Source organism: Limanda limanda, chromosome 15 (genome assembly GCF_963576545.1).
Source record: "Limanda limanda chromosome 15, fLimLim1.1, whole genome shotgun sequence".
Classification (NCBI taxonomy): Eukaryota; Metazoa; Chordata; class Actinopteri; order Pleuronectiformes; family Pleuronectidae; genus Limanda; species Limanda limanda.
In genome coordinates this window covers 19748532-19892710 of record NC_083650.1, presented here as the reverse complement: position 1 = coordinate 19892710, position 144179 = coordinate 19748532, and the positions used below count along the sequence as shown (strand labels likewise).

Sequence of the window (144179 nt, the reverse complement as noted above, 5' to 3'; positions counted from 1 at the left end):
CAGCAGTACTCAAAATGCTCTTGAATTTAAGCACACTCAAAATAACTAAGTTATTAGTTCAATAATTTACTTTTGAGTTATGTTAAATTATTGATAATTAGTGGCCTCAACTTTTTTTGAGAATTAAGTTATTGTAACTTACTTCATTTAGTAAGATGTACTGTTAGGTTTTACAGTGTATTAATGGAAGACCTGCTGAAACTGCTCAAATTGCATTCTGCTAGTGCAGTTCCAACAAGCAAGTATTTTCTGGAGAAACCATTAGCTGGTATTACACATCAGTTTGAATGACACCATTACTGTAGAGTTTGTACTAAGTACATTGGTTCTTCACAATCTCTGGAAGAAACACTCAAATGTGTGTCATGTTCCTCATTCATGACAGTGAAAGCCAGTTTACATGAAGGACATTTCTTTATTCACATACCATTGAAGGATCAGCTGAAAGACATTCTTGAGAACCAGGGTATGCATGATCTATGTTTTTGTGCTGATGCCGGTACAAAGCATGTAATAAATAACATATGTGATGGCACCTTATATCAGACTTTGAAAAATAACAGTAAAGAGGATTTTTTTTGTGTCCCTTACATTCAACTGTGATGGTGTACCAGTTTTTCAGTCCTCCAAATTTAGTATTTGGCCAATATTATGCTGTGTTAATGAGATACCACCTGAGAGTAGGGATAAACATATACTTTTATATGGTTTGTGGTTTGGATCCAAGAAGCCAGACATGTCCTGCTTCTTTAAACCATTTGTTGAGGAGTGTGCCAATCTTTCTCAAGCTGGTTTTGAGTGGCAGCATCCTAGTGACCAGTCATTGAGACGCATAAAAGTGCACACATTGTGCCGTGTGTGTGTGATGCAGTTGCAAGGCCATTACTACATAATTTTAAGCAGTTTAATGGTGAGTATGGCTGTGGAGTCTGCCTTCACCCTGGGATGCAAACAAGGAAAAGGAAGCACAAGGGTTTATGCATGTCCAGATGAAAAGCCAAGTGACAGAAATCATAAAACCACAGTAAAAATAGGACAAATAGCTGAAAGAGAAGGGAAGACCATATTGGGCATAAAGGGCTCATCTGTTCTTGCAGATTTACCATTGTTTGATCTAATCAATGGGATGGTCCCTGACTACATGCACTGTGTGTTGCTTTGTTGTGTGCAGATACATGGCGACTTTATGGATGGATTCTGAAAGCAGTTCTGAGCCATGGTATATTGGTGCACAAACAGCCATCATCGAGCGACACCTCTTGTCTATTAAACCTCCAAGTATTGTTGCTATAGTTCCAAGATCACTAATAGACCGCAAATTCTGGAAAGCCCATGAGTGGCAGCACTGGCTTTTGTACTACACTTTGCCAGTTCTGAAAGGCATACTTCCACAGAGGTATTACTCTCATTGGGCATTACTGATAGAGGGCATAAGCATTCTGTTGGGGTCTGAATTAAATGCTGAGCTGATAAATCACGCACATGACGCATTAGTGTACTTTTTTGGAGGTGTGCAGTCACTGTATGGGAAAGAGCACATGACATTCAATGTTCATTCACTACTGCATTTAAGCAAAAGTGTTGTACCCTGGGGTCCTCTGTGGGCTCAGCCTTCATGTTTGAAGATTTCAACGGGTACCTCCTGAAACAAGTAAAAAGTAGTCAAGCTGTTCCACAACAAATATGCAAACAAGTGGCATTATCCCGTGCTTTCCCCTGTTTAGCAAAGCAATTCTTGACAAATGCATCGGCAGAAGTTAAAGATTTCTGCAATGAAATGAGACAGGGAAACCAGCATGTCAAGAAGTATAAAAAGTTGACTGAGGTGACTGCCCTTGGTCCACCAAATGTGAGAATAATATCTCTTGGTGACCAAGCTGCTCTCCACACAGTGAGAGAGGTTCCCACAAACTCTGTGGTGAGTTACGACAAGATAATTGCTGTAAATGGTGGTGTTGTTCATGTTCATACCTACAGCAAAATAAAACAAAGAAACAACTCTGTTTTGCTTTTGAAGGATGGAAGTATTTATACAGTCTCACACTTTATTGACATGGGTGATCAATGTGTATATGCCATAGAAAAATATGGCAATTGTACAGAGCAGAAGTTGGCCAGAGGTTCTATAATCAGAACTCAACTGAGCTACTGTTCACTTTCCCACAGGCTTTCACAAAGCCATAAATGCCACTCTGATAGTTAGACCATGTATGTACATACAGTGTCCACAGTCCCACTCGATCGTATGTCGGCTGCTGAATATGTATTACTGTAAATGATTGAGTGTTAACTGTGAAGGTTGAGTTATTGCTGTTGTGTTTCTGAGCAGAAAAGGAAATATTTGTCCAAATTAAATTCTTATTCTAATGTAATCTGCTGATCTTGTGCAAAATTAAAAATATATCTACAACAAGAATGGAATGAATATGATTGTATATAATTGCTCCTAAAATGTTAAACAATATTTTGCATGAAAACCTGCTTTTAGTCAACTCGTGATTTCCCTGTAATTTCATTGTCAAATCATGTTGTTCATTTGAATGTCTCACATTTGTGCCACCACAAGTAAATTTTGTAAGTATTTTCTATAATGTTTGCAACAGTTTAGTTTCACTGATGATTGTCCAACTTATATAAGTTTGATATTACATTTTCCTACTAAGGACATTGTATGCAACATTACTGTCATATATTGTTCTTATAAATACCCAAATCATACAAGTTTCATTTTGTTCAAATTTACTAAGGATCTTATATCTGGTTTCACTGTTGTATGCTTTACATACAAGTTTCAGACCGAAGACATACAAATTTTATAAGATTTATCTACATCTTTTCCATATGGGAGGGCTTGCACTCCGGGGTGATGTGGGGTGGAAGCAGTCCTCTGCTCAACCTCTGTGAGGTACGGAGAGGAGGGTCGGGACATGAGTGTCTGAGTGGCAGGCCTTGAAGGTAGTGTGGATGGGCCTGCCTCCTCCTCATCTTCCTCACAGCCGAAGTCCAGGGGGCTGTCTTGCTGAGTCTGGAGACTACTTCTTGAGCTAAAAATAAATATAAAATGATCGCAGTTATATAAACATATAAACGCATACCTAAACAGTTTGAATAACAGCATGTAAAGATGTTTTTAATATTGAATTTTGTTTAAAAAAAAGCTGTTTCATTTAGATTTTCAGCTACATATATAACAATGAACATGCTAGACAAAGGTGTTCCTTGACAATAATAACCACCAACCTTCTTGACTGCAAGTGTTGATTTAAAAATGACATAATAGACATGTACTTCCATTCCCGAGCTGTCCCACCGGCGGAACCACTTGGGACATGTTAATTTTTACTTCTAACATAGGTGTCCCGCAACTGCTTCCACCTCCTCTTGCAATCTTTCACTGTAACAGAGTCATTAACACAGAGTAAAATTCACAATTTGTTTCCTTATTTCCGCAGATTCCTTGCCACAGGAGAAACCTTTGCCAGCCTGGCATTCCAGTATCGACTGGGAAGGAACACTGTATCCCAGTCGGTACACATGACTTGCAGGGCTATAGAGAGGCGGATGATGGCAACACAGTTCCCCACGCCAACAGAGCAGATGTGGAGAGACACAGCTTCAGCTTTCTGGAGCAAGTGGAACTTCCCTAACTGCCTGGGGGCCATTGATGGGAAACATGTCACGATAACAGCTCCACCCAAGTCTGGCAGTTTGTTTTTCAATCTCCATTGCCTTGTTAGCGCTTGCAGATGCTGACTTCAGATTTATAACCGTCCAGGTGGGGGACTATGGCAGATCCAGTGATGGAGGAGTATACTCAGACTCTGATCTAGGAAAGGGCATGGAAGCAAAAACCCTGGAGGTTCCTGCCGACTGTCCTCTGCCAGGCTCTGAACAACAACACTGTGTTCCGTTCACCATGGTGGGAGATGCTGCTTTCCCTCTGAAAAAATATTTGATGAGGCCATTTTCAGGGAAGCACCTTCCAAGATGGAGGAGCATCTTCAACTACCGACTCTCCAGGGCCAGAATGGTTGTTGAGTGCGCCTTCGGGATTTTGGCAGCGAGATGGAGGGTGCTGTACACAAGAATTAACATGAAGCCAGATAATGTGGACTCTGTTATCATGGCTGTGTGTATTCTACACAACTACCTCCTCAACCCATCAGAGAATCAAAGATGGTTTGATGAGGCTGAAGAGCAAGGCGAGCACCTGCAGGATGCTAGGAACATGGTGGGAAATAGAGGAAGCAGAGAAGCTTATGACGCCAGATAATGTGGACTCTGTTATCATGGCTGTGAGTATTCTACACAACTACCTCCTCAACCCATCAGAGAATCAAAGATGGTTTGATGAGGCTGAAGAGCAAGGCGAGCACCTGCAGGATGCTAGGAACATGGTGGGAAATAGAGGAAGCAGAGAAGCTTATGACGCCAGAGAGAAGCTCTGTGCTTTCTTCAACTCCCCTGAAGGAAGAGTGCCCTGGCAGGACCGCATGGTGTAGAAAATTTTACTTTTATTTGGCACTGTTTCCTCTTTGTTGTCTACTTTCAATAAAAGTTTTTGAAAAACTCATTGTTATTGTTTATTTTGCAATACTAAAGTACAGGTACAAACTTGGTTGAAAAGTATATTTTACTCAACATAACTTTCATTACGGAGGACAAAAATATTTGCCTCTAGAACTGTACTGCCCAGGATATTAGATTGTTTATGGTATTGAATAAATGCCAACGTTTTACTTGCACTAGCACATTTACTACAATCAAACATAAATCTTATACTAGTATGATGCCATTCCATAACATGCTTTATGTGAGTACTAATGTTGGTTTTGATGCCTAATATAAAACTATAACTACCAACATAACATCACACATCTGGAACAGTGTTATTTGATTCCCAAAATCATCAAAATACATGTATATATTTATTGTCTTGTACTGACACATTAAAACATTTAAATAACCTGATAGAGAGAGTATGTGGTTAATATGAAGACTATGAATAAACATTGCACAGTAGTTGTTAAGGTTTAGTACAGGTTGGACCCCAAAGCAGACACGGAGAGTGGATGGTATGGAGATAATTGTCACGGTTTGGATGGAGAGATGGACCCAGATGCAGAGATAGTCAAAATAAAAGGTTAATTAAATAAGTAATTAACAAAACAAACAAAACATTAACACTAAACAGTAACAAACAAAACACGAGGCTTACGCGGGGATACAGGAGATCAGGAGATCATGAAAGCACCATGGAAGGCAGGAGGGATGACGAACAAACACCGCAGGAAAAACAGGACAGACAACACCGCAGGAAAAACAGACAATCCGACCGAGGACAAAGGGAAGACAGAGGCTTAAATACACAGCGAAGGCAGGGGCAATTGAACACAGGTGAAACACATGAGGGCAGAGCTGACAATCACAGACAGGAAGTGAAGACGGAAACAACACACAAGGAACACAGACTACAAAATAAAACAGGAAACAGAAACAGGGTGTGCAAACATGAAAACAACTAGAACACACACACAACAGAGACTTACTAAACAGAAAACACCTTTACAATTAAACATGCACTAAAGTGCCAGATCCTGACAGTACCCCCCCCTCAAGGGCCGGATACCAGACGGCCCAAAAAAAAACAAAAAAAGAACCGAGACGGGTGGGAGGAGGGGGGAACCGGAGGAGGGAATCCGGGACACGAACAGAGTCCTGGGCAGAGTTCAGGGGCTCAGGAGGGCGGTGCCGTGGCCACTCAAGGGCAAAGTTCTGTGGCTCGGGGGGGCGGCGCCGTGGCCGCTCAAAGACAGAGTTCTGTGGCTCGGGGGGGCGGCGCCGTGGCCGCTCAAGGGCAAAGTTCTGTGGCTCGGGGGGGCGGCGCCGTGGCCGCACAGGAACCGAGTTCTGAGGCCCCTCATGGACTGAGCACCGGGGGGCAGCCCTCAGCCCCGGACTTGGTGATAGAACCGGAGTTGCAGCAGCTCGGACCTCTGACGCCGGAACCGCTGTGACGTCTCTGGGGAACCTCCGGCGCTGAAGAGGGGCTAGCACAGGCGCTGTGAGGACCTCAGACGCCGGAACCAGAGTGGCGTCTGCCGGGACCCTCCCGCGTGAGACGGGGACTGGAGCAGGCACGGCGAGGACCTCAGACGCCGGAACCAGAGTGGCGTCCGCCGGGACCCTCCGGCGTGGGACAGGGACTGGAGCAGGAACTGGAGCAGGCACGGCGAGGACCTCAGACGCCGGAACCAGAGTGGCGTCTGCCGGGACCCTCCGGCGTGGGACGGGGGCTGGAGCAAGGACAGGAGCAGGCACCGCGAGGACCTCCGACGCGGAACTGGGACAGGAGCGAGGACAGGAGCAGGCACCGCGAGGACCTCCGACGCCAGAACCAGAGTGGCGTCTGCCGGGTCCCTCCGGCGTGGGACGGGGACCGGAGCAGGGACTGGAGCAGGCACGGCGAGGACCTCAGATGCCGGAACCAGAGTGGCGTCTGCCGGGACCCTCCGGCGTTGGACTGGGACAGGAGCGAGGACAGAAGAAGGCACCGCGAGGACCTCCGACGCCAGAACCAGAGGGGCGTCTGCCGGGATCCTCCGGCGTTGGACTGGGACAGGAGCGAGGACAGGAGCAGGCACCGCGAGGACCTCAGACGCTGGAACCAGAGTGGCGTCTGCCGGGACCCTCCGGCGTGGGACGGGGACTGGAGCGAGGACAGGAGCAGGCACCGCGAGGACCTCCGACGCCGGAAACAGAGTGGCGTCTGCCGGGACCCTCCGGCGTGGGACTGGGACAGGAGCGAGGACAGGAGCAGGCACCGCGAGGACCTCCGACGCCAGAAACAGAGTGGCGTCTGCCGGGATCCTCCGGCGCGGGACAGGAGCAGGGACTGGAGGTGGCTGGCGCCCAGTTGAGGCTGAAGGTGGCTGAGATCCAGTTGAGGCTGGAGACGGCTGGCGCCTGTGAGCCTGCTGCTGGAGAGTGAGGCTTCTGCTATGGATGCCCCCTTCCAACGTCCACCAACAACAGCAGAACCCTTCTTGAAACTGCGGGGACCACCAACCGCAGAGCTCCTCCACAGGCTGCGGGGTCCACCACGGGCCAGACGGGTTCCCTCGAAGGGGTTAGTGGATGGGGCTCGAGGGCTGCGCAGTGTCCTCAACCGCTCCTGCACCTCCAGGAGGTAGGGGACGTAATGGCTAACCCAGGGACGATCTTTCAGCCAGGCCTCCAACACCAAGATCGCCTCCAGGGTCTCAGCAGTGTCTGAACCTCCCCCCTCCAGCTCAGACACCAAACAATCAAAATAATAAACTCTTTCATACCAAAAACTAATCTCTCCTGGGACCATATTATGGTCGGATTGTACTGTCACGGTATGGATGGAGAGATGGACCCAAATGCAGAAATAGTCAAAATAAAAGGTTATTTAATTAAATAAGTAATTAACAAAACAAACAAAACATTAACACTAAACAGTAACAAACAAAACACGAGGCTTACGCGGGGATACAGGAGATCAGGAGATCATGAAAGCACCATGGAAGGCAGGAGGGATGACGAACAAACACCGCAGGAAAAACAGACAATCCGACCGAGGACAAAGGGAAGACAGAGGCTAAAATACACAGGGAAGGCAGGGGCAATTGAACACAGGTGAAACACATGAGGGCAGAGCTGACAATCACAGACAGGAAGTGAAGACGGAAACAACACACAAGGAACAGACTACAAAATAAAACAGGAAACAGAAACAGGGTGTGCAAACATGAAAACAACTAGAACACACACACAACAGAGACTTACTAAACAGAAAACACCTTTACAATTAAACATGCACTAAAGTGCCAGATCCTGACAATAATGGTGTTTATTGGTTGGCAAGGTGGCAGTTGGCTGGAGCGGCAGGCAGCTGGCAGGTAGCAGGCAGGTAGCCAGCAGGTAGCAAATAGCAAGCAGGTAGCAGGCAGAAAACACGGCAGGTAGCAGATCCACGCGGTGAAGCACACCAGGGTTCTGGGTTGAGGAGGACACAAAGGTTAGAGGATATCCAGGAGGCAAGAACATGGCCAGATAAACTATACACTGAATACCATTGAAGACGGAATAATCTGGCGCCGAAGTGTTGAGACGACCAGATACTTATGGAGGCGGTGATTAGATTGGATTGGGTGCAGGTGTGCCTTGTCAGCATCAGCAGGAGCCGGCCACGCCCCCTACCACAACACCACACACAGGGCGCATACAGAAAGAAGGGAGGAGACACAACGACACAACACAATCCTCACAGTAGTATTACTTTAAGTGAATTACTTCATATTTCTAAAGAAAGTAGTTTCACTTATGGCTTCATATGTTATAATATCACATACTTTTGCTGTTATCAGCCTACAGTAAAACGGCATTTAATCATCATAGTTGGAGAGTGAGTTTTTAGGTTAGCACATTTTGCTTACAAAGTGGTAATGGCACTGGGGTAGGGAGAAAAGAGGGGCCTCCATGGGCCCTGTAGCCTATTGTTAAAATTTGGAGAGTACCTAGACCCTCCCCCTTTCTCTTTTTATCTTTATGACTGCTTGTGTGTCTGTATGGATGGGCAGAGGGGGACATTTAATAATGTGATTGGTAAAATTGGTAAAATTAAAACTCCAGGACAACAGAAGGGGAATACAAACTATGGGATGCATATTTTATCATTTATATCATATAAAATATGTCACCAATATCGTTTAAAATCATTTTTCACTGTGGTTCCCAGAGCGATACGCTCGCGTCAAGCGCAAAAAAATAAACTCAACGCCGAAACGATCGCTGGCACAAAGGATTAACATGGGAGTGCATGGGAGCCAGCTGTTATTTAAGGCTTGACGCTGCGCTTACGCGATGCTTACGCATCCGGTGTAAACCCGGCATAAGGCATATGGAGAGGGAAAGTGGAGATTTCATGAAGTTAGTGGGTAAAGAATATTTGTCAACTGATTATATTAGCAAATCACAGATGAAGTATGTGTTAGTGCCACAAATGTGGAAATTCAGGCTACGGCAAATGCTTTTGAAGTGGATACATATAGCTATAGTGGTGTAAGTTGGAAGATATTTAGATGTAAAAGCAAAGTGTCAGACGAAGGCATATATTTCAAGCAGTGTGATGGTTATTATTGTGAGCAAGTGGTTTGTGTTCAAAATAAACAGCTGGTATGCTTTGGTGTGTGTAAAGCGGATATTTCTGAGACACAATACATGTGTAAAATATAGTTTTTCAAAATACTTGAAGAGGAACTTTAAAGACACAAGTTCATATCATGTGCCACGCCCCCCAGAGGACGCCTGTATTCCCTGTCCGTTCCTGAGAGGGGGGCGATGGAGACATATATCAATGACGGTCTAGCGGCAGGCATCATCCGCCCTTCCTCGTCTCCGGCTGGAGCAGGTTTCTTCTTCGTGGAGAAGAAAGACAAGACACTCCGCTCCTGCATTGATTATCGTGGATTGAATGACATTACCATCAAGAACCGGTACCCCCTGCCTCTCATCTCCTCAGCTTTCGAGCTCCTAGAGGGGGCCACCATATTCACCAAGCTTGACCTGCGCAACGCCTACCACCTGGTCCGGATCCGCGAGGGGGACGAGTGGAAGACGGCGTTCAATACCCCCACTGGTCACTACGAGTACCTGGTGATGCCCTTCGGCCTCACCAACGCTCCTGCTGTCTTCCAGGCTCTGGTCGACGACGTGCTCAGGGACATGCTCAACAGGGTCGTCTTCGTGTACCTTGATGACATTCTGATCTTCTCCCGCTCCAGAGAGGAACATGTACATCACGTCCAGAAGGTCCTCCAACGTCTGCTGGAAAACTCCCTGTTCATCAAGGCCGAGAAGTGTGAGTTTCACGTCTCGTCTGTCTCCTTCCTGGGGTACGTCGTAGGGAGAGGGACCGTGGAGATGGACTCAGCCAAGGTTTCTGCCGTCACCACTTGGCCCGCCCCTGATTCCCGCAAGCACCTGCAACGTTTCCTGGGCTTCGCCAACTTCTACCGGAAGTTCATCAGGGGCTACAGTTCGGTGGCGGCCCCCCTCACAGCTCTTACCTCCTCCAAGGTTCCGTTTCTCTGGTCCACGGCCGCCAATGACTCTTTTCTGGCCCTGAAGACACGATTCACCTCGGCCCCCATCCTCCAAATACCGGACCCTTGAACGGCAGTTCGTGGTCGAGGTGGACGCTTCCGACTCGGGAGTGGGGGCTGTCTTGTCCCAGAGAGCAGCCTCCGACCAGAGGTTGCACCCCTGCGCATTCTATTCCCGACGTTTGACCCCAGCAGAGAGGAATTATGACATTGGAAACCGAGAGCTCCTCGCCGTCAAGTTGGCTTTAGAAGAGTGGCGACACTGGCTCGAGGGGACTAAACTGCCGTTTCTGGTATGGACTGACCATAAAACCTTGAGTACCTCCAGTCCGCCAAAAGACTGAACTCCCGCCAGGCTCGATGGGCACTCTTCCTGACCCGCTTCAACTTTTCCCTCTCCTATCGACCGGGGTCCCGCAACGTCAAGCCCGATGCCCTGTCCCGCCAGTTCTCGGAAAAGGAGGGGGACAGGACCGACCCAGACACTATCCTGCCTTCTTCCCGTCTGGTGGCCACACTCACCTGGGAGATAGAGGAGAAGGTCAGGGTCGCCGCCCAAGACCAGCCCGGACCTAGTGCTTGCCCTCCCAACTGTCTGTTCGTCCCGCCTGACCTCCGGTCTGAGGTTCTACAATGGGCCCACAGCACTCAACTTACCTGTCATCCAGGGATCCAACGGACCAAGGACGTGGTGCGGCGCCGGTTCTGGTGGACGTCACTGGATGAGGACATTCGGGGGTTCGTCAATGCCTGTCCCACCTGCAACCAGCACAAGCCGGCTCATCATGCCCCTGCCGGTCTTCTACATCCTCTGCCTGTGCCTCATCGTCCCTGGTCGCACATTTCTTTGGACTTTGTCACCGGTCTACCACCATCCAGCGGCAACACTACTATCCTGACGGTGGTAGATAGGTTCAGCAAGATGGCACATTTCGTGCCCCTGCCCAAACTCCCATCTGCCAAAGAGACGGCTAAACTACTCCTCCTCCACGTCGTCCGTCTCCATGGCATCCCAGTGGACGTGGTCTCTGATCGGGGTCCCCAGTTCGCCTCAGTATTCTGGAGGGAGTTCTGCTCGCTCCTGGGAGCCACCGTCAGCCTGTCCTCGGGGTACCACCCCCAGTCCAACGGCCAGACCGAACGCAAGAATCAGGAGATGGAAACGGCACTACGTTGCATGACGTCTCAAGACCCTACTTCTTGGTCCGAACAGCTCCTATGGGTAGAATACGCCCACAACACCTTGACCAGCTCCGCCACCGGTCTCTCCCCCTTTGAGTGCACCTATGGGTTCCAACCACCGCTTTTTCCGGCACTTGAGAAAGAAACATCCTGCCCCTCTGTCCAGGACTTCATCCGCCGTTGTCGCAGGACTTGGACCCGAGCCAGGGCGGCTCTACTCCGGGCCGCTGACCGCTACACCGCGGCCGCCAATCGCCACCGCTCCAAGGCCCCAGACTACCAGCCGGGTCAGAAAGTTTGGCTTTCCACCCGTGATCTTCCCCTCCGGGTGGAATCCAAGAAACTGGCTCCTCGCTTCATCGGCCCGTTCGAGATCCAGGAGATCGTCAACCCAGTGGCAGTGAGGTTCAAACTCCCTAGATCCATGCGGGTTCATCCAACGTTTCATGTCTCCAAGGTTAAACCGGTCCAAGAGAGCGCCCTGGTTCCTGCCACACCACCTCCACCGCCTCCTCGCCTCATCGATGGAGGTCCCGCCTACACTGTCCGTCGTATCCTGCAGACTCGCCGGCGTGGGAGGGGATTCCAGTACTTGGTGGACTGGGAGGGTTACGGCCCTGAAGAAAGGTTCTGGGTTCCTGGGAGGAACATCTTGGACCGCACCATCATCAGGGATTTCCATCGACGCAACCCCACCCAGACGTCCAGAACCAGGCCACCACCCAGACCACATCCTCCGTTGGAGTCCCCAAACAACAGCGACGACAGTCTCCCCGGGACCAGGGTCTTGGAGATGGACGCTGGGCTCTCGGACGAGTATTAGCCCTCCTCCAGGCCCCCGCCTCCCACCCGGTTTGGTCCATTCGTCTTGGGACGTCGAGAGCCGTCCCTTGAGGGGGGGGTTCTGTCACAGTCTGCTCATCTCCTGTCTGCTGGTATTTTTCCGCTCCTCTGTCTCTGCTCCACTCTACCTGTTAGCCACGCCCCCTCATCAGGCCAACTCTCCACACCTGTGACAGCCCTGGCTGCATATAAGCCTGCTCCTGTCTCTGCTTCAGTGCCAGATTGTCTTGCGTAAATGCCTGACCTCCAGCATTTCTCTCTCCGGCCTGCTACCTGTTATCTGCCTGCTACCTGCCTGCTACCTGCTCCGGCCTGCTACCTGTTATCTGCCTGCTACCTGCTCCGGCCTGCTAACTGTTATCTGCCTGCTACCTGCTCCGGCCTGCTATCTGCCTGCTATCTGCCTGCTACCTGCTTGCTACCTGCTTGCTACCTGCTCCGGCCTGCTACACAGCTCACCACTGAACCTGTCTGCATCTAGGTAATCCTCCTGCTGTGGACCTTGCCTCCACTCAGCAACACCAGACTCACTCCTTGCCAGATCTCGCTGAAGATCACTGGGAACAAAGACTTTTCACCCTGCCACTGTTAAGAACTGTTTAAGACTGCAGTGAAAAATAAAGTTCATTACCAATTAAGATCTCGTCTGCCTGTGCTGCATTTGGGTCCTCACCATACCCGTGACAGTTTGTGTATTGCCATGTCGGTTGATGGATACACCAAGAAGTCAGTTGTGGATCTGTTTCACTTGCCATGGTAAGAATAACAAAGTTGTATTGCCTCCTGAATGTGCAATGAATAATATGGTTGTTGATCCTATTCCGTCAGAGTTGGCGTGTTTGAATAGTTTAGAGCAGCATTTAATTGCTTTTCATATTCCGTTCATGAAGATGTTGGCGTTACCTAAAAGTGGCCAAAATGGAGTCCATGGTCCTGTAACATGTGTTCCAGCAAATATTGTGCAAACTAGCAATTTGTTGCCACGGTCTAGTATGGAAGGATCATTGTTGCCGGTGAAATTGAAGCGAAAGCTTACTTATAAAGGTCATTACGAGTATCAATTTGTTGACGACATGCAGATCCGAAAAGCATTGAAGTTGTTATGTACATTATAAAGATGTGATGTTCAATGAGGATTGGTCAAATGAGTTTTGTAAAGAAACACATTGTGATGTATCAGAAAAGGACACTGGTTGCACAGGAGATGGTGCTAAAGCATCTGCTGATAATGGTGAGGACGAGCTCCTGCATGACAGACAGCAGCATTGTATGTATCAGGACACATGTTTGATGCCAGTGGACATTGGTCAGAAAGCACTGGATCAGTCTTTTGACAATGTCTTGAACTTGGCTCCAGCTGAAGGGAACAAACATGTCCGACTGTTATACGATGTGACAAATGAGGCCAAGTGTTTCCCTGTTTTATTTCCAAAAGGAAGCCCTACATACCGAGATTTTCGTCAACATCGTTTGACATTGTCACGCTATTTCAACAACTGCTCTTTACAAGCTGATGGTCGTTTTGCGCAGAATGTGGAGTAAATCGTTTTTGCTCTTTATGTCAGAGGTAGAACAAGTCGTGTCGTATGTGTATATATAGCCTTGCGAAAAGGACAGGGTGGCAAATTAAAAAAATTAAGTGGAGATGTACTGAATAATGAGGAGGGTTTGAAGAGATTGTTGGAATATGATGATGGATTTCGATTTCTTAAACCTATTAGAGGTACCCCATCTTTTTGGCAGGGGGCACAACGTGAGCTATTGGCATGTGTTCTTCAACCTGGTATTCCTACGTGGTTCGCCTCATATTTCCTTTGCTTATATGCGGTGGAAGAACCTTCTGACTAGTATTTTGAGACAGAAAGGTAGAACAAAAACGGTCGAGGAACTAGAATAGGCAGACAGGTGTGAACTTTTACATCGTAATCCTGTTACTTTGGCAAGACTGTTTGATTTTCTATGGCATTGTTTTTTGAGGGAGGTTTTGATGTCTCCATGTAAACCTATTGGTAAGATAACTGATTGTTACTATCGTGTGGAATTCCAGCAACGTGGCTCACCACACATTCATGGTTTGCTTTGGGTAGAGGATGCACCGTAATTGATTAAAACACAGATGAGGAGGTAGTTGCATTTATTGATAAGTACGTGACGTGTGAATTACCTACAGAGGATGAGACATTGTTAGATTGTTACATCTATGCAAACACTCAAAGTGTCACTCCAAGACATGTAGGAAGAAAGGTACACTTTGTAGTTTCACTTTTCCTAGGTTGCCATCTGAAGAAACGTTTATATCTCGAGGCGTTGGTGCAGATGATGGTGAAAAACCTTGTACTTGTAAGGTAGATGTAGAAAATAGTTTGGTATCTTGTGCATGCAAAACGGCCAAGTCAGATATGAGAAAGGAGGATGCAGTGAAAATCCTAAATGATCTTGAGGCTGCTATTTCGGATTGGTAAAGCAGATGGTGAATCTTTACAACAGTTGTTTGCGCGAGTAGGTATAACTCAAGCTGATTTTCAAGCTGCTTGTCAGTGATATGGTAGGAAAACAGGTGGTTTTAAAGAGGCGGGTTAATGCGATCTGGATTAATCACTACAGCAAAGTATTTCTCAAAATCTGGAATGCAAATATTGACCTCCAATTTGTTGCTGATTGTCTGGTTGTCTGCTTAATGTCTTTGCAGAATGGATTTCCGTCCAATTTTCAGGTGCATTCCTTCCACCATCACTCTGATCGTCAAGGCCTCAGCTTCGGCAGTTGCGGTGGCCCAACGCAACCGTAGGGCTAGTGCTGCATACGCCGTGAAGGGACCAGAGGCGGTGAGGGAGGAGGCCAAGGCCCGCATCCTCCAGGCCGGAGGAGACCCTGAGTGCAGGCAGCTGGTGCTCAGTGAGAGCCAGCTCCAGTTTGGCGAGTACCGGGGTCAAACCTTTAAGTGGCTCCTAGGGAATGATGTGGGCTACGCCTGTGGGATCATGTCCCACATGCAGGAGAGGGAAGCCGGGGACACCTCCCGGTCGCCTCTCGCCGTCCACAAGGATGCACCCGCCTCCTATGCCCGGCTGTTCCCACAGATGGTGCAGCTGATACAGTGGCGTCAGATGCGCGAGGGCTTTGTGTCGGTAAGGGGCATGGACCGGACGCCGGTGTGGTTCGGAGCGCATGCCCACATGGTGCTCCGAGCCCTGTATGAGTCCACCAGCAAAGAGTGTCAAACGTAAGTATTACGGCTGTAGGTGCAGTTGAGGATGCAAGCTGACACGTGTTGAAACGATACTTTGTTCCTTTTCCCGTCTGCAGCTGCATGCAGTGGCTTAGGATCCAGCAGGTCAACGTGGGGTCGCTGATGCACACCGTACAGGTGTACATACTGGGCGGGGACAAAGAGGGCCCAACAGCAGGGCCGTCGGCCGCTACCCCTCCTCCAGCTAATCCCCTGGCTCAGCATAGAGCTTCGCGGCCTGCATCCAGTAAGATCTGCCTGCCTGTCTGTCTATAGCTAATGAGTAGTGCCTTCAAATGTTAATAGGCACATGCATTTTCCCTCCTCTGCACAAACGCAGGTGCGGTATCTGCGGCCCCTGTGATTGAGCTGTCGGACGACGACGACCTCTTTGCCGCTGCCGTGGAGGTTGACACTCTGCGTGATAGTATTTTCTTCATGTTTCTGGCAATGACTCTTGTCTGTTTCTTTCCTTGTTATTCAGGAGAAAAGGACAATCAAGGCGCCTAGTGTGGGTGTGTGTTTTTATTAATAAAAGTACTTATTTCTTTACACTGTTGTCAGACTGCTCATTTCACATCTTGCCCATTTGTTTTCACATCCGGCCCGTCGGTCCGCGAGGCCCATTTGCGTGCCAGGCTCCGACCACAGTGACGTGGGACTGCCTGATTTGATGAGGCATTCCGCTCACCGCACCGGCTAGCAGGGAAAAATAGCAAGATGGCGCAGAGAGAAAAGGTTTCTGCAAACCATTTTTGACACATAATTTGCGGCCGGCGAGCAGGCAGAAAACCCTCTCTCGCTGCAGGGGCCAACCTCTGAGATTTCGCACCATCTTTCATTCGAAAGGGACCCCAATGTTAGCTGGTGACATTGACATTTGGAAACATTGTGAAACTGTTGAGGTTAGCTCCGCTTTACACATATTTTCTACTAACAAACAGGTAAATGAGCATTATGTTGTCCAACTCCGCAAAGACTTGTCCTGATTTTGTTGAGATAAAGGCTCAAGATTTTGTCAATTGCTAGGCAACAGGCAAGTTGAAGTTGATGAGTGGGCATCATTCATGAGTACAGAATACGTCTTTGGATGAATCACTGGCTTTGGGTTTAGATGCCCGTGTTATGCTAATTAAGAATGTAGACGTAGCAGACAAACTGGTAAATGGAGTATGTGGCACTGTAACCAATATTGTTTACCCGAGTGATAATTGAAACGTCCCTGACACAATGTATGTTAAGTTTGATGACAATGAGGTCGGTGTAGAGATTAGGAAACACTTTGCGTATTCTATAGCAGTTGAGATGGGCTATACTGATATTAGACAAGAGGAGGAAAGGGTGACCAATAAGGGCGGTTTGCGCCGGCAATTTCCACTGAAACTTGCTTGAACTTGTACTGTACTTAAAGAACAGGGTCTAACTGTTGATGCGGCTGTAGTGGGTCTCAAAAGAATCCTTGCACCTGGACAGGCATTGGCATTAAGCCGTGTTATAAGTTTTTCAGGGTTTGTTATACAGGATTTTGAAGACAAGGTCATATATTGCAAAGATGACATTAAAGATGCAATTAAAAATATGCCTCCCTTCTCGGTCGAAAGTATTTCAAGGCAGAGCTTTACAAATGCAAATACGCAGTTTCACATTGTTTTTGATGAATGTGCAAAATTTAAGGCGACATATTACGGATTTGGTGTCATGTAAAAAGCATTTGCAGCTTAACTGTATTGCTGTTACAGAAACATGGCTGTCTGAAGCTTTCTCAAGCGACTCTGTAAAGATTCAAGGTTACAGCTTTCAAAAGGAGCCGGCAAGCAAATCAGTGCGCAACGGTGTTCAGCTGGTCCCAGAGCACCGTGAGTCCGTGCGTAAAAGTCAGAGTGTTGCCTGTGAGATCCGCGCGCACAATTCAGTCTTGCTTTGGAGAGTTTTGAATCTACAGAATGGCAAAACGTTTAGAGAAACGTAACTTCACGACCGATGAAGCCAGGGATCTGTGTCTTCGGCGTGAAAGTGACAAGTCTGACGACGACGTCTCAGTGGAAGACAGCGAAATATCGTTTGACTCTGAGGCAGAGACCATGTTTGAGGATGGACGAGACATTACGCTTGACAAGTACGTATTTTATCTAATATATAATTTATAAATTACTGTGTGTGTTCGTGTTGTGATGACCCTCCACTCCACTAGGGGTCTTCTCTCTTTCCGGTGTCCTGGCGGAGTGATGGGTCATCAGGCTGATGAGCCACAGCTGTGTCCGGGGCTGGTTATATCAGGACGGCTCTTCCGGTTCGGAAAACCCCTTCCCGGCTGCCGACGGCTGTACTTCACTCGGCTGTTAACTTTGGCTTGTTAAACTTAGTGTCATAATAAATACTTGTTTTTGTTCATCCCTCGTCCGTCTCCCTCTTTGTTGACACAGCTCCGAGTCAGGCTGCGTCACATGGGGGCTCGTCCAATTGTGGTTAACCTTTTGAGTGTTACGTCAGAGGTTAGTAGTGGTAGCAGCAGTGGCTGTGAGTGGTGGTTGTTTGGGAGAGCGACGAGTGCGGTGAGTAGTTTTGGTATTTGAATAAGCATTGTGTATTGTGTAGACGGGCAGTTGTGCTGGGGGAAGGGCTATCTTGTTATCGGTTGTGTGCCGCTGTTGTCTTGTAGTCACGTCAGGGGTAAGTTGCCGTGTTCTGTCCCTGGTAGGAGAAGAGCGTCTTCCCTTTGGAATTCGTTTGGGGGGTGGTTAATGTGGCGTGGAGTGGTTAGTAGCATTTGCTCGGGGGACACTCCGTAGTTGCGGCGTGAGGTCGCCAGTTTCTGGTTGCCTTACCGGACTACCGGGCTTGGTGTTTTAAGGAGCCCGCCACAGAAGCGCCTGAAGACTAGGGGGGAGCTTATTTAGATTTTGGGTAGGCAGTTAGAGGGACAGGCCTCGGTAGCGCCGGTTGACTGGCAAGGCTGTGAGCTCAGTGGCGTTGTGGTTTTCTGATTGTGTTGACAGATTGTTCTGATGGCCAGTGTGGAGGATTTTCTCAGAGCTCCTTCGGAGGAGTTGTTGAACAGCTGTTCTAGAGACCAGCTGTTGAAAATCGCGGAGCATTATCATGCGCAGGTCGGGGATAAGAGGTCGAAAGAGGGCATTAGGTTTAGCATAAAAACGCATTTGGTAGAAGCAGGGATTTTGCACAGACTACCGTAAGGTTAATGGAGTCACCAAACCAGACGCTTTTCCACTGCCACGTATGGAGGATTGTGTGGATCAGGTCGGTTCAGCCCAGTATGTTAGTACTTTTGATTTATTAAAGGGTTATTGGCAGGTACCTCTGTCCAAGAGAGCAAGGGAAATTTCAGCCTTTATAACGCCTTCTGGTCTTTTTTCTTATTCAGTGATGAGCTTTGGGTTGCGGAATGCACCAGCCACCTTCCAGCGCCTGATGAACAGGGTTGTGTCTGGGCTTGAAGGATGTGCTGTGTACCTGGATGATGATGTGATTTACAGTAATACTTGGGAGGAGCATGTGGTTCGTATTGAGCAGCTGTTTGACCACCTGCGTAATGCCCGTTTGACTGTAAATTTGGCAAAGTGTGAGTTTGCTAAGGCCACAGTTAGATACCTGGGCAAGGTAGTGGGGCAGGGGATTGTGCGGCCCCTTCAGGCTAAAGTGACTGCCATTGAGCACTACCCAGTGCCCACCACTAAAAAGGAGCTCCAGCAGTTCCTTGGGCTTGTGGGTTACTACCGCAGTTTTTGTAGGAACTTTTCTACGGTTGTCGCTCCTCTGACTGACCTACTCAAGGGTAAAGTAAAATACATCTGGTCATTGTCCTGTCAGCAAGCATTTGATAATGCGAAGTCTGTTCTTTGCTCACCCCCTGTTCTTGCAGCTCCATGCATGGATCAACCTTTCCAACTTCATGTGGATGCAAGTGACGTAGGTACAGGTGCGGCTTTGTTTCAAAGTGACACCCAGGGTGTTGACCGTCCCGTGAGTTTTTACTCAAAGAAATTTAATTCTTTTCAGCTAAATTATTCGGTTATTGAAAAAGAGACAGTCACTCATCTGGGCATTGCAGCATTTTGAAGTCTACGTAGACTCCAGTGTTCCTCTAGTGGTCTACACAGACCACAACCCGATCACCTTTTTGCACTCGGTGCTTTGTCCAAACCGCAGGTTGATGCGTTGGATTTTGTTTTTGCAAGCCTACTGTTGGACATCCGTTACATCAAAGGCTCTGAAAATATTGTGGCAGATGCCTTGTCGAGAGCACCTTGCTCTTAAGTTCTGTATTCAATTTGTCTTTGTTTTACCTGCTCTGTCTGTGTCTCTTTGCTTTTCTCTCTGGGGACCGGAGTTACTAGGTGGCGGGGCTGACGAAGGCTGGCGGTTCCAGGTGGGAACGTTTTTTTTTATGGGTGGGGGTGTGATGACCCTCCACTCCACTAGGGGTTTTCTCTCTTTCCGGTGTCCTGGCGGAGTGATGGGTCATCAGGCTGATGAGCCACAGCTGTGTCCGGGGCTGGTTATATCAGGACGGCTCTTCCGGTTCGGAAAACCCCTTCCCGGCTGCCGACGGCTGTACTTCACTCGGCTGTTAACTTTGGCTTGTTAAACTTAGTGTCATAATAAATACTTGTTTTTGTTCATCCCTCGTCCGTCTCCCTCTTTGTTGACACAGCTCCGAGTCAGGCTGCGTCAGTGTATTTGTGGGTTTTTTAGGTTTTACTGTTGATTTGTAGAACTGTGAATTGATGTGGTCTGGGATGGGGGGAGATTTGTTTTTGACCTTGGACTTTAGGAGTGTGAATAGGTGTAGGGGGATGTGTTTTTGACTTTGTTTGACTATAGGAATGTGAATATGTGGGGTTTCAGATGTGGGGGAAATGTTTGTGTAGTGCATACACGCTTTATCTAGATTTGTAAATTACAGTTATTTTGTTATTTTCCAAAATAGGCAATTATCTGATTCTGATACGGCTTGGGAGCCGGTTACATCGTGTCCAGCCAGCAAGCAGCCACGTAGAGTGGAGCAGCAGGACAGTTCCTCAGGAGAGGAGCCCAATCCCCCAACTCCTCAGAGAGGTTCTGCCAGCAGGAGAAGACCACGAGGCAGAGGACGGGGACGGAGAGGTAGAGGGAGAAGCGGCGGCAGCAGCAGCAGTCAAGCTGGTGTGTCAGTCAGCCCATCTGGAGAGAGATGGAATGATGTTGATGTTGCAGATGTGACACCACCACAGCCCACCTTCAGACCCACCTGTCCACCAGGACCCCAGCTCATCTCTTCAGCAACGTACACAGTCCTGCAGCTTTTTCAACTGTATTTCACCAACTCTGTTTTACTGAATATTCTTCAGAACACAAATGACTTTGGCTCAAAGAACTACTCCACACCCACCAAACCATGGATTATTGTGACATTACAGGACATGTTTTCATTCATGTCCGTGGTTATTTACATGGGTGTTGTAAAATGCTGTGGATTGAAAGACTATTGGCGACATAGCAAATTGTACAGTTTGCCATTCCCGAGCCGGGTAATGAGTGGTAGGAAGTTTCAAAGGATCTCTCAGGCACTTCACCTCAGTAGCTTGGTGGCGGATGCTGCTAACGAGCAGAGGAGAGGCACAGCAGCCTTCGATCGACTCTGCAAAATTAAACCGCTGTACGAGGAGATAAGAGAAGCCTGCAAAAGGAATTATCACCCGGACCAAGATATTGCCATCGATGAGCGCATGGTTGCCTCCAAAGCCCGCATTGGACTGAAACAGTACATGAAGAACAAACCTGTTCGCTGGGGTTACAAACTCTTCGTTCTGGCGAACTCAGGGAACGGTTACACATGGGACTTTTTTGTGTATGAGGGGAAGTTAACAGGAATTACTGGCAAGGGGCTGAGTTACGATTCTGTTATGGCACTTGTTGACACACAAATGATGGGAACGGGCTACAAGCTCGTTGTGGACAATTTTTGTACAAGTCCCATCCTTTTCCGTGACCTCCTGCAGAAGAGGATTTGGGCGTGTGGAACCATCCGCACCAACATGATTGGTTTCCCTAAAAGAATTGTCAACGCTCTGGTCCCCAAGTCTCCCCGTGGCAGTTTCCGTTGGATAAGGAAGGACTCCCTCCTCTTTCTCCAGTGGCGAGACACGAGGGAGGTGTCCATGTGCTCAACAATCCACACGGCCCGTGCAGAGGAGAGTCAAAGGTGCAGATGGGCAGTGGTCAATGAAGCGCATCCCGGTTCCACCAGCAGTGAACGAGTACAACAGGTACATACTATATATTCACCGATGTTTTATGCCCTTTGAAATGTAATCATTTGTGTGCTATATATAGTTATGTTTTAGTATATTTTTATCAATCTTTTGTTTTTCTGTCCATCCAGGTGTATGGGTGGAGTGGACCTTTCTGACGCCCTGATAGGATATTACAAAGTCCTCCACAAGACGATGAGGTGGTACAAGACGTTCTTTTATCACTTTATGGACATCGCAATGGTGAATGCCTTTCTCCTCCAAAAAGAGCTTGCACGAGGTAGAGGACAGGTACCTATGGCACAGAAGGCCTTCAGAGAGACCCTCGCCGAGGAGCTGGCAGAGGCGGGATCTCCCACCACAGCCACAACCGTACCACCTCCTGCTCCAGTCACAGCACATCACATTCCGGTGTTTATCTCTGGGCACAGCACCACTGGTCGGCTGCATTGCAGGCAGTGCCATAGAAGAACTCCACTGAAGTGCTCCTCCTGCAATGTGCCTCTGTGTTTAGTACCCAGTCGTAACTGCTATCAGGACTGGCATGTTGCCAATAACATGTGCTAAAGCTTAGACCTGGTCTTAGTTATAGAGGTCTAAATTGAGGGGAATTGGTGACTGCTACAATGGCTGGCATGTATCAAAAAATTTGAAAGTTGTTTATTTGAATAAATCTTAAACCATATGACCAGTTTTGTCTCCTTTATATAAAAGTATGATTTTTAGTGTAAAAGTAGCCTTTTTAGCCTATTTGGTAACCATGGTTCCAAAGGGTCCTTTGGAGCCTCCAAATGACCTATTTGGAAAATGCCTAGACATGCCCTTAGTAAAACATCTGTAAAATATTCATTTTCTATGGTATTGTGTTCAAATTTGAACTTGGGCTAGTCAAGGCTTCATGCTAGGGTCCCATTCTGTTTTCCATTTCATAAGTCCCAGCTAGAGTCATCAGCAGGCATCTGTTTACCAAAAATATTCAGGTGCCAACTGCTATTAGTCAATGCCAGTAGCACTTACAGTGATTCTGACTGTTGGGGGGGAATGTTCAGAATGTTACCTTTCAAAGAGACCAAGATCATGCATGTTCTCCAAATGGTTCAAGAACAGCTTTCAATATAATTTGATTCAAGATGACGGATTGTGGACTATGATGATTGTGGTGGTGGATCCTCATCGTAATGGCAGCTGATCGTGGACTATCATTTCAATTGTAAATCTTGAGGCACTGATTTATGTTGTCAGACGTACATTGCTTTTAGAATGATTTTCCACCACATTTGTGTTGTGAGTGAATTATGTGAATATGTTTGTCCTATAAAAAAAACACTGAGGCAAATTTACATTTGTGTTGTTACACAAATGTAGTTTGAGTGAGATAGAACCACAAACACTGAAGTAACAGCAATTTTGTGTTTCACGGCGAGTTGATGAACTTTAATGCCACGCCATTAATATGGCGTTTGACGAAAGGTCACAGTAATCTTATACCTACATTATCAATGTCTTAAGACCCATTTCATACAGTTCGAAATGGTTGAGGTCAGTGAATGAGGAAGAATACATCCAAGTGTAAGACATGCAAAAAACAAGACATTTTCTGTTTCCACCAGGGGGCGCTGTGATTTCAAGTCATAATTTCTGTATAGATGTCATCAGGCCGGGATTCTGGTCTTACATGGCCAGTTTGGACTCGATTGAACCAAATATGTCTGAGATACAGAACCTCGTGTTTGGATTGTGTGACGACCCTGGAGTATACCATGTATTAAAACTTTGAGGCCAAGCCACGGTCACACTGTGTGAAGAAAAACTCAATCTTTGAATTAGTTTGTATCTCAGTCTTGTTTAGATGACACTCACCTCAATTTGAAGTTGATCTGATGAAAGCCCTGGGACAAGTACTTCAAAGTAAAAATGTGGAATATGGCCAAAATGGCCACTAAAACCAAAGTGCCCTCTTCTACAGTCATGAAAGTAGAAGACAACCAAGGTTCATGGTTCCACGTTATTGTAGCCTGGTGATTTCTGTTTCATGCCACTTTATATTCCCACACAGTTCCAAGGTAAATGCTGTTCCTTTTTACTTCGCTAGTTATTGTAGCTTGGACTCAACAAGTTGATACATTAAACGTGTACTTTATGAAATATGATCCATTATTATCACAGAAAAATTGATAGTTATACATTAATGCATCAGTAATAACAATCTAAATAACGTAACATGTAGCTAAACGCTATAGATCTCCAAGAAATTCTTACCAGAGGTATCCAGACATAGAAGAAGTTAAAGGAGACAAAAAAAAGTGATCTTCTCCACATAACATATTTATTAACATGAAAAGATGAAATCAGGCCTGAAGCATTTGTCAAAATCTACATTTGCTATTTTATTCTCTCTTTTGTAGAAGTCCATTATAATTTTCATCTGTGAATTGACAGCTGGGATCTCCTGTTTTGACCATTGTTTTGTCAAGACACTTTGCTAATATAATATTTTGCTAGTAATTGATTATTCGTTCATGGTTTTCTTATTTTCCCTAGTTAGGGATGTAAATACTTGCTCCACCACTTTTAAAGACAAAGATAAAAACCTAAATATTTTTTCTCTGAGGCCTCAACAAATCCAATGAGCCCACTCTCAAAGACGTGTCTTCTTTCAGACAAGTTTCCATCAATCCCGGTCAGCACCATGGCCAGTAGACTCCATGATGAAGGCCACCCAGTCTACTGCTTCATAGAGGAGGAGAGCGTGGTGTCCTACAGTCTTTTTAAAAACTGGACTGGAGGTCGTCACCAATGCATTTTTATGCTCTTCAGTTGAGCTTCAACCCAGAGATATCTGGGACCTCGGGTTCAGGGTTTCCGATGTTGACTACTGGGTCTGGGACCTCGGCTTCAAGTTCAGGGTCTGGGACCTTGGGTTCAGGGTCATAGATGGCCACTTCAGGGTCTGGGACCTTGGGTTCAGGGTCACCGACGACCACTTCAGGGTCTGGGAATTCGGGTTCAAGGTCTGGGACCTCGGGTTCAGGATCAGAGACCCCCACTTCAGGCTCTGGGAATTCGGGTTCAGGATCAGAGACGTCCACTTCAGGGACTAGGACCTCGGTATCATCTTCTGAGACCTCGGGTTCAGTGTCTGAGACCTCATGTTCATGGTCTGAGACCTTGGGTTCAGAGTCTGAACATATATACTCATCAGTCTCAGAGTCCAGGACTAGGTACCCCTTCTGCCTCTTGAGATGGTGGTTGCAGTCGTACATCTCTGTAAATGCAGTGATGAGGTGCTGAATTATTTTTAACTGTTTTTGGATAATGTAATTCTTATGAGCCACTTCATCCTGTAAAGTCTCCACCATATTCCTCAAGTATATAGACCCCATTAACCGTGAAAAGTAGACCTTCCTCCTCCTCTTCCTCTGCGGCAGCTCCTTAAGGGAGGCCACTTCGGGATCAGGGTTACCGATTTCTACTTCTGGGTCTGGGACTTCAAGGTCTGGGACCTCGGGTTCAGAGTCTGGGACCTTGGGTTGAGGGTCAGAGATGTCCACATCAGGGTCTGCGACCTTGGGTTCAGTGTCACCGACGTCCACTTCTGGGTCAGGGACCTCGGATTCATGTTCAGAGACGTCCAGTTCAGGGTCTGCGACCTCCAGTTCAGGGTCACTGACGACCACTTCAGGGTCTGGGACCTCAGGTTCAGGAACCTTGGGTTCAGGAACAGAGATATCCACTTCAGGGTCTGCGATCTCAGGTTCAGGGTCAGAGACGTCCACTTCAGGGACTGGGACCTCGGGTTCAGGGACAGAGACGTCCACTTCAGGGACTGGGACCTCGGGTTCATCGTCTGAGACCTCAGGTTCAGTGTCTGAGACCTCATGTTCATTGTCTGAGACCTCATGTTCATGGTCTGAGACCTCGGGTTCAGAGTCTGAACATATATACTCATCAGTCTCAGTGTCCAGGACTTGGTAACCCTTCTGCCTCTTGAGATGGTGGTTGCAGTCGTACATCTCTGTAAATGCAGTGTTGAGGTGCTGAATTATTTTGGCCTGTTCTTGGATAATGATATTCTTATTAGCCACTTCATCCTGCAAAGTCTCCACCGCATTCCATGAGTATATAGTCTTAATTGACTGTGGATAGAAGACCTTCATCCTCCTCTTCTTCTGCGGCAGCTCCTTAAAGGAGGCCATATCATGTTGCAGATGTTCCTGTTCTGCTGTGATTTTTTCATCCATAGAGTCAAAGCAGTGTCGCAGCTGGTTCAAGTTATCAGGCACCAATGCATTAATGGAATGATCCTGCTGTATGGTCGTCAGCAGGTCGCAGGTGTCTTCTTGCATTATGTATCTTTCTGCCATCCAGTCTAAGAAAAGCTCCTCAAAAACGTGTGCTCGTCTCTCGGTGTGCGCTTCACTATCTAACGGGCGTCTGGCTAAATGTGATTCTGAGAGAATCCACATGGCTATGATGTTGCAGGTCAAAGGACTGACTGTGATGTAGATAAAAGGACTCTGATGTTGCAGATTAAAAGACTGATTTTGCAGATCAAAGGACTGACTGTGATGTTGCAGATAAAAGGACTGATTGTGATGTTGATCGTCTCCTATGATCATTTGAATCCTGTCCTGTACATTCCAAGGGACAGGACATTGGATAGATTATATATTATACCATTATATATAGACTTTATTATACATCACATTTTGAAATATATATACAATGTGTATATATATAATTCTTCAGAATCTCTCTGCTCTTTGCAATGTTCCTACGTTGTCATACTTTATACTTTCATACTTTTTTTTTCATTTAAACTTTAAACTGGTCTAAAGACTTTCAGCTATTTACCTTCTATATATATATATTGTAACGGCCCCCCGCTTCTCCACACAAACGCTGAGTCTCTTGAACTGATGTTACACGGCTCTTTATTCTCACATCTGGTTTGCCGTAGTGACACCGTAAAACTGTAATGACAGTTACAAGTTACAAAGATTTTAATCATTAAAACCAAACACGAACGTTAAAATACAATGAACAAACAAATCGCCACGTGAGACATCTGACTCGTTAACGTGACAGCGACTCCCTTCCGCACTACCCGCAGCAAAGTAAATGGGACCAGCTTCCTTACCTCGTTCCGCTTGGCGAGGGGTGTTAAGCTAAAGTTGTTTGGATGGTTCTGTCCGAGAAATGCTGCAAAGCTGGCGTCCGGTTTGGTTTCCTATCTGTGCCGGGCTGACGGCAGGTATTTTATTGCACTGGGGCGGAAACGAGGGATCAGGTGTGTCGAATAAAACCGTCTGCTCCTTTGCTGCAGGTAACTATGCGAGGGGAGTCGCTACGTGTAAAAGACAACGAAAATAACCCAAACCGTAGTTGAACATAAGAACAATATATAGCCCAACCCTAAAATAAAAGAATAAAACAGTCTGCATAGACTGGCCGGTTTTGCTGACAGTTACACTCCCACCAAATCCTGATATAAACATTTTAACCGACTGTGCTATACAGGATTTCTAGAGCATTTAATGGCCCTTTCAGCTAAATATCTAGGAGTGTTATGTCCTTTTAACTACTCCTCATGCAGGCAAGTGGGATGCCTACGACCACAGGTATTACATGTATGTCGCCCTCTACAGTCTTTATTGATGTGTCCCTTCCTTAGGCAACCAAAACAGAGGCGGTTTTCGTGGATGAATGCCCTTTTATCTTCCAAAGAAGGGCACCTGACGATGCCATGCGTTTCATCTTGGCAGAGCACACATGGGGGTCTTCCCCTATAATTGGCCGTTTCAGGTGCATCTCGGGTGGCGTACTTTAATTGGGCAGTTGTATTGAGGGATCTGGCTTCCTTCTCGACTGTGGGATTAAAGTTCATCCAATGTGGGGAGGTGATAGGGTTGCAAGATATCCGGGCCTCTTTGTTCAGGAACGCTGTGAAACTTTTGAAATCAGGGTAATCCCCCGCTTTATACAGGTTATCGTCGACGATTCGGCCCCACTTTTGTACAATCCAATCAGGTAGTTTTTGAAGTAGCTTGTGGTTTTCTTCGCAATCATTGAAGATGGTCAAACCTTTAACGTGTGGGATTGCCTCTGCGCAACCTTGGAGAAAGTCTGTAAAATCTCTCAGTGCTAACGGATCAGTCGCACTGATTTTGGGCCATCTGGCGAGCTTGTCTCTGAAGGCCTTTTGAACAAGGAATGGGTTTCCGTATCTCTCATGTAGGACTTTCCAGGCACCTGTATATGCGTCCTCAGAGTTCCTATAGAAGAACCCTTCCACTGCTCTGCGGGCTTCTCCGACGAGGTAGAACTTTAGATAATACATCTTCTCGCTTGGTGAGAGAGGTTTCTGATCGATAAGGGTTGTAAAAGACATCTTCCAATCAGTGAACTTCAAAGGATCGCCATTAAACGTTTCTGGCTCCGGTACAGGCAAGCGATTTATGCTTAGTGCGCTTGCTATTGCTTGGGCCAGAGAGACTGTATCTTCAGATGTTGTTGCTCGCAAAGGTGCTAGTCGAGGTTGAGATGGTGAACCATTTGAATTTAGCCGAGCTTCATATCTGGTCTCCTGGTGAGCAGCGACTGATTCATGGTTCATCCCATCTTGGCGGACATCTTCGAAACTGTTATATGCTCCAACTCTAGCAGCTGCTACCTGGACTTCCTTCTCTGCCTAAAGCTGCTGCAGGTTCCTCCTTTCCTCTTCTAGCTTTGATTGTCTCTCTGTCCTTTTCCGCTCCAATTCGGTCAACATGGCCGCCTCTTCAAGTTTCCATTCATCTTCCAGTCTTCTGAGCTTGGATTCCTGGGATAGAATGTCTTTTGTTGCCTTTACCTCCGCTTGCTTGGCTGCGAGCTCTGCTTCTGCGTCTTGTCGTTTACTAGAGCTTGTTGAAATTGCATTTGATTGGTCTGAGTTCCGTGATGTTTCTGAAAATGCGGTTTCAGTATTTGTAAGTCCAAATATGGAGCCATGATCTTCCTTACTCAGCACTATTCTCACTCTCTCCTTCTCGACTCGTTCATTATAGTTGCCATCGATGATGTCTCTGCGTTTACTCACAAGAGCAAGAATTTCTTCAGTCAGAGCAGAGCAGGTGTCCATTTTACCAACGATATCTGGGGTGGTGGTTTGGCTGCATACAAGTGCCTCATAATGATGGCTCACCACATCATGGTTTGTGGAAATTTTTCGTTGGATTTTATCGAGGTTATCTGGAGAGCAGTAGTTTTTCATTTCAGTCCGAACTTCTCTTGCTGACAATTTCCAGGACTCATAGGCCGAATAGAAAGTATTTTTATGCAGCTCTCGGATGTTCTCAGGAATTATTCTTTGCCGCGAGCCTGGTCTGTCTTGATGCATGGGAACTGATTTACTTGTTGCTGCTGCTTTAAGTGACATTTTATTTTACTTGCGTTGTTAATTTGACCTTCGGACCTTAATCTTTAGGTGTGATATGCAGTGTGCCTGAATAGAACCTCTGCAAGTAGTCGCTTTAATTTAGTAACTGCTATTTCTTATACCAGACATTTGCAAAACAGTTGAATACTCAGAGTTTTAGCACAAAAACAGATGCAACCTAAATATCCTAAGTAAGATGGGCACAAACAAAAGAGGATGCGCTGTAAGTATGCTTAGAAAATTATACTAGGCAATTTAAACAATGTTTACGCTCCTCATAGACAACAATAAATAATGTTAGTTATCATCATCATTATTTAGTGATCAGTTTTGACTTCAAGAAAGCAGGAAAGTTCACAACATTTTTGTATTTACATATGCATATATACATTTTTGTAAATGCTTCATTAAATTTGCATATAGTCTCTCGTGCGTGCGCCTTTGATGCGTTGTCCGGTCTTGTCTGACGGTCGATTTGTAAGTTTTGTGTCTTCGGGTGACGACACGAGTCAGGAAGACGTTTCGTTGTAGCCTCGAGTTTTACTGTAACGGCCCCCCGCTTCTCCACACAAACGCTGAGTCTCTTGAACTGATGTTACACGGCTCTTTATTCTCACATCTGGTTTGCCGTAGTGACACCGTAAAACTGTAATGACAGTTACAAGTTACAAAGATTTTAATCATTAAAACCAAACACGAACGTTAAAATACAATGAACAAACAAATCGCCACGTGAGACATCTGACTCGTTAACGTGACAGCGACTCCCTTCCGCACTACCCGCAGCAAAGTAAATGGGACCAGCTTCCTTACCTCTTTCCACTTGGCGAGGGGTGTTAAGCTAAAGTTGTTTGGATGGTTCTGTCCGAGAAATGCCGTAAAGCTGGCGTCCGGTTTGGTTTCCTATCTGTGCCGGGCTGACGGCAGGTATTTTATTGCACTGGGGCGGAAACGAGGGATCAGGTGTGTCGAATAAAACCGTCCGCTCCTTTGCTGCAGGTAACTATGCGAGGGGAGTCGCTACGTGTAAAAGACAACGAAAATAACCCAAACCGTAGTTGAACATAAGAACAATATATAGCCCAACCCTAAAATAAAAGAATAAAACAGTCTGCATAGACTGGCCGGTTTTGCTGACAGTTACATATATATTGTACAGTTTTGAATCATCAAAGTTGAAGTTTTATTTTGGATTTTATAATGGGAAACTGCTGGAGTGGTAACATCATCAGTGATGTCACCCAGTGGGCTTTCATCTGCTCTGCCTTCCTACATTAGTTTTTTTACTTTTCTTTGGTAGTTCCCACGTCTTCCTCTTCAAACAGTCGATTCATGGCTCGTTTGTAGATCATCTTTCACACACCGTGTTTACTGAAACTAGAGGAGTTATAGTTTCTTGACAGCGACATATCAAACAACTAGAGGAGCCTCCACCAGCACATACACTCCCATGTAAACTCATTAGACCAAAAAAACACACGTGGATGATTTTGAACTTGTGATATCTCACTTTTCATATGATCCTCACAAATTGAACGTGTTTGTGTTCAGCAAAGTTTTCTGTTGCTCACTGTCAAAACCTCCATTTAGTGTGAAGTGTAGTTTCTGTGTAAACACATGTTGTTTGGTTGGTTCCTCTGTGGAGCAGATGATGGACATCTATTCAGTTAACACACATGTTTTACTAGTTCTGTGGGGACTTGGAACTGATACAAGTTCTAATCTCCGTCCAAACACACTGTGAATAAAAGGAGTTTCTGTGTAAACATCCACCTGTCAATCACCCTGATTTCCCTGCTGAAGCACCCAGCACATCCACATGTTTTCTACTCTACGCTTCAACTCAGACTGCGACTCCAATCGACAGCCCCGTAAAGCAGAGAAAATACTTTTAAAGGCTCTGACGTTCAGCGAAGAGGCAAACCAACATATTTCATATTGACATTTATTAAATAAGTATAGGTTACAATAGGGAGCAATATATATTATATAGGCCTTCAGAATAATTTGCTGTCAGTGATTTTAAATCAGCCCTCGACAAAACATTAAACAATTAAACCTGCTTTATTTTTACCTTTCAAAGTTTCTTTGATTCCTCAAAGCGTCGTTATTTGTATACTTTTGTTCCGTTTCTGCATCTAAGAATAAAATGAAGATTTGACATAAAAAACCTATGTTTTTTGTCTTTTTAGATAAAAAAATGTATCCACATTAAAAATCACTACATTTCATCTTATAAGCACATTTTATAGTTCAGATGATGCACCGATAACTGGACTGACAATTTTTTTTTGTTTTAAATTATAATATGATGACATAGAACAGAAGCAGCGAGATGATGTCTGTGACCCGGACGACTCGCAAACCCAGGTTAAACACAAACTTTGGTTTAAAGTTTCCATACATGAAGACAAACTTACTTCTGCAGTGACGCTCACAGCATTCATCAGCTTGATTCACAGAGCAAAAAACAGACACCTGATATATGTCCTCTCCAAGATGGTGGACACTGTCAATTATCCAATCAGAATAACACACATGAGGGACACTTGTAGGCACTTAACATTATAGCAAAAATGCCTAGAAATGTCCCAACCAATCAGAATGAGGCGGACACTTCTAGGCACTTTATATTAAAGCAAACCGTCTAGAAACATTAATCGTTACAGAAGTGCAATACTTGGGACACTTGTAGGCACTAATCATAGTAGCAAAATGCCTAGAAATGTCCCGCAAGAATAAGCCGGACACTTATTATTGAGGCAAAATGCCTTGAAATGTCCCACTTTTGTGGTTAGGGATCTGCAATACTTGGGACACTTGTAGGAACTTATAATTATAGCAGAATGCCTTGAATTGTCCCACACTTGTGGTTAGGGATGTACAATACCTGGGACACTTGTAGGCACTAAACATTATAGCACAAATGCCTAGAAATGTCCCACACTAGTGGTTACGGAAGTGCAATACTTGGGACACTTCTAGGCACTTATCATAGTAGCAACATGACTAGAAATGTCCCGACGAATCAGAATGAGTCGGACACTTCAAGGCACTTATCAAAGTAGCAAAATGCCTAGAAGTGTCCCGACTAATCAGAATGAGCCGGACACTTCTAGGTATACTGAATTTTTCGTTTTCAGTAACTGTAAGCCATAATCATCAAAATTAAAAGAAATAAACACTTGAAAAATTACACTCTGTGTGTAATGAATCTATATAATACATGAGTTTCTCTTTTTGATTTGAAATATCTAAATAAATTAACTTTTCCATGCTATTCTAATTTATTGAGATGCACCTGTATATACAGACACAGGGAAGGCAGGGGAAATTAGACACAGGTGTAACACATGAGGACTGGTGCAAACAATCACTGATAGGTATTGAAGAAAGAAAACACACAAGGAACAGAGACTACAAAATAAAACAGGAAACAGAAACACAGAGTGTGAAAACATGAAACAACTCAAACATAGATAACAGAGATTTACTTAATAAACATATGTTGGGACTGAGTTCCCAGTGATCTGACTTAGAACAAAGAGTCGTAAAACTTGAGACTTGCCTAGGGAGACCCTTCACATGAAAATCCAGCATGGAGCTCTTATCTCCATGTGGCAACAGATCACTTCCTGGGTCCCCCACTGTAAACCGCCCCTTGGGGCCAAATTCTGATAGTTAATTGGCCGGGGGCCACACTGACCCCTGACCCCTCCTCCCAGGGGGGAGTCACCTGGAACATGACTTAAAAAGGCTGAGCTCCCAGAAACCTTTCTTTTTTTTACTCCGATGCTGACGTGACAACGAGACCCCCCCCCGGGGTCTCACTAGTTAACCCAGCAACTTAAGGAGGGGACTACTTTTCTCTTAACTGCTCTTTTTCTACTCCAACGCTGAAGTTACCACTAGGCCTCCAGAGGCTTTACCAGACGACTCAGTAAATTAATGGAGGCGATAAGACATTTATTTTAACTCATTCCAGTATTCTTCTTTTATCTCAGTCAAAGTTTTATTTTGAAAAGACTTTCGCTGTTTTAACTTGAAAAGACAAACAGGAATCTCACTCGGGACGAGTGAGACACGGACTTTACTTTTATTCTTTCCCAACACGATCTACGACGGCTACAAGCAGCCGCACGTTCCTGTGAGTGAGCACGAGCTCCGCTGCTGCAGAAGAAGACGAAACCTCATCTCGCCACGGAGCACGACGGACCGGCTCCGGCCCAGCTGCGGTGCTCACCAGAGCCCGCCTGAGAGACTTCAAGCGATTCACTTAACCTCCGGGAGATTCGCGCCAACGCGCATGCACCCCACGAAACCATGGTTACAGTAAGAGAGGCTTATGTTGTCTGGGCAGATGTTAGTTTTAATACGTAGCGTATTGATTTAATACTTGAGTGTATTTTGTTGGTGGAACCTCCGTGTTCCATTGTTTTAGCTGGCCACTACTCTGAGCCAGCCACTTCCGGTTTCCGGTTTGATGGCAATGTTTTGTGTTGCAGTGAATAGGGCCGCGAGAAGCGCCTCCGCCCGCAACGTTCGCTTGAGGGCTGAATCACTGTTAATCTATCTCTGGCGTGTTTTTTTTAAGAGCTTCTTTGAACTCTCCTTACATTCTCTCTCTCTCTCTCTCTCTCTCTCTCTCTCTACACACATCCGATTTGTACTTAGAATACAGTTCATGTAACATAGTTAAATCTATATTCAGAGAGGCTGAACACATCTGGAAACCATTCGGCCCCCAAAGCCAAGCAGAGATAAGAATTCTCTTTGTCTGAAATTTCCTTGTGCAATTCATCTGGCGACCACCATTGTGAGTTCAGGCCACATGGTCATTAACATATTCTCCATTTTGGATAACGTTAAGTTAAACCACCATCTTGAGTCTATTATTGCCACGCCTTCTCTCCCTCTCTCCTCCCATTCTGGCTCTAAATTCATAACGGCTCCGCCATCTTGTTTTGTAGTCAATCCGCCATTTTGAGAGTTTTTAGGCCTTGATTCCACGAATCATGATCGGCCTCCATCTTAGATGTGATGTCACTACGTGACTGCGTCATCGCCACGCCCCTTCTTTTTCTCTCTCTCTCGCACGCACACACACACACACACTCACACATTGATAGACACAGACAGATACACACACACAGAGACACATAGATGGACCAGAGGTTACATGCTTGTTCTAAATTGTGATAAGCTGCTGTTGTTATCTTTGAAATATGGAAGTTTGTTAAAATGATAAATCATTAAATAACACTAACTTTATTTCACATACACACACATAGACACACATACACAGAGAGACACTTTGACACAGACACACACACACAGAGACAGACATACGTAGGTAGACCGCAGGTTTTACATGTATTTTCTGAATTGTGATAAGTGCTGCTGCTGTGTTTATCTTTGAAATATTGGAGCTTGTTAAAATGATAAATCATTGAATAACATTATAACTTTATTTCCCCTTTTTAATAAATACTTTTGTAATTAAAGTATCTGTAGTCTGTGATTATTTGTGCATTATAAGTGTGTGAATACAGCTGGATTATGATTGCCTGTGCTCGAACTTAGAAGCCTTCACTGTTTATTAAGTAATCGTTAATATAAACTATTAAGATTATTAATTTAACCAATATCATATGAGACTGATATTTATAGCTTGATTCCGTTGGTCCCTGTAACCAGGGTGGTGCCCCCCTTTCTCAATTATTAATATAGATAGTATTATTCTTAAATTGATAATTTTATTGTTTTTGACTAATTATTTTTCATTATTCTTGGTGGATAACCTTATCATTGTTAATTGATAGCTTGTACTTTCTAATTGATAATTCCTATTTACTCATTAGTGGTTTTATTGTTATTTGATTACTGATCATCTTCAATTAATAATTTAATTATTTTTGATAAATAATTTTTATTTTAATAATCATATTTCATGATTATTAATAATTAGCCAACGTCAAGTCTACTCCTATTGCACAACACATAAAACACTTCAAACAGAAGGAGAACCTAAACAATAGAAAATACCAAACTGTGACAACAGCAGCAGCTCTTCTGCATCAGGAAACCAGGGATCATGGGTATTTCCTGACTGACTACTTCACAATTAAAGTCAAATCATGATTTACCACTTAAAAGCCTTTAATGTGAAGTCGCAGCAGTAGGAAATGTTTGATTTGCATTCACAGCAACTTAATACATTTTTTTTTTTGCAGAAACATCACCACAGACACATAAGAGTGCAAATACGAAAATATTGTAATACTTTAATCAGTGGACCACAGGTTCAGTCAGTATTGGTTTACATCATGCTGTGCTATATTAGTGACTTACCTGACATTCACTTCAATGAAAATGAGAATAACTCTAAAGGCCGGGTCTAATTGCTGGTGTATAAATATTCCACAACATCAGTCTTTTTTTTCCACAAGATGAAAAAGGACATTAGGGCTTTCTATTTCCCCTGCACTTTTACACCCATCATTAATTGATTAGATGTCATCATTTTGTCAAGGCTCAAGCATTAATATTTTATCCGGGGGTAAAAAAGGGGGCAAAGGCAGAAAACTGGGGCATTCTGATGAAATGGGACTGAATGAAAAGGCACCATGTTGTTGGTAGCTTTGGGTGATTCAGACTTGGGCTAAAAATAAATGTGAATGTCAGTGATAGATTTTGACTGGAATAGGTAATGAATATAAATACTTTCTAAATTGGGCTCTAAAATAATTAGTCTTGAGAGATTATAGGAATATTCTCTTTCACCTGCTTGGAAAGGGGCACAATATTCTACTTTGGTAATCCCATTGTTCTTTACTTGTGAATTTAATAATTTAACAGAGATTACAATTCTATCACTTCATACATTTGTTGTTGATGTAATTATAATGAAGTCAATTTTAGTTTGAGCAGCAGGGAAATCTCTTTGACTTCATCACTCTCTCTGTAGGGCAAACATCATGTCCCTGCCTCACAATTATTATCAGCTCCTGAATACACTTGGTTATCTGCTCAGGCTTTCTGTCAGCCAGCAATCTTGCTTATGTCAGGCAGGCAAGTTGAAATACCATTTAACAGCTCCTTGCTGTCATTTCAGTGTGCTTCAGCTAGTGCAGCCTTGCACACAATGTGTATACGCCATCCCAGCGCCCTCACTGTTTGATTTAATAGATACTTTCTCATTTGTGCTTCAACACCTGTCATGAGCAGCAGGTAAACTCTTTAAAGTCTCTACTGAATTATCTTCACTTTAATTGTTCGATGTAATGAACACCTAATGCTAACAGACGGGTAAATTAACATTGTTACATGAAATCTATTTATTAGCCTTTTAGCATCTTGGACCACTGATGTTACGATGCTTTCCAAGTCACAGTCATGCATACATATTGAAGTCCTGCCATGGGAGACATGTGTTAAAACATTAAAAAAATGGGTGTGGAAATGCTGCACACGAAACTGTTACATGTTATCACTGACATGAATCGAGGCGACTGCCAGGAAAAGAAAAGAAGGTGAAAAGTTGATATTTCCTGTTGACATCAGCCAAAAACACAAGCTTAAAAAAAGACAACAAAGTGAAGTCCAACATTTTCACTGTGGAAGTGATCATTTCAGGATACTTCAAAGTACACTGCTTTGAAGCATTCCCTTATCAGGGTATGGCATGAATTCAATTGCACTTTTTTGATAATTATCTGGTCAGTTAAGTAGCAGAGGGGGTTGTTAATCAGTTTCAGCTGCATTGGTGTTGATGGAATTAACAACAGGTGCACTAGAGGGGAAACAATGAGACGACCCCCAAAATAGGAGTGGTTTTGAATGTGGAGGCCATTTCAAGTTTCTCCCTCTTGATCACTTTGACTGGTTTTCCATTAGTGTTGGCTTTAGCTAGAGTCATTATCTCTACTGGGAGCATGAGGTGATTTCTTAACCCTACAGAAATTGCACAGATTGTCCAACTCCTCCAGGATGGCACATCCATGCGTGCCGTTGCAAGGAGATTTGATGTGTTTCCCAGCATAATCTCCAGAACATGGAGGAGATTCCAGGAGACAGGCAGTTACTCTAGGAGAGCTGGACAGGGGCCTCATTTATAACCGTTGCGTACGCACAAAACGGGCCTGAAACGTGCGTACGCCACTTCTCACGCCAACATTGGGATTTATAAAAACAAACTTGACGGGAAAATGTGCGTATTTCTACGCAAACTTAGACCCATGCTTACGACCGTTTTGGGGAGATGGGAAAACGGCGACACAGACGTGAGGTGGTGAACTGCAGCAGATTATTGATCCAATTCATCATTTACATTAAAACCAACAGTTTCTCGCACGACGTATCTGCTCCACACGAGCCTTTTAATTAAAAAAATATAAAACAACTTTAAGCAAATTAGTCATTAATAGGTTTTAATAATATCTTCTAACACTGTCCGTGTATCATCAGATCGCTGCAGTGAACGGGACTGAGCCAGAGAGCGCACAGAGCGCAATGGAGATTACTTATGAGAAATGAGGAAACTTTCCAAATAACATCCCAGAGGAGGTGAGGATCCACTGATGTGAGGGAATCGGTCCGATGCTCTAAATAAATAAATACTGCCGTGACACCGGTGCGCGGATCTGCCCGATGTGTGCATGTGAATGTAAGGACGAGGAGGAAGCGAGGGTTCAGCGATTTCTGATCTCACACAGTGTGTTATCCACAGCAGCAGCGGCAGAGTATCAGTGTATTTTCTTTATTAGTGACATCACTGCTGTCCCATAAAGTCGATCTTCACCTCACTAACAAACACCTCCACAACATGTCAATGTCAGAAAGTTTCACTTCCTCTTCACATCGCTTGATGCGGTGACTCCGTCAGGACTCACGGTGGAAACCCATTGGTCAGCAGCATCATTTAATATTCACGCCGTGCTTTGCATTGACCATTTATGGTTGAAAGTGCGTACACTTTTAGTATGAAACCTACGCACTCTTTTATAAATGAGACCCCAGGGCCGTAGAAGGTCCTCAACCCATCAGCAGGACCGATATCTGCTGCTTTGTGCAAGGAGGAACAGGTTGAGCACTGCCCGAGCCCTACAGAATGACCTCTAGCAGGCCACTGGTGTGAATATCTCTGCCCAAACAGTCAGAAACAGACTTCATGAGGGTGGCAAAGGGCGCAAAGTGTTGTAGTGTGCCCTGTGCTCACTGCCCAGCACCGTGGAGCTTGATTGGCATTTGCTATTGAACACCAGAATTGGCATGTCCGCCACTGGCGCCCTGTGCTTTTCACAGATGAGAGCAGGTTCACCCTGAGCACCTGTGATATACGTGAAAGGGTCTGGAGAAGCCAAGGAGAACGCTATGCTGCCTGCAACATCGTTCAGCATGACCGGTTTGGTGGTGGGTCAGTGATGGTCTGGGGAGGCATATCCATGGAGGGACGCACAGACCTCTACAGGCTAGAGAACGGCAGTCTTACTGCCATTAGGTATCTGGATGAAATCCTTGAACCCATGGTCAGACCCTACGCTGGTGCAGTAGGTCCTGGGTTCCTCCTGATGCACGATAATGCCCGGCCTCATGTGGCAAGGGTATGCAGGCAGTACCTGGAGGATGAAGAAATTGATGCAATTGAATGGCCCTCACGATCACCTGACCTAAACCCGATAGAACACCTCTGGGACATTATGTTTCGGTCCATCAGACGCCTCCAGGTTGCTCCTCAGACTTACCCTAACCTCATTGGGGAGCTCGTTCCACTATTCAGGAGCCATGACCTCAATTCAATTCTACCTTTACCTCTGTCTTGGTCTTCACCTTCAGATTTTCCACTTTATTTACCAGCTTGTCACAGACTTTGTCTGCTGTTTGATGAAGGACAGGTGGTGGACAGCCATTTATCAGGGTTGGCCTTTTGCATCATGGGACATTGATAAATTGCAAATGGAGATTTAGTCTCACAGAGTCAGTAGCCCAGTCAGCAGCTATATTGGCAAATGTTTTGCTTTAGAGAAGTTTAGCAGTTTTGGAGTATTCAATTTCAAGGTAGGGTTGGTAAGCCTGGAAAAGCTAGCAAAAGTAATCAACTCTTTCTTGTATTTATTAAACTGATTGGCCCTTTTGTTAAAGCTATGCCCCAATACCCCATGTACGTGCACAGCCTGACGACTGATAGACGCCGACTTTCCGAGGACTAGCTATATAACTTCTGGCTATCGTGGCTAAAATTACTATGAAAGAAGAAATAAGTCACATTACTTACAAAGTAAATTTATATCCATTCAACATAAGAACAATGACTGAACATAACAGTACACAAGTCACACAAGTCTAAAATGGTAACAAATAGAATCAGAAATAACTGAGCCTTGTAATCAATAAACATGCTTTTTTTTCAAACAGTAACCCAGTATGACTTCAATAAACGATTCTTTCAGCATTGAAATAAAAGGATGTTCCATAAAACATGGCCATAGAAGGAAACTAAACATCCCATCTGTTGAGTGAGCAATGCCATGTTAAATAGCCCAGGTAATGATGTCACGGAACATGTTGTGCCTGCGTGCACTTGTAACCTGTTGCACATGCGCTTAATAAACGCTATCGTGTTCTCAGACCAAAAAGATAAGAACGTGTGCTGACTTTTCCTCCTGTGATTATAGTTAACCAATCTGGTGACCGCCAAAACGGATAGACCGCTGCAGGGATGTCTACCGCAACACCATCGAACACTACAAAACGTCTAACTTCTCATCTCTGCTGCCTTGGCCAAACTCTCCTTATCAATTGTCTCAAGCTCAGCAAGCTTCGCCTTGCAGCCCCTCCTCAGGATATTTGACTTGGCGATGAGCTCGGCCATCTTGCTGCCAGCCTTGCCCTCAGCTTCTTCTGCAAACCTGTCTGCATCTCTGGCCAGACCGTCAGACACCTCTAGGATGGTTTTCCTTCTCTTTTTCAGTTCCTCCAGGTAGTCCTCTGAAGCTTTTCTCTTCTGACCCCGCGCTTCCAACTCTTTCTTCCTTCTCTCTTGATCCAGGGAAAACTGTAGTTTTGGTTACAGCACTGTAATCTTCCCTCCTTGCTGGCACATTGTGGAACAATATGTGCATTGCCTTCAGCAGCTTGTCCAGCTGCCACTTGGAGAAGCCACATTTGAAAGCGTTGTGCAAGGTGTGCAGTCCACAACTCCCAACAACAACAAGTAGGGCCCCTCCATATTGTTCTACATGTTCTTGCTGGAAAAATTCAAAGAATTTCCAGTTCACATTGGGCCCATCCATCGAGATGGACACCAGGCTCCTCAGCTCGAGCTGTTCCACACACTCCTGATAAATAAAAATGAAATATTAAATCAACCTTTACACCTTTTTCAGTCAAGTTCAAGTAAGTGTTTGTCTCTGTTATTTATGCTATTATATCTAGTATTGTGTTGATAAGCAATGGAAATGAATCAAGAAATTTATAGAGTAGGCCAAAGGTCTTCAACAGGGGGTCCGCTACATTTTTTATATTTAAATTTTTTTTCCAAACAATCCCCCCCCCCCACAAATTTAAATGTTTTTAAATACACATTAACATGAATCCAAGATACTTATGTGGAAGTATGTGTGGCTTGAGGATTCACTGTCCCTTCTACATGTATGTTTAAAATAAAACAATCTGTGAATTATTTTAATAGCTCAGTGTTATATTCAAGATATATGTTAAATGATAAATGGCACGGCCACCCTGTACCTTGCATATGTTTAAATTGAAAACATAAATATATAATCCTGTGTATTATTTGAAAAGCTTAGTATTGAATGCACAGTAACAAGGTAGCTATGTTTATACATGGCACCAGGCCCAGTTTAATATAAAACACAATATTATAAAATATATATAGTATGGGGTCCCTGCTCTATCTCTCCATCAGTTTGGGGGTCCTTGGTCCGAAAAAGTTGAAGATCACTGGAGTAGGCTAACTATACACTAGGCTAACTATACACATGCTAAATTTAAACATTCATTATCAATAATGAATTACTTACTTTGATATTTTCCAGCAAGTCCCGCGCTGTTGCATGTCCCATAAACTGGGACCCCAGGTACCTCGATCGAACTTGCCCCTCGTCCCAGAAACGTACATGCAGGTCTAGCTGCTTAGGTTTGGTTGTCTGGTTGAAGCATTCATCGAACATTATAACAAAAGGGCCGTTGTTTACTTTAGCGACGAGGTCTCTTTTGATGTACTCCGCCAAATTTTGCGACGTACGCTGTTTTGTCACCTCCGCACGCAAAGTTTTTAGCGACATCGGAATCAGGGAACATGCATCTGAAAAGCTCACCGATTCCATTGTTGCTGTTGTAAGATTGGTGGTAAGCTACTCCATGAAGGAGGAGGAGGAGACGTTTCTTTCCCTCTTAACGGCGCCACTTTATTTTCTCACTGTACAGCAGCAGCATCACTCCCATCACGCTGTCAGTGGTCATTCACTTTATGTTGTTCACACATTTTAACTCCTTTTCCCAAGACACACAGTCTCACTGTGTGTCTCTCTGAGCGAATGAGTGGGTGCGGAGCGCCGGGGCCTGTGTGTGTCTGTGTGCTGTCTGGGGGCACACACACACGCATTCGCCTGCACAACACTGTACAGGTAGCTGCTGCAGAGCCGCGGGTTGCGACCATAAACTGTATTGCGACCCCTGGCTACGGCGAAAGAACGATTTGTTTACGGGTCCACCGTTAAAAAGATGCAAACGTCAAAACATATGTTCCGCCGCGACACAGTTTGAGAAACCATACATTTTTAAGACCTGGCCGAATCAAATTTAAGACCTTTTTAAGACACTTTAAGGCCTAAAATTTCGATTATTAAATTTAAAACCTTTTAAGACTTTAAGACCCCGCGGGAACCCTGTAATACTTAGTTTATGTTTTTATAGACAGTGTACAATCTACTATAAACACTTTCTAATCCCAGGACTACAATTAAAGTAAAGTCTTTACAGAATTAAATAATCAATCAGAAACCCAGCGAGTCCTACAGATCGTTAGCAATTGCACGGTTGCTTGACTCCCTCCCTGACACTCCTTGCTGGGGAGGGATGTGGGGCATCATCTCTGACACACAGCCATTAGTGAGTCACGCTGTTTAGAGAGCTAGAATGAAACCAAGACAGATGGCAAGTGTGGGGAAGACGGCCCGAGACTAGCCCGAAATGGTCAGCCAGTGAGCCACAATGCTGCCACCACACACTGTGTTCATTTCTCATCACCTAAAAGAAGTGTGTAATGAAGGGGACCCTGACAGTGTACCATGCAATCTCCACATGGCAGGCTCAAGGCCAGACTAATCTATCCCATATTTAATCGGTAATGTATTTTGACTTGCTGGCATGATGGAATTCGGTAGCTAATGTCATTGATGGATTATGGGATCTTTTGAAAGTTAATCTTATTATAGAGAGAACATTGGGTGAGGAATGGAGGAAATGTTAAGCAGAGGTGAGAGTATTTCTGAAGGGATTCTCATCCCAGGCTGGTTTGTTTGACTCATGTTGCCAGGTTTGATTTTTGTATAGTGATTTTACTAAATAGAAACTCCTGCTTAACTCATTGTCAGATGAAAACATTATTTGCCTCATTCAATATCTAACATGTCTTTTGGCCAAAACAATCAATTTGAACGGTTGGAGTGCTTTAAAAGAATAGTTTAGTATTGAAAGCACAACAGGGTAGCTATGTTTATACATGGCACTTAGCCCAGTTTAATATAAAACACAATTTCATACAATTTTTATAGTATGGGGTCCCTGCTCCATCTGTCCAGCAGTTTAGGGGTCCTTTGCCTGAAAAACGTTGAAGACCTCTGCTTTAAATCATGCTTAAAATTGTGTCTAAGACCCACTGTGAGTTTTGCCACATGATATCAGCTTCTTTGGTTTGTGAACTTTCTTATTGGAAGCCTTGAGTTTTGCATTTTGTTCAGTGCAATCTTAGGTTTTTGAAACCAGAAGTAACTATATTTGTATGAATGTTTGTTTGTTTGTTTATTTTGACAGGGACAGTGCATATTAATAGACATTTCTGTAAATATGCCAGATTTAGCCAGAAGGTTAGTTTCCATCTGCAGTCCTTGGCCAGATGTAACAATAGGCTCCCTAAAAAGCAAATAAGCAAATAACAGAAAGAGTTTAAAAAAAAAAAAAAACAGAGAAAAGCAACAGATAAAACATTAATTATAACCACATACAAGTATTCAGTAGTTCAAGCATTAAAATACATGAAGCATGCAGGACAAACAAGAGTCAGCATCAAACAAACACAAATTGAAAAGGTAGACTAGGACTTATAGAGGACATCTATATGTGTTAGACATCGAGGCAGTAGCCCACCAAAGCAGACAGTACATGCACAACAAACTAACAAAAAGTCGACATGACAATAGTACATGAAGCAGCACAGGAGAGACATAGAACGAGCTACAAAAATCATACAAACAAGCAAGCATACAAAGTAAGTTGCAGGACAAATTCACAGACACGCTGACACAAGGAGGCAAGAGCAGGCGGGTCAAGTTTAGTGCTGGCAGATCATATTATCAAACAGCCACTGTTTCAGATTAGAACTAAATGACCGATATGTGTTTAGGTCTCTGATACATGTTGGGATGTTATTCCATTCACGTGAGGCTGCAACAGAGAAGGCTGACTGACTAAAGGTACTTTTCCTAAATGGAATAATGCAGTCCCCTTTCATGACTCCTCTTGTGATCCGATGTTGGTTTGTTCTAATAGTTACAAATTCTCTAAGTGGAGGAGGGGCCATGCCATGTATGATTTTGTAAAAGAGACATGCATTTTTGTGCTTAATCATGTTTTCCCAGCTCACTAGATTGTGTTTTCTTAAAATTGCACAGTGATGGAATTGCCTTGGTTTTTTGTCCAGAACTTTCAGTGTTTGTTTATACAAAGACTGTAGTGGTTTTAGTGTTGTGTGATTAGCCTGAGACCAGCTCGTCAGACAGTAGCTCATGTGAGAGAATATCATTGAATGCATGTACATCATGGCTGCCTCGGTGGACATAGAGTTTCGTATAAATTTGAAATTGGCAAGATTGAATTTGATCCTTTTGCAGACAGTTTTTACATGTGCCCTGAAATTAAAGTTGGAGTCCAGAATAATGCCAAGGTATTTAAATTCCTTAACAATTTCTAACTTTTCTCCTGACACAAGAACATCTGGGTTTTCACTACAGTCATTTGTTTTGGAGAAGAACATACCAACAGTCTTAGACACATTTAGTTGGAGACAGCACTGATTGAGCCATGCTGTAATTTTCAGCATGGCCTTTGTGAGTTTGGCAGCAACTTTGGTTTTTGTCAATCCATGCACATACAGCACAGTATCATCAGCATACATTTGAATGTGGGCCTCTGGACACACAGACGGCAAGTCGTTGATATACAAACAAAATAAAAGTGGACCCAGTATGGATCCCTGTGGTACACCAGTGGACAAGGAGAGGGTGTCAGATTGCTGGTTATTTATTCGAACAGTTTGAGTTTGGTTAAAAAGGTATGATTCAACCCATTGACGTGCCTCAACAGAAAAATTAAAATTGGATAACTTGGATAATAGAACCTTGTGATTCACAGTGTCAAATGCTTTGCGGAGATCAAGAAAGACAGCACCGACAACGCCACGCTTATCCAACAGTGATTTAATTTTCTCAATGAAAAAACAATTAGCCGTCTCGGTTGAGTGGTTGGATCTGAAGCCAAATTGCATTGGATGAAGGGGGAATGAGCTGTTGTTCAGGTGGTGTATGATTTGCTCAGCTACACACTTTTCTGCTACTTTAGACATTATAGGGAGGATGCTGATCGGCCTATAGTTACAGGCGGAATGATGATCACCAGATTTGAAAATTGGCGTGACAATTGCAGATTTCCAAATACTTGGAAACTGCCCTTGGGATATTGAAAGATTAACAATTTTAGTGATGGGATTGGCTAATGATGAACCGATATCTTTAAGCATCGTTGAGTCCATACCAAATGAATCTTTAGCTTTTGAGGGTTTGAGAGATTTAATAATACCTGTGATTTTTATTTCTGAGACAGTGTTTATACTGAAGGCTGGCTCCATTGTGTTTACTGAAGACACATTAACATGATCAGTCGAGAAGCCCTTTGCAATAGTTGCTACAGAATCAACAAAGTATCGATTAAGAGCTACTGCTACTTCAGATGGGTCCTTGGTCAGCTTTCCATTCAAGTCAAGTTCAATTGACCTTCCTGCGCTATGATGTTGTCCCATGAGTTTTTTTAACTGAGTCCATATTACTTTCGGATTACCCCGTGCCTCACTAATTATAGCAATAAAGAAATCAGCCCTAGCTTTCCTCAGACCTGTTATCACTTTATTTCTTAACATGGCAAAGTGATATTTGTCATGATAAAATTTTGTTCTAATGGCCTTTTTTAATGCAAGATCACGTTCTTTCATTAGTTTCAAAATGTCTGCATTTATCCAGGGAAGACTGTTCTTTTTATTCCTACTCCTAATGCTACGGGAAAATTCTGCAATTATACTCTGAATTTTACTTGAGAATATTTGACTGCCCTCACTCAGGTTTTTTCCAAATAACAGATCATTCCAGTTAAAACTATGAATAGTGTTTTTAAAAGACTCTTGCATGTTCTTGGGGATTCTAATGCTTTCATGTTCCTTAGTAGAGGAGCTAAATCTCTTTTTTGTTAACTTTCTGACCACAAGAGTTAGATTGTGGTCAGATAGCCCAGTTATCAGGTTGTACGTTTTTGAGGTTCTCTCCGGTCTGTTACTGAACACTAAATCAATCTGAGTTCTGGTGGATTGGGTTATTCTTGTTGGACCTTTAATCAGCTGTGAGAGATCTAGCCCATCGGTTATTTGTTTGAGGTTCTTTCTAATTGATCTATCTTCCCAATTTACATTAAAATCTCCCATTATTATCACCTCTTTCTTAAAATGACATTCCTTGAGCATGTTTTGGAATTTTTCATAAAAATCATTATTTGAGGAGGGTGGGCGATACATTACAATAAGAATAAAAGACATTTGTGGTGATATTCAAGCAAATACATTCCAAATCACAGTTTGACAGCAGTAATTCATTACATTGGATACAATCCTTCAGATAGACCATAACCCCGCCTCCCTTTGATTTCACCCTATCTCGTCTATACATTTGATAGCCTGGTATGTTTAGTGCTGCAGTTGGTGAGTTTTCATGTAGCCAGGTTTCAGATAGACAGAGGAAATCTAAATTTGATTCCATTAGTAGATGCTGGATTTGGTCACTTTTCGATACAATACTTCTTATGTTAAGATGACCACCAAATAAACCCTTAGGTTTAACTTTGGGATCCCATATTATTCTGGAGTGGTTGACAGTTTGAAAGACTTTCCACTTCCTGTGTTTTGTGATTGCCTGATTAATGATTTGTTTCCCATTTACATCCCTTAGCCCTCTGGCCACACGTAGCTTTTTATTTGAGTTAATGTTACACTTTGCTATTGGATTGTTACCTTCGATACCAGGAAGCTGTCGGTCAACATGCGTATCAGACTGCACGGCAGACTGAGTCACCACTGTGTAGACCTTTTGCTGTGGTTGTTGCCCGGCTGGCCGTGGTTGTAGCCCGGCTGGCTGTGGTTGAAGTCCGGTTGGCCGTGGTTGAAGCCCGGCTGGCCGTGGTTGAAGCCCGGCTGGCCGTGGTTGAAGCCCGGCTGGCCGTGGTTGAAGCCTGGCCGGCCGTGGTTGAAGCCCGGTTGGCTGTGGTTGAAGCCCGGCTGGCTTTTGATGTAGCCCAGTTAGGTGAGGATGTAGCCTGGTTAGCTGTGATTGTAGCCTGGCTGGCAGTGGATGTAGCCCAGCTAGCTGAGGTTGTAGCCCGGCTGGCTGTGGTTGTAGCCTGGCTGGCTGTGGTTGAAGCCCGGTTTGCCGGGGTTGTAGCCCGGTTGGCTGTGGTTGTAGCCCGGCTGGCTGTGGTTGAAGCCCGGCTGGCTGTGGTTGAAGCCCGGTTTGCCGGGGTTGTAGCCCGGCTGGCTGTGGTTGTAGCCCGGCTGGCTGTGGTTGAAGCCCCGGCTGGCTGTGGTTGAAGCCCGGCTGGCTGTGGTTGAAGCCCGGCTGGCTGTGGTTGAAGCCCGGCTGGCTGTGGTTGTAGCCCGGCTGGCTGTGGTTGAAGCCCGGCTGGCTGTGGTTGAAGCCCGGCTGGCTGTGGTTGAAGCCTGGCCAGCCGTGGTTGAAGCCCGGTTGGCTGTGGTTGAAGCCCGGCTGGCTTTTGATGTAGCCCAGTTAGGTGAGGATGTAGCCTGGTTAGCTGTGATTGTAGCCTGGCTGGCAGTGGATGTAGCCCAGCTAGCTGAGGATGTAGCCCGGCTAGCTGAGGATGTAGCCTGGCTAGCTGTGGTTGTAGCCTGGCTGGTAGTGCTTGTAGCCCAGTTAACTGAGAATGAAGACTGGCTAGCTGTAATTGTAACCCTGCTAGGTGTGGTTGTTGCCCAGTTAAATGAAGGCCTGTTAGCCATGATTGAATCCCAATTAGCTGTAGTTGTGGCCCACTTAGCAGTGGATGTTTCTCCACTGCAGGATGTTTCTGAAACTGTTTTATATAAACTTGCAGATACAAATATATGTATGTTTCAAGTATATACTGTAAGTAAATGAATGTTAATAACATAACGTCACTTCACGTGCATCCGTTCTTTTTAGACGGATGCTTCTCCTCAGCACTTTAACTCTGCACCAGTCAGTGTTGGGTCTCCCCTCGGGGATGCAGGCGCTCACCCACCCATGGCCCCCCGGCTGCAGGCGGGTCCGCGGGTCCAGGTCGGGCTCTGGTGTTAACACACCAGGGCCAAGGCTCAATGCTCAATGCTCATATTATGTATGATGATGTACTGCAGTGAATTTCCCTAGCATGGGATCAATAAAGTTTATCTTTCCTTATGAATATACATTTGGCTTTTTTACGTCACAGCTCCACAGGTTTCACACCACTGCTCTTTCTTCACCAGTCTACATGGATAATCTGTGTGTAGTTGTTTTGTGTTAATGGTTCACCTGCTGCATTGCCATGCTGTGGGTGTTCATGGGAGTCGCCTGGACATCAACCATCAAATGTCAACCTACACCTTCGACCAGGTGTCAATCACACGGTTTCCACACCTGTGTTATCTGTTTTACTCTATATGGAGCCGTACCTTACAAAACGAACATGGATTGGATATTTACAGGTTTGAGGTAGAGGATAAGGACGGAAGGGAGGGAAGTGGATTGGGAGTGTTGGCATGTGGGTGGGGGGGTTCTCTCCTTTACCTTTTCTCCCATCTCTTTCTCTCCTGTTTCTTTTTCTCTTTCCTCTCCTTCTTCAGTCTATTTTTTCTCTTCCTGCTGTTTAATCCTTGCCTTGTCTTTGTCGGACATCAGAACCAGTTCTTGAAGCTTAATATTTTTCAGGACAAGGAGCTTCATGTCCTCCTCCATCTTGCATCTGTGTCACAGAGTTTTTCAAGCTCTTTATCATCTTAAAGCTGCTCCTCTTCTTTCTGCTTAGTTTTCACACAGTCGTTCAGAGCACTGACTTTCCCATTCATTCTCCTCTGGAGAATCTCTGTCTTGATGGATCCCAGTTTGGCCATCAGGTCCAAGTATATTTAGCTTTATTAGTGACTATGCTGATCACTTCATCCTTTATGATACTAATTATATCCCTTTACTATGACTTTGAGTAGCTACTTTAAAGTGATTCTCTATTCAAAGTATACTCACTGAATAATTGTGTGAACTAAAATGAAGCTATAAAAACATCTGAGAAAGATCGATTTACCCATCATTTATTTATCAAAAGGCAAAATCAACTGAAATACTTTTTTAACTAATTAGGTGTCCATTACAGAAATTTCACACATTGCACTTGATTTAACCAGCTTATAGCAGTGATGTTACTGAACCTAACTGCTCTAATAACAAAGCATGTTAACAGACCACTGCTGGTAGCCTGTGTGATTTTCATTCAAGTAAAATAATGCACCTAAGCTTTTCAAATGTCATTGATTCACCTGTATTAGCATAGATGTTATTTGGATATTACAGGTTTGTCACTTTAGTATCTGCTGACAATAGCATTGATTTATTTGAGATCTCAACAATGTTATACAATGACATCACCGGCAAAACCTTTTGTCTTGTCTGTTTACATCGACGACTACTGATGACATGTCGGTTTTTCGCAACGTCTTCTGATGATGTGAGGCCTACTTGAAAAGCTGTCTCAATCATAAGATTTCAACCACTATCCCTTGTGACTCTGTTACTAGGGGCAAGATAACCCTTGAAAACAAGGGTTCGGGGGTAGGGAAAAGGGGTGAAATTTGATTCGGCCTGAGAATAGTACTGATCCAGGGTATGCTCAGATTCTATTGAAAATCACACAGTAACGTTAAAAGGCTGAACTGATCAAATCCTGCATTAGCATTTCAGTGAACATGTTCTCTTTTTGAGTACATTATAGCATATTTGGTGGCCAAGAGAAAAATAACAAGATTACATGAACAGCAGAAGAGAATGGTAAATAACCGTGGCTGTACCTGGGTAGCGAGCTTTGACTGACCAACGAAATTCCACTCAAAGTCAATTTATTTCTTTAGGAGTGGAGACATGAGCATTGACTGTTACCGACTTCTTTTGAATGACGTATAGTTTCAATATTTCGTCAACTAAAATATATCTGTTTAAGTTATTAGGCTGCAGCTATATAATTTTATTTATTTCAAAAGTAGAGTACTTTTTATTTTATACAATTCATAGATATATGGGGAGGACTCAAATAGGCGCATAATTCTGTGTTTAATTTATTTCTAAGTAGGCCTATACTTGCCAGTGTATTTTTTTCTCCTCTTCAGACAAGTTTGGTATTTTCCTTTGTTGTAACTGGTAATAAAAGCTATAAAATGTTAACAGTTTTCTTTATTGTATTCTTTATCTATAATTTCATAAATGCAACAAACTATAGTTTTAATATATATAGTATAACTATATATAAAACTTTTTAAGCTGTGTTATCAAATATGTTTTGCGTATTTTATATGTACTGCCTTGTAAGCTGTATTTTGGGAATAATAAATACCCACTTACACCGGCATCTCTAAGTACTCCTGAGAGTGATTTACACCTAGCTCAGCGGCTCATCGTCATACCTACCTTTAACACGGGCATTAATACAACACAAAAGAACAGCCCGTTTAGCCCGATTATATTTATTTTTTTATGTTGGTCAGTGATGAGAACCTTTTTTCGCACAAGTAAGTAAAGCCAAAGCGAATCAGTAGATACATAGCGGCCTTGGATAGCTGTGGGTTTTCCCTCTCAACCGAAATCCAGAACTCTGCCAGCGTCTTGGTGTTAAAGGCTGCCTGTAAGGTTTTGCCACTTGACAGTTCAACCGATGCGTCCTCCAGGTCGGATGTCAGATGATATGCCCTCGTAACGGTGAAAGCTGATCTTATCCAGTCATCTTGCTCTGGAGCAGTTTCCTCCGGAAAATACTTGTTAAAGTGTCCCAGGAGGGACTGAAGGTACGCTGTGATGGACTTCTTCACTGTATTGACAGTCAGTGCATTTTCCTCGATGAATTCGTCCAAATCAGAAAACATATAGAGTCTACACATTTTCACTCACGCTGACCAGCGCTCGAGTTTCCTCTTGAATGCGCAGATTTTGTCATTCATTGACAAGATGCTTGTGTTTTCACCTTGCAGTGCCAGATTAAGTACATTTAATTTTTCAAATATGCAAAACAAATACGCCAGCCTTGTTAACCAGGCAGGGTCATTGAGGTGGTCGGCGAGCTGGGTTCCATGCTCAATGAGAAATAGGCGCACCTCGTCCCAGCACATTTCCATCGGACTTCGGTATGGAACAGCAGGCCCTAATGCTCTGATCTCAGTTCGTTACACAGAGAGGCAAACAGTCTAATATTAAGTGGACGTGTTTTTATGTAGTTTACCATTTTAATCGCAGTGTCAAGAACATGTTTAAGGTCTGGTTCAAGCGTTTTGCTGGAAAGAGATTCTCTGTGAATAATGCAGTGTGGAATTTATGTGCGGCGCCACTTGTAAGACTCTCGCTTTCAGTTATTTTCTTTTTCCCCAGCATCGCTCCAGCCCTGTCCGTACGCACAACATTGCAATTTCTCCAAAATTGTCCCTCTTCTTTTGGTTTGCATTCAAGCTTTTCAAAAATGTCCTCACCTGTGCACGTTCCCTCCAGCGGGGAGCAACACAGCATGTCCTCATTCCGTCATAGCTATATCTGACGAAAACAAGCAGCTGGGCAGAGTTTGATATATTCATCTAATTGTAAAGCATATTTTTCTTTCTTTACTCTATCCACCAGCTGGCACATTATGTCCTGGGCCATGTCTGTGATGCGCCGGGCAATAGTCACGTTAGACAGCGGCACTGATTCCAGTTCACGGGCTAATTTATCCCCATGCATGGCCCGGCTTATAGCTATAGCAGCGGGTTTAATTAATGTTTCGCCAATTATGTGTGACTTTTTAGCCTGTGCAATTGAAAATGCAACCTCATATGATTTTTGAGCTTTGGCTGGGATTGTTGTTTGGTTGGTAAGGACTTGCTTTTGGCCTTGTACCTCTCATTCCTTTCTGCGGAAAAAATCGAATGGTTTAGCAGCGAGTGAGGGATGCTTAGTTTTCAAGTGTCGGAGCATTTTTGCAGGCTTGAGGCTCTCATGTGCAAGTACCTCAGTGTATATCACCAATGGGGATGTTGACGTTCGTTGACAATGACACATGCAAATCCATACTGGATAAATTCTTCTCGATATTTTTGACCCTTGGTCTGCTGCTCAGACTGGTGATATTACCATGGAGGTCTCCACCTCTGCCGAAGATCGACGCACTTGATGACGGTGATGCTTGTCTTCTCTCTGCCTCCGCTAGCCTCTCCTGCTCCGCTAGCTTGTCAAGCTCAGGTAGCCTCTCCTGCTCCGCTAGCTTCTCAAGCTCAGGTAGCTCTCCTAGGGCTCGTTGAAGGACTGCCGATGTCCTCTTCATTTGGCATCTAGAACCACAGTTTCAAGTTAACACCTGGCACACAATGTGCATGTTGATATCTGACACTAGTAAAATTTGTAAAACTAAACAAAAAAACAGTTGTTGCTGGCATTAACATATGAAACATTGTAATTACACCTTTGTTACATTATTGGTTTGAAGACACGTACCGTATTATTATTATAATTGTTCCAGGGGATCGTTGATTGATGAAATTGCTTAGCCAGCTGAGGCATCTGTGGACATAACCGGCCATTTGCACTGCCCCCCACTCCGTTTTTCAAACATTTTCTGACGTAAAAGTCTCGAACTTGTTTCCATTTATTTTTACAGGTTTCCACGTCAACTTCTAAAATGTTTTTTTTATTTAAACAGCAAAAAGTTATTTGGACTGCATGAAGGGGAAACAGCTTAATTTTTCTAAACATTTTGTCTCACAGTATTTATGGAACTGCAATATGAAAACATTAGCCTGGGTGCCAGACGAACTTAGCCCGCCCACAACATTTGAGGTCGGGAAGTTCGGTCCGGCATTGCTCCGTTGGGGAGAAACTATGCCCGAACAGAAGCTGTTCGGACCAATCAAATTGTCAGGGCGGGCTTTATACGATGATGGACCGATGATCAACAGTAACGTAATCCACCACGTCACCAAAGAGCGCTTGGGTTGAATTTGTTTTCAACAACAAGCTCACCTCTGTAATGCTTCTTCGCGTTTTTGTACCGGTTGGAGTTGACGGATTGGGGCAGATCTTCTTCAGAGCCCTGGGCGTATTGGAGGGAGTAGACCTCTTGTCTCTAGTAACTAAATGCTGATGGCAAACAAACTGCAGTCCTTCCAGGTCAAGGGGTTGCCTCTCCAAGACGTGGATCAGTTGGTCATGTAGTCTCTGAAAGATATCATGCTTCAGTGATTCCTAGGGGATAGATTAAAAATAGAAATCAGTTCCAAAAATGAACTAGTTCATAGTTCTTTGTTTCAATATGCTGCTGCAAGCTATTATTTTTCAAAATTGCTGCTACAGACAGCAATTATTTTTTATCAGTTTTAACACTGAAACTATGCGTCAGATTCATATTAAGGCCTGTTTACGGTGTGTTTTAGCCGGGGCTCTATGGAAATCTGACACTCTCTTGAACAAAGTTAAACTGTGAGAGAGCGCCGTTCACAATAACGTTCATCAAGCAGAAATGCAGTACTGAACGTACTGTATTTCACGTTCACTCAAAATATGAACGAGTTCAGGCATAACACTGCCTGAAACACAAACAGTGTGACCACGACACCGGCAGAGTGACAGACAGGCTCATAGTTAATGTGCAAAGGGAGGAAATGACAGCTGTTACTTTCGTCCTGACAGTGACATCGTGTTTTAAGTTTTCTGCCATGGTTATTATTCTTTTCCCAAGGCCTGCATGGGCAAGTTCTATTTCCTCTGAACCTTTTGGGATGAACTGTGTCGGCTCAGGGAGGACATAAACATTGAAATCTATCTTCTTCACAGTCTGGGGGCTGGGTGTGAGGAATCTCTTTTCCCTCTTGCCTGATTGGTACCGAACATGCCAGGGAATTGCCTGATGTGGGTTTTGTGGGGATTGCAAGATTATGCAAATTAATGGCTTTAGTTGATGGTTTTTACTTCATTGTCGATTATCAAGATTAGAATTATCTAAATAAAAGCATAAATACACTCTGGCTTGCAGTGTGCCAGATATCAATATTCAGTACTTCAGAAAATATAAACCACTGACATTTAAGTTAACTTGTGTCAATGAATAAATGCTACATGACCATAAGCTTCATCTACATACCAAGATCATTGTTGGACTTGCAGTGATTGATCTTAAATCATACATGCATCACCTTTTCATGGCCTGCTTCACCCTATTGTCACTTGTTGCAGCACTAGGGACGGGGGACTCTGCTGCCCTGACTGGCGTGCTCTGAGGTGGAGCTGAGTTTGTGGAGGGCGAGGACAGCTCCTTTACCAGGAGCTGCACAATGGCATGTGCAGCTTCCTCAGCTCGAGCAGATAATCCCTGTCAATCAGCCATTTCATGACCACTCACGTTTACTTAATAATTAAGATATTATTTAGAAAAGCATACAGCTCGAGGGATAGCTGCAATAAATAAGGGTTGGCTAGCAGGACAGTCAGCAGTCAGGGACAGTCAGGGAGGAAATGACAGCTGTTACTTTCGTCCCGACACCTAACTTGCTTCTATACTGACATGTCAAACTTTAGGATGTGTTAGAGGACTAATTCATCTAACTAACCAGCATAATTATAACACCTGAAACAGTAAACACAGCCGATAAAATTACCGCTCGAGTGCGTTTACTTTCCGTCACTGAAAACAGGTCCTTGAATGTAACTCGGTCAAAGTAAGACGTATCCTCAAGATTTTTTTTTGCATTTTTTGCCGTTCTGTTAGGTCATGCATACTGTAGCCTTGACAAAGTTAGACTTGTATCAGAACGGAGAAAATCGCCCCGTTACTTTCGTCCCGGGTTACTTTCGACTCGGCTCTCCCCTACAGTGTATGCCCGGCTTAACGTGGCTAGTTACCGCCTATCATGTTTCAAATAATTCTCTAACCGTCTGAGTTAACGTCACGATTCATGATAAACATTGACTCATTCATAATTCTAGAACATGACTTACGTAAAAGATTCATAAGAAATTTGTATTTTTCACTTACACTTGAGTGACCAGAGGCCATCTTGCCAAAATCACGTGTCTTTTCCAAGAATTGGCGCCGTGTTACTTGCGCCTCAGCAGCCTCTAACTCTTAATATGCCTATGGGAGGGCGGGCTAAAATCCTCCAGGCAGGCAATTGAGGGTCTGACAGAGGCCTTTACTGAGTTGGGACGAGTAGGGACGCCGGGATAAATGTCGCTGATTAATCCACTTTCGTTTGATTCGATGTCCGGAATGAACAGAAAAGAAACTCCAGCGTGCGCAGTAATGACGTCGTGTGGAGGCACTCTCACGTGATTGGCTTGGAGCAGTGAGACATCTGATTGGCTACAGACAATCCCCTCTTAGATATAACGCATTTGTGGATCAGGCTCCTGTCAGGGGAGTATCAAAAGTCCAAACACAAATGCAGCGAGGTTTAAAAATTAAAAGCACTTTGTAAATGCAGGTCCAACAGTTTATATATGAATGTAACAAGCTCCAAACATGTATTTGATGAAGATTGCAAATACTTTTACATGCATATATTTGTGAATTTTTTTTCTATTTGTGTGTGCGTCGGAAATACGTTTATGAATCCTATGTTTTACATGTGAATTTTTTTTACATATATATGGAATGAAACATATTTGTGTGTGCATTGAAAATGTATTTGTGGAATACAAAGATGCATTTGTGGATCTTTTTTGCACATTTGTGGATCTTTTTTGCGCATGTATTAATTTCTGTGTGCATGTATTACTTATGAGACTGTTCTAGCTCCATATGACTGGCGTGCTCTGAGGTGGAGCTGAGCTTGTGGAGGGCGAGGACAGCTCCTTTACCAGGAGCTGCACAATGGCATGTGCAGCTTCCTCAGCTCGAGCAGATAATCCCTGTCAATCAGCCATTTCATGACCACTCACGTTAACTTAATAATTAAGATATTATTTAGAAAAGCATACAACTCGAGGGATAGCGGCAATAAATAAGGGTTGGCTAGCAGGACAGTCAGCAGTCAGGGACAATCAGAGAGGAAATGACAGCTGTTACTTTCGTCCCGACACCTAACTTGCTTCTATACTGACATGTCAAACTTTAGGATGTGTTAGAGGACTAATTCATCTAACTAACCAGCATAATTATAACACCTGAAACAGTAAACAAAGCCGATAAAATTACCGCTCGAGTGCGTTTACTTTCCGTCACTGAAAACAGGTTCTTGAATGTAACTAGCCAACCCAGAATCTGCACTGAATTGTGCAAACAGCACACACAAAATATGACTTCACATCACAGGATATCGGCATGTTGGCTACCATTGTCGTGCACCCCAAATTAACACTGGGCTAACTTAGCCAAATTCCGACCAAGAATTATCAGGAAGATGGAAAGCCAGATTCTTCTCAGCAATAAAATGTATTTCTGAATCTCTATGGAAGTGTATTATTTTAACGTTTCCAACAATGAGCCACTCATCAACACCATCAATCATAATGAACATGTTTTTTTTGTATTTTGTACCCTTCTCAGTCACTTCATGGGTTATGAGTGTTTTCAGGCTCAAAAGCAAGTGCGCAACTGAGGTTCTGATGTTGCCAAGATAATGGAACTGGTTTATTCGTGGATTCAACTCAATATAATTAAACTGTTTGTCTACTTTATATATTTATTTTTCTGGGACAGCGACTATTTTTGTTGAAGACAAAATACATGTGCAGCAACATACAGAGGGCACACAATAATAACCTTAGGACAGGACTTTCTTTTACAGAGTTATCCACTTTTAAGAACACCAAATCCCTCAACAATTTGGGGGATGGTGTGACTTCCAGTCCATTAAAATTCTCCTCTGTGCCAAGAGGGTTGAGAAAGTGATTATGTTTTTGTGTTTATTTATTAAAGTTCTGTCTTCGTCGCCCTGAACACCAACGATGTACATCCAGGCATTGCGTATAAGATTAAGACTGAGGGAGTCTGATTATACTTTGAAAACTTTGTCCCAGTAAGTTGTGAGATGTGGACAGGTCCAAAACATGTGAGTAAGATCTGCTGGCGAATTATGACATCTATTGCGGCTATCGACAACATTAGAGTAAATTTTTAAAAGTTCAGAGTTAGAGTAGTGCAAGCGGTGCAGTATCTTGAATTATAGTAAATTTAAATGTGCCCATGATGAGCTTTGAATTACCCTTATAAGGGCCTGGTTCCAAAATGAATCGGGGTATGCTCATGCCAAATTCATTTTCCCAATCTGCTTTGATTTTACCAATGTTAGTGTCATTAATTGATTTGATGATTTGATATGTTTGGGATATAAATCCTTTTACCTTTGGTTTGGTGTTCAGGATTTTCTCATACACTGAGTCTGGGGGGGAATTAGGGAAATTTGAGTTGTAAGATCCGGCAAAATGTTGCACTTGGTAATAGCGAAACAGATGGGATCGAGGGATATTGTATCTTTCAAATATCTCCGGAACTTCCAAACACCCCAGTAATATATAATTGACCAATGTTGGAAATGCCATTTTCGAGCGATAGAGATAAAGCACAGTCTAGTCTGGGTGGAGGGAAGAGGTGATTATCATGAAGAGGATTAAGAGCGAATACATCTGTAAAGCCAAACTTTTTACGGAATTTTGCCAGAATGTTCAATGTTGCAATAGTCAAGTGTTTTCTTGGGGAGAGGGGAAGTCTGGAGGTTACCAATGCTAGATGAGAGGAAGATGCACTTTTTGTACAGCTCCGGTATGGCAGTCTGACTGAAGTATGTAAGGGAGGGTATACTGTACCGTTTATCAAGCGTATTTATCAATACCGTGAACCCAGGCTTGGTAACCGTGCTGAGAGGCACCATATCTTTACCTATGAACTCGGTTATCGCCCGAGTGATTTCCCCGTGCTGTTTTGAATTGTGGTCTTATGGAGTGACCCTATCAAACATTTCGGTCAGTGATCCCTGTCTTGAGGTATTTGGCTTGTCTGGCGCACTGGTGCTCAGCATTTTGGCCATACAACTGTCGTACATGGTTTTATGGTTTGTTTGTTTTTGTGCTGGAACAAGTTTGTTGTGTTACCCCGTGAAGTAGCAACGATAGCACGGCATGCTCTGCCAACACCTGACACTGCGCAGTATCATCTTTTTTTTAGCCAAAATAATTCCACACCACCGACCAGCTGTTCCTCTTCGTGACTAAAGTCTCAGTTGTGTCAGTTTGTGACTGTTCCATTGAGCCAGAGGCCATTGTAACAGGTTAAAGGGCAGAATGAAATGTTGATGCAGCCCAGTGCCCTACTCTCTTTCGCACATTGTAATTGCGCACGTTGCGGTTAGAAAATCGCGTTTTATCATATCGCGATTTTATCGCGAATGCATTTGATCGTTCAGCCCTACTTCTTAGCTCTGCCAAGAAAGCTGCTACTTCCCTCCTGATGGACCAAAAGCGCTCTAATACCCTGCCTTTACTGAGCCATCTTAAATTGTTGTGCAGCAAAAGATCATCAGCATCGGCATCAACTTCTCTGAGGAATTCCCTAAGCATACGATGCTGGTAGGAAGAGGGTGCCTTGAGAAAATGTATAATTTTCATCATTGTATTTCTCACCTCAGCATGCTCATACGACAGGGAGATGCAGAGGACGGATTGATGAATGATGCAATGGTAAGCTATGAGCTCAGGATTGTCCTCTTTCAGCTCCTTTCTCTCTCCCTATCATAGCAGGTAGAGATGAGCCGGATACTCGGCTGAAACGAGTATCCGGTACGGATAAAGCACTTTTGCCGAGTACGATTATTATATGAGTAATCGGTGTCATTATCTGTGCTCGGACTGAATGAAAATCCTCACACAGCGTCACAGCGCTCCTTCCGTCACACACGGCTCTGCTCACTCACTCACAGAACAGCTCTCTGTCTCTCAGTCACTCAGGTTCACTGCGCATCGGGACTGTTCCATAGGCTCAGTCAAGGAAGCAGAAATGATTCGTTCATTTCCTGACTGGGTCTTCGGGTACGAGTCTTTGGAAAATTTTTCACGAGACCTGCCTTGGCTCAGTAGAGGAGCGCTGCAGATGCGAGGGACGTTCACTGTCTCCCGGAGAAATGAACACTCTGTGTTTTTAGTATGGAAAGACGTGAATTGTATTTGTTCACGGGTCATGGTGACTGGTTTTGTTGTTTTCACTTTACATTTACACTTACTTTACAGTAAAGTAAACCTCTATTAAATACAGTAAAACATGACAGTTTGTATGGTTTGAAATTGTCATTTATTATCACACTGGCATTTAATTATCACGGCAAACAATTACACTGAACTAAACTTTAAGTGTTAATGTAAGGTGAAAATAGCAAGGCCAGTCTGTGTGACTTGTGAACGAATGTGGATCGCGTCTCTCTGTGCTGGGGACACAGAGTGTTCGTTTCTCCGGGAGACAGTGAACGTCCCTCGCATCTCACTCACACACACACACACACACACACACACACACACACACACACACACACACACCTGGTGTGGAAATAAATTTTAAAAAAATCATAAAAAAATTTCAAAGTTAAAAAACAAAGTTATGTTGAACCAGCCCACTTCCGGGTTAAATCACACCCACTTCCGGGTTAGGCCCCGCCCACTCCGAGTACGGATAATTCATATGGTTAACAGATACAGATACAGATCATGCTGTACTCGCTCATCCCTAATAGCAGGGGCTTCATCTGTGATTATTGAAACCACTTGTTTTGGCTCTATTCCTCTCTTTGTTAACATCTCCTTAATAGCTAGGTAGGTGTCTTCTCTTATACTGGTCTGAAGGGGAGTGACACCTAACATGTCTTCACAGAACGCTTTCTGGTCTGTGCTGAAAAACCTGACATACACTAACAGCTGACCACTGTCACACAGGTCAGTGGACTCATCCACAGCTAAGCCTACACATGGTGCCTTCTGCATGGCTTCATCTCGCTGGGTAAGCACATCCTGAATTAATATTTCACTTTTTTTTGTGGCAGATGATGCTGACATGGGTATTTGCTTTATTATATCACAATGCTCTTGTTTTTGTTTCCCCTCAAGAAGTGTTTCAGCAACTGCACTCATTCATTCTTTGACAACCCTTCCATCAGTAAGGCTTTTTGTGTTGACCCCAAAAACTTTATTGCTGTAGAAAAATGAAAATAAACAAGATAAGGAACCTAAGGCTGTAGGTCCGGGCCCGTATGGGACGGCTTCTAGTGACCGTTAGTGTAGGGCCCTGAAAAGGAGAGATATCAATAAAGTTGCTCGGACACAATGTTTCCTCTCTGGCAGCTTCATTGAGAATGGCACCGTGGCCCAGAGCTCCCCTAAACGGCCTCTCCAGGTATGACCGATCAATCACCAAATGTCACCTCTCAAACAGGCTAAACCAGTAGATCACAGATTAGCTCATCTGGCAGTTAGAAATCCCTATTCTCTTAAAGGGGACATATTATGAAAATTCCACTTTTGTAGTGTTTCTACATGTTAATTTGAGTATCTGGCATGTCTACCGTCCCAAAAACTCCCGTGATTTGTTGTGGTTCCTCTATGTCAGAAACGATACGCTAGAGTGCGTCCAATGGGATTACGACTAGAATACACGTCATAGTCAAACCATACCCATGTAGGGAGTCTCGCTACATGGCCTTGGACCACCATCGCCATCATCACCACCGGAGCTAGTGTTAGTTCGTGATCACCGGCTCCGGGGAGTGTGAGATGATGTTGATGATGGCGAGCTAACGCTAGCAATCTGAGGAGGGCTGTTTTAGACAGGGTAAAAAGGGTGCTGTTTTAAATGATCCTTGTGGTATTTTGACCAAAATATGTTAGACATAACATTAAGACTCCAAGGAACCATATCAACTGTGGTAAAATGGCCATAATATGTCTCCTTTAATAAAAATGTTTTTTACTTTGTTAACCCTTTTTGTTTCAAACTTTAAACCTTTTCACAGGACTCTGTTGTTATATCTTAACCATTTTAACCCTTTGTAAGACTATAAATAAATTACATGTGTGATTATGTCCCTATGACTGCTTGTATTGCTTATTTATAACAATAATCAGCTTCCTAATAAAATCAACCCATCACACAAGCACAACAAGTGCATCGGCTAAAACACAGACTCAGATGACTTCTCTCTCATTAAGTTCTTTTAATGAGCAACATCACAGTACAGAATGTACTGACTGATTCTTCTCCCTTTGGCACTACAGGCAAACAGGGTAGGTGATTAATATCACCTCTATTGATAAGAATGAATAAATGGGGACAAAGGAGGACGCTACACTGTGTAACCCCTCAGTTTGTTATTTGCTACATCTCATTCACAACTTCTCCTCTACTGAAAGATCCAGAAAAACAAGAAATATGAAAGTTGATTTAGCGCTGTCTCTGACATTGAGCATGAGACATTGTTTTGACCTCATTAGCGTGGGCAGTGTTTTGGAAAGGATTGCATCCCGACTGACCTACTTCTCCTTGCTAGGACCCCATAAATATCTGAGTAATAATGTAAACGCAAACAGGTAACGTAGCAGCTCGCTCACAAAATGGAATGATGTTGCAGAGGGTTTTTATGTTAAATTGAGAGTGCCGGGTGCGCAAGGGTCAGTGTAGTCTGCTTTTACTGTCCATCCATTACTTTGCATTGTACACTTCTGCAGTATTTTTGACTACATGTAGTTGTGCAGATGAATTACGAACCTTGACTTAATGATGCCTGGGGCTGCATGAATATAATTATTTTTGTTACTTGCTTTGTCTCTATGCTGTTAAAGGTTTGAGTGATTTCACATTGGTTTTCTCATGCAAAATGAGTCTCCCTGCGTGTTGGGTAATTTTGGAACTCTCATAACTATAAATAATAAACAAATCAAATTAATAAATGGATAATCAAACCTAGATGTATTACCGCAAACATAAGTGCATTATTTCTGTGACAGCAGCTGAGGCAAGGGAGCAAAAACCAATCAGAATGTGCAAACATTCAAAATACTTTAGACACATTGGAGTAGGAGTATCTTAATGCTATAACAGAACGCGGCATTCTCCTTCTTTAAGTGTGTTCTCTCAAGTTCTGTAAACATTATTAAATTATGGGGCTAGTTGTAGCCTGAAGGAATGTTAGATAATTGGGCTAATGACTGGGGAGACGATCGTTTAAACTGGACTGTCTGACTGGGTGGAGGGGACGTGGTTGAAAAATGTGTTTCCCTTTCTTTCGTATTTGAGCCATGAGGTTTACTTTAGCTCAGTTGGGAGAAAGTAGGTAACCGAGACAAAGTCAGGACTTTCTACGCAGGCTGCAGGCAAACATGGCCGAAAACACTGTGCTTTGCTGGTCTGAGCATGGTTGTTTGCTCATGATGGGTTTCTTTGGAGCTATTGTCACTTCTTTTTAAGAGGGAGGTTGATTGTTCCATTGACACTTGGCCTAAACTTTATCAGTGTCATATTTTAATTTTTGTGATCATCCTCTTCACTGAACTGTTGAGTTATTTTTCTCGAATTGTAAATAAAGTCTCAATGATTCTTTGATGATATTTGAGTACACAGGACTTCTAGTATACAAGGAAATAGTTATATTTATGGCCATATTCCAGTCAAAGCCTACGTGACAACATTGTGCTGCAGTAGCAGCTCCTCTGCAGAACATATTGTTGAACTGAAGCCAAATATTGTGCATTGAACAGATAAAGTTGCACAACTGCCTTCTTTGTGTGTATATCTATGCTCGTACATTCAGCCTTTCACAGAGATTCCCAAAATAATAAAATATTACCCTCCTAAGTGTTTATTTTTGGAAGATATCTGAGGTATCAGATAGTGAATCTTTCAGTGAGCGCCAATGCTTTTCTGACTATAAGCAATAAATCTGTGGACCGTAACCCTTGCGAGATGTTTTGAAGGACAAATGTCATAGATGACATTTAAAAAAAAACTTCAGTGAGCCATGATGACAAACAATTCAGTGTTTGACATCTGGGGCACACACATCTCCCCCTTAACTGCTGTGAAACCAAATCCCCCAAAATCTGCTGTGAACCTGGTGAGATTAATCACCGACGTGACAACTTCAAGGATTGTCTCCTGCATGATTTTCCTCAGCTGCTGAAACCGCCAGAGACGACCCATAGATCCACCTCTCTGGCCTGATTGCTCCGCCGCCACCCCTCAGCTGAGGCCGTCTTCCGCTGGTGTTCAATACTCTGTTTGTAACAGAAGATGCTGTGACACAAGGGAATCAGGGTTATCTGGTGACCTTCAGAAAACGCATGCTTCATCCTTGACTCAATGAGCTGATGCACATAATTGACAGAAGCACACTTACCGTCAATGGGTTCTAAGATCAATGGAACTCAAACACATGTTTGTATATAATGAATTCATACTTTATAGTGTGTTAAACCAAAAAAACACATTTAAAGACCTTGCATTTTCACGAGATGGACGAGTCATATGAAACTGTTGGGCTGCGCTGCAGTTTCCATTTCTATTAAATCTCAACTCCATCTCTGGAGAATTTACTTATAGCCATTTTACTGTTACTACATTTTATAAGAAATGCAGCAGCCCCCATTATTGTTATTATTATTGGTATAAAATCCCAAATTATTCCTTCATTTGTGCATACAAAATTGATGACTTTACAGTTAAAATATGGTCATAATTACAATTCCTTCAAATTAATTTGTTGCATATAAACATACTTTAAGGGGACAGGGTTACAAAATAATAGTGAGAACAAGGACACACTCACAGAGGAGAACTCCTTCTGCAGGTGAGTTGTTATCGTGTCAATCATTCTGCCTTTACTCCAGCAGCTTGACAACACTGATGCAAAAGAGTAAATCAACGGAAGTGAGATGTTCCACTGACAGTGTCAGTTCTACCACTGGGCCTGTAGAATGAAACTTGTTTTAAATACACCTTCTTTTTTGAATTTGAAACTTAACACACCTTTACATGCATTTGCATTATAATGTGCAAGATACTATTTTTGTCATGATTCTGAACAATTCATGGTCTGTTTATGGTAAAGACATTCCTGTTCTGGATTTTTATCTGATGGACATTTACCCTTTATTTTTTTTACCTGTGTTTAGATTTCTGGAATGATATCCTCCGTTTGGGTATTTGTTTGCACTTTGAGTTCTTTGTTTGTTTGTTTTTTTATTTTTAAACGTCTTTCCTTGTGTCTCTTACTTTACTTCCTGTCTTTTTCTGTTTCCTGCCCATGTGATTGTCTGCAACTAATGTGTTTCACCTGTGTTCCCCTGCCTCCTGGTGTATTTAGTCTCCGTGTTTCTCTTCGTCAGGTCTCCTGTTCAGTTTGGTCCAGTGTTGTTGGTTCCTGCCATGTTTCACAGTTCCACTTATGTTTTGCTTTTACAGTTTTTAATGTTGAATCATTTGAGATTGAGTGTTTGGACTTCCTAAGTTGTTTGCCCTCGTTTAGAGACTGTTATCCTGTTTATCAAATTATCCACCAACTTGTGTTTCCGTGTATATTTTGAAGTTCTGCTTGTGCTAATTTTAAGCTTTGATCATTACTAACATTGGAAACTAAACACACATGATTTTTAAAAAAAAATTTTTTTAACAACCTCCACAACTTCATGACACTTGAGTGTTTGAACTGAGAGGAAATCCTTCCAATCCTCCTCTTCTGTTTTTACTCTTTACTATATGACAGCCATGGCACCACAGAGAGAAGCCAGCATGTATTAAAATGCATGGCCAACTATGGCTCTCTCCTGAGTCTCTGTGCAGGGAGGAGCAAGCAGAGGGAGCTGCACCTGGAGTGTGAAGCCCCAGAGGGCTGCCACAAGCAAAGCTCCCTGCCTGAGGTCCACACCTCCATCCACACAGTGTCAACCACAATCCATCAGTGTTTCTCCTCAGCCGTGACTGACGCACTGCTGGCTGGTTAATCAGTGAGACTGACCCAGCCTGTCAGTCAGCGCTGCCTGGGGGGGCTCATCACCGTCCTGATGCAAGGAGATGCTCGCCGACTCTGGATAAGAAACGAGAAACCTCAAACTCACGGTGGGCGACCATCTGCTTCCACGGGTTGAGAGGAGAAGTGGGGGAGAGGAGAGAGAGAGAGAGACAAGGGTCAGTTGTATTTACCATCAGACTGGTTGTTATTGTGGAGGTTGATTATAACATGTTTGTGTAAAGCTGCAGGAGAATCCTTCATGAATCTGGGCCTGAGACAGGATCATAAAACAGAAAGGAAGAGGAATTTCTGGCAGATAAACATTTTTTCAATAAAATATGCCACAATTATATTGTAATATACACTGCCTGACACTTGTTTCTCTGCCTTTCTAAGAAAATAGTCAAAGGTATTCTATCTGCAACCCTGTTACATTATACATAATCTGTTCTCAAAGCATATGTTATGTTTTTGTTGTATATGTTTAAATTTTTTCAGTTTTTTATTTTGTATGTTTACTTCATCCTTGTACTGATGTGTCTATTCCTGCTATCCAATTTGTTGCTATAGTACAACACATTTCCCCATATACTGTAGGTCTACGTACAAAGAATAAAGAATTGGATGGTTGATCACAAATAAATGTGTGACTATATTTACAGCAGCCTGTCCCAGCCCTGAGCCACTTTTATGAATAAACTTTATCTATGTAGTTCTTTTCTTAACAATATAAAAACCAGACAAGGCATCTGACTGAAAGGACAAGAGATAAAGCTGTAAAAATGAATAAACAAAATAAAAACAAGTGTGGGGGCTCATAGCAAAAACTTGATCCTCCAATTGATGTCACAATTGGAATAATATATTTTAAACATGCCTCTCATGTGAAGTAGGAGTCTAGACTGAGGACTCATTCCTGAGCAGGCTGTGCAGGCCTCATACTTCCCACTGTTTTTCTGTATCATGACTTCATCACAGTTGAGCCGCTCTGCATGGTGCTTAATGACTTGTATAGCAATCAGTCAATCTTTTATGAATCAGTGCTAATTACTGATTTTTTTTACCACAGGAGACACTCTTAACCCGAACTCTGACGTGTGAGCCCTGCAACTCAGCATCTGAAGAGCATTGCGTATTGTGACTGTTCCAAGATTGAGAAATAAATCAAGTCCCATTGCCATATGCCATATTGACTCTGTCGGACAAGTGAAATGGCAGATGTAATACTTGTGTTATACATATGTCTGTTGTGTTCCTTTCCAGCAGGAACTGTTCCTGTTTTGTTCATGTGCCATATTCCCTGTATATGCCTGCAAAGATTATTTACTGTCCTAAATCCTCTGATCCTATGTGAGCCCACTACGTGTGAGCAGAGGGCAGGTAGGATGTCAGAGTCGAATCTTATATACAGCATGAGCCCTCCTGACATGGTCTCTGATACACCTTCGTGGCTCCTCTGCAGCATACAAAGCAACGAGTGAAAGGTGAACGTGACGTGTCCGAGCCTCATCTGGACTGAGCTGGCACAGATCGCACCCTGAAATGTCTGAGTGAATGTTTGATGGCCGAGGAAAGCAAATCAAACGTGAAGTTTTGAAGAAGAAATAGAAGTAGACCAGAATGGGTCTCATCTGTGTGTCCTACGACGGCTTCACCTTATACACTCCTCTGCTGCTGAATGATGTGCACACACACGCACACACACACACACAAATACAGTTCCACCTGCAATGACTGCACTTCATGGCCGAGCAATATACACTGGACTCACCACTAATTAGCTTGTGGCTAACTGCAGAAAATTGCCTGCACTGTCATGGTCTGAATATCTTCTCAGAGGTTTTGGGCTGAACAGACATAGAAATTATCCCTCAGTGCAACTTACTCTGACCAAGGGTGCGCTAATGGCTCAGGCCCAGTTGTAAGTCCTATGACAAAATAAGATCAAACAAGCTACATGACCATTACTGACAAGTTGAACTGAACGTTTTCTAATAACCTTATCTCTGAGTCACAAAAGGATTTTAGGAAATGTGCCATTGGTGAGAGTCTAAGTGAGAGATAGATGAGAAGATTACAGGTCTGGGTGCCAAATTGGCGAGCTAGGAAAATACATTCGCTTTGTCTAAAATCCATCCAGAACCTTTATACTGTATTCATAGGGCAATTTTCAACACAAAATACAAAGTGCTGCACAACAAGAAATCAAATGTTTGATATACAGAATGAAGTAGATACATAATTATGGCAACAATAAAAATGGAGTTAAAGACCAATTAGCCTGGCACTCCAAATAAATTCAGAAATATGCCTCCAGAAAAAAAGTAAATTTTTAACTGAGACTAAGAAGAAGAGACAGTCTCGGACAGCCTTATTTCCTAAAGCAATTCATTTCAGAGCCTTGAGGCCCTGATGGTAAACTCTAAATCCCACCTAATTTTCAGCATAGATTTGGGGAATGACAGCCGAACCTTGCCCGATGATCGCAAGCTGTGCATTGGTAAATGGGGAATTAAAAGATCAGCGACATAGCCTAGGGCTGTTTTCATCAATCAAAAGCTTGAGTCGTAATTCAGTTCGTATAGCAACACCAGATAGCAACCGATTGCATTATTCCCATGACCCAGCTTCCGAGAAACCAAAGTCTTTCGGGTCCAGGAGGGGTTTGGTGTACAGCTGAACCTTGAAGGAGTTGACGGAGTGGCACCACCAGGAGAGGAGCCTGCGGTGTCATTTGACTTAATTGACAGAATCTTTCTCAATTTCGTGGATGGTGGTGCCTGGCTGTTCTTAAATAGCGGTGTACTTAGTTAATTCCAATAATGAACGAGACTGCTGAAGAGAAGTTTAAGAAATGCGAAAATAGATAGTATTCAAAGATATCACTCTTATTTTTAGAGGAGTGATATAGAGTTCTGTCTAGTACATTGCTCCAAAGGTGTTAATTCTGCTTGAAATCTTCCGGCTATGAAACCATGCTTGTAAATCATGCAATTATCATATCAAACTGTTCAGTGACCCAGCTTGGCCTGAATGGAAGCAATAATTATACTGCTCCGCTCATTTATTCTGGTTTTTCCTGTAATCTGTCACCTGTTTTTAAAGTTTTTTTTTAAGCATTTGAACAAAAATGTTCTTTCTGGTGAGGAAAGTATATTTCTTTGTCCATTACACTGTGTAATGAAGCAGAAGCATGACAAAATTAATTTAAACAAAAAGCAAAATTATAATGATCACCCTTTTTCTGGTGGCATAGAAAATTTGGAGTGAAACAACTTTCACTTTTGAAGAGATGCCGTTTGTAATGTGGATTATTGCTCTGACTGAAAAATATTTTTATTATTGTTCCCTTTAATAGCTGAACTCACTCAACTGTTCTCTCAGTCCCCAGCACAAGAGTAAACTGCCCCCATCTGAGGATTGCGGTATGAATACACATTGAGCTTTTCAGCATTTCAAGATACAACAGAACAAGAGCTTCAGAATGAGTTGCTCTTGGTTACTGAGTACCCATCCACCAGCAAAGCGGATGTTGGACGACATGACATTGATATGGTGTAGGCATTTATTAAACCTTGAGGTCAAAACAGGCTTTGAGAGCATTGATAACAGGAATAGCTGAACAACACCTTGCTGTTTGGTGAGTGCATTGTGTTTCCGCAACATGAAGGCCAAAGCTGCATCATTCATGAAGTATGCTATCTGGGAGGGGATATTTAGAGCCTTAGGCAGTGCTTTGACACTGTATGGGATCTGGCTCTGCCAACTCCTAGACTTCCTTCACAGTGGACTCCATTGCACATAGGGTATGTATGTCCTCTGTGACTCTGGGGTTGCTCAGAACATTTTTGTGCAGTAAGTGGTCGAAAGGCTCCTAAAAGAAGACAAGCATTCTGCACTAAAATAATAGTATTTGTCAATATGGTGTTCTGGATGTTTTTTAGCTGGCTGAATATGCTCCAATACATTGCAGCTATGAGGCTTTGCTCAGTTGCACCTCAAATGTGTTTTTGTCATGATTCTCCTCCCTTGTTGATCTTTTGTGTTACTTTCTATGTTTGAACCATTGTAAAAAGACTGTTTGGACTATGGTTCATACTGTTCCTTGTATATTCCTGTATTGTGAAATAATGAGATTGTAATTAAAACATTTTCCTCCCCACCCTTCTCCTATAAACTCACTAGAAACAAATGGTCATCATGTGATCGTGGACATTAAGTAGAAGAGCCACTTCAGCCACATGAGAACAGAAAGTTATTGTGCACAGCATCTCTCAACACATTCAATTATAAAATCAATAAAAGTGTGTGTGTTCAGGCTGAGCTACAACCCTTGCTGTTCTGATCTGATTATACGGTGTAACTGCATTTCTTAGCTTGGTTAATATGATTATATGACTGGAGACCAAATGTGAGGAGCCCAAATCTTGCCATGCAGCGAAACTGTAAGGGGACTCGCTGGTAATAAAATGATGCTTGATGACTGGATGTGTTTCTCCTCCCCGCTCAAAGTGAAGAGGCAATCACTCTGCTTTACTGCTCTGTTTTGGATTTGGTATGGGCTTCTAGCACAACCAGGGCTGGACTGGGAGAACAAAACGGCCCGGGCATTTTTTGGCTCAGACCGGCCCACATAATTAGCCGAGCACATCTGCCATTAAATTGACGTAACTTATGTCTTCTAAATGTCTTAAAGTAGCTCATATTAAAAGTACTTAAGTATCAAAAGTATCTGGTGTTGAAATGTACTTAAGTATCAAAAGTACAAGAACTAAAATAAAAAATGCAAAGCTCTTTTTATAGTAGGTCTATACAGACACAAAACAACCCAAAATGTTTCTCCTCAAGATTTATCTCAACTGACTGAAAAATTACAACAACAATATGCATATAATGTATAATTTTACCAATTTTGAACCCTAGATGCTGAGGTTCAAATAGTAATGGACCAGTGCATCTAGAGACAACAAAGAATTAACTATAAACAAGTGCCTCTTGTGTCTGCCCAAGAACATTAATAAACCGCAGTATAACCACTAAAACATTCTGTAAATATCACTAAACATGGACCTCTCATCAGTAGCAAGAGTGATACACAATGCCCCTTATGATAACTCAGCAAAGGGAAACCAGATCTAGGCACACAAAATAAGACACTATCTCTTATCCTATTCTAGAGGAAGTAAAAGTCGTAACAAGATTTCTGAAGGTGAACCTGCGGAGGGATAGACCAACCCCCCCCGATGGCAAACACGCCACCGGGACCTGCACATCTCAGGAGGGAGGGGGCAGCGAGTGAGAGAGCGAGAGAGAGGTGCGCCGTGGGTAGAGGCGTGCGACGCCAACCTCCGCTGCTCAAGTAACGAGCCAGTTTGGAGAATGTATTGAAAATTGAAAATGCGCGCTCACATGTCTGCCTCCACTCGCTCATCATTGTCGAGTCCTCCTCGCTCGTCTCCCGGCGCACCTGCTGCTGCTGGGCTGGTGAACCCGGCACCACATAGGTCCGTCAGTTTGGCACATTTAGCAGCCTCCACCTCCAGAGACTTCTGCTTTTTTTCCCGATGCTTCTCAGCGCCACCCGGGCGTTTTTTTACTCTTATTATCCATTAAGTTAAGTTTCTGTCTCAGCAGCAGCCAGTCCCGCGACTCCCCCCCCGCCCCCGGTTTGTATTGTGATTGACAGCACTGTCAGGGCTCTCTGAGCCTGTCAGCCCATGATTGATTGACAATGACAAACAATAGACCAATAATATGTGTCGATGCTGGCAACACACTGCTAGCCCTCTGTAGCCAATTGGCCGGCCCAATTGGAGGGAATTTAGAGAGGAAGAAGAGAAAAAAAACAAAAAAACAACATAGCGGACCAGACCGGCCCACATTGGGTCAACGGCCCACCGGGATTATGCCCGGTATGCCAGATGGCCAGTCCACCCCTGAGCACAACCTTGCTACATGATAAAAAAAAGGAGCCAGTTAGAGTGTTCAAAATAAAACATTGAGCCCAGGATCCATCATATGCTTTGTGAGCTAGGCTCTAATTGTAGTAGTGATGTGTCGGGTTGACTATGCCAACATCAACCAAGCACCTTTTTATAAAGATGAAAAAATCTGGCTTCAGTCTGAAGCCTTCTCTGCTTATTGGAGCTGGAACTTCAAATGTGTCACATATTGCCTTCAATTTGCCTAATATCAACCAGACATGATAGTTAATCTGGTGTAGGGCAGCCCGGTTGTAGCCTTAATGGAAAGTCTAATGTGCATTTTTCTGCACAGCTAGACAAAAACAGACTTATTTTAACAAACCCCCCAAACTGAGCCAAGGAAAGGTGGCTGTCAGAGGAGTGTTACCATAAATCAGAGCTCCGTATGGACAACCATGGTTCGCAGACAGACCGCTTAGGCCTTGAATAAAGTGGCCCAGGCTTCCTGTACTTCAGCTTCGTCCGTCAACCTTGCATGACAGAATGGTTGTGCATCACAGTTATGCAGCCCAACACTGCTTACCCAAGTTGGCACAAACTTTGTAGACTGGCTGAAAATGGGTGATGGTGGGGGAAAGGATAAGTCGTACGAGCGGACATTAGTATTCCACATGTTGAGAATCATGCACCTTATCAGATATTCTCTATATCTGCCCTTGCACTCACTGCCTGACATGCAGCAGCCCTACATTATGCAGCTCACGCCTACACAAACAGGAGGTGCATCTCATTTGTCTTTGTCACGTTGCTTCCTGCTTTAAGATGGTGGGGCAAGAAGCTGGTCATGCCAGGTGAATTGGAATGCCTCTCTCCCTCTTTTTTTTTTGAAAACAGAAAGAATAGAAGGGAATTGATATTGGAGTATACCTAGGCTTTATATTCATGTTTCTTCTGGTTCTGTAAGATCCCAGTTTCTCAGCCCTGTACCATGTACAGCATGACTGTCCGATGCTTCTCCCGTATTTATACCAATTCTGGCACACACAATGATTGAGTGTATAGTCATGGAAAATGAAAACAGTCAAGTGTCAGGGCACAGGTGGGACTACAGAAACACTGATCCTGGGCTATACCAGCTGCAAGATCAACAAAAAATACTATACCGGTGCACCGACAAGAGGATATGAGTCCCGTCTCAATGGAAGAGTTTGAATTGTCCTACAACCCATTTGAATGTAATTTTCCTTTTCCCTCCTGCTAGGACCCACACACATAGAACTTGCACTCCAAAAACAAAACGGGTCACTTTTAATATTTAGCCTAATCTTAAAAATAAATTCTTTGCCACAGAAGTTCAAATCTTACTTTACCTTAACTCAGTCAACTAGATCTAAAAAAGGGAAAACTTCCATTCCCTCTTCGATTCAGTCTTAAGTAAATCCTCAGTTTAATTCCTCTATATGAACCCAATGAGGCTCCTGCTACCATATCAATATTTACAGGACTCCCACAGCATCACAGTTGTGTTGATGCTTACAGATGTAGTATTAACTCTAATGTGTAGTAAGTCTTTCTGCACAGCGCAGAGCTCTTTGTGACCCACTGATTTACACATAGTGCAGATAAAGGTCAAACAACAGAATGTAGAAGAACATCCCCTGGCTGTAGTTCTTTTTGGTCAAACAAACAATGATGAATTAAAACATGAGCTGTAGGACACAACAAAATCTCTATTTATGTGTCTGTAGTGGCTTGTAGTAGTACCAGTGTGCTCCATGTGCCACTGTTTTGAAATGTTCATCAGTAATTCAACCACCACAACAGAGAATAAAATCCATGTTTATGAGAAAAGTTACAAAAATGAAGTCATAATAAGAGAATATAGGAAAAAAAGTTTTTAAGAAATAAGCAGCAAGGAGAACCTGCATTTGGCGAAAATTCACTCTCTCAGATGCAAAGTCTTAAACCAATCTGAATGTAAAACCATGAAACCCCTTGAATATCACACAGGTATAGGCAATGATATGCAGTCTTCAACTACCAAACATTTCTTCTTTCACAAGAGGCAATTTACCTCAAGTCTGTGGGATTCTTTCTTCAAAATGGACACAGTTTCTTGCACAATTTTTGAAAAGTTTTATGTTATTTGTGAGACCTTGTCAGTCCTGAGTTTCTCTAGAATAGCTCATGAGATAAAATTATTACTTTTTCCTAATAATAATATGACTATTTTCAAAATCTCTGAATACAGTTTTCTCTTCAACCCTAATACTCCATCATAGATTTCAGGATGTCAATTAATTAAAATGAAACTAAATCATGACACCTTTAGTTGTGGTTCTGATAAATTAGCATGGCTTAAATCAACTTTGATGAAGAAAAAGGAAGTAAAAGCATAGACACAAAATAAATGTCAAATAAAGTATTTTAATGCGAATGTATCTATACTGCATGTATCTATACAGTATTTACCACTGACAATATCTCCAAACAGTTTGTGTGGGATGTGGGAGCCAAACGGCAAGAGAGAGAATCTGCTGTCTGCCCAGAGGGGTGAAAACCCATGTTGTTCCAGGCTGAATAGACAAACAAGCTGCTGAGACGTTAGCAGTAGTTATTTATCAGAATAAGGGCAGAAGACGGGTTGGTCTCCGGCAGCAGAGTGTCAGCTGCTGAAGAACAAGTCGTCCAGACATCAGCTTTGCAGACATGAGCAGAGTTGCTTGAGTCTGAATGCTGCTGCGGACAGGGTGTCGGGGACTGGCTGAATCAATACAAATTTGTTATCTGACAAGCCAGCGATATGAGACTAGAGCCCTTTAGAAGCTCATAGATAATTGAGAGACAGCACAATAACAGTGCTTTTTTCAACAAAAAAACTACTAAGAAACTAATGGGAATCCAGAAGGTATTATGTGTTTGTACCCTCTGCTAAACCAGATCCTGCCTTCAGTGCAGTTTGAGGAGAGAACTGGAGAGAATCACAATAAGTAGGGCGCCACTTCAACGCTCAGGTTACGCAGTTCTTAGAGTAATGCGATTTTTTTTCTGAAGGGGTTTATTTCTTAATTACCAAGTTGCCAAATTAACGTTTTGTGCAATACAGCAAGAAATACAAGGATTACACTCACACTGCAATGTCTCATTGATGCATTTCATCACAGCACGTATGACTGTGCCAACCAGTGCAGTTTGTCCTTACACATCACATGCACAATAACACAACATTGAAAGAATTCTCCCAAGGTGTTCAGGCCTCGTCTGCAGACTCTCTCCTTAAATTATCATGGCTCTACTTAGCCCGCCTTCTGGCTGCCACAACTGTGTTTACTTCTGGCAGAAGATCGCTGAGTTGGAGCCGAGAATCTCCTCTCTACAAAATCCAGGAAGCAGAGAGACACCTAGACACTATCCTCTTCGACCCTGAACCGGTCCGTGCTGCTCCCTATCGGCCTCACGCTTCCTCCTTCCTGCCCGTTTAGCCCCTGGCTCCTGCTCGGGGCTAAAGCACCAGTCAGCTCTAAGGGGAGGCAGTCGCTTCGCATTCCCATAACCTGTGGCATTCTGCTGGATAACTCTTATGACATTATGGTTTTGCATGAATTTTCCTCCACTAACTGGGATTCCGTGGCCTCCTCCTTCACACAATGTATTTTGTGAGGTAACAGCAACTTTGACCTTTGACCCAGGACCAGCAACATCTAATCGGTACATTCTTGAGTCCAGCTAAACATTGTACCAAAGTTGAATAAATTCCCTTGAAGTGGTCTTGAGATATCATGTTCACAAAGATGGGACGGATGAACATACCAATGTAGGAACAGAGAGGACAAGCTTATTAATTGTGGCATCAATGTTTGAAAGAACTGTTATTTAAAGATTGTAAAGAAGAGGCTTAAGCAGCACTGACTGTTTACAGAAGCTAAAGTTAACACAGCTCGAGTAAATGGGAATTAAAGAGAAAATCATTCATAACAGAACTTACAACAAAACATAAACACATTAACACAACTTACAGCTGCAAGGTGATACATTCATAACATACTTAGCCATGGGACAGTGTTTTAAAGTCTAATCCAAACGTATATAATAAAAAATGTGTAATCCCAGTGACGAATGTGGATGTAACGTTGTAAACACTTGATATATTGAGTATAATCTGTGACACAGAAATCTTACAAGTAAAATTTGTCAGCACTATGGTCGACAGTCACATTTATATTTTATTAATACAAGCCATGTATAGGGTGTAGCTCCATAAGCTTTCCGTTCTGTGAGTATTGAGAGCTCGGGCTTTATATGAAGGAGTCATGCATATTACACATTGTATCATACGTCTGCCGTGTGAAGTGCAAACAATTCTAAAAACAAAGAGAATAAAATTACTAGTCTCACAAAATAAAGTATTAGACAATGGAAGTAGTGTATCATTTTTAATGAAAATTGTAACCCACTCATACTTCAGTAGTTGTTTTGCATACAGTATTATTTGCAAAGCTGGCTTACACATCTGCCTGAAATCATTGTGAGCTGGAGTGTATCACTTGAAAATTAAGTGAGGGAGTCCATAAAGAACACAGTTGAAGGCTGATGACTTAAGAGCCATTTTGTGGTGAACATCTTCTTTCTTTGAGTCAGTGAGGAGAACCGTATCTGCAGAGAAAAAAACCAGGGGAAGCTGTAATTACTGTTCTACACATGAGAGATATATTGACACTCAGCATTGATGGATTGAAAACTTGGAGAATTCCGCTTGATGTTTCCCTCTTTGCAAATAAACCCAGGTCTCCTTCACAGAGAAGGACAGATGTGTGGGTGTCTGTGATGTACTACTCCTACAAGAGCACATAGAATTGCATGACATGCCTTTACACTGAATAGAAATAAATGGGAGTATATATACGGTTCAGTACCATGTGATCCTTTGTCCTTGCAATGTGGGATTTCTGAACTGTTCCTTCTCCTCAAGGTGTGGATGGTCTGACCTGAGGTCTGTCTCACCCCCAGTAGATCTGCAAGACATGGTGACACAGGCATCAAATAAAGGTTTTAAGACATTTAAGTGCAATGTATTAGATACAATGGTAAATTAGAGACTGCATTATATCTGAAACCTACTATCAAGAACAGTGGCCATATTGTGCGTGTTCTGTTGAAGACTGCTGCGCCACTGATTGAGGACAACACAGCCGACACCACACAAACTCAACAGCAGAGCCGTCTCGAGGGGTTTCTCCGGGGCAACATCTCCTCCACTGGAAGGTAGAGAAACCGTGACATTATTAGAGAGAGGAAGAGGTGAAACCACAACACTGCCAAACACAAACATCAGTTGTAACTCCAGTAAAGAGAATGCACAAAGACATTAGGAGTGTAAAAGAGAAGACGGAGTGAGATGAAATGTGATCAAATTCAGAAGGAGCTGCATTTAATTAAGCTGCTTTGTTACCTCCTGTGCGTGTCGAGGATTTGATGGCAGTGAATGCTGCTGTTGTTCAGAAGCTGCTCAAAGAGCAGAGCGATCCGGCACTCTGAGGAGAAAACATGATTATCTGGCAGCAGAATACAATAAAGCTTTTAATAGAAGGAAGCTATTCATCAAAAGGCCATACAAAAATAAAACAAACGACAAAACCAATTTGTTTGTTGATTGGTCTATATTTTTGTTAGTAAGATTGAAAACAAGACATATTTGAATGAAACTTAGAGACAGGATTTGGTGTGGGTTGTGGGAGAACCCATTAGATTTGTTGAAGATCCACTTCAGGGGCCGGATTTAGGATTTTTTTATCACTTTCTTTAACATTGGGAGATTGGGTGTTTTTCATGGATTTCATTGATTTCCCAAGGGATAATTCATGTATCTTGATGAAAAAAGCCTGATGTGTGTGTTTGGTCTTGGCGGAGGTGTGGGCTCTAATGAGTGACCTCCATGAAAAGGCCACATACTGACTCAGGAGTTAAATACAGCACCAAACAAGTTCTAAGGTTGCACTGTAAACAGATACAACAGCTGCGCTTGTATTGTGGAAAAGGCTGCTGCTCAAGTAGTGCTCGTTGTCAGATTCAACTACAATAACCACAACTAATAACAGGCACATCCAATTTACCGGGACTGATTGATTCAAACTTGAACTTTCCATTCGACAAATTCCATAACTTTTCTTTCCTAACACAATGTGGATCAGCGATGTTTTGTCTCAAACTTTTAAACTTTACTAGTGCAGCGCTCTTCAGGCTGGTGTGTGTCATCACGAGGTTGTGAATGATGTATGGGAGGGTGAGAGGTTTTATATTTGTGACTTGACTGCTTCTTCTGCTTTTATTTATTTGTGAAATTCCCAGAAATCACTTTGACGCAGGAGACAGAGTGCTACCCTGGCTACAGAACAGAACATAATATGTAACTCCATTTATTGACCAAATAATGACATATACTTGCCATGTGCCTTCAGTAGAACAGAAAAAGCTTTCAGTGTACTTCAAACCAAAAGAGTAGAATAATGTGGTAATTCTTGCCACAAGGCCAAAGAAGCTTTTAGCAGGACTATCAAGCACAGGAATACTGTTACTTCAACACAATTCATTCATGTACGAGCACACAGACAGGCTTTTACTGTACAAGCACTTGGACTATACCATTGACTGTAGATAAGCTGTGTGAAGCTTGTGTCTGACACCAGGTGTATGTAAGTCGGGATATCCACTGTCCACTCTCTTCTCTTCAGAAGTAAGGCTGTCCAGTGCAATGCAGCTGTTATAGCCGTCTTCCTATTCACTGTCAATTATGTGTGTGTGTGTGTGTCTGAAGCAAGACACAGCTCAGGGCTCAGAGCTACAACAGCAGTACACTCTGATTAGGCCTGGGTACAGGGCCGGTACCTACCAGACCAAGATCACTAGCTGATCATATATTTCACCCTACATTGTGCTGGGAGACAAGAGGAGAGAGGGCAGCAGGAACAGCCCAACCTGTCGCATAAATGTAAATGAGAGCAGGGCAGCGCATCACAGCACAAACTGCGGCAAACAAGATGAGCTCACTATATAATCCGCGGCATGGAAGTCTCTACATAGTGAAGTATAAGGTGAGTGAATGAGTGTGTGATGTTGGACACAGCATAAAGATAAATTGTCCAAAGTAAATGGTCCGTATCTAAAGTGTGTCTGGGACGTTCAGCAATTGTCTAAAAACAATTTTGTGTGAAGGGAGGATGACGACAACTTAATTACGCACAGTTGCATTGTGTTTGCATTGTGTTTGACTGATTGCGTGACATCCTAAGCATAGTAGCTGGCAGTGTGGATGTCCCTGGCTCCAGCAGTGGGGGGACAATTGATGGAAGGTTTGGAGCTAGAGAATTGTGCTGTATTAAGCACTGACACTGTTGGTTTAAATTTGTATTTATTATATGATTTTGTTATGTGGATAGGTGAAGATTTTTTCACTTATTTAGATTTTATATTTAAATTAAGTATCCTTTAAACTGTTACCAGCTAATGTATTAAATTTAAATTTGCCAAAGCAATAAAAAAAAGCCATACTTATCTGTGATCGACTTTTTTTGTGCTTTTTTTTTCCAAAGGAAAGTTCTGGCACCATTTCGGTACCATAATTGTATAAATTCAGCACCGGTATCGGAGGAAAGCCAAACGAAACCCAACACCATCTCTGATATGAGGCTGCCGTATGTGCAGGTATTGTCAAATCAGTGTTTGGTTCCTTAAGCTTTGTCCTCCAAGAGTCCTGCTCAAAAACAAATACTCCTTCTATAAATACTCATAAAACCTAAACAAGACAAAGATACCAGTGCAGATGGTGCAACGTGTACTGAATGACACCTTTTTTTTTCTCAGAAAACACAAATCTGCCATCGTCTCATCATGTCTTGGTGGCCAATTAAGTAGGAACAGTGCAGACCCCGCTGTCAGTCACACTATAGTTAGCAGCAATAACGGCAGGCTACTGGGTGCCACATATGTCTGGCCTAGGGCGATGTGTAAGGCCAGTCTGACACTATCACTCACATTGGAGAGTCCGCCCATCCCTTTGTCTGATGGTGAAGGAGAAGAAAGGAGCACTGAACATGAGGCCATAGTTGTTTTGTGCAATACCTTTTTTTGAAGGCGTAAGATCTCAAAGGCGATTTGAGGTGGGTTATTATTTATTTAAAGAGTAGAAGGGAAAAGACCTTGTCGGAAATTTGAGAAGAGGGGAGTAGGGTTGAGAGACTTCCTTTCCCCTGACTGTAAATAAATGACAATGTTCAGGAGTTCTTTTATGACTCCCAAGTAAAAACTATTTTATCAAAGAGGCTACATCAGTGAAAATTTACTCATTTATCAACTGAGACAACACTGAGTCTGGGCTGAAATGATTCAGCAAATATCTGTCTTGAGCCTTATGATAAGCAACTCTTATGTAAAGTTACTATATGAGCAATGCAGTCAGATTTCAACTGCTTTTGCTGCTCAACTAAAAATACACAATCATTAATCATCATTACATATTTTTGAAAGTAAAACCTCATTGATTTCACAAGGCAAATCAGGGCTATTTCTAAATATAGCACTCAACAAATGAAAGATGGATGTGTTTGAGGAGATTAAGTCTACTGCCTCATTTAGTGCTTACATAAACACAGCTCTGCTCCCAATTCATTCATTGCACTATTTTGCCAATTACCAATTTTCTTCCTGTGTTACTGTTTCAAATGTTTAAGAAAACCCAAGATGTTGTACAATTTCAATAACGCGTACACAGACAACTTTTCATCTTTTTTACCCTTAGTGTTTAAAAGTTGTATTACTATTGGCACTGATATCGCAAAGATCGGATTGTTTTCCTTTTTCAGTGTTTTGGTAGAGGAAGAGTAACACTGAGGTTTACTGATTTTGTAGAAATATAACTGAATGCCACTTTTGAACCCTATTCAATATCTCCATATATCCTTTTGTTTCTATTAGTCGCAGCACCGCCCGTCACTTCCTCCGTCTGGGCCAAACTGCAGACAGCTATTTGGGAAAATAAAAGCTCTATCCTCTTCCTGTTTGTTTGTGAAATGTCTTTGTTACATAGTGAAAGCAACGTTTAAAGGGACCAATTTAACTGTTGATGGTGACATTATAATAAAGACATAAATAAATGTTGATATGTTTGAGGTTAATTGTTTCCTTCATTTGATGAAACGGACTAGTTCTCTGTCAGTCTTTTCATATTGAATTCATCTGGATTATTTTTGTTTTTAGATGGTCCCCATGCAGTGAAAGAGGTCAAGCGTCCTGAGCTATTCACATTTAAAAATAAAAAATGTAATATGCTTTTTTTGTACTGACAACCCCAGTTAATTGATGATATTAACAGCAAGTGAAGTGATGGAAATATTATGATTATTGTACGCGGAGGTGTTAGACGTTTAGTTTGTCTATGTTGCTGGTGTCATGTCTGAATAAACTGAAACATTGCAAGTATCATACCTGAGCAACATGTTTCTGCCCTTATAAATATTAACATGGATATGTCCAGCATGCTGTGAATCTATAATTTCGCATTGTATTCTTTCACAAAAATTTTTATCACAGATCCTATTATAAACCATGCAGACAAAATGCATTGCACGTGTGTACAGTACCAGAGAGATTGAGGGCTGCTAGTTTTCCAGGTGGAACGTTTGCCATGAAGCGCTCCTTTCCCAGGTAAATGAAGGCGCTGCTTTTGCACAGCAGCTGCTCCATCTCGGACGGACTTGACAGATATGAGAGAGATGGCAGAGCAAAAGAGATTAGGTGAAGTGCAGAGTAACAAGATGGACATGCTGCATTGATTTGCTTGAATTAAAGGTTCTGTACTTAAAGGTTCTAACCTGGGCGTTTCTTTGCTGCCCATGAAGCCCTCCCAGGGATAGGTGAGTTCGCTTCTGTAGGTTTCCAATATCTCCTTCATCCTTGTGCTCAGACTGGTCCCATCTGTTCCGCATACAGACAACAACATAGAACAAAACTTCCACTTGCGACAGGTGAAAAAAGTAATTTGGAGTTTTTTCTAAAATAGTTCACTGTAAATGTAAATGAAGGATGCTTTAAAAGACTAGATGCTGAGAGGATCACATACTGAGCCATTTGGCTGCTATACAACATAAAGAGAGCCTTCATCTCTGAAAGAGGGCGCACTGCAAGATTTCCTCTGGTAACACTTTGGGATGAGACTGACATAAAAGCAGCTTGAACTATACAGCAATGCAATGGATCATAAGCAACATCCCAAAATATCGTCCACAAAGCACTATATTTACATCCATAACAGTAGGTACAGTAAGATGTGGACATTTACTTACCAAAGAGTCCCACATTGTCAGGGTCGACAATATCTGTAGAGGTGTGTTAAGAATAATCATCTTTGAAAATGACTGCCACCCTGTTCTACAGTCTACAACTACAAGTTCCTGTCTGTCTGTGGAACATGTACCTCGTGAACCGTTCATCTTATCTTCTTTACACTTGTTCTGTGTATTGTTAATTCCTCAAAATAAAAGGAGTGCTGAGATCTGTGTGATTTTGCCGCCAGACAATGATCATCATTCTATTTTATTTCACCATATTGGGCTGAGACACAAATATTCATCCAAAGCATGTCAACAACATTCACAGAACTGCTCTCTCTTTCACACATTGACTACAAAGCTTAAGCACACTCTTCATTTTGTCGCAGCAATGCTTTATCGAGCTGAATTAAAAGCAATTGTGAACTTGGGTTTGAAGATTGTGTCGATGGCTTAATAGACCTCTAAAATAGATGACATGCAATGTATGAAAGAATAACAGCAGTTCACTAAATCATTCTTCTTCTTATATATAAACCTCACATGTTAACTACAATAAAGTGAGTTCCTTTAATTTAATGACGGACACACAACATCCAGCGACAATCAATAAAAAGTCATTGTTTGAGAGACTCACTACTGACAAGGGATAATTCTGAAGTAGCTCTGGAGCATTAAGACAGGAAAAGAAAACATCCCATTCCAATAGCAGGTTTGGAACGGCCTCTGCACAAGTCATTCAGAAATTTAACAAGACACTTATAAATACTTGCTCAAAAAGGATACATTTCAAGTTCCCGATGTCGACAGAGATCTGGGTTAAGGATGTTAATACAAAGAAGTAGTTAGCTAAGAACATTTATAAACACATGCTAATATTGATTCTAGGACATGTACATCTTCAAATACCAGTTAGCAGAGAGAATATAAGTATGGATTTTTCAACTGAGGAGACAGCAAGAGTGATGGAAGCAAAGAGGGGAGATGGAGAAAAACAGAAGTGATGCATGACAGAGGATCACTGCTCGGGAGCTAGAAATAGCATCTTTATGAAAACACATCATGTAATTGATTGAAAACCCACACTTAAAAGAGAGGCGAGAGGAATTCAAATAATTGCCTATGCTGATAGCAGGTAAAAGTAATATTGCTGTGTGTATCTGGGAGGCCCAGATTAATTTACTGAACTTACCACTTTGATGCCTTGGCTTTGATCTCCCTTCCCCTTAGTTGGTATGCCACCTTTGGTCTCCTTTTTGTTGTCAACTGCCACAAACAGGAAGCAGAATTAATATGTATACATGTGCCCCGTTGGGGGGTGTGAAGTAATGAAAAGGAAAAGAGCAGTTAGGAGATCGGTGGAGCAGTAAGGAAGAAGAGGCAGATCCAGTGGATTTAGCCCAGTGGATGGTAATGCACATCTTGACGTTCGATTACCACCCGCAAAAAGAAGAACAGAACAAGAAGAAGAATAGGTACCATGTGTACGGTGGATATTATGCAGTATTTGGACTGGGAGAAGGGACATAACGTATCACATCTATTTTGATCATTCGATATCTAGCAGATATTTAAAGTAACCTGGGGATTAATCAAAACAAATGCTGTTCACCAGCAGATCATCAACATTCCCATTATGACAATTTTAATTCATGAAAAAAAGAGATGACTCAATGACTGAATACCAACTTTTGTTGTAAAATTTCAATGCCAGAAGAAGATGAATCAATGATTTTCTTCCTCCTCTAGCACCAATGACCCTGGAACCTTGCCACCAGTGCAAACCTCTAATGCCAAACTCAAGGCAAACCTATTTTGCATAACAAATGTTGGTGAAGTGCTTGAGTCCACGAAACACAAACAGTGTTGCAGTCGATTCCAATACAATTTAAATCAATGTTGACCACAATAAGTGTTTTGCGGACTCTAAACACTTCACCCACGCCTCCATCGGCATAGTGGTGAGGGGATAATGAGTGCATTTTCATTTTTCAGTTCACTCTCCCTTTAATATGAAGAAAATGCTTCAAATAATCAATCCCTTTTTAAATCCCAAGACCTGAATATGTCCACAAGATCTCTGTTCATGGTTTTTCTGTTTGCACATGTTTAGTTATATCCTCTTTTATTTTGTGGCCACCATTGTCTCTCATTTCAAAGAGCTTTATTTCCTGTCTTTGTCTGGTTTCTACCAGGACATGCTATATCATAAAATAACTTATTGGTGACACATTTTTCGTATCTATTGTCCGGCTTCATTTTTTGATGACAAAATGGTATCGCTTATTAAATGGCTACAGTTTGTTCTGACTTGAGTATAGAGTTCCATAGCCAATATAGCCAATATTTAGGAGTTAAAAAATGATGATACTGATATGTCAGCCGACATGTTGTATTATGAATAAATTATTATTTTTATTCATGATATAAACATAGATAAACATCTTTCCTGCAATGTTTATTATGTAAAACAAAAGTTTTCATACCAGTCCATATTGGAAAACACAAACACAGATACCAATCTGTGGAAGGCTCATATCGGCCAAATAGTTTATCAGTTGGGGTCTAGTTGAGTTTCTTTATCTGACAGTATTTTTGTTGCCACCATTTGCTGAAATTGTCCAAATGCAAACAACAATGTTTTTATTCTAGGAGCTAACACTGCATGTACAACTATTTGGATCTGTACTTAAAAAAACAGGGTCAACAGGACAGCAAATGGAAGAGACGGTCATGCAAAGGCAAACATTTCCAACCTGCAGGCAGTCTTTTTATAGTTTGTGCTAATTTGTCCTGTTCATACCACATGCAAAGCTCTGCACAGAATAACAAATAGCCCTTTCAAAAGGGCTTTCGGGCACTATATCTTCTTGACACAATGCTAAACGGTAGATGTCAAAATTATGGTAATGATATTCCAGAAAAAGATCACTTTTATTCTGGTTGCTTTGTCACCGACACATGTGATCCAGGTATTGAAAGATGTAAGATACATGCTTGTGTACTTTGCTATATGTGGCATACACACACACACACACACAAAGTTTAAATGTAACCTTTGAACATTCACTCAAGTTATGCAAATGATTCAACCTTTAAAAAGGTAAAGATATCTGCAGCATCAGCTCTGATGCTATTTTTGCCCCCTTTTCTCCTCTCTCCAAAAATATTCATGAGCATAATTCTCAAACTAATGCATCATCACTACAGAACAGGATATTTTTTCTTGGGATTCTACACTTATTTCGGACCTCCAAAATAAAACTCAGAGAGACTGTGGATAGACACAGTGTGAAGGGTGATATTCATTAAACAAGGGACTCAGCCTTCTCAGTTTTTCCTGCTATAACCCCCATTTTTATTTAATTTTTTTATTTGTATTCATCTGATTGATATCTTTCACCAACTAGATACTGTTTACACAAATGCTGCATTATACGCTAACAAAGCCTATAATAATAAGCACAAAATAAAACAAGTTGCCTAATAGTGATACTGATGAGCAGTAACATAGAGCTTTAAATCTACTCTGGCTAATTTGTAATTATATAATTCCCTCCAAAAAGGTTTTTGTTTGATTGTCAGCATGATTATGCAAAATTTACTGAATAGATTTTCACAAAACTGGGTTGCGGGATGCGACATGGACCAAGAAAGTTATGATTACATTTTACCTTGTATCCAAACAAAAGGGCACATTCAGAAATATTTTATCACTTTCTTTTACATTACATTTTTGGACATTTTCAATGATGTTCCCTCGGATAAGGCATGGATCAGACTATTTGACCCAGATAGACGTGATGAGTCCCATTTGAATTAAGTTTGCATACTGATGTCTGTATTGATCAACTCCTCTGATTGCTTATTTGATATCTGATTCACAATGTTGGGCAACAATTTTGAAGAATTAAGGCAAAAACTATACAAAGACTAGATATCAAGAGCAGCAGACTAAGAACACTACACTAATTGCTGTATATTCATGGGGATGGTTAGGAGACTGCTGGTAACCGTTGTAAACATTTAATGTTTCATGTAAAAAGTATATTTGTGTGTGTTGGCAACGTTACCTGGTTGTTCTCTGTTCAGTCTACTGTGGAGAAGCTGGAGGGAAAAGTCTCGTGACACAGAGCTCAAGCATTCGATCCGCAGGATGGACAAGGATTCCAGTGGCAACTCCAGCAACTTTGTGTCGGCCAGCAGCACCACACACTCCCCTGATATTGCTGGTAGTTTATCTGAATGCGCACACATACACAGAAAAGCAAATAGATTTTCACATATTGTGTATTTTATGACAGTGTAATTATTATTTTGCTTAGAATGTTTAAGATCTGTGCTACGACAACTACAACCTTTAACTATTGGTCCACATATGAAGTCCGACTATTTGAATTGTAATTTATTTGGAAACTGTTCACAGGAATAATTATTACCATTATGCCTATTAAAAGTATTGAGCTATATTGTTCGAACAAGCGATCATCTGTGTAAATGATCATTTATAACATTAAAGCACATGGACAGCATCAACATTGGCTTTAGAGGGGATGAGCTGTGGCCTGTTGAATAGAAATCTGCTGATGGGCAGCCAGATAGGAGTCACAGCAGATGTTGGAATAGTGGTTCATGTAATTCACAGAAAAGATAACCACAAAGCCCGCAGGGTGACACTGACACATGCAAGCCCACACCCACCAAACTCTACCCTTACCTGAGCCTCCCTTGTCTTCTTTATCTTTGGATTTGGTTATTTCAAGACATGGCACTGATGCATCCTGGAGCCTGAGGCGGATAAGGACAGGTGGGGATCAGTGGGACAACAATGACGGATGTTTGACAAGCACACAAGCTAGAGCCAGATTGTGTAAGATGTGACAATGTGCAAGAGATATAGACATCCAGCACTCGCTGGGTAAGCTTGCTGCATGCTGTTCTTCGGAATGTAAAGAACAGGACACACGGGACAGGCCAACATTAAGAAAACCAGTCTCACTTGAACACATACTTAAATAGATGTTTCTCACAGTGGACATTTGTACGTGCCGCAGCGGTAAAGACAATTTTAACTGGTATCATAAATAATGGCTCTGCCCTTTTTTTTTTAGGTCTACCAGTAAATGACATAGAGTTATAGTTAATAATGACATTATATACAGAATAAAGTATTTACCAATATGTATCATCAAGTATAATTAATCTGCAGTTGTTCACGTTATGATTAAATGTCACTATAGCAGAGTATGTTCTATATATAGAGACAGCTCACATTCAAAGTATACGTTTCCCTTTGACCTATGCCATTTCTGCAACAGCCGGCAAGCCACCCAATGATATACTTAACTAAATCACCATATTACAGTGTTGGTGCCCATTGGCAATTTACCCACAATATGCTGTGGGAAAAGAGACAAATATATAAATCTGTTATTATATTCATGATTTGTCTTGTTTATTTATTTAGTTAGGTTGCTCTAAAATTGACAACCCGAAACCTTTACATTGAGGGTGAGCTGTCCCTGTTACATCTCGATTTCCTGGTTCAATTTTCATTACAAAAGTTGAATAAATGAACAAGTTGTCTCTGTGTTGCACGGAATTGCATCGTACGACTGCGCCTGAAATTGATGAATTATACTTCATCAGGAGATTAAGACTTGTGATCTATACATAATCTTTCAACCATAAATCGCACAATCATGAAAAAGCTGCAGTTGTACTTTTATACATAAAAGTACAAGTTTCACCACTTAGAAAATTAAATGAACCTCATTGAGTCTCTGCAGTGGACAAAAGGGGAATGTGATGATAAATGCAGAACTTCACCTTAAACAAGAATCAAACTGTGCGAGCAGTGGTTTCAAATAATCCTCCATTTCTTGTACAATTTTGGAGAAGTGAGGTGCCAACTTTTCATCATCATCAGGTTTCTATAAAGGGGGATACAACAGGGAAAAATAATGATTGCAGTGAAGCTTACAGTAGATAATGTGTAAAATAAAATAAAATTGCATCAATCTCAACATGACTTACCCGAGGAGCGAGGTGATCTTTCTCAGAGGCCTCCACTTTGCCCTCAGCACCTTGCCAACCGGCTCCCTTCAGTGGGGCATGTGTCTCCTCCTGACCTAAAGCCCGAACCTGCTCCCTCAGTGCCAGCAGAGCCTGTGGGCTGACTGAAACCTTTGCCACTCTAGAGCACGCCAGGTTACCTGTAACAAGAGGACCAACAAACAATTAGACATGTATACATACAGACACATACAAGTCGTGTAATTGATGCCTGCGAGCGCCTCCGCTGCTTCTCTCCAGCATTCATCCCCTCTTTGTTTTTTTCTATTTTTATGAATTTGTCCTCATTATCGAGCGATGAGTCTAGATATAGACTCATAACTGCTTATGTCAGATTATTCCCAGGAAAGGTCATGTGAGCAGGTGATACAATATGCTAAAACCCTGTGAAGACTTGTGACAGCTGGTGTTCTGCGCCAGGCCGGTCGCACAGAGGCTTTTCTACATTTCACTGCTTTTTCCCCCCCCTCTCTTCACATCTTCATGAAATCTGAATATTGTATCTGCCTCGCAGACAAATGTTACATGGGAATACTTAATTAATTTGGCTCCATTTATAGGCTAACAACAATGCAGCGTTGTGCGTGTGATGAAGACCATATTTCCTGGAGTAATGGGACAAATTAGATGCAGTAAAAATAATACATAACAGCAGTAAATGTCATGTTTGAAATGGCACACGATTGTTATATAAGTAGAAGGCCTGACTGCACTTTGTATGGGGGGGGGGGGGGAAATGAACAAGCACCAAACCTGCTAGCTGTGTCGTCTTTCCTTTTGGATTTTCTGGAGGTTTGGTCATCTCATAGAACGCCCCATAAAGTTCAGACCTCAAATTGAAACACAGCAACATAAATTATTTAAAAGTGTATATGTATACTGTATGTTATACTTCTCATGTTACTCAAATACTTTCTATCTGTATCCACAAACACAAGTACTGCCATTTCTATTATTGGCCCTCTAGTGGCAGGTATACCACACAGAACTCCTCTTACTCCAGTTATGAAGGGAAGTAGACCTGTGACTTATGTGCTCTTCGATCATTTACTCATGTACCATCACACTGTCAGACAGACAGGGGCAGAACGTGTGGGAGGTAGTGAGAAGAAATAATAATTTAAATGAGAAATAATAAAAAAAAAAAAAGACATGTAAATTACCCATTTTCAGAGAGCTGAAGCAGCAGGATTTTCAGGTTGGATGGGAGCTCTGCGAGGATCTGTAGGTGTTTGGGATTAATGGTCAGCTGGCTGAAGGCCTGCGAACCAGAAGGTCATTTCAAGATCACTCACAAGTTTAAGGAAAGCATAAAAATGGTTCTGATGTTTGATTTCAGAATTTAAACAAGTCCGTTGCAAAAGAAAAGGTGCTGCAAGAGATACAGTACATAGAGGAACAAAGGGATTTGAAATTGAAATGTTTTCTGAAAAGAGTGAGCAATTATATTGGATTAAAAAAACTGTCAGTCAGAAGCATCACACAGCTTTAGTCAAGATCATGTTATCACATAAAATGTCAATCATCTTTTCAGCTTAATCCCGGGGACCTAAACGCATCTGTTAATAACTAGAGTCAGAATGATCATATAAGTCATAAAATATATCAGTAACACTATCAAAATAATTGAATTACAATAATATTTGATATTTTTTTGTGATAACAGAATGTGACCCACCTTCCTTTTAAAGGACAGCTAAATTACACTAACTCCATCAGCTAATCTTAAGTAAAACTAAGTTAAACTCACCAGCATCAATGGCTCTTAAAATGCACAATATCAACAGTATCTCGTCCCACACACTGGCTGGTGCACGAGAAACTTTCAAGCACAAATACAGGAAGATGTGACCACTGCTCTGTGTGATTTTTGGAATCACACAGGACACTCAGAGCAAAGGCCATAACAGCACCAATATCATGTTCCCCATCAGGGGAATTAACCAAGGTGGGCATGACAGCATCCATAAATCAAGAGTTGGGAGGTTTGTGACCCGGTACCTTGGAGAGGCTGTTAAGGGAGTCCTCTGCTCCCTTCAGCATGCTTCTGGGCCTCTCCTCCTGAAAGCCAAGCCGTTTCCTGCGGAGGTTGAGCAGGGTTGAGAGCTGGGACACACTGGTGTCAGTGCAGGCAGAATTCAGGACTTCGGCCATCATAGCAACGGAGGAGCAGCTCTGTGAACAAGAGAAGAGAAGAGAGGACGGATGAAGGGAGATAAAGGAGATAATAGAAGAATGTAATAGCAGGAATAACAATCAGTGAAATATATATTAAAGAATGCCATTAAGTAAGCTGAGATGATTTGTGGGTTTTGATTGGCTGTGAAGTGCATAGAGCCACCTGTGCTATTCATGCAGGAAGCACTATATGCGGAACCTTCTGGGCATAACAGTGATAAGACTGACAGTGAAACAAGTCTTTTTTACACACTTTAACTCAAAGATACAAAAACTGTAGGATCTGGGCTAGAATACCTGAAACAGGGCAAGATATTGTCCAGTCGCTGCAGGTTCTGTCTGGCCCTGACACTCCAACATGTTGATTGAGGCATCAGCCAGGATGGAAGATGGCAGCTTATGTTGAAGACACAGGTCGATGGCTTCAGTGAGTGCTTTAGTGGCCTGTGCCAACAGCTGCTCAGCTTGTTGCCTTCTCTGCTGCTCAGTTAGGGGACAAACACATGCAGACAGATTAGACAGTATGGCTGTACATTGTAAAAGTTTATGCAAGTTAGTCCACACGTGGTTGGGGTTTAACCCAAAGATGGGGCTTTGTCCGAGTAAGACTGACGTTAGAAGATGTCCTCTTCATGTGTGTAGCGGCTGTAGCCTCATATTAGCATCACTTAATCTTTACAAAGCACTTTTTTTTACATAATGAAGACTGTCAGTTCTGATTGTTTCCTCTGAAATTATCTGAGGAGAGGAATACCTTTACCGCCTGTATAGACAAGAAGAAAGATCATTGTGAGAAGTTATTCTGGAATATATGTATTGGCATGTGAGTATTAATATACTATCCTTAAAATTTGAATTAAGGAAATAATAACTTTCTATAATCTTGACATTTGTGTCTTTGTATTAAATCAGATGTAAAAAACGGAGTATTCTCAACAGTCATTTTCTTTAACAGACTTCACTATGGCGCATTAGCTTAAATTAAGACCAAAGTTTCTGACACAGTTTCAAAATATTTTCAACTGGATTGTTGCTGTTATTCATAGCTCGTACCTACTGCTGTGCTTCCATTTAGTTTAATCAAACTGAAAGGACAGTTAAACCTTGTGTTGGCGTGTTTTGTGTAACCCCAAACAGGAATTCATGCCAAACTTTTCCAGCCTTCGCTCACAGCATCAGTGTGTTGTTCTGCCCGGTTTTCATAATTAAATGCTTAGCTTTTATATTTGATATTTAAGAATAGTTTAACAGGCACATGATAATTTCCATATTTATAATTCATGTCTTTAGGTTAGGCTGCAAACTTCAGCGCTATTTAAATATATTTGTCTGGAAACAATCTGCTGATTCCCCCATTGGCAGATTTAAACCGTCTGTGAAGGCATTTATCTCATCTTGATATGATTCAAATGGCATCAAGATATCAATAAAAACTTGTTACATTGAATCTGAATACAGAGAGGCCAGACAAAACTCAATTTGATATCCTTAATAACTCAATCTAAAAGGATTCAACATAAATAAAATATTGCCACTGTTCGATTCTGAGGTGGACATTGGATCTCTCTACGTTAACTTTGACAATGAGAATGAGAACACCCAGGGATTTACCACTGGGGGATTTGAGAGGTGAGATGAACCTCAAGATAAAGAGCTCAGATTAGACATGACTCAGGAGTGATGGGGTCACTTGTCAGGAGGTATGCACCTGCAGCTCAGCACTTTTGGCAGAGCTCTTCCTTTGCTCCGTTCCGTCTTTCTCCTTCTCTGACTTCTCCTCCTCGACAGAAATGGTTGTCGGGTCAGACCAGGCCTCCTTCTGCACAAAGTTATTTCAAGATCACAGAACAATGTTACTGATTAGTATAAAAATCCCCTCATGATCACAAACCATGAAGACTTAGGCTCTTAAATTATGTGAGCAGACATCCATCTCTCTAATCACTTTAAGCCTCTGAAACTGTGTAATCTTTGGTGTACATGTGCATGTTTGTGTCCGTAGTCACCAAAAGGCCTGTGTAATATATTCACTAACTTCAATGACTTCTATGACCATAATTAAAAGAGAATGCTCAACTGACTTTAGTGACTTCCTCTCTTGTGTTGGTTTTGTGAGGCAGCATGTGGTGAACTGGTTAACACTGTCACTGTAAGTGTGGTGTAGCCCCTTTTCCCACATAAGGATGTATTCCTGGAGACTCTAACTTGTCGATAGGTGTGGTTGTTTGACTCTGTATGTTGGCCTGGGATACTCTGTAAAGGGTGTACCCCATCTATTCCCCCCTGGCAGCTGGGATTGGCTCCAGCTCCCCCTGTACGCCTTTTATAGACCAAGCGATATAGATTACGTATGGATGTCTCTTAAGCGCATGGTTTCAACTGCTTACTTGTGGAGCCCACTAACCCCCAAACATACTGTATTTCAATCAGTCAATTTGCCGCAGGGATTACATTAACATGATTACATTAATATACAATATATGGTAGGGCATTGACAAGCAAAGGGAGATCAAGGAAATCATTGCAGCGTAAATGACTAGAGCAGCGCAGCACGAGTCAACTAGCTCGCAAGCATCACTCCGTATACACAAACATTATGTTTAAATTTATACAAAGACATGTGTTGCCTACATGCTTGGGTTTGTTCCAGAGAGCACAGAGATAAAGGGGGTCCTCCTGCACAGCCATCAGTCTCTGGCACTTTCCCATCAGACTCAGGTAGCGAGCTCTGGTCTCTGCGTTGTCCGAGGAGTGAGAGCTGACCGCAGCCAGCTGGCCCAGAGCCACCTGCCCCAGAGAACTGCCCACACTCATCCATCGCTGCGAAACACAAAGAGAACTAAGGTGAAATGAGGAGTGGATCACAAGCACTGTGCCTCATGTGGAGACACAAACTTCTCTAATCTAGTTTGGAAAAAACTGATTGATGTTAAGGAATTGGCTGAACAGAAACTCATTTTGGAAGAAAATACAACCCTGGGTTTAATCCCGTTTTGGCAAGAATATTTTTTTTCACCAGAAAGCTGTTATGAAAGCTGTTCAGACGTAGCATTGTAAAATGGGAAGGAGGAATAGTGAGACACAAAGTAAGTACTTTGAGTGCTAGTCCCTGTGATACGAGGCAGAGGAAGACAGAGAAAGATGAAGAAAGGGCAAGAAAGACTCCTGTCACTGGGTATATATAAATATACAGGAGTTTGTATGGACTAACTGCTCTATATTGTTATTTGGGAAATCAAATCTTTATGTCTGTATCAAAATTGCATTAGGAGAAATACATGCTTTATTAAATGCTGGATGAGATGATGTTCAGAAACTCCATTACTCTGTGTTATTCAGCGCAGCAGCAGAGGATTACAGCAGAGTAGAGTGAGTGTACACTGGCCCATGCACCTTGGCAACCTTTCAAACATCTTAGTCGCACTTGCTCTATCTGCCTCTCCAAAATCCAGTATATATATATATATATATATATATAAATAAAATATAAAAATATCCTGAATGAAAACAAAACCCTGTCCGATCAAGTTAAACCTCAAACAGTGGTACACGTCCTGAATGCTGCCTGATACTGCATTTGTCTGGTTATGACTGTGATAATAATAATAATGATAATAATAATAATATTATAAAATAAAAAAAAAGCTTAGTGTTGCTTTGCATGTTAGCGTCCCGGATGGCAGTAATACAAAACTCACCTGCACAGTCCTCTGATCTATAACAGGGAAAACTTCATCAAACTTTCAATTTATGTTTACTAAGAAGTTTGTTTCAATTTCTCGAGTGAACAACACAAAAACAGAAACTACACACCTAGATGTAAATGCTGGTTTTAAAATCATCCATTACCAAATTTATTTAAAATATACCTAGTGGGCGCCACCCCCCACACACAGTGTTTGAACCTCTGGCTAAGACGGCTACCTGTGCAAGCGGTTCGAACAGCTCAGGACGACTGTGGTCTGTCAGGAAACTCTTTTTTCTTAATAACTTAGTTTTATCAAGATAATTAGAATGTCGTATGTGTGTGTGTATATTGCCTGTGTGTGTGTGTGTGTGCCCGAGGGGGTAGGAAGGGATGTCTTAGCCCCTCCTCCTAACACTGGATTATTAAAACTTCAGCTAAAACTTAGGGTTGAAGTTACATTTTAAGCAAATTACATGCCCATCGCTCTTTTCTGATGTATCCTATTCCCAGATTCATATCTTAGGTTTACATCTATGTTTAGGTTTACAGAAATTCACTGCAGCTATAACAATTAATTTCATTGATGTGTGTTGATACAGTCAATGATAGAGGTTTATGAGCCATGTTTATTTTGATGAAGAAATACATAATCTAATACATTGTTTTCACTGTAGTTGATTGTTAACAATGAAGTTCTATTGAGAATATAAATATTACTAGTGAGTCTTTTAAATTATAGTACTGTATTGTTGCTATTGGTGTTTATGGGTTTGCTAATAATAAAAAAGGCCAGTCTTATTTTAAGCAAGATGCTGTTCACATATAACATGCCAGGTGATTTTTTACTTGAATAGATTAAGGATTTCTCCTTTGGCCCGGGTTGCGTGCCTTACCTGTTGTACAGAGCCGGGCTCAGGTGTGAAGCGTGTGAACTCCTCCACTGCTATCTCAGCAGACGTCTTCCTCTCACGAGACAGAGCTTGGCATTTGTCCTCAGCACAACGCTCCTCCAGCATGGCCAGACAATATTCGACCAGGACCAGCCGCAGGCGCAGCAGCCTCTGCCTAGCTGCCAGCCGAATTCCAGCAGTCTGAGACAGAGAGCACCAGCATGAGAAACAAAAATATGAGCACACGCAGGTATTAGATCATTAAGTATATTGTAACATAGATGTACGTTAGAATTATATATGTCACTATATATGAGCTATTGAACAAACTAATGTAAGTTTTTAAATGATAAAGAAAACTACACAGCAGTTTTCCTACTTAAATGAGCTGCAAACCTGAAATTAGAAGCACTTTATTTTTATGATAATTACAGTTCACATTAAAGGGTATGTTCTCTCAAATTACATGTTAGGGTGCAGGAGGGGTTGGGATGAGGAATTTACAGACAAATAGTGAATTAAGTAAAACGTCTGATCACATAATGTGAATTATTGCAAATTATAAATGTTGTGAACCACTAATTTAGACCACACAGATTTGAATGTGGAATAAAATTCAGCCTGGATCATAAAGATTAATTAATGAGCATGACTTCAGGGATTATAGCTTTTATCTCTCGTTCACAGGTTGCAGGTTGGATGTCAGGATTTACTGAGGCACCAGCACCATCTGCTGAGAGTATACTGCTACAATCCAGCCCCCGGCCCGCAGAGTCACAACACCCAACTCCAATTGAGTTTTGATTAAAGAAAAAATAAACAAGGATCTGCAGCAGGTGTAAGAGTTGTTCCATCAATCTTCCCCTCATGATTCCATCAACATGTAATTTAAAGCTTGCAGTCAGTCCATCTCTGACACGGAGGCCCTCGGATAACCTCATCTGTATCAGCGATTGTATAGTGCCTGGATAAAATATGACTCTGACACCCATCTGCTCTTGACAAGTAACAGTAATGGAGGTTTTATCTGTTTGTGTGAGGACATTGTCAAACTGCAGATATACACAGTGACACACACCCATACAGACAGATATGTAGCCACATTATCACAAAGCCCAAACCCTCAGAATATGACATGACACATGAATGTGACCTCAATTACCTCAAAAAGCAGCTTATTTGTGATTGTGTCAATTAAGACTCATGGAAATGCTGAAAATCAAATATGGAAATAACTCAACCGCAGCTTCTCTCTCTCTTATATTTTGCAGTATACAACACATTTCACAGCAAAACCTTTGTCCCCTCTCATAACTAAAAATACAGAGGAGAGACAATCTTGCTATCTTTAACTGGCCAATGATTTTAGCCTAAATGTAACAGCTAGGGTGTAACAGCCAATTCAAGGTTTTTCTACAATTAAATCGAGTGAAGTGGCCGTGAAGAGTTTAAGAGGGTAGATCACAGAAGTTTTATCAGATCATGTGAGAGATAGAATACCTCCTTCCTATGGTTTTTGAGGAAGCATCCTCACAATGAAGGAAGGATTTGTTAAAGGGACCACATGCGTGCACGTTCTTTACCTCCTCCTGTGGGGGGAGCAGGCTCTGAGCATTCAGCACCACCTGTTCCTGCACGGTGACAGCTAGCTCCATATGAGAGAGGCCATCGAGCAGGAAGCGCTGTTTCTCCTCTTCATCAGTTGTATGGTCGGATACAAGTCTGTTGAGGGATGAAGATTGACAGAGAACACAAAGTATGATTGTGAGTGTGAGAGAGACAGGAAATCAGTCAAACACAGCTAACTTGTTTGGTTGATTTATGTGCGGATTTTCAAGAAGTTATCTGTCAAAGCCCAATAAAAGGGATCTGAGGACACTAAAAACTGTTCTTATTGTTCTTACAAATTGTATACTGTTTGATATGCAGAAATATCCAGGGCCCTCTGGCGAAAAAAAACAGCACTACTAGTGAGCATTTTATTGACTGCCGCAGTTGCCCCTTAAGATTACACTGTAGAAACTGCCCCCATGTTGCTGTAGAGAAATTTGTAGGTACCGTTCATTTACACACTAACATTTATTAACATAGAGCCCAGGTTGAAAAATACTAAAAAATAAAATAAAGCAATTCTGCTGACTTTACCTCACACCGTGTGCGTACTCTGCATGTGCCTCTGCTGCCTGTTTTTTATAGTTGAGTTTAGTGAAACTACTGGCACACTCTCTGAACGTATCACAGGCAGTCATGAGCATCTGGACCACCTCGCTGCAGAGCGTCTCTCCAGGTTCACCACCACCAAAAGCACGTATACATTCCATGGCACCTCTGGAGCACAATACATTGCATTAGATCAAGATTATAATGTAGATTTTTTGAGTTTGGTTGGCAATTATAGACGGTTACATGTTGTACGATGTGAAGAGGAGATTGCCCAATGTGCAAAGTGAGGTTTATTAAACTCAAGGACAATAGATCATTATAGAAATGCTTTTATAAAGCCTCCTCATCTCGGGTTTTTGGCATTTTCTTTACAAAATGATGGTGTCTTTAAACGTCAGTTGAGTCACTTTGTTTTTGGCATTTGTTTGTGTGGAGAAATCTAAAGCTATTTGTCAAACATTTGCAGGAAATTGTAAAATTATTTTTTGCCAAAACTGTATAGTGCAGCTTAAATGTTCTTAAACATCTGAATGAAACACAGCACAGCATTGAACAAGAAAAGACAAGCAGTTTTGGAGTTACCTCATCTCTAATGAAGTGATTAAGAAGGTGAGCTTTGATACTCTGTTAAGCTGCTGCTCCAAGATCTGCTTCAGAGCTCCACAGCTTTGATTTGTAATCTTTGTAATCCGATCAACCTGGGGATGAAATGGAGGCACAATAAGATATGGGGATTTAAACAACAAGGTAACTGCAATATAGCGGTGTGTTTAAAGGTTGCGATTGTATACCTTGGTTTGTGCATCCTGGTGTCTCTGCCCAGCTACAGCTCTAACCTTGTTGAGGGCTAGCTGGTACCAGAACTCTTCATCCCCGCCGAGGGCTTGGTCTTCCTCCAGCAGGATCAGAGCTTTGCCATGGTTCTGCTCTTCACAAGCCAAAGAGGCCAGACTGAGCAAACCTCTTGCCATTGCTTTCTGATCCCCAGACTTCTAAACAGAGAATTTGAAAGGCGTCATAATAGAGAGAGAGTATCTGTATCAACAGCATATTATAGGGTAACAGTTCAATAACTAGCATGACATCATTGCAGATGTTAAATCGTTTCAGTCTATTGTGGATTAAGAGTTTTGTTTTTTTTGTCAGACCCTGGCACTGTGTTCTTCTTCTCTTTCAACTCACGCTTGCCATTAAGTGAGCCTCTGCCAGGAGCTGCCTGGCTGGTTGACAGAGCCTCATGCTGAGAAGAACCTCAGCTTTGTCCAGCCAAATGTCCTGAGTACACATGTCCATTCTCTGTCGCCCAGGACTGACACGTTCATCCATCTTAGCTTTCTGAAAAATTAAATTGTTGATGCATTGGATACACAAAAGATATACACACACACACATCCAGCACAAAACTGTTGACACAAATGCAAAACAACAAACACTGCAACACAATGTAAATAAAAGAGTCCAACAGAACGAATGTCTTTGTTATGTTCTCTGCTAAAAGCTTGTAGTGCTACAGTGTTAAAGTTTATGAGATGAGAGTTGTCGACTACGATATGAAATTCACACCATTAAGTGATAACACTCATTCCAGGTTTATGAGACAAGTGATTACACTGTCATTAAAGAAATATATTAATCTGCCATCACTCATTATTTTAAGTAGAACTTAAGAGCATGCAGTAAATTTCCTTAGACAATATAAACTTCAGTGAGTCACTTGTGGGCACTTGCCAATCATCTTAAGAAGTAATAAAACTAGAGTTAATTAAACGTTGTAAATCCTTGTAAATGTTCAGCATTTGGTGCAAAATAAAAACCTACATTTATTTTATGAGCATACACTGACCTGATTGTGAGCTTTGAAATAAGCTTCTCTCTCTTTTGAAAAAGCAATCGTTTTGTGGCACCTGAAAATAAAGAATATGATATGACATGAGTAATGGATATTAAATACATATGTAAGGACATGAAATCTTTAAAACTGAGTTGGCTTACTCCATCTGCTCTTTTTCCTGGACTCTGCACAAATCGGGGAGCTTCCGCTGATATGGTGAATGTGTCTCCAAGCCCAGCTGAAAACACGTCCTCAGAATTCTGATTAGGGAATAAACAACACCAGGAAATGAACAAAGTCAATATGCAACAGGACTCAACTAATCTTTCCACAAGTTGATGGTTGTCAGTCCCTCATGTGTCTGTGGTTCCCTGGGTGTTAACAGCTGACTTTAGTCAAATCATTGTCTTACAGTGGAACATAATTTAGATAAAAAGCATTGGAAACAGTCAGACATATAAAGAAACTGTTTAGCATTGCACTTTATTCAAATGTAAGTCTCGCAATGTACATTTGTATCTCAGACTGAGATGAGGAATGGACTATAGAAGACTGGTAAGTTCACTTCTTTCTCACCCCCCATTTTCAAACTTGAAGTCTTCAGCTCCTATTGACACTTACTCAAGTGACATCACTTAAGGCAGCTAAACAGTATTTGTACAAGTCCCTCACCAACACCTGTAAACTGTTGTTTAATATCCAAGGAGTTCCTGATAAATGTTATTTGTTCACCTGAGTCGGTAAACATAGGAGAGGCTACTGTTATCCAGAAGGTCATGAGCGATGACCTCAGCTAGATGCAGTATGGGCAGCGTCATGTGATCCAGCGAGAGCGAGTGAAACTCTTTTTCCAGCAGGTTGAGATAAAACAAGCTTTGACTCTGCAGACAAACAAATACAAGAAAAATATATTGTTACCATTTCATGTTTTCAGTAAATGGCCTATGATCGCTAATGTACTTCCATTTAATTTTGTTGGATAGAGACCAACAAAAATTCATCACATATACGATTCAGAATATTGGGGTTTCAAGCTTTTCCAGCATTTTAATGTGATCAACAAACATCAATAAGTGTATCTGCTTTTGACCAGGAAATGCAACATTCTTGAAGTGACATTTATACTGAATCCATTTCTTGTTAAGTTGAAGACAGACTGAAAATCCGAGACAGTACCATTGAAAGTAGACAGTTATGACATAGAGATATGTGAGGGAGAGGAGGTGCTCGCCTGCTTTGTGATGCTCTGTGTATTGATGCAGTCCGGGCTACTGTTGTTTCTGAATATCTCCCTGGTTTGGTCCACAATGCTGTAGCGAGCCCAGTCCTTTGTTGAGGAAGGAAGTGCCTGAACCGGGACGCCAGGTTTAGCTTTCTCCTCTGCAGGGGTTGTCTGGTTAGAGAGTGACACATATAATTGATATTATACTGTTATTTTGTACTGTTGTATAGTCAGCATTTAAAATAAAGTACATCCAATTTTGTTAAGTAAATACTTAATAAAAAAAATTTGTAATGCCTCAAATATATTTTAGTAAATAATATCCACAATTTCACATTTACAATGTTCCGTCATGTAGTATCAAGCACCATGTGGTAATCTTAACCTCCTGGTTGGATGGCGTTAGGCTGCATAAGAGTTATGTTATGGTCAGTTTCAATTTCAGGACCTTCCTGATTGCCTAGTCCCTCCCAACTCATCGAAGAATTGGCCTTACCTGTTTGGAGCCTATATAACCTGTGTGGTTTCAAAATGGCCGTCTCTATCTTTCCAGCTTTGCTTTGTTTCATTTGGTGTGTGTATGAGTTAGGGCCTTTGGTCAACTTGTAGGTAATCTACCGCAGCATCTTTATTTTTCCTCACATCTAACTCTCCCATTTTACAACTTTTAACAGTCTCATTATGTCTGCGTTTTCTTGTGGTGAGTTCTCTTTATAAGATAGATAGATAGATACTTTATTCATCACAAGGGGATATTTAGGATCTATAAAAATAAGAATGAATTTAGGTTTATGAAAATGGTTACTTTGTGACCTGCCTTTTTTTGCTACTGCTCCTGAACAAGCCGAGCAAGTACTCTTCATGTCATTTATACAAAATCGAGTACATTTTTTTTTTTACAGTAAAGACAGAGAGGCTAAACAATGGCTCACAACTGGAGTCAAATATCTGCATTATTCTTCAAAAGTAAAGACCAACACTTTGTGTGTAAAGAGTAAATCATCTGAATCTGAGCTGTATGACCTACTTCTTTTTTTTCTTTTACATCTTTCCCTTTTGCAACTTTCTTGCCCTTGTCTTTGACCTTTTTGGATTCATTAGGCTGCTGTGGCGGACTCTTTGCCCTGGCAATGGAAATCCCAGAAAGCCCAGCCATGGAAACCTGCAGTAAAATAAAGCAATGCACATACATGCACATTCAATACTCAACTCAAATATGGCTTGCATTTGGAGATGGTAATATTTGAGTGATAGGAGACTATACCCTCCATATTTGAAGCACAAAGGTGTAGGCCCTGAGCAGGTTAAGCTGGTGCTCAGGTGACATCCTGTCGGTCATGACAGCCAGCAGAGTGTGTGCTCGCACCAAACAGTCCAGCCGTTGCACTCCTTTCAGATTGGACAGATTTTGCGTGAACAAGCCCTCGACTGCAAACAGAGGCTCATGTTCCACTTCACTCGAACCCTTCGTTTTGGGCTTGTTCTCTAGAGGAACATTCACTGCAACGAATAATTTTAGGAGACAACAAGACAAATACAGGCAATAATCTGTTAGTATAATTGAACAGCATTGTTAAAAAAACTTAACAATAACAAACAGAACCATTAAAACACAAACAGTATCTCTATAATAAATCTTTACTTTTTGTTTGACGTGGATGTCAAATTAGTCTCTTAGAGAATTTCCATGGACCCATAGCACAAGACTAAAAACAGATTGCTCTGCTATGTGTCACGTCAACCTCTGGACAATATTTACTTGTTTTATTGTTTACTCAGGAAACAGTGTGAAATAAAAAAGAAACAACAATCACTGAATTGCATTTCAAGCTGTGGCATGGCCCTTTTCTGTGGCAGCTGGATCATACCTTATTCTCTTTTGACTAACAGTGTGAAAAAATAAAGGATTCCATGAATTAAAGTGCACATGTGCAACCACACAAAAGGTGAACCCATATGGCGAAGGACCCGTGAGATATCTGTGTTTCATGCTCGCATGTATTCCTTGAGGTGGATCTGCTACACTTTAGAGTGCACCGTCTTATAATTAACAAACCTATCCAGTCATTCATGATACAATGAACACGATGAATCCTACCTGCTTCTTCTGCCTGTTCAGGTTCCAGCTGTAGCAGGATATCTATGGCCGACTGCACCTGGTGTTGGGCATCGTCTTTGGGAAAGTTGTGACAGTGCAGCCACTCTCCAAACTCAAGTAAAAGGTTGACCCTCTCCCACTGAGTCTCTGAGCTCTGCATCAGAAACACAAAAATTGATCAAAGGAGCGTCTTTTAATATTTTGACTTTGTTTGTACATTTGTTAACTACTCATGAGTGAGTCGAGACAATTTTCTACTCTGTAGTATTTAAACAACCAACTCTATCACTTTTCCAGGAGCTCTGGGTTCTCTTAACCATGTCACAGATGCCACCAAACCTAAATCTAACTTCTAATGTTGTATTATAAAGCTCAAACTAAACTTAGCCCCAGTTGTGAGGTGTTACAAGGATTCATATTTTCACTCTTGTGCAACCATTTTTGTTGTAATGATACTCTGGCTCCACAAGGTGGCGCTTGAGCCTCAGGTTCATTCTTGTGTGTCCTTAAAGCGAAAAGGGCCACACAGAAAATCAAAGGATGGATTTAATTACCACAATTCTTCTCGTATGAAAGATTCCAACCTGATCCATCTGCAATCATCTGCTGATGGAACAGCTTTTGGTAGTGATGTAAAAATGGGGGCAGAATAGATGTATTACCTGAAGAGATGTGATGGCTCTCTGGTAGCTGGTCAGCTGCTGGGTTCTATTGACAGCACACAGTGCCACCTGATGCCACATAGATGAGCAGGGCTCTCCTTCTTCTTGAAGCTTCTCCATGTCCGTCATGACGCTTTCTCCAAGTCGTGCTTTCACCAGTATGCGACTTTTCAGCAGAGGTCTGGTAATACACAAGAGGACAATATGATTCCCTTTTGTATTTCAGTCTTTCTACCTTTCACAGATCTTGTCATAGCTTTTCCTCCTGCTCACATGCTGTGTTTTGTGGGAGGCATGTCTCTTTCAGCTTTGTCCAGCAGCTGCAGACCACTTTTCCAGTCACTTTTATCAGCACGGATTTGGAGCAACAAACTGTAAATGACTGATCTCAGGCTTAGGTCATCTTCATCTACTCCTAGAGACACACATACAGATACACAAAAGTACATGTTTAAAAGATTGATTTGAAATCCAATGGAAGCAATTATATCATGTATGTGTATGTATGTATTTATGTAAATCTTAGAAATCCAATGATCAAAACAAAATATCCAAAGGTAAATATCATTGGGCTTAAAGTTCTCACTGTATAAAAAAGGGCTAAATATTTTTTTGCTATCCATAATTTACAGTTATGATAAAAGAGCAAAACCACGTAATTGATTTAGAAGGAATTCAAACCAAACAGGAAGCCATTTCTGAGGGGTAAAGGTTATTTTCTGTTCTTTCACAGCTCACCTGTTTCTTCAGGTTTAGAACTCCCAGGAGTCTGTGTTGTCAAGGTGAGCAGGCCTTTCCCTGCAACCTGTTTCTGAAATAGAAAAAGGGGAAGGGTTTAAACTTGAGTGGCTGGCAGAGTGATAGAAAAGGGTTGGTGGTGATGGTGGTGGTGGAAAAATGGTCGTACTCCAAGCTCACTGATCTATAAGACAAATTGCTTTCTGACCTCGGCCTGAATATGACCCTGCCCCCTGTAACTCCCCATCCATAGCCTGCAACATTACTGCCTTCAACTATCTGGCTGGGGGAGTTTTTTCTGGTCTTTACACTTTTCCACATAAAAATAAAGACACCGCTGCATCTGATAAATTAGGCTTCTTCCCTTGCTTACTGTGGATCACAGCACTGCTGGAGAAACATGTCAAGCTAGAAGCATCTTTCTAAAATCTCTCATAAACTGCCTTTAATTATGGATTTCTAACTTGTTTTTCAGCTGAACAAGTGTTTATCCCCCTGGCTGTCCAAAGGCAGCGATGAGATGTTTTTTCACTCTCTAGAGCACCTACAGTCTCCCTACTGTAGTACCCTAAAGAAGAATTTTTATCGATTTCATCATCAGCGAAAGATAACAGAGCATGTTTAATAACCCTGCCATGTATTTAACTATATGTAATAGCAAGCAAACCACAAAATATAAATAATTAGAATAGGAAAAAAAGTTCTTGCAGTTGATCAATTCTTGTTTTGCTCGCTTACTTTTCATTTTGTTGCTAGTATACTTAAGGCTGAATCTGTGTCCTGTCAGCAGTTGGCCTGTCTTAAAATTTAAAGTTTTTTGAAAAGACTTGATTCTGGGGCTAAAAAAACTGGCTGTAACTTAACCAGGTGCTTAGATGACAAATTTAGTGAATTAAAAATACCTGCACGGTGGATTAAAACTCCCAAAACCTGTAATCTCTTTTAAATTAGGAAAATATTTATATATATTTAAATATTATAGTGGCATATATTATACCAGTTCCATTTTTCTGTATCAGGAGAGGAATTGTTGTCAGCTATCTTGGCTGACTAAAACAGGATGTCATTGTTTTTGTCCACTTATACACGGAACTATGTCCCGTACCATGGGAGTCATTTTTTTGATGAAGACCTGGGAGAGAACAAATGATCTTTAAAGGATTTTTTTCTTGTCTTAGTCTTAATAGCAGTTAATAGACTGCTCAAAGATGACACTAACACAGGATTTATATGGATGAATGTGCCAGTAAAAATCTGGATAATAAGGTATAATACTTTTGTATATTTGGGAGAGGTATGGAGCAGAGCATTCAGGATCTTCTCCAAGGGATTCTGGAGTTGTCGTCTTCCCTCAGGAGTCTGTGTCAGGGGGACACAACAGTTCCAGTAATGTCTGGCGGCTGTGACACACAATGTTGGATTCTTTGCCTTTTCTGCAAAGCTGTGGACAAGAGAAACGGCAGAAACAGATATACAAAATTGCAATAAGAGCAGATTATGAGGATGTTTTTAAGGAATATATAAATGAACTAGAAACTGCACCTGACACTGGAAAGAAGCGCCTTCATGGCGACTCTGTAGGCGTGTAGATCTCCATTGGACACATGGACTAAACTCAGACCTCTAAAACAGACTGCACTGCTCAGCATCTCATACACTGCAGTCAGGTCATACCTATGGGTGAAATAATATTCAAAAGCTGTCATTCTACTGTCCAGTTAACTCATTAATCAACCAGAATTGTAAACTGACATAGAAAGGCTTGAGACTTTGCTACTTCACTCAAACTTTGCAGCTAGAAAAAGTGACATGTATGACAAATGGCTGTTTTTTATCAACTGCAGTACTCTTGAATATGCACAAGATGTCACCTGCCCCTCAGACAGCTTTGGACGCAAAAATGTCAACTGCTTCACACATCCACTTCGAATGCAGTCCCTCTCTCCCAAATTAGACAAAAAAGACTGATCGGCCAAGGCACTTCTAATATTGTCAGGTTGTTTTAAATGATATGTACTCATTCAAACACACTTACAGAGCACAGGGCATAGTGTTGATGGTCTTTGCTGCGGCTTCCTCCAGCTGCAGAGCGCTCTTGCTGGAGCGCAACACCAAGCTGTGGTCCTTGGCATAGTGACAGAAGGCAACCAGCTGGCTCCACACCTGCAACTCAACCACAGCATCCGTCCAGCTGCATTCTGACGCCATGCCCACCAGCTAGAGGTAAGGAGACAGGAGAAAGAGGAGGGGAGGAAAAATTTAGGTGGCGAGGGAAAAGGAAGGAGGATGGGAGGGAGCGCAAATACATACAGAAATGACTGTGGGAAAAGAGAGGAGGAAATGTTGAGAGGGAAAAGATATGAGAGAGAGGTTGGGAAAAGATGTGAAAAGAAGGATGGTGGGGGAAAGAGGGGATGGAGGTGGGGAGGGATGGAAAACATGGGAGGGAAAAGGGAGATAAATCAGGGGGAAAGAAAGTAATACATTCAGGGATGGCAGAACACAGGAAGTATGAATGAAGAGGGAAAAGGGAAAAGGTGATGAAACCAATGTGAAAAGATGAAGAAAGGATTGGCGGGGGAAAAGACAGAACGGGAAGTAAATAGAGGAAAGAAGACACACAGGGGTAGAGTAAGAAAAAAAGTGAGGGCGAGCAAGGGGAAAAGAAACCATAGGCAGGGAGGAAGAGAGTAGAGGAAAGAGTAGGAGGCAGAAGAACATAAAAAGGAAGGGATAAGACATGGAAAGCAAAGTTTAGGGAGTGATGGAAAAAAGAAAAAGTTAAAAGCAGTGGAAGGAGTGAATGAAAATGAGGAGAAAGAAAGGAGGGGGGGAAAGCCAAAGGGAGATGGATGGAGGAGACAGAGTGAAAAATATACGTGTGTAAAAATGCCAAAGGGCCTTGAATGTCAGAGAGAGTAATTCTCAGCAAGAAGAAAAAAAAATCACGTCACATATATCAAAAGAATGCGTGACAACCCTTATCCGATTAAAACATGGCTATCGAGGGAGCTATGGTTATATTTGAAGGAATTGACACATAATGAGATGCAGATGGGCTCGGAAAAGCTCATGGGGTCATCTCAGCATCTGCGGCTACCATCTGGTCCACAGCTACAGTAGGAAAACAGGAGCGGAGGAGTACATACTGTTTGGAGACAGGGAGCAGAGAACTCCATATGCCCCGGGTTCCTATTGCTCTGGAGCATCTCCACTCCGACCAGCACGCGCGTCATCGCCGACACTCCTTCATTCACACACTGCAAGTGGTGGAGAGAACAATGCATACTGAGTATTTCAGCGAATACCAATACAGTCCCTTAAGTTTAATTATAGAAAAGTCATATACATGTATGATTATCTGCTTATAAATTATACATAAACCTCCAGACGGATTATCAAATCATGGGTCCCAAATATTGCAGGGCTAGCCTCGTTGATAATGTATGACTTCCCATTGTATAGAAAATGAGTTGATGATTTATTGATTGCAGTGGAGATAGACCCCATTCATATCAACACACTGCATTTCATAATATGCATGGCAAGATAAAAAAACTCATTAGGTTGCGACTTAAAGCTCATCAGGCTAAAGGGACTAATGTAGGGCAGGAACCGTATGGCTGACAAATGGTCATGGGATTATGGCGACTAATCAAATGGTATTTGTAAGTGTATACGTGCTCCCTCTCGATGTGAAACAATACAACCGGGAGACATGACATCCCCATGATGAACAGAGACACTATGCACTCAATGCCATAATGTGAATATGGCGTAAGTAACACCTACAGCGTCAAAAAGATTAATAAAATGTCAGGCAGCATAAGCCTACAATATCATAAGCACATTATAGAAGAACTGTGAGCGGACCACAATACAGGATCCATAATGACATGATTATGCTGTGACACTGAGCCGCACAGTTGTCGCATCAAGGATTTAACCTCCTCTACATGTCCGCCTCTATGAGTAAAAAAAGTAAATGCATATAAATGTATGGAAGTAGCTTTGTAGTACTTTGTAATATTGTAAGTATTTTAATGTCTTCTTGTGATTTGAAACCGACTTTGTTTAACTTTGTCATCATTGTTTCACAGCAAATATAGTGATGCAGTGAGTACAGATATCACACATGTTAAAGGGGTAATTCCCCCCAAAATAAGAATTCGCCTATTATCTACTCACCACACGAGCTTGTGCAGAGTGTGAACACAAATGTGGACGCGGCTCCAGGCAGAAGGATAACAGAGGACACTTTTTTTACATTTGAAGGAGTGGTCACCAGTTACTTGAATTGTATTGTATTGGCTGCAACACTGTTTACCCCTGAGCATCATCGAGTCAAACACTTCACCCACCCCTCCATCAGCATAGTGGTGAGCAGATAATGAGTGCAGTTTTCATTTTTGGGTGAACTCTCCCTTAAAGCCTAGAATTTTCTTCTCTTCTTCCCAGTGGTCTACGTTAGGTTTAAAATAAAAAACATTTCAAAAGTGAACATTCAGTGTCTCTGTGGTGTTGACATATTAACTGTGCGGAAACATGTGAATGAAGGGAAACACCACACTGGTCTCCTGGTGCTGAGCGGGTAGAGAAGGCAGCTCTGTTATATGAGTGTGAATGTAAGTATTCAGGGAGGAGCAACATTTGTTCATCTATGTTACTGTCATAATTGACAATGTGAGGTTTAATCATTGTGTATAGCTACTCGCTGGAGCATGCAAAAGTCAATCACAGTGATGCCTCGCTTCAACACCTCGCTCACTCACACCATTGAACATAGGATAAAGACCAACATACAGTGGATTTATGTTTTGCGTTGAAAACATGTTTCTTGCTGCTAGGAGAGTTTTGGCAACACAACAAATTAAAATGTAAAATGCTTTTGCTTAATTTCAATTCACAAACCAGTCCACAAAAGGTCTTTTTGTTTTTAGGAAGTGCATCAAAGCAATGAAAAACTACTTTAAGTTAAAATTGTCCAAGGACAACATAATGACCAGTAAACTAGAACTAGCCAGTACTATCATATGTATATACCTTGATAAAATAATAATTAAAAAACAAACTACACTAATGCCATCTACTTTCCAAATTCTAATCGCCTAATGCATAGTTTGCCAGGGTAGTGTCTTCTGTGCAATATCTTGTGAACAGTGTTTTCAAATGCTGATTGGGACCCTGAGCAGTTTAGACAAGTTGGTGATGGATGCAGAGATCGGTACCTCATCTTTGACATCAATCTTTACTCCAATCTGCTGTTGCAGCAACCACTTGACGTGCACCCATGTGGCCACCACCTGTTTCCTTGCTGCGATGGGAACCGCCTCTCCTGGGACGTTGCAGGTGGATATATGAAGGGCGTAGTCGCACACCTAGAAGGAAGTGTAAAAAAACAGCAATCAGATAGAAGTACTTGGCAGCTTGAGGGGTTTGATAAGTATAACATGACATTAACATTTCAGGTTATTTCCTAATTATTATCCATAATATTAAATCATATTTGTTAAAGTTTCTGTCGATCAAAGTTTCTATCAATTACTATACATTATGATTCAAATATGTAAGACTGACTCCACATCCTACTTTCTCTCGCCCGAGGCCCTTTTCCAACCAGTCAGTCGCAGACACGACAGACTTACACACAGAAGATTCATATTAACACTTCAAGTCAGACACTGCATGTGACCCTGCTGTATTGTAGACTAGTTATACAAGATGTATGGGAGAGGCTCATGTTTTATTTTCCCTTCAAAAAGGAAACAGATACAATGATATTTAGTTAATAATTCACTCATAAAGTGCCTTTCATCTGAAGTTAGAGCTGATATTAATGATGCAGCCTTTGAATGGAAGAGTAGACAGGAAACAGGCTTTTAATTGGCAATGCAGCAGAGAGATGAGAGATATCAGACTCATGAGAGTAACATGTGAATATAAATATATATATATGAGTAATGTGGATAAAAGATATAACAGAATGTACCCTTTGACCCTTCAACTTTTCACCTTGGATGCTTCAATGTGTGTCATGATATGATATCATTCCATTTGTTCTATGAAACAGTACAACTGATAAATCCTGTTTCCCGATTCCACAAATTAAGATAGTATTAAGAAGGCTTCTGAGGTTTGATAAGTTTCCAACTTTTAAAGAGCTGACAAGTTGGAAACTGTGTCTTGCATGTTTACAGTTTGACTGTAGGAAGGATGAAAATGCGAGGATCTGATCATGTGATGTGAAGATTCTTGATTTTGCACGCACGCACGCACGCACGCGCACACACAGACACAAACACACACACACACACATACACACACACACACACACACACACACACACACACAAACACTGTCCTCACAATGGGAAGATCAAACAGTGAAAGGAAGGAGCAATCAGTCTGGCAGGGAGGGTCAATCACGCTGCGTTAACAACAAACAACCAGACAAGAGATTTACAACCAAACGTGTTCTGATTACTTGGTAAAGCACATGTATGCCCCCTTAAAGCTGGTGACTGAGTTGCAATGATTGCATGTTATATGATCCTTGGAGCCTTCTAAACCCCCCCGAGGAAGGTTTATAACTTTGACCTCATCAGTGCTTCTTCGAGTCTGATTATTTCTTATCCTCTTGAGAAGTTTCTTAAACAAATCAGTGATTGCACAATCGTCCCTCAAGTCTTATCGCATTAGTAGTCCCCAGTTTAGAGGCGTATTAATTTGTTCTGCAAATTAGTGCTAGTAGGTTTATTCAAATTTGCTGTGACATTGGAAGTTTGAATTCAATTTTGGTTCTGATTTGATCAAAATCAACATGTCCCGTTCGTACCGCGCCTCTCGCTTGATATCAGCTGGGATTGTCTCCAACTCCCCTGCAACCCTTAAAAGGATAACCGGGCTAGATAATGGATGGATGGATAGAATAATTTAAATGTATGTTGTCAGAGAATTGTATGCAAATATATCTCACTGAGACTTGGATCACACCGGACAACACATCCACCCCAGCTGGTCTCACCTCTGCCTTCTCTTTCACCCACAGACCCAGACCCACTGGTAGGGGTGGTGGTACAGGTTTACTCATCTCCCCAAATGGAGTTTTTCTCTCTACCCCCCTCCACTTATTACCCCATTGTCTTTTGAATTTCATGCTGGAACAGTTACTCATCGGGTACAATTAACCATTGTTGTTCTCTACCGTCCACCAGGTTCTTTGGGAGATTTCTTGGATGAAATAGACGTCCTCCTGATCAAACTTCCCAGAAAATGGCCCTGCACTTATCCTTCTGGGTGACTTTAACATCCAGACAGAGAAGTCATCTGACCTATAACTTTTACCTTCTTCTTTTGCTCTCTCACTCAGTCCTTCCCCTCCTACTCACAAAGCCGGCAACCACCTTGACTTTATTTTCACCAGAAACAGTTCAACATCTAACCTCACTGTAACCCCACTTCATGTCTCCGACCACTTCTTTATCTCTTCCTCTCTCCCACTCTCTCAAACTGACAGCCCTACCACATCAACAGACTCTGTACCTGTCTGTCGCAATATTCGTTACCTCTTTCCCGCCTCTCTAGCCTCCTCTGTCTTTCAGCCCTCCCTTCCACTGACTCTATCTCACTCCTGCTTCCTAACACTGCCACAGACACTCTCCTTTCTACTCTGTCCTCCTCTCTTGAATCTCTCTGTCCCCCTATGTCACGACAGGTCCGCAAGTCCTCCCCAGCTCCGAGGTTGTCTGACTCGAAGCTTGCCCACAGAGCCACTATGCGAGAATCAGAATGGAAATGGCGAAAACTTAAACACCCTGACGACCTGCTCACCTATCAGTCTCTTCTCTCCTCTTTCTCTGCCTCTATTTCCAGAGCCGAAAGCACTTTTTACTAAACCCCTAAACACTTTTTTTCAATCCTCATTGTCTAAGCCCAGAAAACTCTTCTCTATATTTTTCAACCTCCTTGACCCCCCCAGTCCCCCTCCTCCTTCCAGCGTTCTACATAGCCAATTTATCAACTACTTTACAAAAAAATATAGATGACATCCACTCTTTACATTTTGTCTGTATGTATTTTTTAAATCTTATTTAGCTGCCTGACTTGGCCAAGAGATTTGTGTGACCCAAACACAATGTGTGAATTTCGGGAACATGTCTGGATGTAATTTTCCAGAGTTTGAAAATAGCTTTATTGACCATAATATGAACCCAGAATGCATTGTATTATTATCTAAATTAGCAAAGTACTTTAAGTTTTTAACCTGCACAGAAAAAATCGTCAACTGTGGTCAGATTGCATAAGATCAAATTTCCCAGACATTTTCTTGAAATCTGAAAACCGCTTCTTGTGCCCATCATGCTCTCACTACCCACAGTGACATACGTACCTCCAATGCCTTGCGGGCATTCTCCAGGTTAGCATGATCTGGAACAACCCCATGAACAGCAGCCGCCTTCTCCCCCCGCTTCTCGCTTTTGTTCTTGCCCTTGTCCACTGGCAAGGTTGGCTCTACAATGTCTGTTCCACACCGAGGCTGGATCAGCCCCCGGGCCACAGCATTACACAGTAACACAACCAGGGCACGATTCCTGAGAGGTACAACACAAAGAAAACTGAAAACTGACACTTTCTTGAAAAACAACACAAGGTTTTGCTGTTTGCTGTTTTGTATCTGTTGGTTCTTCTTGAAAGTATGAACCCTTTCAACGCATGTCGATATCATTATGTTTCCTTTACCACATTGTTGCACGACAATGAACAATGAATCTTAAATCTCATACAACTATTGCAATGCTCAAGGTCTGTTTTCATTCATCCACGGTGCTCAAATTGCCTCATATTCTGTGAATTAGCCACTGTGGAAGAGAGATTACATTTATGAGCATTTTTCAGAAATCCACTCTGACTCTGTAATTTTTTTTCCAAAAGACGAGTACACATATCGCTGCTATTGCTGAAAGGGTAATAATTTTCACCTGAATTTAAGGACGTAATATACACAGTACTTCACTGTGGGTTTGGATAAAATGACTGCTGGGCGGATGAAATGCTTTCATATCCTACTGAGCAATTTAAAATATGTTTAGTCATCAGTCTGTAAACAGCTATGTTTTGTGAGTTTTTTAAATTTATTTATCAAAATGCATGTGATAACAGCAACTCCACAAAATTAGCATTTCATTCGCTGTCAGAGGAGCAGCAACACACCCAAATTAGAATGACAGTCATTTAGACAACCAGCCTACCCAGGGCGCTCCATCTTTTGGTGGATCTCCACCAGATTCTGGAAGGAGGGAAGCAGGTGCTGGTAATCTCCAGATGCCAGCAATTGGCTGTTGTAGTTCCACAGGTAAATGGCCGCATTAGCAACCACCCACGATTCCCCGATCGCCAATCCCAGCTCTGCAGCCCGCAAGAAGTTAAAGGTGGCATAGGTGGACAGAGCCTGGATCCAGTCTCTGGGTGAGAAAGGTAGAGATGTACAATAGAGAGTGAGGGGGGAGAGAAAGTTTGTTTGTTTGAAGAGATGAAGATGAGGGAGTATTGTGGCCACTTGGTGTTGTCTGTAGTGAACTCAAGTTAGGTTTCTTGTTTACGCTTGTACTACATTCGGTTTTTTACATGAATAATTGCATTTGCTAAAGTGGCATCTTCTCTGACAGATTCCTCTGCATGATGCAAATGGAAAACTGAAACCCCATCTTTACAGTGTCAGGCCGGTTTTAATCAATGAGGCATTCAGAAGCAATTTTCTTTGAGCTCCTGAGAGCAAATGTAAAGCTTGCAGCTCCCACAATGCAATGTGCTGGAGGTGAAGTCAATTTCAGGTAAAGCACACTAGTGTGTACTCCACTGCTGAATGGGATATGTCAGTTCTGACTGCATCCAGGGAAACGAGTCACAAAGGTAAAGCATTGTGTAAATGCATGAAGTCGTTTTTTTGGTGCAGAAAACAAATGTCCACATTTGAATCCTATAATAAATGTGTATGATAACCACCATGACTCTTGATATGGAGATGAAACAGCACAATAGTGTATGGAGTTCCAACTACAACATCTTGGTCTTTGTCTCTAAAGATAATCACATCATTGATGGTGTTTGAAGCCTTGTTTTGTACCAGATAATTGGATGGTTTTAGATCTGCTATGTATAGTTGTGACCTTAAGGGATGAAGACACAAAGGTCAACAAAGCGATTATGTCATTACCAGCACTGCATGTGATCATTTGTATCTGCACATGTACTCAATTTAAAAGCATAATTGAACATGAGATTTATTTATCTATTTTGTAGAATGATGATCAAATTTCTCTCAGTTTTCCATTAGATAATTTACCTAATTTAATAAATGGTAATTATATACAGTATACATCTAATGTGGCACAGCTTAAGTGCATGTGATATGAGTGATGTTAAGGAATGGGAGAGTGCTATGATGTATGATGTGATGTGCCTCTTAGGTTGGACAGTGTCCCGAATTGTGAATCCAGACATTTAAAATGACACAGACAAACTGTGACTCCATACTCTGGCTTAACCCACAGTTCTTAGATAAGTTATAGTTAAGGCTAGGAGGAAAACCCTGTCCAAGACTATTTAATGCCTCATTTAAGGAGCAAATAGCACTAAAGCAGAAAATATAGTCCTTTTATAAAAAAATATTTAACAGCCACAAACAAACCACGACAGCTGACAATGTAAGTAGAGGCATTAGCCAACAATTAGATTCTGATTTTGTCTAAACTGTTTATATCTAATGATAACACAGGGAACTAAAACAAAATGTGTACGAGTTGAGGAAATATGTTCACTGAAAGTTTGTCCAGATTTCTGCATTCTGTCATAATTTTAAACGAAACAGAAAATAAATATATCAAACTGTTAAATATGGTCTAGCACAGAGTGAAAGCATTTGATTTCCACTTTTTAAATAAAATAAATACACACACAAAATTGTTAAATCCGCGATATTCAAAGAATGCAGCAACAGACACCAGTCATCAACAAAATATTTAAAAAAGCAGACATATCATTATAGTTTTATGATTTTAAAACGTGGGTGTGTTTGTCTGTGTGCATATTGTGTTTTCACCTGTAAATAACCCAGTCTGGATCCTCTTCAGACACATAAACCCCTCTTTCCTGTGGTGGAACAGCTGGGCTGTTGAGCTGCATGCCCTCAGTAAACAGCTTTTGGACGGTGGCCTGGTAACACACAATCATTCATAACTAAAAGGCCTTTCTGTTTTGACAACTTTATAAGGAGAAGAGAAGACCTCCCAATATGAGAACGGCAGCTTCTGCGGAGCTGAAACTCTGCTGTAGCAGATCAAAGCAATAAGAAACAACTGTTGAGCATTTTACTCACTTTGGTAGAAAACCTGAAAACTCAGGTACGACAAGAGGAACCTTTCTTCTTCTAAGACTGAGACATATGCATATCTTACAGGCTTCTTAAAACCCTTCCAATGAATCTCTACTGTAAGCAGTGTATACTTGGGGTTTATACTAATGAATACATTTCAACTGAATTTATCATTGTTTTACTGTCTGTTGTATGGTCTGCTAATCCTGCACTGGATCAAATTGCTTTCACAGGAAACAGTGCACCAGTGTAATTACATCGTATTGATAACACTGTCATTGTTGTTTAGATTTTGATCTGCTGTGTGTCAGAGTTGTACTCTATTCAGTTATTGTCAATGTAAATGGAACATCCTAACAGAGCAGCTTCATTTTAAGTGTTCCATTGGTAAAACACAGAGGAGTAATAGTCAGGCACGTCCACATTGAGCTACAGGCTGCTGTTCCCTGCAGATACATGTACATCAGTTACTCTTCTCTAGTAAACACAAACCTCAGCACTGATGAAGCGGATTTCAGCTAAAAGCCGCAGGGTGTCCCTCACAGAGCTTTCACTGCAACTGTGGAGAGGTTCTGAACAGCTCTCCTCCTCCAGGCTTCTGCTTTCTGGAGAGAAGTGATAAAATGGTCTGTGATGGTGAAAGAAATTCTCTCTCCACTGAATTTATCACTATTACAACCAATACTAATTTCCTACACCCTATGTGTCTTTGCATGAAATATGCTAACAACCAAATTGTACCTCATGGTAATCATATGTCATATAACTTTGAACAACTTGCTATGGTATTTTTAAAAATAATTATTAGTATTAATAATAATAATCCAAGCAATAATCAAAAAGCAGTTAAATGAAATAGATCACAGAGCTATTATATATATATATATATATATATATATATATATATATATATATATATATATATAAAAAAACACTTCAATTTCTCTTTAAATCATTCTAATATAAAACTCTCCTTCACTCAGAGGAATATTTATGGTTCATTACCATCCGTCTTGTCAGCCTTGGAAATCTTCCATCTCCCGTCATCATAAAGCAAACAGAATCGACAAGCAGCTCGGCAGACATCCCAAACTTCCTGTTTCCTGGCTGTCTTAGCCAGGATTGCCCACAGCTTCATCCTTGAACAGCCAAGAAAAAAAAGCACAACAGAGAAGAAATTAGAGATGATTACTTTCTAAAAAAACAAGGTGGCAGCAAGGGCACAGCCGCCTGCTGCATATGATCTCAGATAGTTTGTTGTGGCACCGTGAATAATGAGGTTTTACTTTGGCGAATAGCTGTGATGACTCTGTTCTCTCCCGAGCAATGAGCCTGCCATTTCTGATGTGCACACTTTTTAACTGTAATGATACATGCAGGCAGGGGGAACTAAATTACGGACCCTGAATAAGATGTAAGAGAAGGTTGCAGACTCCAATGGTCACAAAACAACATTAAAAGCAGAGAGGGGCGATATATCAAACATTCATTAATACCTAATGTTCAGTGTACGAGTAATGAATTCAACAAGGCATAAAAGGCTGGTTATACAGGCAATTTTCCAACTCGGTTTCTAGGAAGCCTGACAGCTAAGAATGATTACAAAGAAGACCAAAAAAAGGGCTCTAACTTGTATTCATACACGTACATAGATAGCAACAATAAATACATTTAAACAAACACACACACACACCTCTCTGTGTTGTCAGTGTCACCAGCTTGTCTGGCCAGGTGTCCGTCCACCTTCTGTAAACATGTAGAGTGATGCCTAGCCTTGGCAGAGAGCTGAGCCACTGATCCTGATGCAAGATGGCTGACAGGAACTAGGGAATAGATGAAGTGATCACATTTCATTAATACTGCTGGAAAAACTTTTCAGTTCAGGTTTGTGGCCAGTTATGCATAACAAAAATCTAGTCGTACTGTTGCACTCATTCAAAAATGATTGTTAATAATTTATAAAGCATGGATGTAAGAAATGCACACTCTTATGCATAGTGAGAATGAATCTTGGGGAAGTTGCATAATCCACCCTTATGATGACATTCCATGAAGGCCTAAGGAAATACAACTGAAGAGATGCAATGGAACATTCCCACCTCTTTCCAACGGGAGTAATGACTACAGTGCAAGTTGAATAGACATTTGAGACTGAATAAAAAACATAAACACATTTCATATTCTTTTTTTAGAGCCATCTACAGTTACAGGGATAAAGAAGCTTGTGTTTTATTATTACAGTCAAGGGACTTTATCTGGAGTGGTTTTAACAAGAGGCACTAGTGCCTTAGTGCTAATCCCGAGACACACACACATACACACTCATGCATGATTGAAACAATACAAAATTGGAGCAGTATTACGCGCTCCAATTAATAAATTATTATAGTGACACAGCTTACTTTGAAGCTAAGACCACAACGATTAAGTGTCAACATCTAGGGGATCCTTCAGATGAATAGAGAAAAACAAGAGGTGTCACTGTGGGACCAAAGCTTTTCACCCACGCCTGCAGTAGAAACCCTTCGACTAGCTGTCAGAGGCCAGTTCTACCCTGGGTCATTAGCACTGCTGAATGTTAATTTGATGCCGTGGACCGAGGAGCTGGGAACGATTCTGAGATCGTACAGTTTTCCCAAGCTCGGGCCCTCATGCTCCATGATCCACTGCACACAGTCGATTGGAGCTTTGCTGTGAGCCACACAGGATCACAAGCCTAACCTCGGACACATCACACACAAGCTTGCAAGAAAGTTTAATGCCAGCATCGAGAGACTTAACGTCCAGACTTTGAGGTCAAGGAACAAATTTGCATATGGGACTGTGTACACCAAATTAGCTCTGTAACATTCATTCAGTGTTCACTCATAATCCGCATGTAATCTGCTTTCCTGAGACAGCAGCTCATTACTCAGTCAGTGCAGACAGCTGCCTTCCAGGTACATTATGTGAATGAAGGTGACCTGTAGGCCAAAGAAGAACCTACGATAAAATTTGACTATTCATTTATCTATAATATCTCCTGATATGCAGCCCTGTGTCGTTTTTTTACTGCTGCTGTGCAAAAAGCTTTCTATGCAAGAGCTCACACATTTTTACCATTTCTATGCCTTTGGGGTCAGTTATTGAGTTGGGTTGAGGATGCCAGTTCTTTTGTTAGAGCTTTTTTTCATTGCTCCCTTAAGTACTCATGCATAAAGGAAAAAAATTGCACTTTATTGCAGGCAGAATTTATCTCAGATCAGGTATCTGGGGTGTATTCTTCCAGAACAGTAAACAGTCCCCTGACAGATGTTAAATGAAATGTTTGATCGCAGATAAAAGGGACAAAAAACTCAGTAAGTACAGATGTGTGTCTCAAAATGTCCCTCGAAGACAATTTCCATTAACTAATGCAAATTAGACATTAGTTAAGGGTATGTCATTGTGTCGTTGTGAAAAATTGAAAGTAAGGAGGAGAAAGCTCTACTTTTTGAGATGTTGTCTCCGTCCAGCACAATCTGGAAATCATCAGGGCCCAAATGGAGACCAACAGCAACCAGAACGGGACGGATGTTTTTCTTATCTTGGGGTTGCATTTCCCTGGACTGAGAAAGAAAGCGAAAGGACAGAATGTCAAAATCAATTTGTCACCCAGTTAATTTACAGTCCTCAGCCGTACTCACTACTACAGCCCCAAGCACAGGAGAACACAGGCTGAAGTCATTTTATGAGGCATAATATATACACTTATATGTCTCATTAAGCTATAGTTGCTTTCAACGTGCACAAATCATGCAACAGTAGATTCCTCTTGTCTTTTGATTGTACCTGTGATTTCATATACAGCTTGTTAAAATTCGATAATATCAAACTGTTTGAAGCAAAACTGTTAACCTGCTGCAGAAGCTTAGCAGCTTTATCCTCGGCCCGGGAGGGTGCTGGGTAGAGTGTCTTTCTGAGCTGCAAGAGGTGCAACGCCCACGACAGGCGCTGACTTTGGCTCCCGTTATCCAGCAGTATGGCTTTCTGAAGGTGAGTCAAAGAGACCTCAAGGCATCCCTCCTCCTCTTCTATCACAGCAAGCTCTGAGTGGACTTGGCAGCGCATCTCCAGCAACGAACTGCGGAAGTAACACAAAGACTCACTTCAGCAGAGACTAATATATCATGAAAGCAGGAAGAGATTCTAATTGCATCTACTTATGTTGTTTTGAAAAATAACTAAATGAAAACTCTCTTTGATTATTAGGAACGTTTCTTGCCGTATGTCATCAGAAGAGCATTTATCATGATCCAAATTTGAAACTTATTGATACATTTAAATATATATATGGTGTGTACACAAAGCATGAAAGTAATCATTGTAAAAACATGTATGCAATATATGCCGATCAGTCTGAATAACGATAATCTTTTTTTTCATTTAAACATACACATTAGTAAATTAGCTCCAAAATGTATAAATTAAATCTTGATACCTCCTCAATCATTTGTCCTATAGGGATCTCTCTTTATAGCATGTTTTTTTCTAATGGTTTTTCCCGATATGTTTATTATCTGTATTGCTGATAAATAACAGGACTGTGGGTATTTAAGATGGCAACTCTGATTCATTATCAGAAGTCTGAGGAAGAGCCTTGTGTTCTAAACGTCATTGACAAATAAACCCTTCAACAGGTGATTTATATTTGCGGATCTTCTCTATCTCAAACACTATCACATTAACACATAATTTGAGCAGAGATTCTTTTTGTAAAGTGAGAATAATTTGAAGAAGGAAACCTCTGCGCGTCTTCCAGTACTCGAGCCACTCTGCGCAGGGGTGTCTTGATAAGTTTCCTGAGATTGTGCTGCAGGAGGGGAAGACAGAATCTCCACAGGGTCATGAACACAACCTGCACAGCCTGAGGGTCGCCCTTTCTCACTGCACTCTGCAACAACTGATCCAGCCTGCCTATCTCCTTCAGCAAGGCCTGTGGAATAAGAACTACGGATAAGAATGATGTCACTACACTGAATGATAACACAACACTTCTATGTTATGGGGACTTCTATGTACTGGGCAAATGAACTGGAATTGGACTGGCTAGTTTGTAAATGTGACTGTTTTCATACCAAAATCTTAAATATAACTAATCAAACTTACCTACCAAAAACAAGAATCTATTAAGGTGATATTACGACAAATACAATTCAGAAACTTATTGATGAAGTGCATCTTGATGGGTCAACTGTTTCTATGAGCAATGACACCTATCAACTGAATGGTTATTTTTGAATTACAGAAATATTATATTATATTTTTGGACAATTAATCAAGCGTCTGCCATTGGGTTCACTGCCTGCATTATAACATGGGGTGGAAACACATAGATGATAATTCATGTGTGATCAAGCACCTCCACGTTGGCTTTGGAATAGTAATTTATCTTCGCCTCTGTCTTCAGGCGGTTGATTTCACTGTTGACACATTCCATTATTATGAGTTGGCCAGGACTCTAAAAGAGACAAACATGTGATTTCAGACATCAGCATCAGGGCAGTGCATGGAAAAGAAAATCACACTACAAACGAATAATTCAGAAATTATGCCAAAACATCTTTCACATGCAAATTTGCCAATTATATTATCATTTCACCTAAATACCCGAAGAGAAAAAGGGGCAAAATAAAAAACAAAAAAATACAGACACCTTTCTATGAAATAAATTCTATCTATGAAGAGGAAAATTTAAAAAAATGCACAGCTGATTAATCCAATCTATTGTCAGGCGCCTTACTTAAGAGGGATGTCCAAGACCATGCATACATTTGCAAGTGTTTATAATATGTACAGTTATAGCAGTGAGCAAAGCTACTGCCTGAGGTTTTAAGAGAATATCGGACACTCACAGCCTCTCTCGCCAACTTCAGCTCTTTCAAACAGTTGGCAGCTACTTTCTGATGCTTCACTTGCAAGGCCAGCAGAGCCAACTCCAGGAGGAAGGCAACTCTGCAAATCCCAGATAAAACATAATTTATACAATTTCACAACAATTCAATTCAGTACTCTTAGTCAGGCAATGCCACTGGGATATCCATATGTGGGTTTATGGTTTCGGGAGGTTTAGAAACAGAACAGGGAGCAACAAGGGTAAGCTTGGTGGTTAGATCATTTGACCAGCACACTTTGGGTCACAGACCTGTCATCTGGCTGGATGGGGATTGCACTGTGGAGAGCACTGAGGTTCTCGGGCGCAGAGGACACTTTCGTATAATCCACCAGGAGATGGAAAATCTCCTCCAGCTCGACAGAATCCTTCATCAGCTCGTCCTTAGTTATTTCATTCAAACTGCTACAAACAAAAGCAAAACCTGTCAGTTTATATCATTAAACACACATATGAGAGCATGCATGATTCTGTGTTTTCATTTACCCACTAATAAGCTGAAACCTAACATTGCATAAATCTCAGGCAAAAATAACCAATGTGATGCTGACGATGGCCGAGTCCTGCTGAGTCACGCTGTCAACGTTTATAGCTGAGCTGATAAGCCATAAAGAGCTCTGACATGCTGTGTACATGCCCGGAGACATACGGGGGCTGGATTTGTATTTTGTATTATAAGTAGCCATGGTGCAATTCTATTCATGTACACAGGTACATAAAACCTGTCCACCGTGGGATGCCACAGGGCCTGAGAGCCAGTAGATGACTGCACTATTGACCCAGGCTTAATGTTTCAAAGCTCCCCGGTTAGCTGAAGATGTTAAAGCTTTACGATCAGAAAACGCATCAATTTCCCTCTTTTAAGTCCTAAAGCTAAAGAAAACACACTATATATATATAGACTTTGCAGGTCAAAAGTACAGAATGATAAAAAAAAAAGATCCTGTCCTTGATTTGACCATTAAAAGAGTCATTAGAGATTTGGGTTATGAGTCAACTTGCATCTTTTATTAACTGGAAGGAGTAAAGAAAGTAAATATAGAATCAATCAATGCATCACATGCTTTTAAACACATTCTTGCCTCCTCAATTGTGAGAAAAACCATTAAATCAGATCAAGAGCTCCTTTTCTGGAACAGCTACAGTAACACTTGTTTATCTTAGATACGGATAGAACCACCTTTCATCATGACAGCATAAAAATAAGGATTTCTCAAGTATAATCCTGCAGAGCAAAAATAAATGAACTGTACTTACTTTTTAAATTCTTGTAATTTGCCAATCACTGCTAAGTTGATATCCTTCCTGCTCATCTCACTGATGACATCAGCCTCTGTCAGTTTGTGTTGAACCTTTAGAAATGAATAGTAGAAGTAGATGACACACTTAATTTATCACACTAAAATGTTTAACTAAAAGGTCTATTGTGTCTCTGAGGACAGTTAATTAACTGACCATGGGTTAAGTCTGATCTTGATGTATTCAGATACAATGAAAGATTAAATGCTCTTTTCTGGTTTCACACTAAAAGATCATTAACTTCATAAAAAGTTTATGCCACAAAGGAGAACACAAAACAGTTTTTCTTGTTACTGACTGGCGCATACATTTTGTTGACAAGAAATGCTGTTTACCATTATCATAAAGAGTCTTGGATAAAGATGTGGGGCGTGACACTTGATCAATTCTTCTGTAGTTTTGGCCAGATCTTCAGCCTCCTCCACTTCCCCTGAGTCGACCAGACATTTGATCAGGTGCCTGAATATAAACAGAGAGAAAAAGAAAAAGAATCCTCCTACAAGTCAGTCAAAACTGAAGAAGCCTCTTGAATGAGAAGTGAAACACAAACAAATCAAAAGTCTTGTGACAGTTGATTGTAAAAAAAACAACAATATCCACTGCATTTGGAAATATGGTGGCGTGAGTTTGATTACAGTCTCCACTGGTAACCTGACACATCAGAAGATTATTTGTGAAAAATCCAGCTCCATCTTTTATTATTGTATGTACACCTCTCTACATCTAACACAATTACTATTACTATTACAAAGACAATGCACTGCACAATTGTAGCAGCATGGTTAGATTTGAAAGGAAGTCAATCTGTGGTGAGTTCTTCCCATTCTTAGTTTACTCAGTTATATATTTCTGTCACTCAGACGTAATGTTTCAAATCCAATTAATACCCTGGCTGGCTGTATAATTGACATGATCATGATGATAATAATTACTTAATTTGTATAGCACTTTTCTATACAAGTAAAAAAGTGCTTTACAACAAACAATATGAAATTCACGAACAATCAGAATAAAAAATGTATACTGGAATATAGAGCTGCTGTGTTTCATCAGCGTTGTAGTGAAAGTGGAGATTATGTTTGCTGATGATGTTACCCTGCGCGACACCATACAGCAGATTTAAGGGGGATAAGATTTAGCTGGTCATAGTCACTGAGGAACTACGATTGCAAAGGTATGAGAGGATTTAACAGCATCTTTAGTCAACAGAAGGTCTTTGCAGACTTTCAGAAGAGCTTTTTCTGGACTGTAAAGGGACCAAAAACCAGATTGGAACATTCAACAAAAAAAAAATTGACTCATATTTTTCAGGGTGGAAAATGATTAAACAGTTTACATTAGAACATATTCTATCGCCTTTAAATGAGGAAAAAGGAATCCCATAAACTGTAGAGCCATAAAGCTGTGGTCATAAATGACCTGCTGCTTAATTAACTCTGTCATGTCTGAATCCAGCATGAGACTGGACAGAATCAGGACTGGACCTATTCATGAGAGTGAAATAAGAGAGCATTGGGGGGTCACTTACATCATGAGTTCCGCCCTCCAGCTGTGGTCTTCGTCCGCCACCTCCTCCAGACCTTGTACCACCTGCCTGAGTGAGGGAACCAGGTGGAGGCACCGCCCTGACTGCAGGAGAGGGTACACTGTCTGGAAATACTGCACAGAGGCATTGAACACCATGAAGTGGAATCTGCAGGACACAAACCACATGAAGAAGGAATAAACACACAGAAACGTGAATTATTTAGATGATGCACATGCAATGCATTTCCAGTGTCAGAGCTGTATGGAGACGTCCTGTGAATTGCAAATGTGTGTGGATTAACCATCATCCAATGAGCCACAGGAGAGCCCCCGCATTAGCCCTTCTATGTAAAATAAGTAATATTCATGAATTCAAGGCACTGTTTAAGAGAAAATTGTGTGAGCAGACTGTTTGAGTGCTGCTAATTTATTCTCTAGAGAATGTGTTGTGCGCTAGTCTGGGATGTATTAGATATGTATTCCCGCTGGTGGTAATTTGGATTGCTCATTCAGCCCTTTTATTGACAGCTTATGAGTTCATTAGCAAAGAGATTCAGAGCGGTTTGCTCGTAAAGGCTAAGCCAGTATCTCTCTCACAATTTCTATTATTACATCAATATTAATCTCCACTTTTAACCTGCTCATAAATACATCCTGTTAGCTGTAGAAATAAAAAAAAGATGTATGCTAAATCATCACCACTTCTAAATAAAAGCTCAGAGCAAAGCATGAACAATCGTGTCTTATTTCAACATGCCCCAGCATGTTTCTGTGCAGCTGCTGAACTTTCATAACCTAAAACACACGCTGTTATGAGCATTTCAGTTTTCTGTACTTTGTTCTGCCGCAATTAGCAAACAATATCAGAGATGCTGCACCCTGTTAAAATATGCTTCTGAGATGTAACATACCTTGGTTCATTCTTTGAAATTTCAATGGCTTTAAGAAAAGATACCAGAGCCTCCTCAAAGTCCTCCTAAAATAGAAAGAAATGCAGAGGGGGGAGGGAGCAGTGTCACATCATACACACATGAATATCAGAAAAACATGCAAGTGCAACAACTGTGAAAAAACAAAGGCAAACATACCCTAAAGGCTGAAACCACTACAGCTTGTTTACAAAACTAGAATGTCTGCATCATTTCTAGTTCATATAAGTACAATGTATCTCTACAATTGTGTTTATGTTTACACCTCATTGTCACAGACACACAAAGACACTCAACCCCCTTGAGGGGATGTGTCCAATTTACTGTGCTCACCATGCTCCCAGTGGCCGGCGGCGACTTCAGCTGGCCCTGGCTGAGGTAAGCTTGACTCAAAGGCTGATTAGCTGGCGGATTCTCTTCAAAGTCCATCTTTAGACACGCTGCGCTTGTCTCCAAGAAAAAACAGCTGAAAACACAGAGAAAGGGAAACACGGAGACCAAACCATATTAATATTTCAACCTCGTATCCTGTCAGCAGCATCTCTATGTTTGATGCATCATTAAAGCTATTTAAGGATGGAAGATGCATGTTTATAGGATGCATGAAAAACTGAATTCAAGGCAGGCTGCTGTCCCGGAGTATGTCAGTGCTGTGTTATATAATGTCTCCTGCTCGCAGTCAGATAAATTCACACAGACGTTTTCATTCAAGGAACTGCAGTGATGCCATGGGAAGTAATCCTGTAACAGAAATGATTTCAGTTAAGTGAAAGATTTTCACTGTGTTGTGAAAAAATGTTTCTGAACTTTGGATCTGCGTGTTAGAATGGTGGAGGTGTCTTTAAGGAACAGGATAATTCATGCTCCATAAGAGCACGGAAGAATGAGATGTTGCTCTGCTGAGGATGAGAGCTAATTCGGTATTCACTTAAGCCTGAGACTTCAAGGCAATCTGTATTTTCACTTAGAAACTTGCATTGTGATACAAAGAAGAGAGAAAAAAAGTCACATAAGGGAGAATCCCTTTGTTTTATTATTAGGGCCCGAGCTCTGAGAGTGTGAATGTAATTGGAAATGGGCGTGGCAAAATAGGCGAAACAGCGGCCCCTGTCCGGCCCCTCTCCATCACCAGAAAATTTGCTGGTTATGGAGCCCAATATCACCCTGAACTTCAAAGAACACATCATCAATCATGACAGAAAACAATACTGGACTATTGTTATAATGACATATGCCTTCCTAATAAAGCTGGCTCAATTCTTACCTGAATAAACGTATCAAATACAAAGTTTATGATCCAACTATATGTTACCATATACTGTCTTCTTCTGCTCTTCGTTCCCTGTTTCCCTTTGACGTATCAAAGACAGTCAAGGTGTCTTTGATATTACAGCCATTTAAGTATTTATAAACACAAATAAAGTGACTTAAATGGGTTAAAGTATCAATGAATTAAGGGATTGGTGGATAAAAGACAATGCCTTTGATCTTGTCATGTAGAAGACATACCGTTGCCTGCCACCACTAAACCAAACATGGTGCCCATTCAAACAACTCTGTCAATATTATTTTAAATTATGTTAGATAATAAATGCGATAACCACAGTTATGGTATAAAACTGCAGGGTATTGTGATTAAAACATATTTCAAAATACATATATGTATCACAACAGGTTGTAAAAAATAAATTAATGATGTATCGCCTCCCATCCTATGTACAAAAAACATACACATTCACAGATAACTACTTTAACTACGAGGAGGTTATGTTTTAAAAACGTTTCTAAATCAAAAATCTTTTTTTGAAAAGGAAATCGATGCCATCTAGAAATGCATTCGTCAAAAATGTTTCCCTTGCCCTAGGACAGTTCAGTCTTCATTAGTGAATATTCATTACTATTCCCTACTGGGAGAGTAGCTAAGACTTAGCAGCGTAGAGTTACTGTAGGAAAACAGTGACATATTGGCATCTGTCATAAAGCTCTCCCCATAGAAGGGCTCTGCAGAGGTTTAATTTCCATGATTTTCTACAACAGTACCTGTATTGTAAATAAAAACCTGTAAATAAAGTAGTTTTATTTTGACAAATTGTCTCTACATGCCAGTAGTGTCAATCATAATTGAGCAACCTCCAAGGAAGAGGATGCCTGCACGTCATCTCAGCAGCAGGCATTTACTGAGACAAGCATGTTTCCACAGTTTTCACAGTCAGATGCAAATCATCTTTTATTCTTGCAGGCTGCTTGAAGCATCATGTCTTGTGTGAGTTATCAGCAGGTGTGAAATCCTCACAACATGAAAACAATCCTCACAGCGCTTGGAGGGAAAGGTTGTAGGCACATTCATAGCATATTAGTTAGACAGAAGGTTTTAGCTTTCGAGTTTGTATTGTAATGTAGGTTTTGTGCTCTGCTTTTAAATTATCTTTTGGGTGTTTGTTAGCCATTACTGTTTCTACCACATACTTTTATATCTCATTTATGTCATTTCTATTGGTATGTTGACAAATCTAAGCTAAGCTGAACTATACATAACTCCCGACATTGTGCCATTAAGACAGTGGGCATCTTATCTTTATTTACTGGGACCTAACATTGATATGCTAATAGTTAAGACGTTATTATTCATTTCATTATACAATATAGGTTTTCAAATGAATGTTATTGATTATATGATTGATTTGATGAAAACAACGTGTTTAAGGACAGAGGTTATTCAGGAAGCTGCGATCACCTTTCATGTTCTTTGTGTGTCTTGACCAACTGGAGAATAAGGTTATGGCACAATATACCTCTCTACCTGACCCCCCTAGACCAGTCTATACCAGCCAATATCATGGATCAGTGTAAAAAGTTTTAGGGACATGATTTCCAGGTCGATTGTACAATTTATTATTTGCCAAAAGTCTACTTTAGCAAATTAAAATGTGTTTGGATTTCGGGAATATAAACTGATTAAGATGCTTAAACTTCTTCTTAAACTTACTCCACATATGTCGGAACAATAGTTAGAATCTCATATGACGGTGCTTTACATTACTAGAACCCTGTGACTTTAATTTTCCTGATTAAAAAAAATATATAAGATCACTTTCAAGGAAACTACTGTCTCTTAAAATATATCTACAACAGTGTCCTCAGCCCCACACATTACTGTTCTGGTTCAGAACTTTATAAATCCTGGATACGGCCCTGCTGAATCTGAGGAACATCACAGTGAGACGCCGCTGCCTGAAAGTCTCACCTGGAGAGAAACGTCAGAAACCACGTACAACTCCGGGGTGATGCATGGAATCCGTCCACTGGTTCCAGATACTATCACGTCCCTGATAAGACGGCAGGCTGACTGCAGAGCTCCAGACTCTGTAAACATGAAACACAGATGCTACATCTGTATCTACTCCTGGATCACTGCACAATGAACCTTGCTGCTCCTTTGCCTTGGTGAGATACTGTTGAAACTCTGCATCTGTTGTTCTCCACCTTTTCAATCCTTATTTATCTAAGAAACTCCTACTTGTAACTCCAACCCAACAAAGCATATTAATTGTTTAACAAATGCACTCACAGTAAATTATTATTTTCATAAACAATATGATCTCTGTACAATAAGAATGTATCGCATTGTCTATTTATGGAAGATCTCTCATTTAATACGTTGGGTTTCAGCAGAATATCTGATTGATGTTGTAGTGGACCTCCTGTATCTTTTTTTAATAAAGTGAGAAGATTACACACAAGACAATAAGAGGTAAATTATGGCGTTACAGAAATAATAACCAAAAAATACTTTTAAAAGGGATTAGGCTACTCTCTCCCTAGAATGTTTTTATTGTAATGTCTTTCTCATAAAACTGCGCCACGTTTTTTAAATCATCATATTTAGGCCATAATGTGAAATACCAGAAGCAAGTGAAAGTGTGTGCATGTGTGTGTGTGCGTGTGTGTGTGCTCAACACTGCCCGTCAGTCTGTGTTTACAACCCGAATCACTTCCGTGGACGCGCTCATGGAACAGTCCATATTACGGTAAACATAATATCTTAACCATAAGTCTGTTAAGTGTTTCATAGGGCCGTCCTTTGCCTATGAGTTAAGTCCGTTAGCAGGCAGGTTAGCTGATGTTAGCGCTACCTCCATTCAAACTGTACATCACATGTGTGTGAAACAACAAATCGACACAACGTCAAACAAGCACAACAACTATACGGTTGATACGTTAGATTGTGTGTTGATGTGTTTTGTGTGTTGAATGTGGTAATAAGCTGAGAAGGTACCGACAGAATTGTTGTACTTAACTATTCCACCATCCGCGTTTACAGGTAGGAAGCGTTACTAGGCAACCGGAGACGGGGCTTGAACTACGGTAGCTGCGAGGGACAAAAAGGTTTACACTCTCACCTTGTTTCAGAATCAGAATCAGGTTTATTGGCCAAGTAAGTTTGCACAAACAGGGAATTTGACTCGGTAAAGTGGCTCTCAGTGTGCTACACAAAATATACATCACAAAACAAAACAAAACAGTACAATACGAACAGTCACAAAAACAATACAAAATACAAACAGTGCGACTGTCTAAGAAAAAAAAGTGCAGGTATAACACGTATGTGAATTACAGTTATACAGTGAAGTGAAATAAGATAACCATAATTAAATATGATTATAATATATATTATATATAATTTGTGTTGATTGTTTAATAGACCTGACATGGAAGGTATTAGAAAATAACAACAGTAAAGTAAAGCATTCAAACTTATATACAACACATGAAGAGTAATACAGCAAATTCTGTTTCTTCATATTTATGAAAGAAACTGGTGCAAGAAACTGATGGTTGATCATAGCTCACTTTTACAGTGTCAGAAAGAAAGCTGCAGCCAGCATTGCCACAGGCCAAGCAAACAGCCCATTCCAAAACAAGCAGGTCCCTGCCCCCCCTCTCTCTCTCACAGACACATACCAAATGCACCTCTCCATGCTTGTGGTCCCGGCACGTCTTGACTTCAAAGTGCATCATTAGGAATCGGTTCAGTCAGTGTGCAAACATAACTGCTGAAGTGACAGGGGACAAAGTTGTCAGGCAAAGCAAACTGCAGAGGCTCTCTCCGCATAATGGACACGGTGGTTCCTAGTTTAAGGTTTAATTGACAGGATACCTGCCAGTATTTCAAAGCAGCACAGATAGCTCTTCAGTGGCCCTCGAGCACATTTGTTAAGCAGTTCAATGTGGGATCTGTCTAAAAATACACATAAAGAGAATATTCACCCCTTGGAAGGCTTTAAAATGTGAAATATATATATTTATTTCCTGCAAGAGATTTTTTTTCTCTCTCTGTCACTTGACCTACTTAATGGTTTGAGTGCGTGCTTTTATTTGTTGTTTAGAATTTCTGTCATATCATGCAGTACTTTGGAATACGTATGTGAATAAAAGATAAGAGAGAGAAAAACCTTCACTGGGTTTGGTGTGATTTGGTCCAGGGGTACTTGTACAAATTAAGGTCTAAGGTGAGAGTAAAACAATCTCTTTGTGTCATACCTACAGTGACTTACCTAAACTAAAGCCATGAGTAAGTTGTTTGTTTTCTGTCAGTGATATAATCAATTCGAAGCAAATGAGGCTGTGGCTGACTTCACAGATCCAGTAGCCAGGCAATCTGGCCGACACAGATGGTGCTGTATGATGATGAATAGGCTCTTAAGATGCTAAATGTGTTTGTCCAGCCAGTGCATTACAACAATACACCTGTCCTGCTCTATAGCTTACAAGAATCTTTACTGATGTGTTATAATACTCAACATAATTCTAATTGATACATTGCTGTAATCTCAGAAAAGTTCAATTAATGACTGCAGACATAAAACCAAAGTACAATTATGTGATGTCAAAGTGAAACCTCATAGTAATGTTGAGAAATGAGCTGATAACAGTTAGCGTAATATCCCAGGAAATACAACCACCGTGTACAGAATATATAATTTAATTCACTATCATTGGAGTTGCAAAAATGGCTCATATTGACAAAGACAGATTTAACTATAGGATTACAAGAATAACAAGTCTAAACGTTTTATTTTAATGACCAATGAGTTTAAGTACACTGAAATGAATAAATGTTAAGCTCCTGTTTACCCACCATCACAAATAATATTTTGCTGAAATGCTGCATGTTTAAGTCACGGTCTCTTATAAAAAGTAGAAAGGAAATTAAATTGCCATTTAGCGATGGCCTATGATGTGTGTGTGCGAGTAATCTGACACAGACACAGGCCACATCTAATGAGGATACAACCACATGACACAGTCTTGTCGCCAGCACTGAGGCAAATCAAGGTGGAGAACAAAGATAAACGCTGCACCACCAGTAGTGAAATTGCATTTAAACAAAAGCCCTGAAGTCACACTCATGCCGGGAGGATCATTGTTAACATGATTTCTAATGATCATGATGAGTCAGAACTGATTTATTAGCTTGTATTTTCTTGATTCAAGGGCTTTAAAGTTACAATGAGGCTAATCCTCAAACAAAACAAATTATATTTACAGCAGCCAGTTGGTTCCATACTAGCTGCCTAACATAGAGTTTAGTGAAAAGCTATTATGCATTGAAGTTATGATAGACTTGATTTCATTTTCATAAATCAAAATAGAGTGGTGGGTTTTTGATAACAAGCATTTATATATCAACAAGTCTATAATAGTATGTGTTTACGACAAGCTCGGCACATGCACATTTCACTTCTCATCCATAATGAATCAAAGTCAATTGGTTGAGCAGACATCTCTGACGGAATAACTTTCTTGGACATAATCCCCACAATACCAGCATATCCTTAAGACGTTAAATCGGCGGGATCAAATCAATTATTCATCCATTTTCCAATTGATATCAATAATTCAACATGTTGCAGATGTGAATTCCACAGACTCAAGAATGGCAGCAGCCAAACAGCTATATTGATACACATGTATGTACTAAATGTTTTGCTTTTGTGTTAACAGCCAAAACACTTAATTTATTATTAAAAATACACTTTCTTTAAAATTGTACTGTTAGTGGTATACGCACCACTGTGACATCTTCAATAATAATAATAATAATTGCTTCATTTAAAGAGCATTTTTTAGCACAAAAGAAAACAAATCGTTGAAATACAGAGAAAAGTACAAAAGTACAAAACTAGTAAACAGTAACAATGATAAAAGAGATGAAAGACCAATAATAGCCTGGCTCCCAAGTATATTCAGGAATGTGCCTCCTGAGAAAAGAATGTTTTCAGACTCAGACAGTCTATATTTCCTCAGGTAATTCATTCCAGAGCCTTGGGACCCTGATGTCAAATGCTCTGTCCCCTTTACTTTTCAGCCTAGATTCAGGAAGTGACAGATGACTCTTGCACAAAAGTCTTCGGCCGGGACACAGCTCCACCTGGACCGGATCTGCTGCCTGATGGGACCTGGTGAAGTTAGACTCAAAGCACTGCTTCCAAACCCCAGACACCTGAGCCCAGAGGCGAGCAGCACTGTAACCAAGGAAGGGAGCAGGAGGAGGAGAGAGCTTGGCCTCTGCCCTGACTGTTAAACCAGGCAGTCAGAACCAGCAGCAGACACAGGAGCCATATCATCTTCAGCTGCAGGTTAATACTAGTAAACATATTGAGCAAGAACACAACACTGGCCTGTAACAAATCCACACGACACGTTTAAGACACGAGTCAATCAGTGAAGGACTTTTAAGCAGATGTTGGCGTTAGTGATCTAAATAAAAGCATCCAAAACTCACTGTGTATTTGCTGAGAAAGCTCACGTGGAGCTGGGTATAATTACTTTCTGAAGACCTCAAGCCCCCTCTTTAAAAAGAGACATATACCAACAACAGTCATTGATTGGTTAATAAGCTCCAGGCAAAATTTTAAGCCCATCCCAAGAGACAATTTCAAATCTTTCACGCAATTAACAATTTATGAATGCAAAATCAACTGACTGTCCAAACAAAAATGTGGCAGACTATAATGTTCTCATCCTGACTGGTTTCATTCATACTTTAGTATATATAAATATTAATTTCCTTTAAGGAATGAGGTTTCCTATTAGATAGGGGTAATTAGTGTCGTGAATCATGCTGTAGAGCATTTGCATGCATTTGTTACACCTCATAGCAGTTCTGGCGCAGAACATCCCCCTTCCTTCATGACGCTGAGTCATTTTGAGCAATACATCATTTCCAGGTTCTTCGCCTGGACATTTGATTCACTCAAGATTTGTGTAATCCGATTTTGTAACAGTGAGTGGGTTAATGTCGCATCTGCTCCAAATGTGTACCCAGTGGTTCATCTGCACTCATCGAGTGTCCTACTTTGTGCACGACACTCATGCACACGTTGAAGACGACTCGGTTTCCTGATCTGCTGGTTTGAAACAGTTTCACAATTGAAAGATAATCTGGCATGTCAGAGCTGGACCGTCAGATGCACAGTTTCTTATCTATGCGAGCATGTGTTTGAACGCCTAATTAGGGTATTGACTCACGGCTCACGCTCTCATCGGAGATGACGGGTGTCACTGATTTCTTTAAACATTACCGATGCGGGGATTGGATTTGATGGCACCCCGGATGCATGCTTAGCCATAACTGACACGATGCCCAATCCTTCACATCCTGTATTTGCTGATTTGGTTGCACTCCACAGAGATTAGTCATTTATATCAAGTCGAACCAAAGCACCGGAGTAAACACTCAAGCTGTATTACTGCATACATTTTACATCTACGCTGTAAATCATGCGTTCATGGAGATTTATAAACTGAATGCATGTTCTCTATAGGTGCTCTGAACATTACAAAACAAGGCCATGGACATGAATACATGCTTCTATCTCAGTTTTAAATTATGTTGATGCCTATTTGATGACTGTGTTTTACATTTCATAAACTCTGCACAAGAAACTAAAGTGTTGTACTGAGCTGGTCGCTTAACTTATGCTTTATGGTGTAATTATCTTGTACTCATGCAAACATAAAAACTCTGGCAAGGTCTTTGCTCACACACTTATATCATTACCGGACAGTTTTACTGTTTAATTTTACCGCAGTTGCTCAACGGAGTGATTAAAAAGCCCTAATGTATCCGACAGAGATTGAGGAGCCATTGAGAAGTGATTGATAAGTTGTACAGTCCACTGCAGGGGAGATGAAGTATGCTGTTTATTCACCACATGAAGTTTCAGCTAGAGCAAAGATCTGACTCTGGAGTGCAGTTTTTGTCGGTTATTCATTCGGTCTAGATTGGTCCAGAGTGATGAATCTACATTGGATAGCTATTGGACTAATTGCCATCAAAGTCAAGTCAAGTACATTTTATTTATATAGCACATTTGAAAGCAACCACAACGGACAAGTGCTGCAGAAGAAAAGAAGACACAATCGAAAATATAAAAAAGAAACTGTATTAAATAAGATGATGTGAAAATGATTCCTGGAGAACACTCTTACCCCTTAGCCTCAACCGAGGAACAGCCAAGAGCAACTGATTAAGGGAAATCTGAGAGATCAGGTGTAAATTGGGTAGACTAGGTCAGATAGTGTATGTATTTAGGGGCCAGACCATTTCTTGCTTTAAAAACAAATAAATAAACTTTAAACTCAATCCCATACCTACCTTGAAGTCACTGCAGTGATGCAAGTATAGATGAGATGCTGTCTCTCTTCCTGGTAGCACTTATCAGTCAGCTGCAGCAGGGATGAATGGCTCATACCCAAACAAATGGCATTACACTCATCCAACCACAATGACATTATAATGTTATTTGACATTTGCTATATGCCATTTCCGAAAATCCTAATTGCACTTAAAGAGAGGAAGAGTTTAAGTTTAGCACTGTTATGTACTGTAAAAGTGCTATGAGTGGATGGATGCAGTCAATAGTTTAGAGCCAGTGGAATCAATGGCAACACAATGAACCATTTCAACTTTAAACTGTTGCCCCTCTACTGGTGACAACCTAAGAATAGCAGAGCTGCCTTTCCATTTTTCATAAATCCAGCACTTATCATCTAACAGCTTTTCTGATTTGCAGTGATCTTCGGAGCAGCGAGCCCAGAGACTCAGAGTCTTGTTTCCATCTTGATACCTGGAAGGATAAGCCGGGCTGATTGATTTTGTTAAGAGGTTCCATCACCACCTTCTCAAAGCCATCCTCTCAGCGCGGAGACAGAGTGTCAGTTGTGATTAGCCACACTTTGGTTCCCTGCTGATGGGCATCAATAAACCACTTAAAAGACATGCTGGTTGCACTTTTGCCTCCCATCTCGCAGCGCCTGACAATGCCGCAGCATAGCCTGACCCAAATATTAACCGCATCTCATATTCACTGGCATAACTGCACCTTGGGTAACATCAATCGTGGGTTATACTTCATGCTCATTGATGTTCTGGATAAATATTCCGTGAGTGTGCATTTACTGCTCATAGAAAAAATAGCCTCGCCTCATCCCAAATGACTATTTCTCCAGACTGGTGCCTTTTCACAGACCATGGCCTTCCTGATGGTAACAAACATGGTCCAGTGACTAGGTTTGGTTATTAAAATCTTTTAATTTCATTGTGATAATGGAGTAACAAAGGTATACAGACTATTATTTGTTAAACTCAGCTGTCATTAGTCAAAAATAGAAGTATGTTTAGATTAGGTTGTGCTCAGTTCATAGGTGAGAATATAAAATGCAGCCACATGAGAAGCAGAGCACTGTAATACACAGGGATGTACGTTAACTCAAATATGAGATCAAGTGAAACAGCCCTGATAGTTCATCACAGATACACAACCAAGACAATGAAAGTTATGTCTACACCAGGTCCTTTAGACATTATTTTCATAACCTTATAACCTTATACTGACTGTTCGGTGATTGACTGTAACATGCTCACAGCTGAAGTGCTTATTTGCATCTTGTTTCATGTGAGCATGATAGCCGTCCTGGTTTTGTTTGTCCCCTTCTAGATGCCATAAACCTTCATAGCAGCATGACTGACTAGCTTTACCCTGTCTTTACTGCAGATGGATTCATAAAATTTGGTTTGATGGTATTTCTGTTATCTTATGTTAACTGGGATGGTCTTTGTTTTAGTTGTATCATAATATTGAGACCTATTATTAAATTCTCTCTTTTTCATGTTTTTATTTTGAAATACTGACCTGTCGAGTCATTTCACTTCCTGCCCTCAGGTTCCTCTCGCTCTTTCATCATCAACACCTGGCTGCAAATCCCTCACCAGCCCCTGTAGTTATGTCAGGCAACCCTGTATATAATGGCCGGGGGAACTAATTGTGGTATTTGTTTGTTTGAACATACAAGTTAAAACTCTTGGCTATAATCCACTAAAATGATCAGCATCATCATTACTACCAACTGACATAAGACTCATCAAAGAGGTTATGTGATATAAGTTTGACTTAATCTTGTTGCTTTGGTTTGTAAAGTTTTACATACCTCCTGCCTGATACTGTTGAGTGGAGTGAAGTAACAAAGTACATTTACTTCATTACTGTTTACTTTTGCTTACTTTTAAGTATGACACGCCCTACACATATCAGCAAATACATGAAGTCAACACACTTTGAAAACTTTAAGTAAATGTAAAACCAAGCATTTTACTCATTTTACTGAGGTAGAAAAGTTAATCTGGTACTTTTACTATTACCTTTATACATTTTAGTCTATTTTTTTGTACTTTGACTTAAGTTACTGGTGTTGTTTGCCAGTTTTAGACCAATTATTTGTGTATCACTGTCTCACTATTCAGTGCAGACTTTAGCAATGTCATCAGTATCTGCTACAATTTTCACTTGGCTGATGTGTGTTTATAAAAGTGTGAAAATATGAACCACGTGGAAAGTAGTGCCACATGATGCTGCAGGTGTCACTTTTAGGATTTTGTAATTGTTTCTGTATTTTTGGAAGCACCATATTCAACATGGCCTGGACAAGCAGATGTTTTCATATCACCTTTAAATATTCATCCATATTATGATGGCCTCCCAAGAGCTGTAGATGGAAATTCCTAACAGATGGAGATGTCAAACCCATTCTGTATTGTAGAATTAATTATTAGCAATGACAGGGAAAAGATTTATGCTCTCTGTGTCATGGATATGACATTTTCAAATTCCATGCATTTCCGACTTGACATTATGAACTGTGACAAAATCTGACACTTTTCTTTCAAAGAGATAGAAATAATCTATTTTCATGAATATTTCAGTAGGAACTTGTCTGTCACAGAATGGTTCACCTGGCTAATGAGAACACATCTTTCAATCATGCTGTTATATATAAAGTACTGAATGAGTCTGTGAATGTGTGTGTGCGTTGCCTCACGGGTGGCTGCTGTGTTTCTCCAGCCCGGTGCACATCCTGCCGGGGTGCTGAGGAGGAGCAGCTGGAAGAGATGGATCAAAAGCATAAGGTCTCTCAGTGATATTTGATATTTCTGCCACATCACCAAGCTCAGGTACCATGGTAACCAGCCACAGCACCCACCATCCTCTCCCCTTCCTTTTTTACATCTTATCCAATTTTCTTCTATTTCCTTTCTGCGATTCTTTAAAAACAGGTTTTACTCCTTAGAAACACATCAACAAGTGACAGCAGGCAACTGACCATCAAGCGGCTTCGAGCTGGTAATTTTACTCAACATAGATTTGCGACAGAGCTGTTGTCGTGCAACGCTCATGACAAAGTTCACATCACGGTCACGTTATGAAAGCCATTTCTGAAGGGAGCAGCCCCCCCCCTTCCTTCGGTCCCCTCACCCTTCACTCTGTCTCTTTTCTCCTCTTTGATGATAAGAAAAGCAACATTTGATGGAAAAAAATCCTGTTTTACAAACGTTGTATTGTTTCAGAACAAAACTTTAAGAGAATCAAATGTAAATTGTGCAAGTCATTACCACATTTGGATGTTTTAAAGGGAAATGTTTTGTTTGTGTATGGATTATGTTGCTAATACAGCCTGGTGCGCCGTCTTTTCTCGGTTGCTGCTTCTGCCCAACAGATTGGCTCTAGCCTCAGGATTTGTTAAAATTTAATTGTTCCTTATTCAAGAATATTGTGTACCACAAAAAAGTTTAGAAAATAATACAAATTCTTAATCCCATTAAGCCTCAAATCAATTTTGGACAGAATGCGTGTAGTTTACAATAAAAAAACCACTCATCATTTGATTGCATTAAGACAAAAACAGGTTTTTAATCTCTTTTGTTGGCTAAAATGACTACATTACAACTTCCAGCAAATCACTGCATTGGCCAACCAAGTTGGCCTATATGCATGCTGACTCCACTGGAATGTGAAGGGAACAATTCTTCTGTTTTCTTGCTGAAAGTTGTAAAATCCTGACTGTGTATTTCAGATGCTTGTCCAGTGTTTTGGTGTCTGATGAAGTGATAATCTGTTACTGTCACTCAAACTAAAGTACTTGAGTCAACTTAGGAAAATGTCAGCATCTGAACACTATAAACATGTGAATATGCAGAATCTGTAGACAAGGGTCAATATTTGTGATGGAAGACTTTTCTAGTTTGATGCATCACATTTGAGCAGCCTTTGCTTGCCCGGTGGTAAACAGTCTTTGTGGACAGCAAAAGAAGTGGAATGCAGTGACCGACATGCATCGGCTATCAGCTTTTTATCTACTTGCATTCAGATACACATATCTGTAACTGTTAGAGATAAGGTGAAATGTCATCTGAACCTAAAACATCCATGAAAAGGGTGGATAAATGTTTGACCGGTGTAGATGGTAAACTGTTTACGGTGATTGGAAGACAGAGTCATGGTCCACATATCTGCTGTTTTCACCGGTAGCTTCAAAATATTTGCTTTTGCCCCTCGAGCCAAATTTGTAAGCAGACGGTAGCCGATGGGCTCCGATATCGGTCTGCATCCTGACTGGCTCATGATCCGTGTAATTTTTATTTGGAAAAATCAAGTGTGGCTCAGTTGCCTGAACACCCTCCCAACCCCATTGGAGCAGGTTGGAGCTGCTAACACACTGCTGTAGCAGCATCTAAGATTTGGATTGTGTCGATAAATGATGCAATTGCCCATTGCTGATGGTTGACAATCTATTATTATTACCAGCCAAAACAAGGATGAGGTGACAGCGACGCTCAGCACTAGGTTATAATGAGAAACTGCCGGGGAATGTTTTCCACTCTGCATTGCTAATGGTAATGATTATAAGTTTTAAATAAACCTGCCCACCATGCCAGCCCATCAAATTGCCAAATCCGTACACATCACTGAACTCTAATCTGAGACTGGTTTGTTCCCAGTGGTAAATTACAACAGTGGATGTGCCACTTGTTTTTGTTATTTATCCAAGCCATGATCTATGAAATGATGATTAAGCTTGGTTTGGTTACTGCTGAGTTTGGTGTGTTAGTAAGCTGAAGAGGCCAACTATTGCAGCAGTTGCTTTAGAGCAGATAAACACCTGATCAGTGCAGCCACCTCAATGCACACAACTTCAACATGCGGAGAAATCAAAAGCTTTACACAAGGTCTTACTGTGTTACCTTGTGTTTACAGTAAATACTAAGGCCTGTAAGGATGACAGCAAGGGATCTAAAAGAACAGCGGAGTAGGAGGAGATGGAGGGAGGCGTGATACCTCTGTCATCACATCACATGCCCTTCAGGATGGTCTCTGCTATTATTCCGGTTCACATGGCTTTTCTTTCACCAGGCTGAATAGTGCGGATTAGGGCATATCTTTCTTTACAATCCAACTTGAGAGAAAGACTTTATGTAAGGGTACAGATGGGCTTTTTCGCTGCTGAAAACCTCTCCCTTGTGAGCCAAGACTTCAAGTTCGACCTAATGCAGGCTATCCCCATCTTTCTCCCCCTCACTCTCTCATAATGTCTCTCTCTCACATCCCCAGACTCCATAACTCTTTGCTCAATTTATTCTTTTGTAGAAGCCTACAGGGTGCAAGTGTTCTGAACCATGCATGCTCCTATAAAAAGACTACTCTCTCTTATCCTCCTGCCTCCTCCAACACACTGACCTTGCTACCCAAGTGCTGGCTGCCATTTCATCCAGTGACCCGCACCAGTTTTTATGTCTGAAGGTCAGGCTGTCAACTCTGCTACTACTTCATTCAGTGTTTCCTCAGATCGGAGTTACAGCAGTTTCTTCTCAGTCTTTAGTCAAAACACACACAGGCTTGACAGCAATATAAAATCTCACACAGATTTAAAAGACAGATTCAAATGTTGGCTGGTTTATGAGAGAATGGGTTATTTCTGCATCTCGTTTTGTGTTAAAGATGACGTTGTGACAGAATATTACAAAAGTGACCCTAAAAAAAAATAGAGCAACATCGCCAGTTAAGACTGATTCAGCTTTTTCTTTTAAGGAAATTGTTCAGATCTTCTTCTGAATGTGAAACTTGCACCGAAGCTGAAACCCCCAGGATCCTAAGGGCTTAGATCCCAGCTTGATGTGTATGAAGTCATGAAAGGATACCGCAGACACCTCCTGTGAACAGACAGCTTGACTACTGTTTACAGCAGATGCAAAGACATCAACACTGAAAACACTGCTGGCTATAGCCTATTAAACTTACATTGTGTTCTTCTTTTTTAATGTTGTTCTAGGTGCCATCACAGATGTTCTCCAATTCAGCCACTGACAGGGGGTGGATGCTAAGAAGACTAAGATAGCAGGAATGCATCTCGGTTTCAGTTTTTGAACGGGTACAGTATTTTGTCCTTGGTTTTGTGATGTAAATTCATTTTATTACCATTACACACCACTTTATATGCAGCAGTAACATGATGTTCCTGTCATCTTGGGTTTACATCATGGATGTATAAGCCTTGTAGTTCTGCAAGCTGTACAGCACATATGGCTGAGTTATTGTGGCAGCTCCGGATATCCACACATGTGCATTTTAACATAACAAACACATCGTAGAGCTCAGATTGTTAATCCTGTTAAAGCCAACAAGATCAGCAGAAAAACAATGCAACAAACATCCTCTCCCATCAGCCCTCTTGTCAAAGCTACATCCCTGAAGCGCATGAAAGGCTACAAGACAACTTTTGGGTGACCTGCTCGCTAAATTTTGCCGATCAGTTAGTGACTGACAGGTACGCCAGCCAATCATATCATTCAGTGATGTTTATAACAGACCAGCAAGGGCCACAGTCATCGGCTGTATTCCTATTTTTTCAGACATTATTAATTGGAGGCTATCATGACATGAAAATGATTTCAACAAATAAGATAAAACCTGTTTCAGAAGCAACCCTACCCTGAAATAAATTTTAATCTAAAAGAGGATTAAACATATCTTCAAGCATAGGACAACTAAAAGCTCAAATCTATGTTTTTACACATGGATCTGGAGAGATAAGATATCCAGATGGTTGTAGTGAGACCTTGATAAGGTGCAAGCACTAATATTTCACTGTAATGAGTTTTCTTCATGACATTTTCTTCTTTCCCAGATTTCACTTTATCAGTTGACAAATGGTGCTCACTTCAGCCAATTGTACTTTGCCACACAGCCTATGCGAGCCAGTGTTCCTCTCTCTACTGCTGCCAACTTCTCATTTCAGTGTCATATCACTGGAGCCTTCTCCACCACTCGATCTAATCGAATTAGATATCTAATCACAACCAATGTCTAGACGCCATCGAAATATCCATCCGTCATCTATACTGCTTATCTTTTGTGGCTCGCAGGGGTGCTGGAGCCATTCCCATTCGGCGAGAAGAGGGGAACATCCTGGACAAGTCACTAGCGACAAACAAATATTCACATTCACACCTATGGGCAATGTAATGCCCTGTCCCAGTTCCTCTCTTTCGGCCCTACTCCTAGATATGAAGTACCCTTCACTGGGAGTGTCCCCCTCCAAACGGAGCCACAAGGGGCCGGGCTAGAAAATCTACCCTGAGAAATCTGCACACCATGCGTTACGTCATCAGCAGCCAACCAATGTTATCACAGTGACAAACAACATAAACTGACATTATTATATTAACAACCAACATTATAATGGTGACACATCTAAAAACGGCAGGATAGACAGGACAGATTGATCTATTGATCAATACACAGTCCATTATTGTTTACCCCACACCAGTACAGATAAACAACAACAATATTAGTTATATAATGCTAATATATTGGACTTTATGATTCAATTTCAGTTGTTTGTCTATATATAGTATGGGTGACTGAAGTTCTTCCACCTTTTCATTAATGGCGCGAGAGAGCTGCCCAAAAATGATAGTTTATAAGGGTAGGCTTATGAGCATTTCATCCCCATCAGTTGCCATGTTGATTTGCTTTGGTTGTTTGTAAAGCATTCGTTAATTTCAGTCCACCCCTTTTGTATTTAGGGGGGGTCCTGAATACACTACTGTTGAAAGGGTGTTTTGAAGGGCTAGAAGGCCACCACCTCGACATCACTGAAGAGATGTGACAAAGCTAACCTTTCAAGGCCACGAACAACACAAAGAGATAGGGCTGAGTGGTAGGGCTAAGGGGTGAATTGGGACAGAGCCTCAAAGTCTCATTAAACTAAGCTGCATGTCCTTGGACTGTGGGAGGAACTCCACACACAAACCCAGAATCTTCCATTTGTCTTGTCATGTGTTTTTTTTTTTTTTTGCAAAGTACATTTGACATCTTTTTGTATGGAATGTGCAATATACAGTTTATTATGAGGCCTATATTTCTAAGAAAGTATAAAGGGGATATTCATCTACAGCTTCATGGTCACCCCCATAAATGATTGTTGACAAGATTTGGATAGGGATGTCTTAATAAGCAGCATAGCCACAGCTCCAAACATCTGTTTGCACAGTATGTTCCCAACAGGGACACGTTTGCCAAGGCATGGCTAAATATGCAGCTTCTGTATCTCCCAAATAATCAAGTATTGCTTGAAATGCAGAAGCCTGATGAAGGTAACATTCATTACATTTAATTACTATCGATTCTAGCTCAAAAACAGCAGCCTTGCTACATTCATAGCAGGGAGTTTCGACCGTGCACTTATTTGTTTTTCTGTCGTGACTTGTTTCTGTAAAAGACAATGTCACATGTGAAATGAAGCATCCTTAAACCAGGCTTGACTAACACGACCTCCCCCAGCCTCCCATCTTCATGACAGCTACCATAAAGCACTGGTAATCTCAGTGTTGGTCCCAAAGTGCTCCGCCTCTTTGAGTCATTCATGATGCAGCGGGACAACGATGTGTGACACAAACCTCAAGACACCAGCGTTGCATCAGCTCTCATGCCAGAGTGAGCCACAAGGAGCAAAGAGACAGACCAGCATAAGCTCCCAGCACCAAGAACATTCACAAAATTTGATTTAAGCATTTTGAAAATGCATAAAATGTGACATTTCTGGATTTCTGAATATTGTACAGGTTTGTGGGTGATTACAAAATGCTGAACCCATAGAGATGGTTGCTGTATATTGTTGTGACACGTTCACATTTGGAGCATGCTGACGAGTGCAGCAGCAAATATTCCCACCAGCCTGTGTTTTTTGTAAACACATCAGCACAAAATATTCGCCACGCACCCTGAGCAAATTAGAATTTCTCGCGCTTATCCCCTCCACTCTCTCCACCCACCCTCTCCTCAGGATGCATCCTGAAATGATCAGTGGATCTCGGCTCCTGCTGGTGCCCGTTACACTCCCCTCTATTCTCACACACACACACGCTCACACTCTTTCTTTGCTGTATCACAAGTTTTCCCTCAGAAACACACACACTCACATTACCTCTCAGGAATGTCACGGTTGTATTCTCTTTTACAAGGGAGATGGACAGGTGATATTAATGTATTCTGGTACTGGACTGGTGGAAGGCAAGACTTTTTCCTGCCTTTCTTCTCATGGATATGCAGTGTAGGTGTATTTTTACAGATGGTATTTAGCCATAGAAATGGTTCTAGGTGCAGTGTTTGTATAAATATAGAGCTGCAATGTAACATTTCTCAAAGAGGCCATATACAGCACCTCATCGTATTTATCCAGTCAGATAAGATCAACCTAATCAGATTAGGGCTCATGATTTGTCTTCACACAGCTGTCATTCCTTCTACTGCAGTCTGACAACAATGTCAGCAAAGCACAACTTCAAAAGTAACCATCTTTTTTTTATTTTTTATTTGATTTGATCAAAGTTTCTGTTTAATCTTATTTTCAGCAATCCCAGTTGAGTTTCATATCAGCGCTGCAACACTCGGCTCTATGTATTCTGTCAATCATCCAAAACACACAGGATGGAATGGAAAAAAAACAATTCCCCCAAAACATATTGCATTTTCAAACCCTGTCTCTGCTCTAATTGAAACGTCTCTGTTTTGTGGGATTGCTTGCAATTTCAAGGTAGACTTGACAATGTAAATGCTCACAGACCAGGGAAGCACAGACATGCTGCAGTTGAGGACAGAAATAGTTGGACAGTGAAAGTTTTTTTATTTGGTTCTACAGGCTCTGTTCTTCAGTTTGAATTAAAATAATTCAATTATATTTAAGTCAAACTAATAGTCAGACTTTAATTTGATTAGCTTCATACCAATAAAGATTGTGTGTGCGATATAGTCTTCCAACACACATTGGGTTTTAAAGTTATTTAAAAGTAATTAAAGAGATACACATTACAGTCAAAGCTATTCATTTCATATCCTGGGAAAAAATACTTTGAGCCCATGTCTGTCCGAAGTTCTTATCCCACAGACACTTTGTATCTTGAGCTATGTCTCACTCAGGGGCTGCATCCTTCTGGTCTAGAGAGACTTTCCTTCATCGGCGTAACCAGCTTGTCCCGCCCTTATTGATGTTTCCTAGCAACAGAGCTAAAGTTGAACACGACAAGAAGGTTTTATTGCCCCTTGGATTTTCAAACATGTGTACCATCACCTGTTAAGTTTAGTTGAAGAATGATACTCAAACTTTGGACCTATAGACACTTTCGCGGGGCCATTACATCTTTGAAAGCCAGTTGGTCACAGAAGCTGGCTAGGTTGGGCCAGGAAGGATACATCTGTTGGAGCCTTCACCTCCCGGCGATGGATGAAAAAAATTTGTCGGCCGCATTTGAAGCCTAGTTGCGCCACTGTCATCCAATTGGTCTTCAAATCCAGCCTTCTAAGGATGCAGCCCCTGACTTGAGAATACAGAATCAGTAATGTGTTCACTGCAGCAACATACAACTATTATTTATTGCAGGGTCTGTCTGCCGCTGTGTCAGTTCCATTGGCAGCCATACCTGCCCGAGCCACAACAGAACCACCGACATGTTTGACTAATGGGATGGTGGCTTTGGGTCATGAGCCCCCCCCTCCAAGTATTTTCTTTTCATCATTCTGACAGAATGGATTTTTGTTTCATCAGTCTACAGAACCTTTTCCAGGTTTCGACTGGTTTCCTTTTGTGACACATGCAGCCTGGTCTTTGTTTGTTTAATCAGGGATTTGCATTTTGT

The 144179-nt window shown here is 41.7% G+C and overlaps 1 protein-coding gene across 1 annotated transcript; it reads right to left on the bottom strand.

The window, feature by feature from the left end:
- Positions 1-75289: 75289 nt before the first annotated feature.
- On the bottom strand, positions 75290-136170 carry LOC133021060 (cilia- and flagella-associated protein 46). The gene is made up of 60 exons (XM_061087828.1): positions 136031-136170; positions 127074-127132; positions 126894-127012; positions 124693-124697; positions 123983-124115; positions 123632-123696; positions 122722-122886; positions 121529-121652; positions 121152-121246; positions 120147-120299; positions 119857-119956; positions 119364-119462; positions 118747-118937; positions 117860-118085; positions 117453-117570; positions 115677-115806; positions 114989-115122; positions 114476-114588; positions 113711-113823; positions 111861-112073; positions 111002-111203; positions 107842-107991; positions 105763-105873; positions 104649-104830; positions 104156-104287; positions 103889-104054; positions 102614-102686; positions 102149-102290; positions 101876-102056; positions 101214-101367; positions 100380-100600; positions 100161-100277; positions 99125-99286; positions 98626-98774; positions 98055-98153; positions 97906-97966; positions 97245-97397; positions 96854-97054; positions 96645-96760; positions 96045-96227; positions 95474-95621; positions 93903-94100; positions 91953-92141; positions 91030-91140; positions 89619-89801; positions 89145-89318; positions 88307-88404; positions 87897-87973; positions 87105-87283; positions 86898-87001; positions 85780-85856; positions 85142-85297; positions 82261-82334; positions 81713-81734; positions 80613-80715; positions 80382-80494; positions 76199-76280; positions 75868-76004; positions 75663-75761; positions 75290-75402 (listed from the first exon to the last, which is right to left on the bottom strand). Exons 1-60 carry the CDS (start codon positions 136168-136170, stop codon positions 75290-75292), a joined length of 7887 nt encoding a protein of 2628 aa, XP_060943811.1.
- Between the last annotated feature and the right edge of the window lie 8009 nt (positions 136171-144179).

Coding starts and splice junctions, on each gene's coding strand:
- LOC133021060 (XM_061087828.1), bottom strand. CDS start 136,170: ATGGTACCTGAGCTTGGTGATGTGGCAGAAATATCAAATATCACTGAG. Junction 121,653..122,721: donor TGGAGGGCGGAACTCATGAT/GTAAGTGACCCC, acceptor GTTTATATTCAG/GCACCTGATCAAATGTCTGG. Junction 81,735..82,260: donor AAAGCCAAGGCATCAAAGTG/GTAAGTTCAGTA, acceptor TTAATGCTCCAG/AGCTACTTCAGAATTATCCC.